The 123,883-nt window shown below is 36.0% G+C and overlaps 2 protein-coding genes and 1 long non-coding RNA gene across 4 annotated transcripts in view; 1 reads left to right on the top strand and 2 right to left on the bottom strand.

Annotated features, from left to right (window-relative positions):
- Positions 1–5,308: 5,308 nt before the first annotated feature.
- On the bottom strand, positions 5,309–9,335 carry LOC126823251 (uncharacterized). The gene is made up of 3 exons (XR_007681107.2): positions 9,286–9,335; positions 6,500–6,559; positions 5,309–6,196 (listed from the first exon to the last, which is right to left on the bottom strand). It is a non-coding gene; the product is annotated as an uncharacterized LOC126823251 (long non-coding RNA).
- A 13,997-nt stretch (positions 9,336–23,332) lies between these two features.
- Positions 23,333–83,020, top strand: LOC126823238 (serine/threonine-protein kinase NLK). Of its 2 annotated transcripts, none has more exons than XM_050551942.2 (10): positions 23,333–23,795; positions 46,616–46,745; positions 50,419–50,474; positions 61,602–61,708; positions 62,750–62,835; positions 67,448–67,657; positions 77,076–77,264; positions 79,929–80,127; positions 80,563–80,659; positions 81,306–83,020. In XM_050551942.2, exons 1-10 carry the CDS (start codon positions 23,617–23,619, stop codon positions 81,400–81,402), a joined length of 1,350 nt encoding a protein of 449 aa, XP_050407899.1. In that variant the 5' UTR covers positions 23,333–23,616; the 3' UTR covers positions 81,403–83,020. The 2 variants fall into 2 exon arrangements, with proteins under 2 accessions (XP_050407899.1, XP_050407900.1); XM_050551943.2 differs by having other exon boundaries at positions 23,334–23,795; positions 80,563–80,686.
- A 17,038-nt stretch (positions 83,021–100,058) lies between these two features.
- Positions 100,059–123,883, bottom strand: part of LOC126823234 (potassium voltage-gated channel protein Shaw) — a 55,418-nt gene continuing 31,593 nt past the window's right edge. Inside the window, exons 2-3 of the mRNA XM_050551936.2 lie at positions 102,314–104,659; positions 100,059–101,550 (exon numbers count right to left, since the gene is read on the bottom strand). Of these exons, the coding sequence (XP_050407893.1) occupies positions 100,282–101,550; positions 102,314–102,865 (1,821 nt within the window). The 5' untranslated portion in view covers positions 102,866–104,659 and the 3' untranslated portion in view covers positions 100,059–100,281. The remainder of the gene's footprint in view (positions 101,551–102,313; positions 104,660–123,883) is intronic.

The following is a 123,883-nucleotide window of genomic DNA, read 5'->3' as shown; positions in this document are numbered from 1 at the left end:
TTTAAAGAATGTTTGAGCCAGGTGCAACTCGTCACTGTTAAAAGCATAATGGCGTTAGTTGTAACATGTAGCAAAGGAAATGAAATGAAATGAAATGGGGTTTAACGTCCTAATGTTCTGGCAATTGAAAGGAAATGACATGAAATGAAGTGGGGTTTAACATCCTTCTGTTCTGCTCTGACTGGGCTAATGAAGACGGGCATACGCCTACGCCATACAGTGTGCTATGAGGGAAATTTTGCCCGGGCAGCGGAACGATGGCCTACTCTTACATGGAATTCCAGCTGCCAAGGGATCTTTTACGTGCACGCCAGTGTATACAGGGGACCTCGGTTTTTCGTCCCATCCGAACGACTAGACAACTGTCATTGTCAGGCCCTCCTTCCTGCACCGCTGACAAGGGGAAATCATAGAAGGAAATGAAATGAAATGGAGAATAACGTTCCATTTTTCTGCACCGACTCTAATATAGACTTGGCGGGTAGACTAACGTTCGCTTTAGATCTAATGGTCTGTCATTGAGTTAAGTGGTATCTATACCCCTTTCCCATCTTTTGCGCGGTGTGGGGGTCATGGGGGGGGGGGAGGGGGGCTAACGGTTAACGCGGCTTAATTTCGATTCTCCGCTTGTACGTGACATGTATTACGGTCGCCTGTCCAACCTCATGCGTTTCCTCCCACTGCTTAATATAAGTTACCATATGTTAGTCCCAAAATAACCTAGTTTGTGTCGACTGGACGAATAACCCAATTTATCTCCCATCTCTCAGCTTAAACGTGACAAGGAGTGGGGTCGACAGTCAAATCTCCTACTGCTAGAATATTGAAACAAAGTTGAATCGTATGTTAGTCCTGAAATACCCCCCCCCCCTCTCTCTCTGGTTTTATTACAAGACCAATCTTCTAGATAATGTTTGTCATAATAAAAGACATGCTGTTCTGTTAATGTTCAGCTTATTAAACTGTTTGATCACAAGAAATGAAATGCTGTTCATCTGTTAAAGTAAATATGTACGACTTAAAATAAATGATCTATAAAATGTATTGTACCGCACACGTTAGTCCCGATATAACCTAGCACAGCCGCAAGGGTTCGCGACATATACAAATGAAATGAAATGAAATGGTGTTTAACGTCCTACTGTTCTGCTCCTAAACTGGGCTAATGAAAACCGTCATACGCCATACAGTCACCTATGAGGGGAATTTTGCCCGGGCAGCGCCACTACGGCCTACTCTTATCTGGATGTACTTTCTTGGCCATTGCAGGGATCGAACACCCGGCCTCCAGGCTAGCGAGTCAGCGTCTTACCCACTTAGCCACGCGACATATACAGTTCATAAGGTTTCCCCCCATAATTCTAACTCCTAATCTAGTAATGCGTAAAGTAAGTCATATAAATTAGCATTTTTACATGTGTAAATCGCCAATTTAACATGTGTTAGTGACGTTACATGCATAGAAGTAAGCATATTAGCATACGCATTACTAGGTAATGCTCCATAGGCAAGCAGGGTCAGCGACAAGGCCCTCTGAGCCCTGGGACAAGCAACTTGCGACTTTTAGCTCGAAAATTTTTGAAACATATTCTCTCATAACTTCATTTTTGGCGTATATCTGGGGTAACTGAAGGTCACTTTGCTAAAACGCAGAAACATATGACACATACCAAATACATGTTCTACGTTTTAGTTTTACTGATGTAATAATAATCAGCTGTACAAGATTTTGCCACTAAAAAATATAGAAAAATTAAAACCACGCTGTCAATGGTCGGAAAAAGGTCCGCAATTGGAAAAAATATTGAAAAACATCGAGATTTTTAGCGCCTAACGAAACGGAGACGAAAGTAAAGGTTTCGGTTTCGTTTTTAATGATCGGATACCAGTCAGCCCACCTAGAGTTATCGACAACCGCGTGCGTGATCACTGGCGGCAAAGCGCTCTCACACTCATTGTAGCGTTCTATACAGGCCCCGACTAAGCCCCGATTACCTGTCAGGGCCCGGATACCCTAAAGATGACGAGAGTCTCAAACGGAACGAGGACGGACCGGGGACCCACGGCATATAGTTTTTAAATCACCAGTTTTTGCCAAAAAAGTGGACTGACATAATTCGATTCTAATTCTACCCACGCCACTGGGTAGGGTACCCACATTCAGAAAAGTCACCGATTTTCTTCTACTTTACGATCAAGTAACGGTTATTTTTTTTTATTAAATTTATACCAACAATTTTTTTTGTAAAACATTACTTGGCATACCTCCGAGCTCCCCCCCCTGGACAAGTTGTCCCAGCTGTCGTCCCCTTTCACGGGCCCTGTTGGCAGGCCTTTCCCGAATGAGTAATGGGTCCACGTTGTTACGAAATTTACATGTGGAAAAGCAATGAGTCTCTATTTCACTAGATTCATTTCATTATAAATGCGTTTCAATTGTTGGGGGGGGGGGGGGTGGCTGAATGGTTAGCGTGCGCGCGCTGTATCATAAAGTCTGTCATTGAGTCGACTGGCGTGGTTTCGAATCCCTATTTGTACGTGACAAGGAGAAGGGGCGCCTGTCCAACCTCGTGGGTTTTCTCCGGGTCCTCCGGTTTCCTCCCACTGCTAAAGACCCCTATGCGCATTAAACCATATGTTAGTCCCGAAATGACCTAGTTTGTGTCGAGTGGACGTTAAACCCCATTTCTCTCTCTTTCTCTCTCTCTCTCTCTCTCTCTCTCTCTCTCTCTCTCTCTCTCTATATATATATATATATATATATATTATTCATCCATAAAGAAGTTTAAAGTTTATGAATATTTTAGTTTTATGTATTTTTGGGGGTTTTTTGGGGTTTTTTTGTTTAAGGGGGTAGCCCTTATACCTCAAAGCCACAGAGTTCGAAATGGTAACCTATAAAAGTTAAATTCTACCCAGCTCGTGCACGATACAGTGCTTAGGGTTGTTTATTATAAAGACAACCTTTCATAATATGCATTCACATTGTTTGACAATATTTATTAAACATACATTATGCAAGAACTGAATAGAACAGGAGTCCAGGGGGTTAACCTAGCTGAAAAGTGTATCAATTTTCTCATACATGCCCATTGCAGGTCCTTCTTTAGGCCTGGAATGTTATCTAAATTATTAAATAGACATTAATTAACCCATCCAGACCATAATTAACTCTCGATGTCAACGCTAGCCTGCGATATTTACTGGATTACGATCAGATTTGCTGCTCAACTTTCATTCATGTTTTTTTTTTATCGTACCGACTTATGATGATGGAGGCCAGGCCCAAAATTCAATCGCTAAATTCTCGGTTCAGAGTAGATCAATCTGATTGAAATTTTCAGCAAATTCCATTACATTATCTAGTTGTTAGCTATTATATTGAGAACAACCAGCTCTTTATCTAATCTCCCATAATGTATCTTTAATTATAGTGGAACTTTCTATTGAATATACATGTAATACATGGAGACAACATAAATTCAGTATAGATCCAAGTTGTTTAACTTCCAGAAAGCGGAGGGACCACGGTGGCTAGTTGGTTAAGACGCTGGCTCGCTACCCTGGAGGTCGGGTGTTCGATCCCTGCATTGGCAGAGAAAGTTCATCCAGATTTTCCGGCGTGGTTCTCCCTTGTCAGTGATGCAGGACGGAGGGCCTGACAAGGACAGATGTCTAGTCGTTCGGATGGGACGAAAAACCGAGGTCCCGTGTACACATTGACGTACACGTAAAAGATCCCTTGACAGTTGGAGATCGATATAAGAGTAGGCCGTAGTGCAGGTGTCTGGGCAAAATTTCCCTCATAGCACACTGTATGCCCGTCTTCATTAGCCCAGTTCGGAGCAAATCAGTAGGGCGTTAAACCCATTTCATTTCATTTCATTTCCAGAAAGCGGTTAGAAGTTGTCCTCAATTGCCTTTCTTTCCGTGGTTATTATAGTCAGCCAGTCCACGCAAAGATTTGGATGCGTTCAAACAGGAGACAAAAACGAAAATGGAACATTTAAAAATAAGATTAGTGTTTTGTTTTTTTTGTATTATTATTTTCCATCAGTGTTAACTCTCAAATGGTAGTAAACTAGCGTAGACACTGCTGTAAACACTAGTGTTAAAGGAGCTAAATCGCTAACATTTGGGACCTAGAAATTGACTAAAGTGGGTCGCAACGCATATAATACTGTAATATGTATGTATATAAACTGATTTACATTCAATGGTTTCCGTTTTTACTCCAATTTCAAATCAGTTATGTTCGGCGAAATAAGCCAGCAGTCTCAAGCGAGTGCAAATTTCTAGCGTCTGGTTATTCCAGTCTACATACGCCGTTTGATATAGTGCAATGTGTCTAGCCTCGTCCTTCGAGTCTCTTGATACAACTGGGGCTGAAGCGCATTATGGTAGACGATTCGTGTACCAATGGTAAAATGTTTATTTTGTCTTAAATATTGGATATCAAAAGCCCATCTTTTTCCGGTAAGATCACAACATCAATGTTGATTTAAATTGACAAATTAATCGTGTTTTCAATGTTGAAGATTTTGGATGATATTGAGTTAGAGACTTAGCTACTTTAAATTAGAGTAAATTTCATATTTTCTAAGAAAGTCAAAACATAATTGGCTATGTCTTTTGCTCAATAAGTTGTCAACTCACTATTATACGATCATAGGTGTCATTCTCACACTTAAAACTTATTTACACCGGAAATAATAACAAAATTACCTCCCAATTACCTCCCTTGTTTTCTATTCTCCACCATGGAGTAGCTTTTTTCAAACGTTTGAATTTGAAGTTGAAAATTATATTTTTGCCAATTTCTCAACTGGCAATAGTGAATTATAGGATTAATCTATAACAAGGTAGGACTTTTTATAGATATCATCTTTTTTAGGGCTTTATTTTAATACATTTTAAAAATATAACTTAAAAATATGAAATTGTAACTTTAAGGCACTAAACATGAACAACATGTGCAGTTAGTTATACACCACTACAACACAACCTTAACACAACCTTAACCCGGGACTTGAATTAATCCAATGTTTATTATAAAGACCAATACACAAATACCACAACTTGCAATATACAATGTTTATTATAAAGCCGAATACACAAAAAACACTCCTTGCAGATACAGTGTTTATTATAGAGTGAAATACACATAAATCATTCGTTACAATATACATCTTTTATTAATGTTTACTGTAAATGACAATACACATAATCCACAACTTGCAATATACATAGTATAACAGTGATGAAAACTCGAGAGAAAAAAAAAATACTCTACGACGCATTGCACAATTAAATCAGCAATAGGATATATAGTTTATTGGTCTATTCCAGAAGCTAGAGATTGCCATTCGATTGAGACTTCTGGCGTATTTCGCCAAACATAACTGATTAGAAATTGCAGTAAAAACAGAAACGATTGAATGTAAATCAGTTTATATACATTCACATTACATTATTATATACGTTGCGACCCATTTGTGTCAATTTCTAGATCCAAAATATTAGCGATTTAGCTCCTTTAAATATGTGTTATAGTTTATTGGTCTATTCCATCATTGAATCGTCACTAATAGATCACTCTTCATTGAGTGGCATTTAGCAATTGACACATGTAATGAACAGAAAAACATAATATGGAACACAGTTACCATTTTAATTAAAGCGACGTTTCATTTCGTTTTCAAGCAAATGGAACACAATTCATAGCTTTTTCCCCATCAATTATTATTACGCTGTTTTTGCAGTGTTATTGTTAATCACTTGTTGATCAGTAGCATGAATTTTATATCGAAACGGCAAAGTTGGGATAGCAGATTTCTCTATTTCGTTAGACTTTATTCCAATAACTTTCGATAATCTATCAATGAGATAATGGCGGTGGCCTGTTTGATGATTCCGGTAGACAAATATCAGCACCATTACAAGAACTACACTTAATACAACCAGGAGAAAGCAACAAACACGTGGTCGGCAAAACATATTCTAGTAGACTATATTCAGTCGTGGGTATATTATACTTCGTTTCGCTGTAACTTCTTCCTTAATCTTTGTCACGCCAAGAAAGAAACCAACCTACCAAATAATGTCACCCATATAGACTGGAGACTGATCTGAATCGTTCTATTCCAGCAATTCAATGCTTTGATTCCAATAGGCTAGAACATTTCCAGGAATAGGCCTAGATGGAAGAATAATAGTCAGAATAATATATTTCCACAAATAATATATTGAATTGAAATAATTCCACGATTTACAAGTCTTCTTTGATTGGCATTTGGTAATTGAACATATTAACACAAGGTACAATTTTATAGATACACAATTACTGAGTTTAATACTAAGCAACGTTTCGACGAGGATTATAGTCTCGTCTTTATCAAGCAAATGGTACACATATGTGAATAGTCAGTAAATATATTTAGAAGTCGTGTAATAAAACACTGGTTGTTTGAAACAAAGATAAGATAATATATTAAGATACACGTGTAGACTTTATAAAATGTTCTCGGTACATCTGGATTTATTCTCATCGATCATTGCGCTGTTGGGAGGTCGAATGGTCGATGAAATGAAATGAAATGGGGTCTAACGTCCTACTGTTCTGCTCCGAACTAGGCTAATGAAGACGGGCATACACCATACATTGTGCTATGAGGGAAATTTTGCCCGGGCAGCGGCACTATCGCCTACTCTTATATCGAATTCCAACTGCCAAGGGATCTTTTACGTGCATTCCAATGTTTACACGGTACCTCCGTTTTTCGTCTCATCCGAAGGACTAGACAGCTGTCCTTGTCAGGCCCTCCGTTCTGCACCACTGACAAATTCTTGCGCTTTAGATCATAAGGTCTGTCATTTACTCGAGTGGTGTGATTTCCATTCTATGTGACCAGTAGTATATAGTCGCTTTTCTAACCTCGTGGGTTTTCTCCGGTACCCTCTTTGAACCCCACCCCCACCCTCAGTGCCGAAAACCTATATTTGCTAGCTATTTAGGCATGAAATTGTACCATATGTTAGCCCCGTAATGACATAGTTTGTGCCGCTTCCCGTCCAAAATTATTTTTCTATTCGAAGTAACATAAAGCAGCTTAAGATATAATAGCATGATTATTTACCACCTATATGGTATCAAAAACCTCTCATTTCCTTGAACAATATTTTGAAAAACTGATTTGTTAAATCAATCTCAAACTAATTAGCGACATTCCTAATTTACATACCGTATTATTTGATAGTATTTTATGTAACAGAGCTTGAACGGTTTCACAAAAACGAAATATGAACGACCCGGTCTGGATTAAATTGGATTTCAGGAGGGCATGCGAGCAACACTAAATGTAAGACTTTGGCTAAAGTGAAAAGGAGAGGAAGAGCGTGGCTTCACAAAAACAAAATATGAACGACCCGGTCTGGATTACATTGGATTTCAGGAGGGCATGCGAGCAACACTAAATGTAAAACTTTGGCTAAAGTGAAAAGGAGAGAAAGGGCGTGGCATCGATATCGGAGTTCGATCGGTAGTTCCACAAAGCGCAAGTCGCGAGAGTGACAATGATCTGTGCCGCGGTGACGCACTTTTAAATTTTGTTGTTTTTTGAACATTCTTTATGACAAGGATGCTTAAAATTGAATCCATTGAAAATTAGGCTATTTGGTGGGGCACGAGCAAATAGGCTGAAATTGTCCTGCTGTGAGGGGACGCGAAAAGTAAGCATATAGCCCTTATCTTTGCCCTCGGTCAGTGAGAATCCTTATATTAGAGAAGTTATAGTAACGTCACTGGAGCAAGAGAAAAGCATAGATCTTTGTGGTTTGTTTTTTTTTATTATTATTTAGTTTAAACAATATTTTATTCAATAAACTGAACTGGATTGAACAACAGACAAAGGCCTATATAAGTTCTCTCCAAACATATAAAACAGTTATATCTTATGTTTACAGTAAACAATGGTGGACATATATATAGGTAGTGAGTTACAAACATATATACATTTCTTGGAGTGTAATGTTTAGATATACATGTATATTATAATTACATTTAAGGTTATAAAAAATATAAAAAATATTACATAATGTAGACATAGATTTACTAATTAAAGCTTCAAAACCGCTTGCTATTTTTTATAAATTTTTGCACTATTACAAATATGTTATAATTGGTATCATCTGGAAGATCGGTGTTGCCATATAAAATTAGATCCATTGTAACATTTAGTTTAAGCTGGTGTATATTATTTCGGAGAAATGTTCTTGTGGCAGAGTAGGCTGGACATATGAAAAAGTAATGATAATTATCTTCGTCTGTAGAATTACAGTTTGGGCACGCTTTTGTTTCACTCAGAAAATGGTGGAATAAGTGATTATTTAAGTTACTAGCTTTATTTCTTAATTGACAATGAATAATATTCTCTTTCCTATTTCCAGTATTATAATATGAGGGTAGTCTAATTAAAGGATATACACGTGTAAGGCCTGATTTAAATGTACTTAACGTTTGTGAGTTTTTAATAAGTTCTGGTAGATTGTTCTAAAGTTTAATTGTACAGGGAAAGAAGCTATTAAAATACGAATTGGTTTTACAAAAAATGGTGGATTGAGGTTCTGATTTTCATTACGAAGGTTATAATTGGAAACTAATGGTTTAAATTTGTTAAAGACTTCAGACAGATAGCTGGGGCATAGATTATTTTATATTTTATATAGATATATTAATTTGTGTTTTGTTCTGCGATTGGATAGTGATTCCCATCCCAGTTCATTGTATAAATTGTTTTTAGATGAATTTCTTCTAAGGCCAGTTATTATTCTACCCGCTTCAGTTCGGACACTTTCTAGTAGGTCAGAATCTTTCATTGAGCAGTTATCCCATACAATATCAGCATATTCTAAAATAGGGCGAATAAAAGCAAGATATATTTTATTAAGTGAAATTCTATTAATTTTATATTTCAGTATACGCAAATTATTTGATTAGCCTTGGTAGTAATTCTAGGGCAAACTTTCGACACGGCAGTTTAATAAAAGATTACGAATTGTCTGGTTAAAGCGCTTTAATAATTTATCTAAACAATTATTTTTTAAGCTGATCCGGATGGGGGCCTGAAAAGGACAGATGTCTAGTCGTTTAGATTGGACCAAAAACCGAGGTCCTGTGAATACATTAGCGTGCACGTAAGAACCCTTGGCAGTTGGAATTCGATATAAATAAGAGTACATCGTAGCACCGCTGGCCGGGCAACCCCCACCCCCACCCATAACACGCACTACTTGGCGATGTCCGTCTTCAATAGCTCAGTCGGAGTAGGACGTTAACCATTTCATTTTCTTAACCAAAGGGAGATAATTCTCTTTAAAGATTATGGTCACGTGATGAAAACATCGCGAAGTCTGGCGAGTGTCCCTCTTCTGTTTCAATGATAGATTATGATTTTATTGGAGTTAAGTCATGAATTAAGCCAAGTATGAAAGTTGACAATCCAATTCAGTTGTATCGCTTTATTTTGCGCTCTATCAAAGTCTTGCCAAAAGAGGCTAGAATATATTATACACATCAAACCCGACAGGTAAATAAAATCTAGTTATCATACAGCAGTGAATAAAAAGATAGGTTGACAGGCAACGAAGTGTTGTGTTCGAGGGTATTTCTATTAGTACCAACTTGGTAACTCAACGAGTCTGTAAAAATAAACATGTCATTTGGAATTTGGTGATGAGTAGGCTAGGTTGAATTGCCGCTGTCTGGTCTGTTGGTGTTTAACGTCTGCTTCCACGGAAGGTGATATCGCAGACAAGTCATCTTTTTTTTTTTCATTTTCATTATCTTTTTTCCTGTGGGTGGAAACCAGAGTACCTGGAGTAAACCTACAAGGTTGAGAAGGCGCCCCTATCTCCAAGCCACGCATACTGACATAGGCTCAGACGAGGGATCGAAACCACAATCGCAATTAAGCGAGAGATGACCATCTAGCTAGAGGGCAAAATGTCCTTCATAGGCTATTTATAGTCTCACTGCATGATGTATGCCTGTCTTAATTAATAATAATAATAATGAGGTTTTATATAGCGTCTTCCATAATCTAGGACCAGCTGAACTGAAAGACGTATACCCATATGGCTTTAAGTTATATCTTTTAAAAACTAGTGACTGTTTATTTTGAGAGTGAAGTGATCTAATAGGGTTGTAGTCATATAAGAGTTCAGATAGGTACATTAGACCAGCACTCGGCAAACCTCAGCAGATTCCAGTACCCTACATCTAGCCTCGACTGTATGACGAAGTCCGCCATTGGAACTACTTTCAAGTTCCTGGATTACCAACGGCATTGCCCATGACGACGCCTTTGAAGAATGTTTTATCATACAAAGTGTGAAGCTGTTTTTCTTTCAAGTTTATCCGATTTTCTTCAAACAAGGACAACTTTGCACTGAAAATTTTACACACACATCGAGCAATGCAATTTGATAACTTCTTTTTAAATGTGGCAAGTTCTCCTAATAAGTAAACTGGTGCCGCATCGCAATGGTATAGGTGTAGGTACATATCACTTACCGTCATACAACCGAGGCTAGATATAGAGTAACGGAATCTGCCGAGGATTGCCGAGTGATTAGATCATTTGATGTATAAAAATAGGACATTAAGGCGTTAAACCCAATTTTATTTCAGTCGTATAAAAGTCATTGTGATGAAACGGATACAGAAAGAATAAAACAGATTATAGAAAGAGCTGTAGAAGATACAAAATGGGTGGTCAGAAAGGTAGAATGGACAGCAGTATTTTATTGCTTCGTTAGTGGGTGCTGCATGGGTGAAATGTAACACAATTAGGAGATAAACACCAGTTGGTCATTTAATACCCCATTAGAGGTCAAGATCCGGGGGTGGGGTGGGGGTGTTGGGAGAGAGATAGAGAGCAAAAGATATGCTGAAGTTATTTTCACATTGGATAAAATTAGTTACTGAGAAGCGAGGAATAAATATCTATATGAGAAAGTGTCTTTTTTTTGTTTCAAAAAGATTCGGGGGGTTGGATGGCCGAATGGTTAGCATGTGCGCGCGCTGTATCATAAGGCCTGTCATTGAGGCAACTGGCGAGGTTTTGAATCCCCGGTCGTACGTGACAAGGAGTAGGGTTGCCTGTCCAACCTCGTGGGTTTTCTCCGGGTCCTCAGGTTTCCTCCCACTGCTAAAGACCCCTACGCGCATGCGAATTATTGAAATAAAATTAAACCATATGTTAGTCCCGAAATGACCTAGTTTGTGTCGAGTGGACGTTAAGCCCCGTTTATCTCTCTCTCTGACTACCGGTACTTTACTGTGTATATATTTTAACAATCTGATTAAAGCGGAAATTGCAAATTTTCTAAGAAAGTCAAAACGTAATTATTTCTATGTCTTTTGCTCAATAGGTTGTCAACTCACAATTATACGATCATGGGTGTCATTCTCACACTTACAACTCATTTACACAGGAAATAATAACATAATTACCTCCCAATTACCTCCCTTGTTTTCTATTCTCCACCATGGAGTAGCTTTTTTTCAAACGTTTGAAAATGAAGAGGAAAATGATATTTTTGCCAATTTCTCAGCTGGCAATAGTGAATTATAGGATTAATAGGATTATTCTTTAACAACGTAGGACAGTTTATGGATACCATCTATTTTCAGGCTTTATTTTAATAAATTTTAAAAATATAACTTAAAAATTTGCAATTTCCACTTTAAAATACAGATCTATATTTCGTTTCGTTTTGTTATACTTTCAATGGCCTTCACTACATGAATATCTGACATCAGACATTTGATTAACCAGCCAGCGTTGATGTTTCAAGTGGGTATTTGGAAATAAAACTTTTTCTTTGTCTTTGCTGCGAATGTCTACCCACATTTCCTTGCACCGCAGGCCAAGATCTGGCCACAACAGACAGTTTCATTGGATAATCCCTCTCATCAACCAGAACACTGGTTATACAACAACTCTTCCAGACAAGTAAAACGAAATTTTAAACTATAATCAGATTGATATATTAAAGATACATTATGTAATATTTAGATAAAGAGCTAGCCATTCTTGCTATAATAGTTCGAAAATAGATAATGTAAAATGAATAATTTGAAAATTTCATTCAAATTACTCTATTGCGAGCGAAGATATTAGCCTTTGAATGTTTGATAAGACGTGCACTAATTTTAACCACCGTACAGGTTGTTCGAAGCTTAGTCTCGCACCTCCATTTTTACCTTAAATCAAAATATGGCTGAACTGTTCTAATCTGTTTAATATCGGAGAAATCCGATGCCATCGAGAGTTGATTATGGCCTGGATATGTTTATTAATGTCTAATTAATAATTTAGATAACATTTCAGGCCTAAAGAAAGACCTGTAATACGCAGATTTAGCTCTTGCATAATGTATGTTTAGGTGATCTATTTTATCTGTTTCAGTATACTAGTTGAAGAAGAAGAATTCAGATCAAGAACAATAACAAACCAACAAGTGTCCACATTTACTATTAACTTAGAATAGAACTACTGATTCCAGTGATCTAGTATATGTTATAGACATGATGGAATAAGTGGACAATTGCTATTTTTTTTAACCTTAAAATTGACCCCAAAAATGGCTCTAAAGCACATACAATCTGATTAAAACACAGATCCAATTTCGTTTCGTTTTTATAGTTCAAAATTTCGATTTTACTTGTCTTTACTACACTTGGATCTGGAAGCGTTGTTATTTAACTCGTGTTCTGCTTGAAATGAGGGGTCAGCCAATCAAATGGTCTGTCGAATCGAGTGTTTGACTTTTTGGCGTGGAACTGTGGGTAGACATTAGCGGCAATAGAAATCAAAACAAAGCAAAAGTAGATAAAAAAAACCCATGGCGGTCGCTAATTGGTTAATCGAATGACTGACGTAATCGGGTCAAATGTCGCTTGCTTGGTACCTGACGTCATAGAACGTGAACTCCCACTATAACTTGTTAGATCTACATGTAGTGTAGGCCATAGAAAGTATAAAAAACGAAACGAAATATAGATCTATATTTTAATTAGATTGAAGCACATATTAATGTAGATCTAATATGAATGTATGTAAAGTGTTTTATATTCAATTTTTGAATAGAAATATTGTAATTTTTAATCATTTATGTTTGGTGAAATACGTAACCAGTTCAAATTGAACGTTTATTATTTTGTCGTTTGTGAATCAGACTTTACTAATTACTTCCACATTGTGTTGTAGGATATGTTTTTATTTGTTCATTACAAAATGGCACCCGAAACCATAGGGCACATGTCTTGTGTAGTGTACTGATTATAAAATGTTAATTTTGTCTTAAATATTGGATATAAGGATGCTATAGTTTCAAGGCAAGATAAAGTCAATATTGATTGAAATTGATCAATATTGAGTTACTATAGTTAGTATATAAACTATGCGTAATATAGTTATGAAGTTTTGTGAAAAAAAATAATTTTCTAAAAAATAGAATTATTATATATATGGATATTGATTTTATACCAATGGAGTGACTATGGCTGCTTTTAATTTAAAAATAACTCCATTCAATTCATAGATATGTCTTTTCTTTATGTATCACTAAAATATTTCTAGATAAATAATGAATGGACTTCATGTTAGATATTAAAATATTTCTAGTTAAAGAACGAATGAATTTCGTGTTTGATATTAAAATTTATTATAATGCAATTTTCAGATTTTTTGTGTGTTTTTTGCTGAAGGTTGTGTATTCACCTGTCAGTAAACATTGTACAATGTCGAGTTGTCCAATTTATGGAGTTACACTTCCATGTCCAAATTTAGTATATGTACATTCAGTGTGGTTTAAGAGAGAGAGAGAGAGAGAAATGGGGTTTAACGTCCACTCGACACAAACTAGGTCATTTCGGGACTAACATATGGTTTAATTTTATTTCAATAATTCGCTTGCACGTAGGGGTCTTTAGCAGTGGGAGGAAACCGGAGGACCCAGAGAAAACCCACGAGGCTTGACAGGTGACCATACTCCTTGTCGCGTACAACTGGGGCAGTGTGGTTTAATGGTCGAGAGCGAGACATTTAGTAATATATTGTAACAACACGAGAGACATTAGTCCCAAGTTGTTGTTTTAATATATTACGCGATCCCTGCATTGGCCAAGAAAGTCAATCCAGATTTTCCAGCGTGGTTCTCCCTAGTCAGTGATGCAGGACGGAGGGCCTGACAAGGACAGATGTCTAGCCGTTCAGAGGTCCCGTGTACACATTGGCGTGCACGTAAAAGATCCCTTGACAGTTGGAATTCGATATAAAAGTAGGCTGTGGTGCCGCTGTCCGGGCAAAATTTCCCTCGTAGCACACTGTATGGCGTATGCCTGTCTTCATTAGCCCAGCATAGGAGCAGAACAGTAGGATGTTAAACCCCATTTCATTTCAATATATTACTACATGTCTTACGCTCGAGACCATTAAACAACTTATAATACAGATACTCGCACATGCTTTGCAATGAAATATGTCACATAGTTCCAATATTTCAATTAGTATAAATAATGTAAGCTTGGCACATTGTCCGTACCATTATGTGAATTAATCATACGCCAACATCAAAGGATGACGTCCCATCTGTATTTTAATCTGTTTAAAACACAGAACTTATTTCGTTTCATTTTTAATAGTTCTAATTTGTATATATTAGTCTTCACAAGAATCTGGAACAATTTTACAATAACTAAGAGATTAGCCAATGAAATTGTCTGTTTGTGAAGTTTTAGGTGAAGCATGCACTGAATTGTCAGAGACAACTACAGAGATCATGACGAAGTTAAAAATAAATAGTTTTAATATTATTCAGTCAAACTTTACCTGCATGACCCTGATACAACCTCTCTCTCACACTGGTCAGATGTATTCAAAGTGGAGGCCATCGAAGATAGAAAGACAAAATAAAATTTATATCGGAATTATTTTAATGGGATTGATGAACATTTTATATTTCAGTTAGATCTAAGAGGAATAACTCTGCTGCTCTTATTGTAGAATTAATTCCTTAATGGATTCAGACTAGCAATTATTTGCCCATTGACTACAATGTTAAATGGCTGTAACATCACAGGCTGTAGCTATTTGCTCAACATTCCGTTGGTTCCAATCTTTATAGGCACAATGGGGACCACATTTGGCAATCTCCTCATCATAAATTCGTAGGGGGTTGACCGTTTAGATTTTTTGCTTCAGGGATTTGAAGTTGACTGGGGTGAAAATCTAACTTCTGACACAATGATTGCTCTGCAGAAAGACACCTTACACCCACTATCTCTACGCTGTAAAATCATCTGTATTACCCAAAACAGCTATGAAATTGCAAATTTGGCCCCTTTTCTCCAATTCTAGACCAAAAGGTCAACCAAATAATGCAGGAAGAGAGAAGAAAAAAACTTAAGGGAAAAATTGTCTATTTATAACTCGCACTATATTCGTCCATCATGAAATAAGGGGAAATAATTACTAGTCAAAATCATTTCTAGAACATCAGATTGTTAAAGGACAATATTGGTGCCAGTCATTATCACATATGTGATAGAGCTGGTTAAACACATTCCAAATATAATTTTAACACAGAGATCATTGCTACGATAGCTGAGTAATACAGGTTTCCTGAATCGGAAGTGACGAACGCCAAAGGAAAACATGAATCATCCCTCTATATTACTGACTGATGTGACGAGTGATAACAGATACACGGCCGAATTTCTGCTCACTAATAATCCCTTTGATTTCCTGTCTTGTTGTGCCTTTAAAGCTGCCGATCTGTCTTGTTGTGCCTTTAAAGTTGCCGATCTAGCTTGTGTCTTTAAAGCTGACAATCTTTATTGTGTCTTTAAAGCTGCCGATCTTTCTTGTTGTGCCTTTAAAGTTGCTAATCTGTCTTGTTGTGTCTTTAAAGTTGCCGATCTGCCTTGTGTCTTTAGAGTTGCCAGTCTGTCTTGTGCCTTTCAAGATGTGTCTTGTGACTTTAAAGTTGCCGATCTGTCTTGTTGTGTCTGTAAAGTTACCGAACTATCTTGTTGTGCCTTTAAAGTTGCCGATCTGTCTTATTGTGCCTTAAAAGTTGCCGATCTGTCTTGTTGTGTCTTTAAAGTTGTCGATGTGTCTGGTTGTGTCTTTAAAGATGTGTCTTGTGTCTTTAAAGCTGCCGATCTGTCTTGTTGTGCCTTTAAAGCTGCTGATCTGTCTTGTTGTGCCTTTAAAGCTGCTGATCTGTCTTGTTGTGCCTTTAAAGTTGCCGATCTGTTTTGTTGTACCTTTAGAGTTGCCGATTTGTCTTGTTGTGTCTTTAAAGTGCCGATCTGTCTTGTTGTGCCTTTAAAGTTGCTGATCTGTTGTGCCTGTGGAAGAAAGGACTTTAAACTCCATTTTATATGTTGTGCCTATGAAGTCACCGAGGATTTCAATCTGTCAAGTTTTCATTTAATCCGATCTTTGTAAGTTTTAAACCGAATGGAACCAATATTTGGACAGATATTCGTTTACTTTGGTTTGTAAGGAATTATAAAATAATAATCAGAGAATTTAAAGAGTGTATGGCTTTATTCTTTAAAATCTTAAATTAGACGAAGAGAGAGAGAGAGAGAGAAATGGGGTTTAACGTCCACTCGACACAAACTAGGTCATTTCAGGACTAACATATAGTTTTATTTTATTTCAATAATTCGCTTGCGCGTAGGGGTCTTTAGCAGTGGGAGGAAACCGGAGGACCCGGAAAAACACCACGAGGTTGGACACGTACAACCGGTGATTCGAAACCACGCCAGTTGTCTCAATGACAGGCTTTATGATACAGCGCGCACGTGCTAACCATTCGGCCATCCAACCCCCAAGACGAAGATGGGTCTAAAGGCACATATTAAAGATAAATTATGGGAGATTAGATAAAGAGTTGACAGTTCTCGCTATAATAGTTAAAAAATAGATAACTTAAATAGAATTTGCTGAAAGTTTCAGTCATATTGCTGCTCTCTGAACCTAGATATTAAGTTTTGAATTTTAAGCTAGCCTTGATCATCATTACTAAAGTCAGTACGATAAAAAAAATCTTGATTATCCATTTTTACATATAATTATTTTTCAAAAAAATGTATTCCGCTAAATATCACAGGCTAGCAATGACATTTTAATTAATGTCTAATTAATAATTTAGATAACATTGAAGGCCTAATGGAAGACCTGCAATAGGCAGATTGATAACATTTCAGGCCTAAAGAAAGACCTACAATACGCAGATTTAGCTCTTGCATAATGCATGTTTAATGTAATTTGTATATTTATTACTGTTTTATATTCAATTTTAAAATCTCCATTGTAATTTCTGATCAATTATGTTCAGTGAAATACGTGAACGACTGTCATTTACGCCTGCTGTGTCCATTCTAAACATGTTTTTGTTATTAATTTGTCGTTTGTAAATCAGCCATTACTAATAACTCCTTCATTGTCATGATGAATATGATTTTCTTTATCCTTAACAAATGGCCCAGAAACCATAGAATACCAAACAGATAGAATATCAGCAGTAAATATTCCCTGAAAGGAATGACATCAGGGCGAGTTAATTAACTCTCAATAATAGATAATTAAATTCTGTTGAAAGTACATCTGGATCAAAAAAAAAAAAGTAAAGGCACCGATTCTGCCTGGATCAGTTTGTGTTACCACAACCTGATTAAAATACAGGGCCCTTATTCACGAAAACTCAAATTAAGATAAAATCGAAATTTTAAGAAATACTGCAATTCGATTGGCTGACCAGTAAAATCAATTTGCATATATCCAATGAAGTTGCAGTATTTCTTAAAATTTCGATTTTATCTTAGTTTAAGTTTTCGTGAATAAGGGCCATGATCTATATTTCGTTTCGTAACTTATACTTTCGATGGCCTCTGCTACATGAAGATCTGACAAGGTTGTAGTGGGAGGTTGCGTCAGAAATCAGCTTTTGACCCTATAACGTCAGATATTTGATTAACCAATCAGCGTTGATGTTTCTAGTGCGTTACCCACAGTTTCATGCACCTCACGCCAAAAGCTCGCCGTAACCGACCGTTTCATTGGTTAATCCCTCGCATCATCCAGAACGCAGGTTATATAACAACTTTTCCAGATACTAGTGTAGTAAAGACAAGTAAAACGAAATTTTGAACTATAAAAAATGAAACGAAATAGGATTTGTGTTTCAGATTGGTGTTACTAATTCGGACGTGAAAAACACATGTGCTATTGAGGTCATGTGATGTGATGTCACACGTAGAATTAAAATGCACGTGCACATAAAGGTCAGTTAAAAGAAGACTTTCGCATTACCGTCGTGAAACAGATTTCAAATTTTTTCTAATGGTTTGGATTGTTCGTACTTGGTTTTATTTTATTGATAGAATGCACTACTTTGTGCACTGATTTTAAAATGGTCATTGTGTCTTAAATATTGGGTACTAGGATCCTATATTTCCACAGCAAAATAACAACATCAATATTGATTGAAATGAACCAATACTGAATTTTGGTTCATGTTTTTTATTTCAATTATTATGGGAGATATTAAGTTAGAGAGGTTTAGCTCCTTTAAACATAGATTATGCAAAGGTAAATCTGCCTATTGCAGGTCTTTCTTTAGGCCTTAAATGTTATCTAAATTAGACATTAATTAACATGACAGGAATATTATGGGAGATATTGAGTGAGAGAGGTTTAGCTCCTTGAAGTAATATTTAGTGATGTTTGAATTTATTTGAAAGGGGGAAGGAAACTCAAATATTCTGTCACTTCCTCATTTGTCAGCAAAAATTTTAGGAATAAAGAAATCTAATCATCTTTCTAATTGTGTGATTTTCATTTTATAAAATTTGTTCATCTTTGTCTCCTAACCATTGTCCAAATATTACTCCTTGTTGGTCTCTGTTCCGTGTTGTTCTCAAATATTATTCCGTGTTGTTCTCAAATATTACTCCTTGTTGGTCTCTATTCCGTGTTGTTCTCAAATATCATTCCCTGTTGTTCTCAGAAATTATTCCTTGTTTTTCTCAAATATTATTCCTTGTTGTTCACAAATATTATTCCTTGTTGTTCTCAGAAATTACATTTTACATGCACACAAACGTTAACACAGGATTCAAGATCTTTATCCCATCTGAATGACTAGAGACTGTTTTATGCAAGGTCCTCCATTGTAAACAGGGAAACAGCACTGCGAAATCCAAGGATCTTTCTCGAATAACACCAGGATAGAGTTTGGGACCTCACGCTTAGTGAACCAGAACCTTAATCACTGAGCCAGCGCCTCACCAACTAAGCCAGCGCCTCGATCACTGAGCCAGATTACAATAAACATGCAAGAGCTAAATCTGTCTATTTCAGGTCTTTCTTTACGCCTTAAATTTTATCTAAATTATTAATTAGCCTGTGATATTTAGTGGATTTGAGAGGGAGAAATGGGGTTTAACGTCCACTCGACACAAACTAGATCACTTTGGGACTAACACATGGTTTAATTTTATTTCAATAATTTGCTTGCGCGTAGGGGTCTTTAGCAGTGGGAGGAAACCGGAGGACCCGGAGAAAACCCACATGGTTGGACAGGCGACCCTACTCCTTGCCACGTACAACCGGGGATTCGAAACCACGCCAGTTGACTCAATGACAGACTTTATGGTACAGCACACACATGCTGACCATTCAGTCACCCAACTCCTCTAGTGGATTTGATTACGGATGATTTAACGTAAAATCAAGACTTTATTTATTATCGTACCAACGTTAGTAATGACGATCGAGGCTAGCCTAAAATTGAATTGCTAATATCGCGGTTAAAACGGAAGCAATTTGACTGAAATTTTCAGAATATTGTTTTCATTATCTATTTTTAAATGTTATAGCGAGAACTGTCAGCTCTTTATCTAATCTTACCTCATGCCCCTTTAATTGACCACACAACAAAGAGCCAAGATCAAGCCAAATAAATAAAAAAACAAAATGGTGTCAAGTGTCAACGGATATATCTAATAATAGATCATGGAGAATAAAGCTGTTACCTACAGTACAAGGATTAGCTTGACTGAGTGTCAATTACCATTGTTCATTTAATATCATTTTAACCTCTTTGTCATAATCCAAACCTTTAGAAAAAAATTAACATGCTTCAAAAATGTCATCAATAAATAAATGAATAAACAAAAAAAAATGCTTTTTTTAATAAATTTTATTTTATTTTTTGGGTTCAATATAAAGAATAATTAAATAATTTAAGGAGATGAATTAATCTAAGTGTTTGGTTTGTTTTTAATTCTTACTTTTTGACAATGTATGTTTTTTATCGTCAGTCTTATTTGAATAAAGATTGTTTAAAAAATAAAATTTATTTTTTATTTAGAGATATTTGACTTTGATTCTTATTACTGTTATAATGTTCTATGTTCTAATGAAATGGGTGGGGGGGGGAATGAAATAAAATGGGGTTCAACGTCCTACTGTTCTGCTCCAACTGAGCTAATTTTGAGTTGGATGACCAAATGGTTAGCGTGTGTGCGTTGTATCATAAGGTCTGCATTGAATCAACTGGTGTGGTTTCGATTCTCCAGGCGTACCTGACAAGGAGTAGGGCTACCTATCCAACCTTGTGGGTTTTCTCCGGGTCCTCCGGTTTCCTCCCACTGCGAAAGATCCCTATGCGCAAGCGAATTATTGAAATAAAATTGAACCATATGTTAGTCCTCATTTGACTTAGTTTGTGTCGTGTGGACGTTATAGGTGCTAAACCTCTTACTCATTATTTTAAATAAAATTCCAAAATTAAAAACACAAATTAAAATTCAATATTTGGTCTTTTCAATCAATATACTGATGTTATATTGCCGTGAAAATATGGGATCCTAATATCCAATATTTAAGACATAATGAACATTTTAAAATCAGTACACGAGTTGTGTAAAGGAGCCACGGTGGCTAGGTGGTTAAGACGCTGGCTCGCTAGCCTGAAGGTCGGGTGTTCGATCCCTGCATTGGCCGAGAAAGTTCATCTGGATTTTCCGACATGGTTTCCCCTAGTCAGTGGTGCAGAACGGAGGGCCTGACAAGGACAGCTGTCTAGTCCTTCGGATGAAACGAAAAAAAGAGGTCCTGTGTATACATTGGAATGCATGTAAGAGATCCCTTAGCAGTTGGAATTCGATATAAGAGTAAGCCGTAGTGCTGCTGTCCCTCATAACACACTGTATGGCGTATGCCCGTCTTCATTAGCCCAGTATAGAAGAGTAGGCGATAGTGCCGCTGCCCGGGCAAAATTTCCCTCATAGCACACTGTATGGCGTATGCCCGTCTTCATTAGCCCAGTATAGGAGCAGAACAGTAGGACGTTAAACCCCATTTCATTTCATTTCATTTCGTGTATTTCTATGCCTTAGTTCTGGGTTCCATTTGTAATGAACAAAGAAGAACATACCCTACAAGACAAGGCAGAAATAATTTCATTTCATTTCGTGTATTTCTATGCCTTAGTTCTGGGTTCCATTTGTAATGAACAAAGAAGAACATACCCTACAAGACAAGGCAGAAATAATTAGTAACTTCTGATTCCCAAACAACAATAATAATATATAAAAACATGCAGAATGAACTAAGTAGGCGTAAACAATTGCTTTTTAAATTAGACTGCTCGTCTATTTCACCAAACATTATTGATTACAAATTATTTAAACATACATTATGCAAGAGCTAAATCTGCCGATTGCAGGTCTTTCTTTATGCCTTAAATGTTTTCTAAAGTATTAATTAGACATTAATTAACTGATCCAGGCCTTAATCAACTCTCGATGGCATCAGATTTCTCCGATATTAAATAGATTAGAATGGTTCAGCGATACTTTGATTTAATCAAATATGGAGGACCAAGTCTTAGCTTCGATCAACCAGTACGGTGGTTGAAATTATTGCACTGGTCTGTCAAACCTTCAAAGGCTAATATCTTCGCTTGCAATAGAGTAATTTGAATGAAATTTTCAAATTACTCATTTTACATCATCTACTTTCGAACTATCATAGCAAGAATGGCTAGTTCTTTATCTAAATCTTACATAATGTATCTTTAATTATTTTATATACCCTCATATCACATTAATATGACTGCTTTTAGACCCATTTTCTTCTATATTAAGGTTCCAAAAAATAGAGCCCCCCCCCCCTTTAATTCCAATCAATGTCTCTCTCTATAAAAAATTGTCATAATAAAAACAGTTTTATTAAGGTTAAAAAATATAGAGCCCCCCCCCCCCTTTAATTCCAATTACTCTCTCTATAAAAAATTGTCATAATAAAAACAGTTTTATTAAGGTTCCAAAAAATAGAGCCACGTACACCCCCTTTAATTCCAATTTCTCTCTCTATAAAAAATTGTCCTAATAAAAACAGTTTTATTAAATATTAATTGTTTGATTGGTCTTTAGACTATTTTATATTAAAAAAGAAAAATACATTCAGATAGCTAAACTGTGTTAATTGATTTCAATGAAGCTCTAGAAATAATTTCCTTCCGATGATATCATTGGGATATTTTGATGCCCTATAAACCCAGTTTTCGCTACCTGGATATAAAATAATTATATTCAACGTCCAAATTTTTCTCATGTAAATTTATCCAATGGAAAACTTATGAAAATTTTTTAATTTTTATATGTTTAGATTCTCCCCACATTAAAATCGTTTGATAGTTAAAAGTTGAGTAAATGATACTGATGATAGCCTAATTTAACTGGGTTTTTAGGTTATCAATTATTGACCCAGGAATAAATTAAATGAAGATTCAAAATAAACAAAAGGATATCAATTATCTATACACGCAGTGGCTTTTGTTATTTTGACAATAATCTAGGTAGCATATTTCCAAATGAAAATGACAAATCGATATCAGTATGTGCAAATTATTGTTAACCAGGCCTCTTCATCATCATTATTCTGACTGACTAAACATGCCTCATAGGCCACTCCTTATCATTTTGAACACGCCCCTTTCTACGACGTCACATAAAAAAACAGAGAACTTGGGCGTGGCTTGTTTCCTGAACACGTGGTTTCACAGATTGGTTATTTGAAGAAAATAAATCAACACGCTTCATTTTTGAATGGAAACTTGCGACAGATCCACGTAGGATCAAATTGTTGTGCATTTAAAAGTCAAAGACATCACAAAGTATATCTGTTCTAAAAAATCTGTGAATTTATTGGGATTTGACCGTTGGACCGAAAAGGAAACACCGATATAGAGCTTTGCATCTTGGGAGTATTTTAGGCGTTGTCACGTGATCTCTTTGTGTGCTGGTCTCGCCGCGTGTGAGTCAGTACTCCTTAATATCGTCAGCTCTCATTTGCTTCAGTTTCGTCAGTTTTCTTGAAATCAGTCATCAAAGGAAGTCATCCAGACCTTAAAGGATAATTTAGAAAAAAGGATATATCTTACTGGACATGGGCCTGCAGGATACGCAGTCTTGATATTGGATGTGTTTAGAAATTTACGTCAAGGGTAGAGTGGGATTCCGTAGTTGTAATGGCGGTGGTAGGGACTCGACACGCCCGTATTATGTCCTACCCTACCCCTCAGAATAGTGCTCCGAACCCACAAGCTATCCTTGCTGCTGCTGTGGCTGTCCCCTTTTATCAAGTTGTTCAACCACAGGACGCTCAACCGGACAGACCGATTGGATATGGAGCATTCGGTGTAGTGTGGTAAGTTACTTTCCCATGTTAACATTCCATTGTCGGTTTGTGTACGAACCGTCTCTTTGTGTATGCCGTACTTCCCAACGATCATCTGACTGGCCCACAGTATACAAGCCTGTCTGTCAGAATTCTCACGTTTCACTTATCCAATATTCCTTATTTATCTGTTCAAATAATCAGTCCAAATAATATCTTGGTACAAGACAATTTTATTTTCTGATTCCAAACCAAATCGGCGTTGCCTAGCTGTAGACCTTAGACACACACGCAGAGATAGGCCTATCTATAAATAATATTTTGGGTTAAATCTGTAGTCTGTGATCATATGGGTCTGCCTGTATAAGTAACAATTTTCATCCCTATACTGGAATCATTGAATTATAATTTGATTAATTCAGAACGCTGATGATTCATGATACATCATATCATAGAAGTTATTGAGTGTAGAAAAATTAAAAACATAATTATATATGATATGTCAGGCCTTTGAAATTAATTTTCATGCACCTGTCCTATCCTGGGTGTGAATGAATGGAGTTGTACCAAGCCAGCTGATTTAACTAAACATTATATTTTTTTCATTTTAAATTAATTATGAATTTGGAATATCAATCAACGCATTCATATATGATATGGAGATCATCTGATTTCAATTCTTTAATTCTTATATTTTTTTTTCCTGGTCTACATTATATTCATTAGTTTGTTTCCATGTCAATGAAATTTTGAAATAGCCATTTAGGGTTTTCACGAAAAGAAAATCAATTAAAAAACTTTACTGATTGGCATCTGTAAAATGTGATAAAAAATGTTATAAACAAAAACTCATGAAGCCTTTGATCCCTATAAACACACCTTTATGATCTTAACATATGGCTCCCATTGTTTAGGTATCCATTGTACTTGATTGAAAAGATAACAATGGTTTTATTTATCTCGGCTTGGACTTTGGGACTGAAGGGGCACTTTATGGGTCCCACATTCAGCATATGGCAGGATAGGTTTCTTTGTTTGTATGACACTCTACCCCCCTCCAGACATTGGCCTAAATTAAAGTTCAATAGTCCTCACTACAGAGAGATTTTAACAGTTTGTTCAAGTGGTTAAATTTTGATTAAGTTACCTGTACCTGACTGATAGCCGAGTTTCACCTTTAATTACTGTACCTTCACACAAAATGTCAACTTTTTATCACCATTTGAAAACAAACAAACCTTGATTCATCTTCCAATCCCAGATGTGAGATATTTAATAATTAGTCAACATTGTCTGTTGAAATATTTAGTCATTTCGTCGTTGGCTTGAATTCAAATTTATTTCAAAGTTAAAATCAAAGATATGAAATATTATTAATATTGAAATGAAAGTTTGAAATAATTAGTCATCACAGATTCATAGTTGATTGAGAAATCTGACACATCAATATTGAAGCCATTTTGTTTTTAGCTTGTAGGATTTTGTCTTTAATTTGACATTTATTTTTTAAATTAGACATATTTATAGTTTGAAATTGAAAGATGTATATTTTGCAAAGAGAAAATAAAAATGTGAAATTATAATAAATATTTAAAATAATTTTAGCTTGATTAATACATAAGGTTATGTATGACAAAGGGTAATAATACATGTGGGCCTCCATGTAAAGTGAAAAGAAAATTTCCTAAAATGATAAAAGTTGTTGGTTGGTGTTTTCATCTTTCAGACAATAATGAATTTTCACCCCTTAATCCACGCTAAAATGAACTCAAATGACCTAGCTTGATCAAATTATTTTACTGAACACTTAGGATGCACTAGTTTATTTATTTGTCTGCTAAGGATGCTGACTAAAGCAAAATTTTGAATTCCTCCCATATGTGCATGTATCTCTGTGAATTAATTAATGCACAGAAATAAACCGTATTTGGACCGATATTAATTCAACTGTCATAATTATACTGTAGTTTGAAAGGGATTTGTATTTTACTAAATCATTTTTTTTTTAATAAAATTGGAATTTGAAAGTAATTATGTATGATATTTTGGATCTGTGAGAATCTAAATTCATTTTATTTTAGAAGTTGTTTAAACTGTAAATGTGATAATGTTTGTTAAATGGAGGGAAATGTTTTAAATAGAGATAATGGCTGTTGGTATAAAAGACAATTAGGTTGACTAATTATAATGATGTTCATAATAGAGGATGTTATTGAGTCAATTGACTGACATACTGTATGTTTAATAACTGGATGTTCAAGTTACAATATACACAAACCTTTGTGATATGTTTATAGACTTGATCTATTGGTTTAAACAATATTTATTCATAAAATATCAAATATAACATGACAATTTAACATGACAATATAAACATGACAATATAATATGACAATATAATATGACAATATAACATGACAATGTAACATGACAATATAACATGACAATATAGCATGACAATATAACATGACAATATAGCATGACAATGTAACATGACAATTTAACACGACAATACAACATGACAATTTTAAACATATGAATGATACAAAAACAAAGACAAAAACTTATGTAAATTTGTTACATATATGGCTATATTTAATATTTACTTATGATATTTCAAGAATATAATAAACTACGTGTATGATGTAAATAAATAAATATAAAGATAAATAAATGAGTAACCACCACATCAACCCCCTAAATTACATTTTAAAATGACTTGATGATCAAGGTACAAATACAAACTTTGTAAGATATTTAAAGACTGGATGTTCAAATTACAATATAAATGTAGCCTTTGTTTGTGAGACGTTGCGTAACTTGTGATAACTGTATTATGCCATTTTGTCTAACATCTCTCCCCTGTCTGCCCACAGATCATGTAATATGTAAACGTGAACGTCGTGTTAAAGCCGAGTTTATGTAAAATTATCGATAGCCAATTATCCAGACACAAATAGAATTTAGATAAAACTTTGTGTTCACACTGTGTTATAATTTATGTAATGAATGAAATCTGCATTAGTCTGTTCATACATGGTACATGTTAGACGAAATAGAAGGATATACGTTAACGTTAATGTGAATTCCAATGTTTCTTGATCAAGTGGCTTAAAAGACAATGACAGTAGACTGGTAGCAGGTAGGGGGGAGTTGGATGGCCGAATGGTTAGTGCGTTTGCGTTGCATCATAAAGTCTGTCATTGAGTCAACTGGCGTGGTTTAGATTCCCCGGTTGTACATGACAAGGAGTAGGGTCGTCTGTCCAACCTTGTGGGTTTTCTCCGGGTCCTCCGGTTTCCTCACACTACTAAAGACCCCTACGCACAAGTGAATTATTGAAATAAAATTGAACCATGTGTTAGTCCCTAAATATCTAGTTTGTGTGGACGTTAAACCTCATTTATCTCACACTCTTTGGTAGCGGGTAGCCAATGGAAACCATCTCTAACTGAACGCTACATAATATAGCATCCTTTAGTCTCATGGAAAAAAGAAAATAACCGAAAAAAATGAGAAATTTGCTTTCTGTAGAGATTATAATTGATTGATTGGTGAGAAATTGAAAGTATTGACCTTTGAACTGTGACAAATTGAAACGTGAAAGATTGCAGAGTGTGGGGTGATCAGGTCATCTGTCAGGTAAATAACTGTTATTATAAACATCAAAATAAACTGTAATATTAAACTGTCAGGAGTGTCAGTATAGGATCGTATAGATCTATTATATCCAGTTATTGTTTTATATTTGGTTGTTGAGCTGAACCAGGCATTATGGGAGATTAGATAAAGAGCTGGCAGTTCTCGCTTTAATCGTTTAAAACTAGATAATGTAATGGGAATATGCTGAAAATTTCTGTCAAATTAATCCACTCTGAACTTAGATATTAGCTTTTGAATTTTAGACCTAGCCTCGATCATCATTTCTAAAGTCGGTAAGATAAAAGACATAGTCTTGATTATCCATTTTTGGATGAAATCATCAATGAGCGTTGAGCAGCAAATCGAATTCAAATCCAGTAAATATTGCAGGCTCGCGATGACCATGAGAGTAGATTATGGTGTGAATAAGTTAATTAATGTCTAATTAATAATTTAAATAACATTTCAGGTCTAAAGCAAGACCTGCAATAGGCAGATTTAGCTCATTGGATAATGTATGTTGAAAAAAAATGACTTTGAACCATTTGTCAAAACATTTTATAAACGTATAAATTGAAATGTGAGATGAAATTGAAAATTACGAAAAACAATATTATTAACAATTTGTAGGGGATAATTGACATAATCTTTTGATGGGCATCTTTTTAATGTAGTCTGTCATTGAGTCAACTGGCGTGGTTTCAAATCCCTGGTCGTACGTGACAAGGAGTAGGATCGCATGTCCAACTTCGTGGGTTTTCTCCGGGTCCTCCGGTTTCCTCCCACTGCTAAAGACCCCTACATGCAAGCGAATTATTGAAATAAAATTCAACCATATGTTAGTCCCGAAATGACCTAGTTTGTGTCGAGTGGATGTTAAACCCAATTTCTCACTCTCTCTTTTTAATGTAGTTGAAATCCAGTCTGGAGATTATCATGTTTTCTAAATTTAATCTTACAATTTCAGTATATTTAACTGCCGATTTTGATTAACAAGTCGAGAAATTAGATAAATATATTCAATGTATTGTCTTAAAAACAATTTCAGATAAATATATAAATTATAAAGTTGAGTCCCTGGTTGAAATGTCACTCGATAATAAACAACAACAAATATATTCCGTAGAATTGTGTGATGTGTTTTTTCCAGTTCAGTTTACTAAATGTCATTGAAACTGTTGAATATTATCTAAATATTTTGAATCAAGTCACAAACTTATAGAATTGGGTCAATATGTTCTTTTGTAGGTTTTCTGTTAAACAAACTACAGAGACAGAAAACCTGGAAAATAGAAATTAAGTTAACATTTGAAATAATCATTGACAACCATATTAATGTAAGGAGTATTAGAGATTGTGAAGTCCTATTCAAAGGAAAGATATTTTTGTTAATGTCATTATTGAATGTTTTGATTGTTATAAATTGGTTTACTCATGGTATCAATAAATGTGTGGTTGAATTCATGATTGATCATTGGTTGATAAAGATACCTGTAAGTGTACTGAAACGTTGTATGTAATAAACCAGTAGTAAATCCATTAAGGGCGATGCTCATCATTGGAATTTTCGGAAGATATCAAATTTTCAAGGTCTTAATCCATGCCAAAATTTAATTAATAAATCAAAATCTACTGTCTTGGATTCAGTCAGATTAAAAAGAGACTCATTAAAATATTTCAGTGAAAATTTGAGCAGTGGATGCAGAAAGTTGACCAATTTTGTAATTCTTATTTAGAATATTGTAATTTGAAAAGCAAAGGGGAAAATAAATGTTCTTCACTGCTATATGCCATTTTGAAATATTGTTTTCTTATGAAAGGTTATTTTGAATGTTACGAAGACAAAAGAAACAACGCTGGAATTAATATAATAATATAAGTTGTCGTGGCTTGTTTTTGTATTCTATTTTTTATGTAGTTAAATTGTACATTATTAAGAAATTAATACTGTTTAAAGATTGAATATTATATATTTATAGACACATTATTTAATATTTATGACGAATTTATATTTTCACATAATAGAGAATTATAATTTTACGAAATAAAGGATTGTATTGTTGGGGTAAATACACGTAGAAACGTCTTTCTTCTTCTAATTTCCATATGTTATATAAATCATTTATAATAATAACAAACACAATGAGTTTAAACTAGAAATAAAATATAAAGACAAGTTTCATCCTGTTCAAGAATTTTATGGGAAAGTGTCAAAGAACAAAATCATGCTATTCAAGAATTTTATGTGATGGTTTTATTTTATAATTTTTTTTCTCAGAAAATGATAAATTTAACCTGTCATTAAAAATGTCAACAATGGATGATTTGTATTCCAAACAAACTTGTATTTTTTACAAAGTTCATCTACAATGTACACAAGTTTGATATAAAATGTTTTTGTTTTACAATGCAATATACAACAGTTGATAAAGAGGATACCAAACTGTTAAACCATGCAATATACAAAATAACTGACAGTCCTAATCATAAATACCAAATTGTTCAACCATGCAATATACAAAATAACTAACCAGCTGATATACCATATACCACAATGTTAAATCATGCAATATACAAAATAACTAGCCAGCTGATAAATCATATACCAAACTGTTAAACAATGCAATATACAAAATAACTAACCAGCTGATATACCATATACCACACTGTTAAACAATGCAATATACAAAATAACTGTTCAATACACAATAACTGCACTGCCCAGCTTTTAAAATATTATATTTTATATGCAGTGTTTAAATATCCCCCCATGATTTCATTATGTATTCATTCAATGATAGAAATATTTAGAATATGCCATAGTTATTTCTAAACAGATGTTATCAATACATATCTTCTCACTATTTCTTTTAGTGTATAAATGTATTAATAGTGCATCAGTAATTACGATATTAAATAGGGTTTCTATTCCCACATTTATAGCAACTGCGCATTCATCATGCCAGATTTCAAGCTCAAACTTATCCATTCTCGATTGTATATTGTACCGTGACATAATTTTTAGAAAATGTTGAATCCATCAAATGCCTTTTCAGGTCATGTTTTGTTAAAATGAAATCACACTTTTCATACAGTCTCCAAATCGAAATGTTTGAATACTTTATAATCACGATCAAAATGTTTGAATACTTTATAATCGGGATCAAAATGTTGATTGGAGTTGTAAAATTATCGCAATATTTTATCTGTGGAAAATAATTAAAGTGGATGATGGTCGATAGATGTTTGTGTTATTTTATAAGTTGAAATAGTGTAATATGAATGTGTAAGTATGTTTAGTACTGTCTGAGTTATTTGATCGTAGACGATGACTCATGTGAAATACATGTAATATAAATATCTACTCGTATAGTAAACCCTTTTCACACAATGATGTAGAACAAATTTGATGTAATTTATTAGGTTTTGTTATTTACATGGAAAATTTATATTTTAATTTGTTCATAAATACACACATCATTAATGATACGCATAATTAATTACATGCATAATTAAATACATGCATAATTAATTATCTACTCATGTAGCCAGCTTTATCCTTTACTTTATCATCACAGATTGATGTCTCACTACACTAGACGGACTTTCACCCTCTCATACTCTTGAACATTTATGAACTGTAAATAATACTTCCTTGGCTAAAACCCCCCTCTATATTTCATCCGTAACTGTGTTATAAATTAGCCTGGTATTTTTAGACATTGATGACCTGCAAATATAAATAATGCTGCCTGGGCTAAAATCACCTTCTATTGTTTAACTGTGTTAGTCTCAAAATGACCAAAGTATTATGATCAAACTTTGTTAAATACAAATTCTGGTCTTTTAGAATTCAGTTTCTACATTTTTTAATAAAAACATATAATAAGAAATATTCAATCAAGTGAATTGGATTAAAAAGGCTTGCAACACCCTCTCCCCCCACCCACCCACCCACCCAAAAAAACAATGTTCACAGTTTACACATTACGATTTTAAGTAAAAATACATTTTTTTGTCTTGTTTTTTCACAACATGCAATCATTTACCAGTTGCAACTTATTATTCGAGACTGACATTTCATTCTAAGTATAAATTTGTCCGGAAATATGAGACGTTTTGTTTCCATTACGACGTTAAGATTCATGTACGCAACATGATCAGATTTGTAATCGAAGACATATTTTTTCTTCTTATTTACATGTCTTAAATCATTGTTAAAATGTGGCACGTTTTCAATGATTCACAATGTAACATCTCTGTCCCTATTTTTAAAACGCCATGGAACCTGGATGAAGAATAAAATTTGATATCTATTGATGCAGGAGTGGATACATGTATTTTAAAAGTGGATCCAAGATGGCAGTTAAAAGAAACATTATAAATTTTAATCTTACTTTGAGATATCCTTTTATCAAATTTTATGAACCAGCCGCCTAATTCACGACAACTTAAATTAAAATAATACATGTACAGACATTTGATTGGTTGAGAAGGGTAAAATCCCACCCACAAAATCTGGCCCTTGACCAATGAAATGAATAAGTAGGAAACCATGCCAGAGAATCATGAGTTACTTTAACGGTCAATGCTGCGATTATGCCCTGTACCATCAGGTTCGCAAGCCAAAGTTTTACTGGTCCCAACATTTTCAGTAATTGTATATCCATAATATTAATTGTACCATGCATTTTCAACAATATCAATTTAACCACTCTTGCACCCCTTTGGGAAGATGCAACACTGATTGTGAAGGTGGAAGATCATTAGGGAAGATACCACACACCTTTAGGAAAGTACCACACCGTTTGGGAAGGTTAAACACACCGTTTGGGAAGGTACAACACACCATTTTGTACAACACACCTTTTGGGAAGGTACAACACCCTGTTTGGGAAGGTACAACACCCTGTTTGGGAAGGTACAACGCCGTTTGGGAAGGTACAACACCGTTTGGAAAGATACAACACATCATTTGGGAAGGTACAACACCGTTTGTACAACACTGTTTGGGAAGGTACAACACACACTGTTTGGGAAGGTGTAACACACACCATTTGGGACGGTACAACACTATTTGGGGAAGTACAACACAATTTGGGAAGGTATAACTCAGTTTGGTTTCATGAAGCACTTTAGAATGTATAAATCCTGTGAGTGAGTGAGTGAGTCAGTAAGATGGTACCAGTGTGTTGAAGTTTAGTTGATATACACCGATACTGTAGCTACTGTTAGATATATCATACCCAATGATTAGAGTACATAGGATCTAGTTTACATACCGGTGACTACAGTCTGGTTCAGTTCATATAACACACCACAACCTTCCTGGCACACTCATAAATAACTAAACATCTTACAACTTCTACCCTAAAACTTAATATACAACACACAGCTAATTATTATTAAAGGGGCATGCTCCACATATTTCTATATTCTACTGTACGCTGTAGTAGTAGTCCTTTAATGGGGATGTTTAATTTGGAAAAATCTCACAGCTTGAGTTATATTTCCCTTTAAAAGAAAACCTCATCACTTTACCAAGTGATAGATAGAATGCGTTAAATTAATTGAATCTTGTTACACTCAAATCTCTTAAATTAAAAAAAAAAAAATTATTACGTATACCTGCGGCCGGAACACATCTCTAATGCAATGTGCTAATATCACTTTAAGCAGTTTCCACCTCTATGATGTAAAAGTACCCTTTAATTAAGTCACTAGCCAATCGTTGGCATTCACCTTTCTGACATCATAAATCATTAAATCATATCGTCTGCTTTCGCTAAGTTCTAGACATGTACATTATTATATAGAATATTATATTTTACCGATGGCCTTGAGTTGCTCCAGACAAATTTAGTTTTAATACCATACCGCGTACAAGGTCAGTGTGAAGAATGAATCTTACAGACACCAATAACAGATTTAACTGTTCATTCAAGTATTGTATTGTCTCGTTATATGTTCGTCCGTTATTAGACGTCAACATCCTTTGTTGATCGAGTTTTATCTTTTGTTACGAGAATTTCAGCAATCAGATGTCTAAAGGTCTACATATTTTTTTTTAGTAAATTGTTTTCTGGCATAATCTGTGCCATTTTGGACAGGTTTCTTCGAAAAAAAAGCAAACAAGAATTACTGAAATGTCAATTTAAAATGAATGTTTATTTCACACTTTTACAAATATTACTAAGTAAATATTTAAAATATGTAAGAAAATTTTTTAAAAATTTCTAATTCACCTTGAATACGTGATTTTCATGGATATCATACATGTAGCAGACGGTTAAATCTTTTTCATAACGCCAACTTCAAGTTTGGTCTAAGGTGACGAGATTTAACAGGGATAGTGCTAATCCCAACCCTATCTCTATCCCTGGACCTAGCCCTAACACTTACCCTAACCCTAACCCTAACCTACAATCTCACTGACAATCACATGCCCTACATCTCAGCGACCTTGACGAAATCTTGAGTTGGCCTTAACAAAAAGATCTAGCCATTATCAGACACTAATTAATACATTATCAGGCGACGTCTCACTGTTGTTTGTCATAGTTTCATGCTCGGATATTTATAATACCTGTCTGGTGAAAAGTTAAAAATATCAGTTTCATGAACTAGTTCTATAAAAATCCCAATTACCAGATGGATCTACATGTACAGTAGAGCAGAAACAAGCAGTGAGGATGGATATTTGAGGGTTAGATATGTGTGCTTCAGATCTCTTCTAAAGATTCTTGATGTGTGTTAGTCCCAAAATGACATACATATTTGTTGAGCCTATAGTGAATCCTCTTAAATTTACAATACATGTACACTCAGTATATTTGTTGAGTCTATATTGAATCCTCTAAAATCCAATCCTCTTAAATACAATACATGTACACTCAGTACATGTATATTTGTTGAGTCTATATTAAATCCTCTAAAATCCAATCCTAATAGAATCTCCTGTCTCTTTCCTCTGTGATAGACTCTAGAAATAAGAGAAAGAAATGGGGTTTAACGTCCACTCGACACAAAATAGGTCATATTGAGACTAATGGTTCAATTTTATTTCAATAATTTGCTTGTGCGTAGGGGTCTTTAGCTGTTGGAGGACCTGGAGAAAACCCACGAGGTTGGACAAGCTACCCTACTCCTTGTCACGTACAAGCGGGGAATAAAAACCATGCCAGTTGACTCAATGACAGGCTTTATGATACAGCACGCACGTGCTAACCATTCGGCCATCCAACCCCCCAGCTCAAAAAGGATTTCATCCATCATTATAAGTTAAATATAACATCTGTACAGGCTTTATCTATGTTAAACCAGCCAACTATTCTTACAACATTACCTAGACTTTGGTCTATTTATATAAATAGGTCACACCCAGATCTAGGTCATGCTATGTAAAGAGGTCATAGAGTGATGTATTTTTAGTTATCAGCGGTGTTCAGTAGATTTAAATAAAAGCTGTTAATCCATACTGAATATATTTTCTGGTCGTTTATTCTGATTAATATCCTGACGATTGTTGTTAGCTTATTGAACCATGTATAAAGATAAATCGTTATATTTACCACGAAGTTGAATAGCCATATATTTCACAGACAGGCTACTGAGTTTGTTGTATGGCCATTTATGACGGAGACAGACCACTGTGTTGTTGTTTAATATAAATTTCACATCCAATATATTACACATAATATTATGGACAGAACCACTGAGTTGTTGTATGAGACAGACCATCCAATTTTCTTTGGGAAATTCAATATGAAAGTAGCTATTAACATGATGTTATGATATATTGGATGTTGTATGTACATGTATACAACTAGCAATAGATCTATTTTACCAGTCTTTTATCAAAGTAACTGTAACAGTATAATCTCAGAGAGCGAGAGAGAGAGATGGGGTTTAACATCCGCTCGACACAAACGAGGTCATTTCGGGACTAACATATGGTTTACTTTTATTTCAATAATTCGCTTGTGTGTAGGGGTCTTTAGCAGTGGGAGGAAACCAGAGAACCTGGAGATAACTCACGAGATTGGACATGTGATCCTACCCCTTGTCACGAACAATCGGGGAATCAAAACCAGGCCAGTTGACTCAATGATGTGTTAACCATTCTGCCATCCCTCCCCCCCCACCCAAAATCAATATTAAGATAAGGCCCCAAGTTCACAAAACATTACCAGACTTAGGAGAGAGAGAGAGAAATGGGGTTTAACATCCACTCGACACAAACTAGGTCACTTCGGGACTAACATATGGTTTAATTTTATTTCAATAATTCGCTTGCTCGTAGGGGTCTTTAGCAGTGGGAGGAAACCGGAGGACCCGGAGAAAACCAGACTTAGGAATTCACTCATAAACATTCACCTTATTGTAATTAAAATATAGCCCTTTATAAAACTATTGTTACTATATGCAAGGTTTTGTGTTTCTCGATCAAAGAGATTGAAAGTTGAGTAAATTCTTAACTTAAGCCTGAGAATGTGAAATCTGAGCCAGACATTATAAGTAACCAAGATATTTTCTATAATAATATTATCATGTTGTTATATTATTATCAATCACGTCAGTCGTTCACCTCTGTTATCAGGTGAAATATATTATTGAACCTAGATAAGTTCACTATAATCATTGTATAAAAAATTATACTTATTCTCATGTGACCTATCTGTTTTTTTGAGTAGATTTTAAACTCTATTTCCTTTGTTACCATGGAAACTATGTGTAGTAGTTCAGATGAGACAAAAAAAGATTAGCTTGCACATGACAGAACCTATGACATTTAAAAATCTTAGAGTAGGCAGAACCCTTTGCATTACCCAGAAATTGAATTGACCCTGTGTTCGAGAAACTGTCATTTCGGGACTAACATGTTTCAATTTTATGTCAACAATTCGCTGGCCAGTAGGGATCTTTAGCAGTGGGACCCAAAGGAAACCCACGAGGTTGGACAGGCAACACTACTCTTAGTCACGTGTGTATAAGAGGGGAATTGAAACTATGCCACTTAACTGAATGCCAGACCTTATGATTTCATGCGCACCCATTAAACCACAAGCCCCACCTGCCCCACAAGACCTCTTCTCACACAACTAACAGTTTATCCCATATCCATGTAATAGAATTCTGTATCATATTTATTTTTACTTGACAGAATTTAACTCGTGAACTTTTCTTTCCATATAATTTCATTGGTTATTAATTCAAATGTCAGTCGGTTACAAATTTTTTTTCTTTTCAGCAGCAACATCTTTTCATGAATCAATTTTTCAACCACAATAAAAAAAAAAGCTCAAACAGCTGCTCTAGATTTTGTGTAGTTTAAAGAAGCCATTGTCCTTACACTGAATATAAATTTAAACTAGATTATGAGAGAGAGAAAAATGGAGTTTAACGTCCACTCGACACAAACTAGGTCATTTCGGGACTAACAAATGATTCAATTTTATTTCAATAATTTGCTTGCGTGTAGAAGTGGGATGAAACCGGAGGACCCGGAGAAAACCCACGAGGTTGGACAGGAACCCTATTTCTTGTCACGTACATGTACAACCGGGGATTCGAAACCACGCAACTAGATTATCATCATCAAGTCTTGTATCTTTTTAGTTTTTTCATGATATGTGTTTTTGAGTAGCATCACTTAATGGCCTCTAGTTTCTTGATCTGAATTTCTTTTCAGTTTTTCCTGAAACGATTTTTAATGTGATATTCATCATTTGTGTTTAATATCCATACCAGATTATGCGAACTTGCGACAGTACTTTTTTTTAAAAAAAAGATCAAGCGTCGAACGATTATCACAATTTTTTTCTATTTCCGAGCCAGACGACTAGTAATTAAATCTAGATACTGATTTCCTTCCCATGTTGATTTTGTCGTCGTGACAATATCTGGATTTTATAAGAACCTTGATTCATTCATTACTTGAATACTCAGTGATCATTTATAGAGCTGACCACACTACCAAATATTTCAAAACAAAAACCGAGGACCCGTGTATATATTGGAATGCACGTAAAAGATCCCCTGGCAGTTGGAATTCGATATAAGAGTAGGCGATAGTGCCGCTGCCCGGGCAAAATTTCCCTCATAGCACACTGTATGGTGTATGCCCGTCTTCATTAGCCCAGTATAGGAGCAGAACAGTAGGACGTTAAACCCCATTTCATTTCATTTTCATTTTGAGAGAACTTATAGCTCTATACATAGTATCATATGTTGGTTAGACAGACCTGCTGTACTCCTGATAAAATATACTTGATAATTTAAGAAGTTCTAGGAACATATGTACATGTAGATATACAGTTTTTTTCAAGTAAGTACTTAAACCTGGTAGATTTCATCAGATTATAAGTTGACTGTAGTATGTAACGAGTTCATGAACGTCACTGAAGATATTTTTCTAGGGTTGTGGTTTTAAGTGGATTATTGAAATGTACCGGGAAGAGACGTAAAACTTACTGAAGATTGTTTTTTTTTTTTTATGAAGGAACGTTGATAGGAAATAGTTTGAATTTCTTTCTGAATCTTGAGTGTATTGGGTACAATTTGTTTATAGATGTTTTACTTACGGGATATATTGGTGTAAATAAGAAGGATTAATTAAGTACGTTACGAGTTACGATCCCTGTGTAGTTTGGTCAGAGAGGTTAGATAACTGGTGTTAGTAGGAACTTTACAGGTTGGGATTAAAAACCAAAATGTTGTACATGTTTATTCACATGTAAAAGCTGCAATAGTCTAAAAATAGGTTTTATATCTTTTATGATTTTCTGTTTATTGAATTAATATATTTATTCTTTCCCTTGAATCTGTGATCACTCTTGTTCACTCATATATCCCATACATACACACCTGTCTTTAAATTATTGTTTATCTATGCACAGGTGTGTGTGAAATAGCTTTATTTATCGTCTGCTTCCACCGAGCCTGTAAGAGTTCCATTGTGCAGGTTTAGTTGAAAATGTCCCCCTAATCAAGTGTGTTAAGTTTTAATTGTGTATATGATTCTTATCTTTGTTGCATATTGTGTATATATTTGCCTACGGTTCACATACCTGTATCATTTACTTGATAAAGACGAGAGTATAATCCTCCTTGAGACGTCGCCTAGTATTTAACTCAATAATTGTGTATCCGTAAAATTGTATCTTGTATTAGAAAAATGATTCTTAAATAAAATGAATTGGTAATCTATGTGAACTCCTGACTTCTAAAGCTAGAATTGATTCGTAATATAAAACTGCACAAATATTTATGAAGCTAGATTGTTGCCATATTAAGGTTTTTTTGGAACATCAATAAAGTTACAGAAACATATTCCGTTCTTATGAACCATTCCGTTCTGCCACGCTGGCGTCAAACTTAAAACTATGTTTTTGTCTCCGTGGAAACAACTTTGCAATGTAAATGGTATGATTGTAGTTTTGTATTACAAGGAAGTCGAACAGACCTGTAGTTCCCCAGCTGTTACAAGTCATAAAGCTGGTCTTCTCATTAATATTCATAAACATGATCTTACTACAGTAAGCAGGAGCATTGGAGAGACCCAAAGGTATTCTCTTTAACCTCTCAGCTCTCTGTTTCTCATTCAAACACTGCAGTTAAATATAGATATAGCCCTGACAACTTATTGGGCCAGTGTAAACAATGGAGACATGAAGATTGACAGGGATGTTGACAATAACCTGCTTTCTTTTATTTTGTATACATGCTGCATGTTCAATCGATAGACTTGACATGAGTTCACTTGTTTTTAAAGAGGGACTCCACAATCGATGGGTTTGTCATAGGTTTACCTCATCAAACCTGGAGCGTCCTGGTTAGTTAGCCAGCACCCAATTCACTCAGCCACTGTGACACCACAATAAACAGTACTTCTACTGTGCATTTTCTAAAAACTAAAATAAAGAGATTAACTGCTTTACTTGTTTCTAGGCACACTGCAAGAATAATATAAAAATACATAGTGATGTCGGTGTGATCTTTTCAAAATGATAACGAAGTGGCATCTGCCTTGAACATGACATCTCTACTTGAATGTTTGAAGTTTATCCTCTTCAAACTTTCAGCGATAGTCGCTAAAAACTTCCAATAACCATTTGACCGAGCAGTCATAATTTTCAAATGTTAGAAGATAATATTTCTGGTGTATTAGTGCATGTTATTTTTAGGCAATTTGAAACACATCAAGCAATTTGTAGAGAATCTCATCAATGATAAACAGTCATTGCTACGATTTCCCATTATCTGATAATAACAACAATGACGGTTATGGTCAGTCAATTGAAATGCCAAGATTTAAATCATTTATTTTGATGAGGGAAATGATGAATGAATACATTCTCCACATCCTGTAGTACTTAGATGGATGACTTACATGTCGAGTTATTGGTCTATAATTTAAATCACTGACTGACTGACTGACCAGTACTATAAGTTCACAGTGTGGTCAGTCAGTATTGATAAATATGGATTGTGTGTGTGTGTGTGTTTGAATGATTGCCCCTTCTATGACCCCTGGCCTCAACCTGCTACTAGATCAGAAGGTGAATCTCTAACTATAGTACCTCATTTATTTCCTCTTTATAATCATGGCAGTATTTGACCATGGGACTCTTGTGTACCATCTTGTTTGTAAAACATGTACAAGTTGATCTCATAACATGTGTAGCATAGATGACCAAATTGAAAATCTAAACACAGCATTTGCATTTTTCTCACAATATCTATTGACTATTTATAAACTATTGTAGGGTAAATCACAGTTATGAATTTTTGTCATATTTTTATGTTATAACTAAACGATCATTAGGTAACATTAGATAAAGAGCTGACAGTTCTTGCTATAATAGTTAAAATAAAGATAACAGAAAGAGAATATGCTGAAAATTTCAGTCAAATTGCTCCACTCTGAACCGAGATATTAGCTTTTTAATTTTAGGCCTTGATTATCATTACTAAAGTCAGTACGATTATCCATTCTGACGTTAAATCATCCATCACAAAATGTATTCAAATCCAGTATATATCACGGGCTAGTGATGGCAATGAGAGTTGATTAACGTCTAATTAATAATTTAGATAACATTTCAGGCCTAAAGAAAGACCTGCAATAGGCAGATTTATCAATTGCATAATGTATGTTTAAAGAAATGCATAACTATAACCATGGCAATAAAAAACCCGTAAATTTGTGTTTTAATTGTGATTTATAGTTAATTTATTGACAGATGACTCATTAATTTATATGGTAGAATGGAAGTAATTCGGTTTTTATATGATTGATTGATCAGGCATTAATTTCAAGATTTAATCTGACCAATGAGAATAGAGATAAAAGTAATAAAGACAGGTGTTAATTGATGATTGATTTTGACTGATGGACAATGACAATATGACAGGTGTTGTATGAGACTAACGACAGGTGTGTTGTAGACTGACCATTGTTACCTGGCTGTAATCTTGTGTTGACCTATATATAAACCCTGGAACAACAACACTATTTATAAATGTGATGTAATGGCAATGACTTTATCACCTACCTGTATAACACTCACCTGTATTAACAGGTAAATTGTATACAGGTAGTATATAAATGGATATATATTGTGAGCATATGTGGCTTGGAGATAGGGGCGCCTTCTCAACTTAGGGAGTTTACTCTGGGTCCGGGTACTCCGGCTTCCTCCCACAGGAAAGTCCCATGCGCATGCACTAAAATAATTAAAATGAAAAAAAAAGACAACTTGTCTTTCGGTGGATGCAGATGTTAAACACTAAGAACAACAACGACACCAGGAATTCTCATTTGAGTTCCCCGCTGCCCATTAACTGGGATGGGACAAAAAAAAAAGGGACATCGGTGTGCATACTGAAGTACACCGAAAAGAAACCCGAGTTGCCGTCCAGTCACCAATGAAATGAATAACTGTGTTAAGTCTCAGAATAGTATTTATTTACGACTCCTGGGAGGTTCACATGACAGGAAATAATCTGTTTGTACCATTCAATAGAACACTTACTAGATCATGGCCGTTATAATTCAATTACACAGAGAAAGAAAATGCATTGCCCACGAAGAATTTATAGAATTATGGTGAGAAGAATTTCACCCAGGTTAAAAATCAGAGTTACACGAATCATGAAAACGGGTCTACAAAATTTCCCTCGTAGCACTCTGTATTAAATTACCCGTACACACGATACGTACACACGATAAACTGAGTACATACACAACGTATTATAAGTTTTCTAATGCCCTTAGGATTGAAAACTTTCCATTCGTTTCCCCCTTGTCAGTTGTGCAGGATGAGAGAAAAAATGAGGTCCCGTGTACATATTGGCATGCATGTAAAAGATCCTGTGACAATTGAAATTTGATATAGGGCTATTGTCCGGGCTAAATTTCCCTCATAGCACACTGTATGGTGTATGCCCGTCTTCATTAGCCCAGTTGGAGCAAAACACTAGGATATTAAACCCTAGTTCATTTCATTTTTCCCTGATTGAAAACCACGCAGTTACCAGAAAATGGATTAACACAATTATAAAATGAAAGTGGTACAAATCACACCTTAATTTAAATACATGATTTGATGTGTCGACAGGTATAAGGTGATATATAATGGTAGTACCTGATGAATAGACTCAATCCTATATAAAGGTGGGACGTTTACCTATAGTACACCTGAATTAAATAAACCATGACTATTATAATACAGGTAGCCATGCAGAAAAATTATCAGTACTGTATGAATCTCATTTCACCTGTTGACCTCAACTCGATGGGTTCAAATTCAAACCTAATTTCACCTGTTGATTGTTGTTATTGACTTTATAGGCGGACCAAATATATGAACTTTATTAACAGTCATAAACTTAATAAATCCTCATTAATTCCCTTATCAAAAATACATGTTTATCAACAGTCATAAACTTATATGTAATACATTATCATATTAATACCCATCAAAAATGGGAGGTTGGATGGCCGAATGGTTAGCGCGTGCTCGCTGTATCAGAAGGTCTGTCATTATAACGTAAAACTTTACACAAAATGAAATGAGGTTTAATGTCCTACTGTTTTGCTCTGACTGGGTTAATGAAGACGGACATGCATGTACCCCGTATAGTGTGGTATGAAGGAATTTTTGCCCAAACTGAGATCCAACGTCTTACCCACCGAGAAGCTGTGACTCCAATAGAAGATTTATATTATGTAAATGATCTATAGTTTATCAGGACATTAAGCATGATGGTATATTAACCGAGTATTACGTTATCAATGCCATCTTGGAATTGTGACGACATGTCAAAAACTTAAGACTGTCAGTCCAAGGAACAAACTTGTCAATTATTTTTTGCGTAAGAACGTCGACCCTCAAGAAGAACAGCAAGATGATTGGCGCTTCTTTAGGATCAGTTTCTCGTACATACATGTAAATATAGAAATATATTGTGTTGTATATAATAATATACAAAGATTGTACTAGCTGATGTAATAAATATTATACAGCTGAGTGTTGTATATGTCTAGCTGATGTAATAAATATTATACAGTCGTTAAACTGTTCATTCATCATGTTCAAAGTACATAATGTACATTATCCATTAGAACACCCAGTATAGAATTTCAAACAGACAACACCATAGAGAACCATATTGATTTCTGTGAGTTGGAATTTGTTTTGAAACAAATTACAATCTAATGTGTTCCAGTTGATAAATGTATATAGTAGAAGACCAGTAGTCAAACATTTTGTTTTTTTTATTTCATCTTTTTTATTTTAATTAGTGTGTTACTGTATGTCTGCATGTTGAATTCAAAAGGTACGTTGTGGTCAAGGAGCCAATTTATCTCGACCAGATTTTCAACCGTGACTATTCTCTCAACACCAGTGTACTCCGTCTTCACCATGTGACAATGTCGGTAGAATCTTTAGGGAGTAGCTATTTAAAGCAAGAAGCACTATCAAACCATTAAGTGTTGGACATTGACATCAGTATTGGTTTTTAATCTGTCAATAATTTCTCCCTGAAGGCTAATCGCCTTAATGTGCGTGTCTGTCATAAGTGGAGTACGCTTTCCCCTCCCGTAGTCGTAAAATGTTTGATTCAAATTAACATATATGACTGTAATTGATTGCATTTACATGTAACTATGTGAAACAGACAGTGTTTAGTCATCCATTAAGAATAGTCGCCAATTTGAGAGAATATCCATACAACATAAAGTTGGTCATTTCGGGACTAACATATGTTACAGTTTTATTTGGATAATGAAATGATGGAGTTTAACGTCCTACTGTTCTGCTCCAACTGCGCTAATGAAGACTGACAGGCCATACAGTGAGCTATGAAATGAAATGGGGTTTAACGTCCTACTATTCTGTTCCAATTGGGCTAATGAAGACTGGCATACAGCTTGTAGTGTGCTATGAAGAAACTTTTACGGTACGCCAATATGTACACAGGACCTCGTTTTTCGTTCCATCTGAACGACTACATGTATGCGTTGTCCCTTGCCAGGCCCTCATCAATTAGAGCTAAATACATGTCAACGATCTGATGGGTTTGACCTGACCGTATAAACAAACTATTCCATTCCATGCTATATGCAGAAAAATAGGACATTAAACCAGATTTCATTTTATTTTCATAAAACCTTTTAATTCATTCCGTTAAAAATTAAAAAGAAACTGTCCTCAAAACACTTTTCAAACTTTACAAAAAAAAACCCTCGTTAATTACATACGAGTATATATTTTTATAGCTGGTGCACCTAGTGTCAACTGTTATTGTTAAAAAGTTAGTTTTGACATGGCTTCCGCAATCAATATTACGCCAAGCTTTCATTTAATCTCTGGCTGCGTTAAACAGTTAAAACTACAGTTAAAGAGATTAAATTGAAGACAATATGGACCCAATGTGTGACAAACGTGACCTGAAGTCAGTGACAAGGTCCTCAACCTGGGTTGAAATGGGTCACCTGCAGCTGAAATTATTTTCTGGCAGTAGTGAAAATGTCATTGAGTCAATATTGTGTTAGTTAAACGTAAAGGTTAATTATATGAGTAATGGTTTTAATTAACTCCGCTCTGTGTTTATATGTCTACATGTACAAGCAGACCTTAAATAAAGCTCTCCCCCCCCCCACACACACACAGAGGCAAATCACATGCAGTGTGCTATGAGGGAAATTTCAAATAAAGCTTCCCCTCCCCCCCCCTACTCACACACACACACACAGGCAAATGACATGAGGATCTCTGTTTGTCCATACTAAGATCAAACCTTGTGGGTTTTCTCCCGGTTCTCCGCTTTTCTCCCACTGTTAAAGACCCCTACGCAAACGAATTATTGAAATAAAATTGAACCATGTGTTAGTCCCGAAATGACCTAGTTTGTGTCGAGTGGAGGTTAAACCCCATTTCTCTCTCTCTCTCTCTCTCTCTCAATACCAAGATCGAACACAGGTCCCCTTGGTTAGTAAACCAGTGTCTTACTCACTGAACCACTGTGGCCCCCATACATCTATATATACATGTAGGTATACAATATGTCAATCATATATCTTTGTCCAATTAATTTATTTATTTACAAAATTCAATGATAAATATTTGTTATAATTTGAGGAAACAAAGGAAGATAATCTGAACCCTAAATAACTACATGTACTGTACATGTATACAGTGAACTGTGTTAGTATTGTAACCTTAATAACCCTAGTTTTGTTTTTAACCTTTTGCCAGTAGTTAACTAATAAACATTATTTACCATAAGTTATGATGTATTGTATTATATTGTAAATTGTCATGTTGTTATTAACCTTCTCTACTTTAGATTGTATCCTACCGGAACATTTTTGTTATATGATGGAAACATCCTGGTTTTGCCTGGTTCCTAGAGCCATGGTGGCTCCGATTGACCCGGTTCCTAGAGCCACCATGGCTCAGTTTGACCTGGTTCCTAGAGCCATGTTGGCTCAGTTTGACCCGGTTGCTAAAGCCACCGTGGCTCAGTTTGACCCAGTTCCTAGAGCCGCTGTGACTCAGTGCATAAAGTGCTGGTTCACTAACCAGGGATCCAGGGTTCGATTCCCGCGTTGGTCGAGAAAACGCCCTGTGATTTTCCCTCGTGGTATCCCCTTATTGGTGCAGGATGAGAAGCCTGACAGGGAATAGTGTGGATGGGACCAAAAACTGAGGTCACCTATAGACATAGCAGTGCACGTAAAAGAACCCATGACAATTTGGATTTGATATAAGTGTGGGCTGTAGGTCTGCTGTCTTGTATGTCCACCTTCATTAATCCAGTTGGTACGTTTGTACAGAGAAGTAGGACGTCAACCCCCCAACCCCCCACCCCCTGCCCCTCCCTTCATTCTGCTCTGTCTCATACAGCAGGTGTCGGCCTTAAAGAGGTGTGGCCAGTCTCTTTGAGAAGCTAAAGATAGTTATATGGTGACCTGTACATGTATTTTGTATGCTATTACAATGTTTGTCTAGAAACGTTATCTAATATTGTACAACATGTGTACAAACTTCAACATTAATATCATAAAATATTATGAGATAAATAAAATATCAATTTTACCAGCAACTGATGTCTGTCTGGTCTGGTCAGTTGTCATCAGTCGACAAAATTCAACCTTAATGTCTTCACACCATTCTTTTAGCTTGGGAGATAAGATAAAGAGGTGGCAGTTCTCGTTATAATAGTTAAAAACTAGATAGTGTATAGGTAATTTGCTGAAAATTTCAGTCAAATTGATCCACTATGAGCCGAGAACGAAGCGGGTGAAATTTTCGCATAGTCTCGGTCATCATTACTAAAATCATTAATATAAACAGCACAATCTCGATTATCCACTTTTTTGATTTAATTATCAATGGCCGTTAAGTGGCATATAGGAATCTAATCCAGCCAACATCGAAGGCTAGCCTTGACATCGAGAGTTTATTATGGTCTAGATAAGTTAATTAATGTCTAATTGATAATTTAGATAACATTTCAGGCCTAAAGAAAGACTTGTAATATGCAGATTTTGCTCTTGCATCATGGATGTTTAAACCTTGAGTAGCATTATACAATTGAGCATATGTATATAAATCAGTGATTGTTTTCCATATAAAGTGTGTTTTATTTTTAAGATTTTATTATTGAAGTTCATGTGATTTTGTTGTATTTTTCAGGGCAGTAACGGATCCTCGAGATGGGAAAAGGGTTGCACTCAAGAAGATGCCAAACGTCTTCCAAAATTTAATATCGTGTAAACGTGTTTATAGAGAGTTACGTATGCTGTGTCATTTTAAACATGACAATGTAAGTACATCTATGTATAAACTTAATTTAAAATAGGGGCCATGGCAATGGACAACGTATAGTCGTTCGAATGTGCACGTAAAAGATCTCTTTGCAGTTTGAATTTGAAACAAGAGTAAGTTGTAGCACCGCTGTCTGACCAAAATTTCCCTCATAGGAAACTGTATGGTGTATACCCGTTTTCATTAGCCCAGTCGGAGCAGTAAAGTAGAACGTTATTCCCCATTTCCTTTCCAATTCATCATTCGTTGGACATTAATTGACCTTGTTTTTTGTGCTTGAGCATTTCATATTTTTTTTTAGCTCATAATTCAGTATATTTCACCTGCCTAATTATGGCCAATCAAATTTTTTATGCTGGACAAGTACCCTTTAAAACCTAATGCAGCCATTGTTTTTTTTTACATCATTTAATACATACGTGTACTGTGATGTACTTTCGTCCCTGTATGAATCAACTTGTATCAATAATAGAACTGTAATTGATTTTATGTCAGATATTGATTTGAACACTCTTAATGTACTGTAGTTATTAGCTATATAATTTGTCTGTTACTAATTGACCTGTGTAAAAGTACTCAGTCGTGTATCGAACATTTCTGAAAGGGTGTGGTAGTCAGACATGAAATTAACAGGTTTCTGTATACATAGTACTGAGGACTAGCCACTGTTAACTAGAGAAATACTGAGGACCAGCCCCTGTTAACTAGAGAAATACTGAGGACCAGCCCCTGTTAACTAGAGAAATACTGAGGACTAGCCCCTGTTAACTAGAGAAATACTGAGGACTAGCCCCTGTTAACTAGAGAAATACTGAGGACTAGCCCCTGTTAACTAGAGAAATACTGAGGGCTAGCCCCTGTTAACTAGAGAAATACTGAGGACCAGCCCCTGTTAACTAGAGAAATACTTAGGGCTAGCCCCTGTTATTATAGAGAAATGTTCAATATTACAAATAAAATACTATGCTAATATAGATTAATTATGTCATAAAATGTCAGAAGAGAGGCACAAAATACTATGCTAATGTAGATTAATTATGTCATAAAATGTCAGAAGAGAGGCACAAAATTCCCCAGAGATGATATTTTCACACAAGTTAGATATTGAAAAAATCCTTTAATGCCATCCTCCATTATTAACTGTACTGAAGTTAAAGGAGCTAAATGGCTAATATTTGGGACCTAGAAATTGACACAAATGGGTCGCAGCACATATAATGTAATATGAATGTATATAAACTGATTTACATTCATGGGTTTCCATTTTTAATCTCATTTCAAATCAGTTATCTTCGGCGAAATATGCCAGAAGTTTCAATCGAATGGCAATCTCTAGCGTCCGGTTATTCCGGTCTACACCGATAGTATCTATTGCGCATGCTCTCCAGATAAGAATATGGCATCACAATTTGACATGACTTGTGGAATATGTGAAGATTTGTTCTTCGAGTCCCTTGTTACAAATGGCGCTGAAACGCATGCATGGTACACGATTCGTGTACCAATGGTAAAATGCTTATTTTGTCTTAAATATTGGATATCAGAAGCCCATCGTTTCCCGATAAGATCACAACATCAATGTTGATTTAAATTGACAAATAATTTGTGTTGTCAATGTCAAAGACTTTGGATGATATTGACTTAGAGACTTAGCTACTTTAATAAATTACGATTATGAAAGGAGTAGAAATGATATTTTTACGAAAGTTAGATATTGAGAAAAAATAAATATTCTTTAAAATGTCATCCTGCATTATTTACTGTAAGTTAATAAATAACGATTACGAAAGGAGTGAAAAGGGGGTCACGGATCAATGGTCTCAATAAATACTCTATTCATGTTACGACAAATATCAAGGCAAGATATATTCTTTGTTGACCTTGCTTGGTTTATATCAAAAGTATGCTACATGTTTGAATTGAGAACTATTATACATCGATGGTATTTATTCAGTTTATTTGAACTATTTATAGCCTGTCAATGTTTTTTAAAGACATAACAAACGATCTATAAAAGTGTCAGATGGAGGTGGCGTATACTTGACTGAAAAACTTCTGACATGTTTGTATTCAGGAGTACTATAACCTTAGGATCTTTTCTACAGGGGCCGGGGAGGGGGATAGTACACCACCCGTTAACATAGTGCCAAAGGAACTGCTCTAGGTTGACCGGGGTGGGGGGGTGTACACTTCCCTTTGTATTCTAGAGGGGGGGGGGGTGTACACCTCCCGTTAACAACAGAAGTATAGCCATGGCATGTTTTCTAGCGGAACCCGGGGAGGGGGCAGTGTACACATTCCGTTGACATCAGGAATATAGCCATGTGATGTATTCAAGGGGAACCTGGAAAGCGGAGTGTTGTACATCGCCCGTTAACAACAGAATAATCGTACATCTATGTGAGATTTTGTTTCTAGATTAGGAATTAACAGTCTCCAGATTGTACATCCTCATGAATTGATTGTATTTGTAATAATAACTCGCTTAATATTCAACATTTCTGCATAGCCGGCTCATAAAGGCAGACACACTCCATGCCATACGTGAGGGGTTGGCTGGCCGAATGGTTAGCTCGATGCGCTTTGTGTCATAAGGTCTGTAATTGAATCAGCTGGCTTGGTATCGAATCCCTGGTTATACGTGACAAGGAGTATAACATTGTGTTTTTTTTCTGGGTACTCTGGTTTCCCCCCACTGCTAAAGACCCCTGCGCGCAAGCGAATTGTTGACATAAAATCGAACCTAGATGTCGAGTCCACGTTAAACCCCATCTCTCTCTCTCTCTCTCTCTCTCTCTCTCTCTCCATGCCATATGTTATGAGGTATTATGGTTGCCAAAGTCTGAATGAAGTCTTGATATTGAACGCACACTCCTTAACACTTACATGTAACATGTATTACTATTTTCACTAGTGATAATTAGATGTGATGTCATTTTAAATAATAGACAGGATAAAGCTGTGCTGTAATTTTAAATCTTTAATTACTATAATGTAAATAGAGCATGTCTGATTGTCCTGTTAGTCCTTTTATCAGTTTCATTTATATTGATAAACAATCAAGCAAACAAGAGATATACTTTCTACGCTGTGTTCTTTATCTCGAAAACTTATCTCTTTAGTTTCATGAGAATGTCTGGAATTAAAATTTATTACGAGAAAATCCTGATAATATTATAGGATATAGTAGAGTATAATGTTTCGTTTATTAATAATCTACTCTTTGTGTTCTGTCGGTTGTTGATTTGGAATCTTAATTAAAAATTTGTTTATCTAAATTAAAATTGTGATGTTTTTTGTTTAAAACTTGTAATTATCTAAATTAATTACAAAAAACGGGTTTGGATTTGTAATTTTAATTGTTAAAAATATTTGTGAAAGATAGAATGATAAAAGACTTTGATACCCTTTATGCAAGATCTAAACGTGACTCTGTTTCCACGATAGTTTCAGAATTCAGATGTTATATATATTATTATTTAGACATTTTTAAAGTCATTAATACCCTTTATGCAAGAACTACACGTGACTCTGTTGCCACAATTAAGACGTTTAGAGACTATTTGATGGCTTACATATTAAATGGATTATGTAATGCCCGCCATATTTGTGTAGCAAATTATTATTACCACCATAATGATTTTATTATATTATATTTTATTTTATTTCAGGTGTTATCATCTGTAGATATTTTACAACCACCACATATAGACTTCTTCACAGAGATGTATCCTTTATAAACTTAAAATATACAAATTCACCTTTATAAACTTATCATATACAAATTCACCTTTATGAACTTATACAAATTCACCTTTATAAACTTATTGTTTACAAATTCACCTTTACATTTATAATGTAAAAATTCACCTTTACATTTATAATGTACAAATTCAGCCTTTATAAACTTATAATGTACAAATTCAGCCTTTAAAAACTTATGCAAATTCAACATATATAAACTTATAATATATAAATAAATTACCTTTATAAACTAAGCATGCTCAAAGAACAGTCACAACAATACATATTGAATTAAAAACGGCTGACAATGATAATAACATCTATTTACGATGAGCTGTTTCCATGACAAAGCATGCTCAAAGAGCAGTTACAATACTTATTGAATGAAAAAAAATTACAATGTATATTGAATTATCATAATATATTTTAGACTGAAAATTATCACAATATATATATTAAATTAAACATACATTATGCAAGAGCTAAATCTGCCTATCGCAGATCTTTCTTTAGACCTGAAATGTTATATAAATTATTAATTAGACATTAATTAACTTATCCAGACCATAATCAACTCTCGATGCCATTGCTAGCCTGTGGTATTAAGCAGATTGAAATCCATTTTTTGAAAGATAATTAAACGTAAAAATGGATAATCGTGACTTTGTTTTTTGTCGTACCGATTTTACTAATGATGATCGAGGCTAGGCCTAAAATTACAAAGCTAATATCTCGGTTCAGAGTGGAGCAATTTGACTGAAATTTTCAGCATATTCTATTTACATTATCTATTTTTTTTTTTTTTAATTATTATAGCGAGAATTGTCAACTCTTTATCTAATCTCCCAAAATGCCCCTTTAAAGATAATAACATATTGAAGAGAATAACATATTAAATTTGTTATTATAAATAAATGATAATGGTGACCTAATAAAATTAAATTAAGTTTAATTGTATGATGTCCTGTGATGTATACCGCTTAGCAGTCGAAATTGGAAGTACTATACACCAGGGCCCCGTTTCTCGAAATCTTAGCTAAAGATAAAATCCAAATTTTGTTTGGCTTAGCACTAAAATCAATCTAATATTATCCAATCAAATTACTAAAATTTGGATTTTATCTTAGTTAAAATTTTGTGAAACAGGCCCCAGGGCAAAATGACGTTCATAGCACACAGTTTGGCATTCATATGCCATGCTCCATCAGCCGAGTCTCTGCATAAAACTAATACATTCATTTTATTTACATGTATGGTTTAACACATGTTTTCTTTAGTGTTAGTGGCAAGGAGTAGGGTTGCCTGTCAAACCTTGTGGGTTTTCATCAGGTTCTCCATTTTCCTCCCACTCCTAAAGACTCCCACACGCAAGCGAATTATTGACATCTAGTGGACATTAAACCCCATTTCTCCCTCTCTCTCCTGTCTGTTAGATAATAAGGTCTGTCATTGAGTCAACTGGTGTGGTTTCGTCTTCAGCTTGTACGTGACAAGGAGTAGGATCCCCTGTTCAACCTCGTGGGTTATTTCTGGATCCTACAGGTTTTTCCCCACTGCCAAAGATGTAGAAATACGGATGAATTAATGAAATAAAATTGTACTATATGTTAGTAACAAAATGACCTAGTTTATGTCGGTTTCCTCCCGCCGCTAAAGACCCCTACGCACATGCGAGTTATTGAAATAAAATTGAACCGTATGTTAGTCCCGAAATGACCAAGTTTGTGTGGAGTGGACGTTAAACCCTCTCTCTCTCTCTCTCTCTCTCTCTCTTTCTCTCTCTCTCTCTCTCTCTCTATCTCTCTCTCTCATTTCATTTGTTTAAAACATAATTTTTTTTATAGCATCACTTCCTTTTTAATACTAACCTGTTATAATTTCTTCATATACATGAATTTGTTTTAATTTTATCTTGCGCACTCATTGGCTTCATTCTTGTTTTTAAGCTCTCGGTGATACCATATTAGGACAATTACACACACGACATGTTGCCTTTGCTAATAGGTCAATAAAAACCTACAGGACAGAAAACAGATTTAATTTTTTTAAAATATAGATTTCTCTGAATCACGGAAAAGATCATTGACATTTTATTCAGATAAAACTGTGCTCGTGATAGAATTGTCATTCAGTTTCTTTAAACTAGTTCTAGACGAGGTTATGTGAGTCATTGACCACCGCATTTCAACAATATATTGATTCGTACCAATATTGAGGTCGCCTAATGGAGGAACTGGGTCAAATGTCCGAAGGGGTTATGAATTAAAACGATTGATCTAATTTATCATCTTGGCTGTCTTAAATTCTGCGATTGAGTTTTGTCTGGCAGACGCAGGGTTCACTGGGAATGAGATAATACTAGTTGATATGTTATCTATTGAAGTCGTGGCGACTGACTCTTAGTAACTATCTAGTACATACCAACTAATAGCAGACGTATTGATTTCTCTGATTGTATGTGACAATGAGTACAGTCGTCTGTCTTACCCCTTGGGTTTTCCCCAGGTCCCCCGGTTTACTCCCACTGCTATAGAACCCTACAGCACAAATGAATTATTGAAATAAAATTGAACCATATTATTGAAATAAAATATGGGAGAGAGAGAAGGGAGAGAGAGAGAGAGAGAGATGGTTTAACGTCCACTCGACACAAACTAGGTCATTTCGGGACTAACATATGGTTTAATTTTATTTAAATAATTCGCTTGCGCATAGGGGTCTTTAGCAGTGGGAGGAAACCAGAGGCCCCGGAGAAAACCTGCGAGGTTGGACAGGCGACCCTACTCCTTGCCATGTACATGTACAACCGGGGATTCGAAACCACGCCAGTCGACTCAATGACAGACTTTATGATACAGCGGTCCTGTCGTTCGGATGGTACGGCAAACCAAGGTCCCGTGTACACATTGGCGTGCACGTAAAAGATCCCTTGACAGTTGGAATTCTATATAAAAGTAGGCCATAATGCCGCTGTCCCTGCAAAATTTCCCCTATAGCACACTGTATGGCGTATGCCCATCTTGATTAGCCCAATTCGGAGCAGAACAGTAGGACGTTAAACCCCATTTCATTTCATTTCCAACTACTCTCATGAATTATTCAGATCTTTGTGCTGTCAAACCTGAATTAAATTTTCAGACTTTATTGAATTTTGCGACAATTCATTTACATTAAAAATGGATAATTTAATTCGATAAAGTTACGAATAAATGGCTTATTATTTGAGTTGTTTTATGTCTTCCTTGTGTATTAGAATATCGCGACAATTTAACGTTAATATCCCTAGTTTACGTCTGCCAATTAAAAGAATTGACTCCATATAAAACTGTATTAGATTCTTGTCTCATATTGATTCTATTTTCCACGACAAATGACTTGAGTTGGGTTGACTGTCCTTTATTGTTAATATCGTACAGGCTAACGTCCCCTGTTAGTGTTGTACGAGATAACTTCCTCTTTTATCCTCTGGCTTGATTATACCGACTGTTTCAAAACAAAGACAACACGAATTCATAAATGTTGTGAATGTCTCACGAGCTAATTACTTCCTCTTATCTGCTGGCATAATTAAAACATTTCAAAACAAAGGGACAGTATTCATAAATTAACTTACATTTGTCTATCATTTTCGCAAACAAAACAATGAAATGTAATCAAACAAAAGCCGTAAACAAATTTGAGATTAGTTGTGTAATTAGTTATGGTGTCTTGTTTGAGTATAAAAATCAATATTAATTCTGCTTTGTTCACGTTCTACGACTTCACATGTATTATTACACCGGAGGCACAGACGAGTCACACGTTTTTAGTAAATCCGTATTTTTATAAAGTAACATTAATTAGTCTTGGTTAATTTGTTATATAACATGACATGGGAGGTTGAATGGCCGAATGGTTAGTGCATGCGCTTTGTATCATAAGGTCTGTCATTGAGACAACTGCCGTGGTTTCGATTCCTAGTAAAAACTAGTAGGGTCGCCTGTCCAACCTCCATATGTTAGTCCCGAAATGACCTTGTTTTTGGTGAGTGGATGTTAAACCCAATTTCTAAAAATTTGAAATTCTATATTTTTATGATGTCTGCTTGTGAACCCATGTTCTGACTTTGATTAATAAGTGCTCAAGAATTATTCTTTTATTTAAAATAGAAAAAAAAAATTCCTAGTAAAAACTAAAAAGTAGCTTTCTTAGTTGATCAGTTGGACTAGATCCGGTGACATAGGTTATTAAGTTCTGACGTAATAACAACTTGAGAATTATTTCGTACATTAAAAAAAAAAAAAGAAGAAAAAATTCCGCACAAAAGGTGAAAAAGTAGTCATAGTTCATCGATAGGGAATATTTTTTCGTGCATATAACCAAAAAGATGAAATTTCCTCGTAAAAGCTAAAAAAGTAAACTTCTTAGATCCTTGGTTCAACTATCTGGGGACATAGTTTATTAAGTTCAATAAAAACAAAAAGATGAAAATTTCCTCATAAAAGCTAAAAAAGTAAACTTCTTAGATCCATGGTTGAACTATCCGGAGTTTATTAAGTTCAAACTTTAATTAATAACTTCACATAAATTATTCGTCCATTAAGATAAAAAGATTTTTTTTTTTCGCAAAAATTAAAAAAGTAATCTTAGTTCCTGGGTTTGGACTAAACTTTAATTGAGATAGTTTGTTACGTAGGTAGGTGCGTAAGTTGATCCGCCTTTATGGAGGATACATGTAGTTTGTGACCTACGTTTATAAGTTTATCCGCCTGTATGAGAAGACGGACAATAGTTTGTTAAGTACGTACCGTATATAAGGTAAATAAGTTTATCCGTTTTTATAAAAAGATGTAGGAGTGTTAATATTCACAGCGTTTATTTTTTAATAATGATAATAAAACCGGTGTATACATGTATTATAACCTAATTATTGTCAGTACAGTAGGAGATATACACCGGTAACAAGATAAAACACATCCAGGATAAAAATACTCTATTATTTGGACATAGAGTACTTCAAATTTTACCTACAGAAGAACATGAATTACAAAGTAGTTTATAGTTTTATCCCCAGATATAAATAATATATATACAAAGTAGTTTTATCTGTCAAACGACATATTCCCAGATAAAAAAATGTATGTCTGATAAAAATACTTGAAAAGGGTTTCTAAAGGTACATGTAATAACATTTGAAAAATAATTTACATACAAAGTAGTTTAGAGTTCCCAGATAAAAAGAATGTATATGTCCATGATAAAAAAAGACTTGAAACGGGTTTCTATAGGTAATGATGATATATCTAAAAAAGAATATATATACAAAGTAGTTTTATCTGTGACACGACATGTTCCCAGATATAAAGAATGTATACATAGTGTTCTATCTATGAACTAACTTGTCCCTAGTATCTAGATAAAGGGAGTTTGAACCCATTCAGGTGTTTTATTCAAACTAGAACAGTTCAAAGGTCGTTGTTGGCTTTGGTTTGATTGATAAGTTACAATATTGACACAACCAGTGTGGTCAACTGAACAGGTGATCGGGTTGGATTGGTCAATTATACTCCATGTCTATTGTCAAGCACCTGTCTGCCTGTATATTGACCGGTCAACTCAAGTGACTATAACACATGTTTGATACAATAGATCAACTAGTAGTTAATGTAGATTTTATTAGATTTATACATTTTATTTTATATTTTTATAGATATTTGCTGTTCTTATTGAATATAAAAATCTGAGAACAGAAATTAAATTATAAAAGATAAATAAACTGCCGTGGTTTCGATTCCCCAGTTGTACATGACAAGGAGTAGGGTCGCCTGTTCAACCTTGTGGGTTTTCTCTGGGTCCTCCAGTTTCCTCCCACTGCTAAAGACCCCTTATTATTAAAATGAAATTGAACCAAATGTTAGTCCCGAAATGACCTAGTTTGTGTTGAGTGGATGTTAAACCCCATTTCTCCCTCTCTCTCTGTTCCTCCATTAACAGTGAGATTGTAGGGAAAAACCCTACACCCCCCGCTGACTCCCCCCCCCCCCCCCAAATTATATGGGCAACAGGCCTGTTTGTACAAGATTTTTTGATTTAATAAACAAGAAAATGAGAGAATATTCTTTTATAATATGTGGTAATAGTCAATATCTAAATTGTTTTTAACGTTCGCGATAATTCTGATATTTTGATAGACCAAGTAAAACATAATTAAATTAGATTAAATTATCATATAAATCTAATCTTTCATCTACAATCTTTATTTATAACGGGGAATAAGTTTTACATGTCATTATTTACAATCATCTTTTTCGTCTACTTGAAACTAGGATATAATTTAAAAAAAACCCCAAGTTTTGAGAAAACGTGTTGAGTATTCACAATTCATAGGATGTCATGTACATTAAGAAATAAATTGTTTATAATCGAACAAAAGACTCTGAGAAGATTAAATTTGTTTTGTATGATATTAAAGTGGTGTTTGCTTTTAGCAGGAAAATAAATCTAATTGATTAAATGTACATAATGTCTTCCAACCTTGTGGGTTTTCTTCGGGTCCTCCAATTTCCTCCCACTGCCAAAGACATTGACATGTAATTGAATTAATGAAATAAAATTGAACCATATGTTTTTCCTACAATGACCCAATTTGTTTTGAGTGGACTTTAAACCCCATTTCTGTCTCTCTCACATAGAGTATTTTATTCAAATTATATAAGGCCATGTTGCCATCTGCCAATTTTCTTAAAAATTTCTAAATGTGCCCCGACGACTAAATTGAATAGACCCAAGTCAGATCTAAAAACTATTTTAAACGGAGAAGTGTGAAAATCACATGGTTGTTATGTAAACTCGTACAAATCATTTCAAGACTGGATAATCTATTCACAAACTTTTGAAATTTCGCACTGGAGAAGAGGAAGGCTTTTTACACCACTGGCCGTGTGTGTTGGGCCTCTTTAAGAGAAACTATAGTTGGAACATGTGGTTCTTTAAAAAGCAATTTGTTTACTACCAATAAATTGTATATCAAATGACAGGGTTAATTTATGGAAACTATTACAACTATATAATATTTTTATTATGAGAGTAGTCATGTTATATCATGAACTGTTTACAAGTAGGCCAGCATGCTTGGACTAGTTTATCGTAGAGTTAGATAGGGGAGGTCGAGGGGTCTAATACATGCACTTTAGATCTGCATGTGCACGTAAAAGATCCCTTGACAGTTTAAAATTGATATACATATATTAGTGTTAAGTGTTCAATCTCCCCTATCATGGTATTTTTCTTTTTCTCACCCTGAATATTCCCTATTAAATTACAGCCCAGCCTCTGTTTATAACTAGAGGGTTTTCTATGTAAATGAATTAAAGGATATAGTTTAAACAAAACAATTTGAGACAAGTTTTGAGACAAGCTTTGTACCATGTTGAAGTCAAACAGAGTAAAATCTAGACACCATGACACTTGTAGTATTCAGGTTGTTTCTAGTGTCTGATTTATATAGAAATTAAACCACAGTGACCTAGATCTCTCTCTCCCTCTCTCTCTCTCTCTCTCTCTCTCTCTCTTTCTCTCTCTATTTTAACCTACATTGTACAGTCAGGCATTTTAAGTATCTTCTACTTTTTGTAACGTAGTTTACATTTAAAAAATTCAAACAAGAAAAACACAACAACGTTAATGATCGTTTTACAGGTTTTGTATCTCTCAGGACCATTATATAAAACTGACATTAAGCTGTCGAGAGTTTTTCAGGTGAAATAACTTCTTGAAAACAACACAGAAAACAACACAGAAAAAATTGAATGTCTTTTGATTCAAAATTATTTAAAAAAAGAATGACTTTAAAAACAACTCCGGTTTAGTCTTCATCTTTGGATTGCAGTTACATGTATTTCTATTCTAAGTAAAGTAAAAACATTTAACAAAAACATTTGACAAAAGCCCACAAAAAATCAGCAGATAAAGTTACCAGTATTAAACATACATTATGCAAGAGATAAATCTGCCTATCGCAGGTCTTTCGTTTGGCTTCAAATGTTATACATGTATAAATTATTATTTAGATATTTATTCAGATGACAAGCCCATAATCAACTCTCTAGAGCATCGGATGGCAGAGATTTAAATGGATTAGAATGCCTGCTAGATTTAAAATTTTAACAATAAAATGGATAATCGAGACTAAGTCTTTATTTCTCCAGTACTGTTGCGATGATAATAAACAATCTACGCTACATCTACCAACACTCATAACATCGCTCAGAATAAGGGGGGTTGGATGGCCGAATGGTTAGCGTGCGCGCGCTTTATCATAAAGTCTGTCATTGAGTCGACTGGCGTGTGGTTTCAAATAACCGGTTGTATGTAACAAGGAGTAGGATCGCCTGTCTAACCTTGTGGGTTTTCTCCGGGTCCTCCGGTTTCCTCCCACTGCTAAAGACCCCTATGCGCAAGCGAATTATTGAAATAAAATAAAACCATATGTTAGTCCGGAAATGACCTAGTTTGTGTCGAGTGGACGTTAAACCCCATTTCTCTCTCTTATCTTAATCTTACATAATGCATCTGTAAGAATAACATTATTTTGGTTTTCTAGACATTTTAATTGATGAGTAGATAAACTTATTTACTGTATGAAATTTTCACCCAGACAAAAATATAATTAAACATATTGTATATGTAAAAATAATTGATAAAATTAAAAACGTGGAATATTTAGATAGAAACTGTCAACAATAACTTTGTACTGGGTTACGAGAAAAAACAACAGAAGTCATCAATAGTTCGTTTAGTTTTCATAAATATTCTTCAATTTATTCGTCTGGGTAGATTGTTATTCTATCCGCTGTATATTTTTGTGAAGCCAATAATTATTGTGTTTAGGCTACGTGAATATTGATTGATGTTGATAACAATGCCAGGTTTATATAGCTCACAATATTTGATAATACCTGAGATAGAATTTAATATAGCAGGGGGTCACAGTGGATAAGTGGGTAAGATACTGGCTGGCTGGCTAGCTAGCTTGGAGGTCATGTGTTTGATCCCAGCATTGGCCGAGAAAGTTCTTCGAGATTTTCTGGTGTGGTTTCTCTTTGTCATTGGTGCTGTCTAGTTGTTCGGATGGGACGTAAAAAAACGAGAACCTGTGTATACATTGGTGTGCACATAAAAGATCCCATGGCAGTTGAAATTCGATATAAGAGTAGGGCGTAGCGCCACTGCCCGGTCAAAATTTCCCTCATATAGCACACTGTATGGCGTATGCCTGTCTTCATTAGCCCAGTAGGAGCAGAATAGTAGGACGTTAAACCCCATTTCATTTCATATCTTGTTTCCAGATTGTACTTTCACAAAGAACTTTTAAACAAATTGTTTTATTTAATGTGAACGTTTTGTGATTTGTAAAATCTATAGGTCTAAGATATCTTCCTGTAATTCGAAAGGTGAGAAAATAGATTATTGTATTAGTAGACACCAGATACTTTCGCTTTATTGACTCTTGAACAAGTAAATTTAATTTTTTTGTTTAAATAAATGGTTAAATAATGATTTCACTTCTCTTGTCTTCTCCAGTCAATTTACAAATTGCCAATAGAACAATCAGGAAGAACAATGTTTATTCGCTGTCGTTTCTTCGTCTAATTTGTGCTTGGAAAATTCCACCTTTTTATCGTCCCTGTTTCAAGTACAAGGAAAATAGGTTTTATCCGTAGAAAAATTGTGGGTTTTTTCGTTTTATTCAGCATTAAGGAAAAGATTTAATTGTGTTTGTACTGGGAGAGGGGAAACAGGGTTTATTTCCCGAAGTATTCTGTATTAAGCAAATAATGGGTTTTGAGGAAAAGGTTTCTCCCTAAATACTCTATATTAAGGAAACTCTGTTGATTTTGTGTAACAAAGAGTTTTCCTGTTGAGATAATAGGGTTTCATAAGAAGGGTCCGATTAAAATATTATTTTTTGACAAAGCATAGCCATAAATATTTAAAGATACATTATGGGAGATTAGATAAAGAGCTGGCATTTCTCATAATAGTTAAAAAATAGATAATGTAAAGGGAATTTGCTGAAACTTTCAGTCAAATTGATCCACTCTGAACCGAAAATGTAGAGCTATTAAATTTTCAGCCTAGCCTCGATCATCATTACTAAAGTCAGTACGATAAAAAACATAGTAGTCTCGATTATCCATTTTTAAATTTAATCATCAAGGAGCGTTGAGCAGCAGATCGAATTCAAATCCAGTGAAAATCTGACACATAAGATGACGTCGAGAGTTGAATATGGTCTTGTCATGTTAATAAATGTCTAATTAACAGATTATAGAACATTTCAGGCCTAAAGAAAGACCTTCAATAGGCAGATTTACCTCTTGAATAATGTATGTTTAACACTTAAATCAACTTAAAAAATCTTATAAATTTTATTAGTGCATAAACTACGAAAACTAATTTGAAAATTCACTTTTATGCATATCACCGACCTCTCCGCATTCACAATGGTAACTTTATAATAGAGTATTACCACAAGCCCCCTATTCACAAATTATCTCCATAACGATACATATTTTAGTCAATAAAGAAATTATCGATATCCTGAGAGGGAACAAAAAAAAATCAAATGACACAGGAAAAATTATATTCATGGTTTAAATTTATTTCCTCAGGAACTGTATTTGTTTCAAATTACAATTAAATACTGAATACTGATCGTAAATAAAAAAAAAGAAAAGATCTTGGGTTTTTTTTTGGTAATTATATTTAAGCTTTACATTCTATGAATAAAACCCTGGATGGAAAAAGTGTCAAAAATCTAAATACAGTCCCGCCATCGCCATCTACCACCACCGACATCCATATCATTTAAATAACAATTCAATAAGCGAAATGTGTAATGTATTCCAACAACTCATTTCAGATGTGTCGAGGGAATTTCTGGCCATAAATGTACATATTATAAAGCTTATGGGTCGTTAATGGAAAGTTGTTTAGTGGAAGTTAAAAAAAACCTATCCATTAATTTGTTAATTACTTCGAAAAATGGTTCCACTTGATCTCGCTAAACGTTTGTATGCAAATGAATTGGGTTTTTTTTTATCTTTATTAATCTTTAATTGTGCATTAGCTATGTTGTGACGGAATTACTACAAAGTGATCTTCATAAAATAATCGTATCACCGCAGCCACTTACATCCGACCATGTCAAAGTCTTTCTCTACCAAATACTCAGGGGTAAGTAACTCTTTCTTACATAGCAGGCGGGGGTGGGTGGGTGGGCGAGTGATTTAACGCATGCACTTTGGATCACAAGGTCAGCGGGAGGGGGGGTGTTTGGATGGTCAAATGGTTAGCACGTGCGTGCTGTATCATAAGGCCTCTCATTGAGTCAATTGGCGTGGTCTCAAATCCCTGCTTGTTACTTAACAAGGAGGAAGAAGGGTCGCCTGTCCAACCTCATAGGTATTCTCTGTGTCCTCTTAGTTTCCTTCCACTGCTAAAGACCCCCACGCGCAAGCCAATTATTAAAATGAAGATTAATCATGTGTTAGTCCCAAAATGACCTAGTTTGTGTCAAGTGGACCTTTAACCCCATCTCTCTCTTTCTTACATATTTTTTTGCTTGAGTGCTTATGAAACATACGCGAGTCTGTCTACAATTGGGGGTCACGGTGACTAAGTGGGTAAGATGCTGGCTCGCTAGCCTGGAGGTCGGGTGTTTGATCCCTGCATTGGCCATGAATGTTCATCCAAATTTTCCGGCGTGATTCTCCCTTGTCAGTGATGCAGGATGGGGGGGCCTGACAAGGACAGCTGTCTAGTCGTTCGGGTGGGATGACAAACCGAGGTCTCGTGTACACATTGGCGTGCATGTTAAAGATCCCTTGATAGTTGGAATATGATATAAGAGTAGGCCTTAGTGCCGCTGTCTGGGCAAAATTTCCCTCATAGCACACTGTATGGCATATGCCCGTCTTCATTAATCCAGTTTGGAGCAGAACAGTAGGACGTTAAACCCCATTTCATTTCATTAGTCTGGATAATCAAGACAAAACACATTGAATTGAATAGGCATGGATGTTCAGTAAATTATAAGTCTGGATAATGAAGACGAACCCCGGCCAATTGAAAATATTTCTAACTGGGATCTGGTTTCATTCGTATATACGGTTAATAACAGTCAACAACCTAGTGAGTGGAACCTACCAATGTTATTTTATTTATTTATGTAGTTGATATTCGATTGTTTTACAATTGTTTTTTTTTTTATTTTAGGTTTAAAGTACCTCCACTCTGCGAGAGTTTTACATCGAGATATTAAGCCAGGCAATTTATTAGTCAACAGTAATTGCTGCTTAAAGGTAAATAGCATTTCATTGTGAAGAAAATCATCGTTGCCTAGTGGTTAGGATGAGACAAAAATCTGAAGTCCGCCCATATAAGCTTCAGCATGCAAGAAGGGTTGGGTGGTCTAGTGGGTTAACATGGGCATTTAAAATCATAAGGTCTGTTATTGAGTCAAGTGGCATGGTTTCGATTCCCCACTTAAATGTAACAAGGAGTATGGTTGCCTGTCCAACCACATCTTTTCCTCCGGTTTCCTCTTCCTCCCACTGCTAAAGATCCCTAAGCGCAAGCGACCTATTGGAATAAAATTTAACTATATGTTAGTCCCAAAATGACCTAGTTTGTGTTGAGTGAATGTTAAACCCCATTTCTCTCTCTCTCTAACCAATGAGAGGGAATACCGCGAACTCCCCGTCTGTCAGCCGAGCTAATGTCTACTGTATAGACAAACAGATCACTACTAATCCTCAAAATGTTACGAACCGTAGGACGTTAAACCCCATTTCTTTTTAAAATATTACATGATCTAATATCACAATAACTGCACATTACATAACAAGATGATGATGATGATGGTACATGTATATATCACAATAACTACACATTACATATTATAACATGATGATATATGACAATAATTACACATTACATATTATAACATGATGGTATATGACAATAACTACACATTACATATTACAACATGATGGTATATATCACAATAACTACACATTACATATTACAACATGATGGTATATATCACAATAACTACACATTACATAACAAGATGAAGGTATATTGCACAATAACTGCACATTACATATTATAACATGATGGTATATGACAATAAGTACAAATTACATATTACAACATGATTGTGACTATATCTACAATACTGGTCATATTACTTGGTTAGATTAATCTGAAAGTTTGACAGACCTATCTGTTGGCTTATGTCACATGATCTGTCATCTCCTATATTCATTAGTCCTGCTAGTACAGAAAACTAGGACATTAAACTCTTTCATTTCATTCATTCATCCGTCATCTCCCCTGGTCTATGACATAAAATCCCGGACTGTACAATTATTTAACACCATGTAGGGCAAGCTCGGGTATTGTTGGGGATGAAATATAAAGATTTCTAAAAACAGTAATCGATAGTAATTTGTTTTTTATTTAAAAATCAACAAAAACGATATTTCATTTCATTCATTCATCCGTCATCTCCCCTGGTCTATGACATAAAATCCCAGACTGTACAATTATTTAACACCATGTAGGGCAAGCTCGGGTATTGTTGGGGATGAAATATAAAGATTTCCAAAAACAGAAATTGATAGTAATTTGTTTTTTATTTAAAAATCAACAAGAACGACGTAGTACATAGTTCACATTATATTAGCAGTGTGGGGGGTTGGATGACTGAATGGTTAGCATGCGTGCGCTGTATCATAAAGTCTGTCATTGAGTCGACTGGCGTGGTTTCGAATCCCCGGTTGTACGTGACAAGGAGTAGGGTCGCCTGTCCAACCTCGTGGGTTTTCTCCGGGTCCTCCGGTTTCCTCCCACTGCTAAAGACCCCTATGCGCAAGCGAATTATTGAAATAAAATTAAACCATATGTTAGTCCCGAAATGACCTAGTTGTGTCGAGTGGACGTTAAAACCCCAATTCTCTCTGTCTCTAATTACAGTGTGTAACATCATATCTTAGAATCACATTAAAACTTCAAAACAATAATCATAGAAAACATTGATTTATATTGAAAGTTGTTCTATATTTTTATAATTTATTTAGTAGAACAAAAACCAACACAAAGAAACTAAAATCATAAAAATACAAAGCACAACGATAGCTAGCTTGATGTATGAATCAACAAACTTTCATTGTCTTAAACAGTATTGTTTGAGATAAAAGAAAAGAAATGTCGAAAAAGAATAATGCATAGATAAATACTAATCCACAATCAACGAACTTTTATTGTCTTAAACAGACTAAGTGATACACCATATTATATAGGCTACACTACGCTCCACACCGTCCTGAGTTTATGAATAGATTTTATTTGAACTTTGTTAATTTTACCATATTATATAGAAATATCGGCCTAAAGGCATGAAGATAAAATTGGTGATTATATTAAATTATACTAAAGATTGTACTAGGCTGACTAGAAACATTGTTAGTAGGCCACCCACAATAACACCTTGAGGCTCGATCAATTTAATTTGTTACACTGACATTTTTTCTATCGATTACAAACTTATAGGTCTGTTTTCCAGGTATGCATTTTTGCGGCTTTTCCACACACGTTTTTGCCAGCGAAAAAAGTCAGTCTAATGCAAACGTAATGAGACCGTTTCCATGTAACTTGCGTAAACGTGTACATGGAAATCGGGCTTAATTCTTGATGCAATGATACCCTTTTCAGAATCTTTAATTATTAGTGACTGACAAATAGAAAAAGTAAAAATTATATTCTGCGAAGCAGAGTTGAGAACCCCACTTGAAGGATCTATGATTTCAGTCATATGTGGTTGTATATTGTCATCGCTTCTGTCCGTGGACGCTCTAGAGGCTAAAGTCAATATCCGATTGACTTTAAATTTATACACAGTGTTTAAGGTCATGAGACAAAGAAGTCTATTCATTTTCAGTGATTTTCGATAATTACTGCCAGAGTTATAGCCCTTGATCACTTCAAAAAATCTTGTGGACACTCTAGAGGCTAAAGTTAATATCTGATTGACTTTAAATTGATACACAGTGTTTAAACATACATTATTCAAGAGCAAAATCTGCCTATTGCAGGTCTTTCTTTAGGCCTGAAATGTTTTCTAAAGTATTAATTAGACATTAATTAACTGATCCAGGCCTTAATCAACTCTCGATGGCATCAGATTTCTCCGATATTAAAAAGATTAGCATGGTTCAGCGATACTTTGATTTAATCAAATATGGAGGACCGAGACTTAGCTTCGATCAACCAGTACGGTGGTTGAAATTATTGCACACGTCTGTCAAACCTTCAAAGGCTAATATCTTCGCTTGCAATAGAGTAATTTGAATGAAATTTTCAAATTATTCATTTTACATCATCTACTTTCGAACTATTATAGAAAGAATGGGTAGTTCTTTATCTAAATCTTACATAATGTATCTTTACGGTCCTGAGACAAACAATCGAAACAAATTCTAATGATTTCTGACAATTATTTAAGGGGTTGTTACTCGTGTTGTAAATGTTTTCATTACTGACAAAAGAAAAATATGCGACAGCCCTTGTTGACTGCTGCTGCTGTGGGCGTATGTTTCGTTGCCTGGCAACCTATCTTCTATAGTGCAGAAAGTTCTGTCAGATTGACGATGACAATAATGGATTTTTAAGTTTCTATCATGCAGCCTGACATGAATATGAGACTTGTTAAATTATATAATATTGCCGGGAGATATTGTATTAAAATACTGTCTCATATTATCCATCACACCATTCATCACAATACACCAACCAGACAAATCAAAAAATAATTAGCCTACAATTTGTGATTAAAAAAAAAAACATTTTTGTTATGCCATGGTCACAAATGTCTTCCGGTACACGTGTACAACAGATGGGTTTTTATCAATTTAGAAATAAATTTAAAATTTCTCGTAAAATGACAGCCCTTTTATTTGTTAATTATTAAAATGTTTTTTAAGTTCGAGAATACGTTGTTCTAGTTTGAGATGTGACACGTGATTATGAAATGGGGTTTAGTTTAATGTCTTACTGTTCTGATTCAACGAAGACGGGCATACGGCATACGTGTGCTGCTATGAGGGAAATTTTGCCCGGACAGCGGCTCTATGGCCTACTTTTATTTTGAGTTCCAAATGTCAATGCTTCTTTTACGTGCATGCCACAACCCCAGTTTTTCCTCCAATCAGAACGACTATATGCTGTCCCTTCCCATGCCCTCGTTTTTTCCTCCCATCTGAACGACTATGCTGTCCCTTCCCATGCCCTCCGTCTTACTCAACTGATAACGGAGAACCATGCTGGAAAATCCTGATGAACTTTGTCGGACAATGCAGGGATCCAACACAGGACCTCAAGGTTAGCGAGTCAACGTCCTACTCACTGAGCCCCTATTTATGACTCCCGAGATATGACACAGGAAAGGTGTGAACCCGAAAAGGAAAAGTGTCATGTAGGAACTTAACTTTCTGGCATTTTATATTTTTTAATTACATTATTTATTATCTCATGGGGGTTGGATGGTCGAACGGTTAGCACGTGCGCTGTATCATAAGGCCTGTTATTGAGTCAACTGGTGTGGTTTCGAATCCCCGGTTGTACGTGACAAGGAGTAGGGTAGCCTGTCTAACCTGGTGGGTTTTCTCTGGGTCCTCCTGTTTCCTAACACTGCTAAAGACCCCTACGCGCAAGTGAATTATTGAAATGAAATTAAACCATATGTTAGTCCCGAAATGACCTAGTCTGTGTCGAGTGTAGGTTGAACCCCATTTCTCTCTCTCTCTCTCTATTAAACCACAGTGACCTCTCTCTCTCTCTCTCTCTCTCTCTCTCTCTCTCTTTTTTTTAATTACATTATTTCTTATCTCATAATTTGCGTTATTATTTCAGATCTGCGATTTTGGTTTAGCTCGAATTGAAGAACCTGATGAATCAGTTCATATGACCCAGGAGGTTGTCACGCAATATTATCGAGCACCAGAGATATTAATGGGTGCCAAACATTACAGTTCCGGTGTAGATATATGGTCCGTGGGTTGTATATTCGCAGAGTTACTTAGTCGAAGAATATTATTCCAGGCTCAAAGTCCCATTCAACAGGTAAGACGAGATCTTTAAATATCTTGTTATTAAATTATAAAACTATTTGTACTTTTACCAATTATTCCCCGGTTGTACGTGACAAGGAGTAGGGTCGCCTGTCCAACCTCGTGGGTTTTTACCGGGTCCTCTGGTTTCCATCCTGGGCTAAAGACCCCTACACGGAAGCGAATCGTTGAAATAAAATTGAACCATATGTTAGTCCCGAAATGACCTAGTTTGTGTCTTGTAGACGTTAATAACTAGAGGGTTTTATACCCTATTAAATACAGCCTAGCCCCTGTTTAAAACTAGAGGGTTTTATACCCTATTAAATACAGCCTAGCCCCTGTTTATAAATATAGCCCAGCCCCTGTTTACATAGAGGGTTTTCTATGTAAATGAATTAAAGGATATAGTTTAAATAAAACAATTTGAGACAAGTTTTGAGACAAGCTTTGTACCATGTCGAAGTCAAACAGAGTAAAATCTAGACACCATGACACTGGTAGATGAAAACTGTATTCACTTGTTTCTAGTGTCTGATTTATATAGAAATTAGACCACAGTGACCTAGATCTCTCTCTCTCTCTCTCTCTCTCTCTCTCTCTCTCTCTTTCTCTCCTATCTTAATTGAATCTGTAGTGAAGTTTTAATAGAATTGTGAAGATTTTTTCTACGTTACCCCTACCTTTACCTGTTGTATTAAAGTAACAAGATCCAAGCCAGAATAATTTGTCGTCATTCATCAGATTTTAATCATACGAAATATTGAAAATGCGTATTGAATAAGAAATTCCACAGAGTGTGATACGTATCACAGACAGAGGTATTCGACTGTGACCTTGACCTATTTATACTTGACAATACGTAATAGTCTATGATCTACAGTATATAGTGGTTAGTAGGGGAGTAGTCCTTACTAATCTTACACATTAGGACAAGGTACGAAAACAATCTTAAACATGCATTATGCAAGAGCAAAATCTGCTTATTACAAGTCTTTCTTTAGGCCTGAAATGTTATCTAAATTATCAATTAGAAATTAATTAACTTATCCAGACCATAATCAACTCTCGATGTCAAGGCTAGCCTTGGATGTTGGCTGGATTAGATTCCTATATGCCGCTAACGGCCATTGATAATTAAATAAAAAAAGTGGATAATCGAGACTATGCTGTTTATATTAATGATTTTAGTAATGATGACCGAGACTATGCGAAAAAATTTCACCCGCTTCTTTCTCGGCTCATTGTGGATCAATTTGACTGAAATTTTCAGCAAATTACCTTTACACTATCTAGTTTTTAACTATTATAGCGAAAACTGCCATCTCTTTATTTTATCTCCCATAATGTATCTTTAAAGGGTCATTATGGGAGATAAGATAAAGAGATGGCAGTTCTCGCTATAATACCCGGTAGTTAAAAAATAGATAATGGAAACATATGCTGTAAATTTCAGTCAAATTGCTTCACTCTGAACTGAGATATTAGTGATTTAATTTTAGGCTAGCCTCGGTCGTCATTACTAAAGTCAGTACGATAAAAAATATAGTCTTGTTTATCCATTTTTACGTTTAATTATCCGTCATAAAATGTATTCTAATCCAGGAAATATCGCAGGCTAATACATGTAATGGTATTGAGAGATGATTATGGTCTGGATAAGTTAATTAATGTCTAATTAAAAATTTAGATAACATTTCAGGCCTAAATAAAGACCTGCAATAGGCAGATTTAGCTCTTACATAATGTATGTTTAATAATGTTATATTTTTTATATTTAAATTCATAATATAAAACTCTTGATAGATATTGAAAATTAAACTATAAACGTTTGAGTAGAGTTTTTTTTATAAATACAATTTTTTTGTTCTCACATGATTTGAAAGTTAAAATCCATGATAGGAAAGTTTTTTATTATTCTATTTATCTAAATCATGAAGTAATTTTGGGTTTTATTTAAATCATGAAGTAAGTTTGGGTTTTATTTAAATCATGAAGTAAGTTTGGGTTTTATGTAAATCATGAAGTAAGTTTGGGTTTTATTTAAATCATGAAGTAAGTTTGAGTTTTATTTAAATCATGAAGTAAGTTTGGGTTTTATTTAAATCATGAAGTAAGTTTGGGTTTTATTTAAATCATGAAATAAGTTTGAGTTTATATTTTAATTGATAAAAATTTCAATCAATAGAAGAGGTTTTACACCAGGTGACAAACTGGGTGTGGTTAAAACATTCACCTGGGTTCGACTCAATAGATCTAGTTATCAAGTCATAATATCAATTCAAATAATGTGAAAAAACTAAATTTTATACGTGTACACAATTAAATTAAAGGCATTGATATCATTGAAGTTAAAACCTTAAAAATTATGCTGAAAGATTATCAGTTAAAATTAGTAACGTGCAAAACTTTCTGTCAGACTTGTTAGAAAAAGAACTTTAATCAAAAAAAGGTCTGTCATTAAGTCAACTGGCGTGGTTTCGATTCCCCAGTTGTACGTGACAAGGAGTAGGGTCGCCTGTTCAACCTTGTGGGTTTTCTCCGGGTCCTCGGGTTTCCTTCTACTGCTAAAGACCCCTACGCGCAAGCAAATTATTGAAATAAAAAACTAGACCCATGTGTTAGTCCCGAAATGACCTGGTTTGAGTCGAGTGGATGTTAAACCTCTCTCTCTCTCTCTCTCTCTCTCTTTCTCTCTCTCTCTCTCTCTCTCATCACATCTTAAGCCGAAAGAAAGACCGGACGCAGATTTAGCTCTTACATAATGCATCTTTAAAGAGAAGAAATATGATCCATTCCCGTTATTTTATTTATAGACGTATCGCATGGCCATCTCGTCCAGTAGAATCGTACACTTGTAGATTTAGAAGAGGATACATTAATAATAAATAAACTACAGTTACTCGTTTTCCGTACGTACATATAAACCATCATGCAATAACGGAATATGATTACAGCCAATCTACGTTCAGCTCATTTCTATCCCAGATAACAAGTTTTTTTTTTATTATTAGTTTTTAGTAGGCTGCAATCTGATCGGCAAAGGTTATGTAAAAAAAATTTTTTTAAAATTGTAAAAGTTGTTGAGTGCATCGTGCTGCTGAACATCTCTGGAAAGGTCTCCGAATAAAAGACAAATATTGATTTTTGGATCAAATGATAAAAACTAGACTTGCTGAAAACAAAATAATTTATTTATTCAAAATTTACGGCTACTCTGCTTTGATTTTCCAGAAGTAGAGTTGCTAAAAACAAAAAACTTATTTATCCAAAAGTTAACATTACTATCTTTCGATATATCCAGGCCACCATCTTTATATCTATCCAGAGAGCGGTTGGATGGTCGAATAGTTAGCATGTGCGAATTGTATCATAAGGTCAGTCATTGAGTCAGCTGGTGTGGTTTCTAAACACTGGTTGTACGTGACAAGGAGTAGGGTCGCCTGTCCAACCTCGTGGGTTTTCTCCAGGTCCTCCGGTAAAAACCCTACACGCAAGCAAATTATTGAAATAAAATTGATCCATCTGTTAGTCCTCAAATGACCTAGTTTGTGTTGAGTGGACGTTAAACCCCATTTTTCTCTCTCTTATTTATATCCAGGAACATCAATCTCAAGACTGTATCGAGCCAAGATTTTCTATATTGATAATCTAGATTACTTCTAAACTTTTTTCAACCCTCTATTTTTTGTCAATTTTATCTAAGATAAATAATTATTTTTGCAATAAATTTGATGCATAAAACTATCCATTTAAAAATAAAATAAAGTTACAATCAAATAGAATTTGAAAAAATCCAAATTTCAGATTATCTATTTAAGAATAGATAATATGAACTTTTTACTTATTTTCAACTCAATAAAACTATCCATTCTTTAAAATAAGATTACAATAAAATGAAATTTGAAATAATTAAAATATTTTACAAAATTTAAAATGTCAGACCAGTGATCTATTGGAATCTTCATTCTAAAAGCACAGTTTTGACCCCTGTACAAATATTAAACATTATACATCAATAATCAATTATGAATAATTGGACACAGAGTAGAAATTAACGCTATTAACGCAAGATTAAATGGTACCAATGTTACAGTGTAATGTTATAGAAAGATATGGACCGGTGCTTGACAATATTCAATGGGGTTGAATGACCGAATGGTTAGCATGCACCTGTTGTATCATAAGCTCTGTGTTTGAGTCAACTGGCATGGTTTTGATTCCCTGGTTGTACGTGACAAGGAGTAGAGTCGCCTGTTAACCTCGTGCATATTCTCCAGGTCCTTCTACTGCTAAAGACCCCTACGCACAAGTGAATTATTGAAATAAAATTGAACCATATGTTAGTCCCAAAATGACCTAGTTTGTGTCAGTGGAAGTTACTCTCTCTCTCTCTCTCTCTCTCTCTCTCTCTCTCTCCAGAGTTTAAACTGTTATAATATCTTAATTATTTATATTCTATTTTGTGTTTGTAAATATAAAGTTATTTATAGATTTAATAAGATATAAAAAAAAAAAAGAACCAATATTTAATTTGAAGTCTGACGATTGTTTATTTATGGAACAATAGTTGTGAAGAATACATTTAGACGGGAGTTTTGACAGATTCGTGTTCCGTACATTCATACGATGTCATTGTCTTGTTATTAGTGTTTACTCATCTGCATTATCAGACGTGGCATTCATACCGTCGCAAAAAATCAATCTGTCAGTTTATTTGTTCAAAAAAAAAAAAATATCGTAGAAAAAAAGAGGGGGGCTTTAGTTATTAGCTTTATCAGAGATTTGCAGTCGTCTCTGTTGTCGAATGATGTGGGTGAATTGTATGACATGTTTTCCCCCGGAACAATGAGTCAACTCGGACCAGAAACAAAGACTCCCTCCTCTTCTCTTTACTATCAATCAATTATGTTAATAGTTCCCATGGTAACATGTCCTCCAGGTCAAAGGTCGACCAGGAGTTAAGAAGAGTCAAAATGACAGGGATTTTCCCCCCATCTTTGTTTTATTGTCCCGGGGGTATGAAGGGTTATTATTAACGGATGTGTTGTCTTAATATGCTGTGCCGTTGGTTGGGTTCGATCTCCTCAATAAGACTACTGCCCTGGACGTTAATAAGCTTATTGTCTGATAGACCATATAAATCGAGCTCTATAGACCTTTTATATCCCTCCGCAACTAATAAAACAAAATATTTCTTAATATAATCTCCATCTTTTATTGTCATTCACCAAAATCTCGACACCGTCATACAAAAATATTCCCTGATTAATGAGAAAAAAGGACTTGATTTATTATTTTATTGTGTGAATTATGAAAGGCTGAAAGTACTTTAATTCAAGTCTGTTGTAGACGCATTGAATTAAAAATCCGCTAGAGAATGAATTGAATTAAATTCAAATTTTTTTTTTTTTTTTGAATAGGAATGAAAAATAATTTGAATTATTATTTGTGTAATTTATATTTCATAGTTTTAAGTTTTTATAGTGTCTTTTGTCTTCTATAGACAATACATGAACGTTATTCTATAGGTTCACTGCCGACACAAATAACAAACTTCTACACACAAAAATCTCCATTTATATCTTGAGGCTAAAAGACAAAGAATGTTCGAACGAGAAATAATTAATAAGTAGGCTTCAGACACATTCTATACAGCATGTATTTTCAGCAAACCTCCAGCATATTTTTTTTTCTCTCTCTCACTCTCTTCTGGTACTCTTGTTCTGTTCTGTGAGTCGTTGAGCTTTGTCGGAAATTTGAGAAAAATGGCTGCAGGGCTCCGATTGATTCCATTAACGTGAGATAGTAGGATTAGTAATTTCCTTAATGGCTAGTGCAAGAGTCTTGTGATTTCGCATAATTAGTTCTGGCTAAGCTGGCGTGTATAATATGGCCTCCCAACGAACAGCTGATAACTGATAATAATGGGTGAATGCGAATCTTTTGTTGATGATATCGAAGGAATATATAAAAACATCTGTCCATATCTCAAATATTACCCTAACCCCAAGATAATTAATTCTCTTCTGCCTTCTCCTCGCAATAATAATTAATCTTTTCTACTGTTTTAATATATATTTCTTACAAAACTATCAACATTTAATAATAGGCCTTCCTTGCAACATGGAATAATAGGCCTTCCTTGCAACATGGAATAATAGACCTTCCTTGCAACATGGAATAATAGGCCTTCCTTGCAACATGTAATAATAGACCTTCCTTGCAACATGGAATAATAGGCCTGACTCAAAAGGTATTAATTGGTGTATGTCTAATGGAGTACTGCCACAGGCCAAACTCAAAATCTATTGATAGGTTCAGAATAAAATAATGGAGAGAAGTAATTAAATCATTGATGTAGGTCAAAATGAAAGTTTGAATTGTTTTAATTTAATCTGATGTGACAAGTTAAATTCTTGTAATTCTTCATTAGCCCAGTCGATGCAGACAAGTAGGACTTTATCATTTACACACGGTCATAGCACACTGTTTACTGTATACCAGTCTTCATTAGCCCACTCGGGGGGTTGGATGGCCGAATGGTTAGCAAGCGCGTGCTGTATCATACGGTCTGTCATTGAGTCAACTGGCGGGGTTTCGATTCCCCGGTTGTACGTGTCAAGGAGTAGGGTTGCCTGTCTAACCTCGTGGGTTTTCTCCGGGTCCTCCAGTTTCCCCCCACTGCTAAAGATCCCTACGCGCGAGCGAATTATTGAAATAAAAAAATTAAACCATATGTTGGTCCCAAAATGGCCTAGTTTGTGTCGAGTGGACGTTAAACCCCATTTCTCTCTCTCATTAGCCCAGTCAGTGCAGAAAAGTAGGACGTTGAACCCCCATTTCTATTATAAGGTTGGTTGGTGTTAGAAACATTTTTCTCAACAAAACTGTTAAACATACATTATACAAGAGCTAAATCTGCCTATTGCGGGTCTTTCTTTAGACCTGAAATGTTATCTGAATTATTAATTAGACATTAATTAACTTATCCAAACCATAATCAACTCTAGATGGCATCGCTTGGATTAGGATCTGATTTGCTGCTCAACTTTCATTCATGATTTAATCATGAAATGGTTTTTATCGTATCGACTTTAGTAATGATGATCGAGGCTAGGCTGAAATTTCAATCGCTTTATTTCTCGGTTCAGAGTAGATCAATTTGACTGAAATTTTCATCAAATTCCCTTTACACTATCTAGTTTTTAACTATTATAGTGAGAACTGCCAGCTCTTTATCTAATCTCCCATAAGGTATCTTTAACATAAAATTTATTACTGTATATTTTTTTTCTTTCAACAAAATAAATTTTATAATAAATCTTTTGTACTTATACTTAATAACAATTAATTTAATGTTTTTAATTATTGATAAAAAGATTTATTTATTTTTTATGTCAGAAGAATCGAAAAAAATGAATACACAGCCGAGGATTAAAATTTGTGTGAATACATTTGCATTTTATCAGATATTTTGAGATTGTATCATAATATACACAAAAAATTGGAGATGTTGTTGTTTTTTTTAATTTTCTTGATTTATAATTATTCTTGATAAATTAATTCTGAAATAATTTAAGATTTAAATCATGACTAACACTGTAATTTAAATAAAATAGTTAATGACTAATTTTAAAAAGGAAATTTATCTTTTATTAAACATGCATTATGCAAGAGCTAAATCTGCCTATTGCATGTCTTTCTTTAGGCCTGAAATGTTTTCTAAAGTATTAATTAGACATTAATCGACTTATCCAGACCATAATCAACTCTCGATGGCATCAGATTTCTCGATATTAAATAGATTAGAATGGTTCAGCGATATTTTGATTTAATCAAATATGGAGGACCGAGACTTAGCTTCGATCAACCAGTACGGTGGTTGAAATTATTGCACACGTCTGTCAAACCTTCAAAGGCTAATATCTTCGCTTGCAATAGAGTAATTTGAATGAAATTTTCAAATTATTCATTTTACATTATCTGTTTTCGAACTATCATAGCAAGAATGATCAGTTCTTTATCTAAATCTTACATAATGTATCTTTAGATATTATGTTTTTATGAAAAGCCCCCCCAACAAATTATTATATTGTACGTATTTGTGGGGGTGGGGAAGAATGCGTGATCTAGCGGTTTAACGTGTGCATCATTGAGTCAAGTGGCATGGAGTTGATTCCCCACTTGAACGTGACAAGGAGTAGGGTCGTCTGTCCAACCTCGTGGGTCCTCCGGTTTCCTCCCACTGCTAAAGACCCCTATGCGTAAGCGAATTATTGAGTCGATTGGATGTTAAACCTTGTTTCTCGATGGGGTGTGGAGGTTGTTTATGTGGATAATATAAGAGGAGTAACAGTTAAAAATAGAATTAAATCAAAATATTATGTTTTGATAAAAAAAAACCCAACAGATTATTAAGTTGTTGGTATGCGTGGTGGGTGTATACTGTTTATAGGGATAAATAAAGAAGTAAGAATTAAAAATAGAACTAAATAACCATCACGACATATAAATAATTCTATATGTGATTTTACTACCTGCGTTCAAAAAACATAAATACAAATAACCATGACAACATATTATAAATATTTCTACATGTGACTCGACTACCTGTGTTCAAAAAAACATAAATAAAAGAAAATACAACCTTTATTTACAATGATTTCAATATTTTTACTAGGCTTTGTTTGTATTTTATGGCCATCCTTGATAAAAGTTAATCTTGCTTCACTTAATGATTCTAATCACCAAATATCATGACACAGGGATTATATAGCACTCATTTGATTATATTTATAAGTTGATCGTAAACCCATCCAGATGTCTTCATCATAGTCACACATCAGATAATTCTGTATGTAATGTCATTTAGGTTAGATTATTTTTTTAAAGATGATTCCTTGCTTGTACATGACAAGGAGTTGGGTTGCCTGTCCAACCTCGTGGGTTTTCTCTGGGTTTCTGGTTTCCTCCCACTACTAAAGACACATACGCGCAAGTGAATTATTGAAATCAAATTGAACCATGTGTTAGTCCCGAAATGACCTAGTTTCTCTCGTGCTCTCTCATTTTAGTTGGGTTTAATGGAGGCAAGAATTAGGTCATCAGAAGTCTTGTATTAGCTTAAGGAAATAGCGTCAAAAAGCTTCCATTCCCTTTATTTTTGAATAGACTTTAAACTACATGTATTTTGTATGTCATGAAGCATATGCTCTAAATATAGAATAATAGGTGCACCTCGCTATTTTTCATATTTAACTGTCAACATGTCCATAATCTTGTTGTTTATTTATGATTAAATTGTCACTTTGTAAAGTGCCCTTGAACATATTATATGAAAGGGCGCACTATAAATATATACTATAATAATAATAACAATTTAATTCCCGCATGTCATTTATAATTTTTTATTTTTTGTTTATTTTTAGCTTGATCTCATTACGGATTTACTCGGAACTCCTGCTCTACATGATATGAAAACAGCATGTGAGGGTGCTAAGGCTCATATTCTTCGACAAGCTCATAAACATCCTTCATTAGCTGCTTTATATACACTATCCAATCAGGCCACGCACGAAGCTGTTCATTTATTATGTAGAATGCTGGTTTTCGATCCCGTAAGTACTTAATTTAAAATTTCCTGAAATAAATTTCGATCGGTTATCTCAGGGCTGGAAATAGTGATTTTAATGCTACCTGACAAAATGTCCGACACAACTGAACTAGTACCTGTCGTTAAATTTGTGCATATTTAAAATTTTTTGAAATAAATTTTGATTGGTTCCCTCAGGGCTGGAAATAGGGATTTTAATGCTATCTGATAAAATGTCCGACACAACTGAACTAGTACCTGTCGTTAAATTTGTGCATATTTAAAATTTCTTGAAATAAATTTCGATTGGTTCCCTCAGGGCTGGAAATAGGGATTTTAATGCTATCTGATAAAATGTCTGACACTACAATATGACAGACACGAGAGAGATTATATCTGACAAAGTGTGAATTCAAGGCTTGGGATCACTGAGTTTGCCAGACTATGTTCCAGGAAAACTGGGGGAGTTGGGTGGGCGAATGGTCTATCGTAGACACTTGAGATCATAAGTCAAGTGGCGTGGTTTCGATTCCCAGATTGAATGTGACAAGAAGTAGGGTGGACTGCCTAACCTCGTGGTTTTTCTCTGAGTCCTCTGGTTTCCTCCCACTGCTAAAGACCACTACGAGCAAGCAAATGTAATCAAAGTGTACCATATGTTAGTCGTGAAATGACCGAGGTTGTGTCAAGTTGATATTAAACCCATTTCACAAATTGTAGCATATGTTAGTCGTGAAATGACCTAGTTTGTGTGGAATTGATATTAAAGCTATTTCACAAATTGTAGCATATGTTAGTCGTAAAATGACCTAGGTTGTGTCGAGAGAATATTAAACTCTATTTTTTTCTTCCTGTCTACTGTCTACAATGATTTATAAATGTTTTAATAAATCTGATGTAATCAGGTAAAAATACCTGGGCCCTTATTCACGAAAACTTAAACTAAGTTACAACCGGAATTTTAAGAAATACTGCAACTACATTAAATATATATACAAATTGATTTTACTGGTCAGCCAATCGAATTGCAGTATTTCTTAAAATTTTGATTGTATCTTAGTTTAAGTTTTCGTGAATAAGGGCCCTGGTGTTTGAAGATCTGAGGAACTTTAACTAAGATTTGAAACTAAGATTTAACAATAGAACTAATGCAGGGGGGTTGGATGTTCGAATTGTTAGTGTGTGTGCACTGTATCATAAGGTCTGTCATTGAGTCAACTGGTGTGGTTTTGATTCCCAGGTTGTACGTGACAACTACTGCTAAAAAGACCCCTACGCGCAAGAGAATTATTGAAATAAAATTGAACCATATGTTAGTCCCGAAATGACCTAGTATGTGTCATGTTTACGTTAAACCCCATTTCTTTCTCTCTCTCCCTCTAATTAAATCAGATTTAACAAATAGAACTGGTTTCGTGCATAAAAACAAATAGAGCGAAGAGATACAAGTAGATTTTGATATTCTTTCATGTCAGGAACTAATTTAACTTCATTAACTCACGTCTGCTGCATAATCAGCATTCGTAAAACAATTGCAACAACACAAAACTACTCAGATTGCAAATCGTACACCGCACATTGATGATAGCAAAACAATTGATTTTTATTTTGTCTGGGTCAGGATTTTGAACGATAGAATTAAAAGCATACAACATTAACGCGCTTCAGTGATCAAATAATTTGAATCTTGTGCTATTATGAAATCGATGTCGACAGACAACCAATGGAAATTTAGAAACATTTATTTGTGAATTATTGACAGAGTTTTTTTTTGTTTTATAAAGAGAACTTAACAAGATGGAATTTGATTGAATTTCTTTGATAAACATCTGATGTGTCTGCTTGAGACACAGAGAATATTTTATTAAAGGAACAATATGGCAGAATAAAAGTTGACTCTCTTGTCACACATAAATATGGACTGGCCTCATTTCACCCCTAATAAAAATAGAGAGAAATGGGGTTTAATATCCACTGACACAAACTAGGTCATTTCAGAACTAACATATGGTTAAATTTTATTTCTATAATTCGCTTCCACCTACGGGTCTTTAGCAGTGGGAGGAAACAAAATTTTGTATGGATGGACAGGACCATACTCCTTGTCACATGTCACATACAAGAGGTGTTTGTGTCCAGTGGACCTTAAACCCCACCCTCTCCCTTTCTCTCTCTCTCTTGGCTCCGGGTCCTCCGGTTTCCTCCCACTGCTAAAGACCCCTACGCGCAAGCGAATTATGTAAATAAAATTAAACCATGTGTTAGTCCCGAAATGACCTAGTTTGTGTCGAGTGGACGTTAAACCCCATTTCTCTCTCTCTCTCTCTCTCTCTCTCTCTCTCTTGGGTTAGGGGGATGGCTGAATGGTTCGCTTGTGCGTGTTGTATCATTAGGTCTGTCATTGAGTCACCTGGCGTGGTTTCAATTCCCCGGTTGTACATGACAAGGAATAGGGTTGCCTGTACAACCTCGTGAGTTTTCTCCGGTTTCCTTCTACTGCTAAAAAAAAAACCTATGCGCAAGCGAATTATTGAAATAAAATTGATCCATGTGTTAGTCCGAAATGCCCTAGTTTGTGTGGAGTTAAACTCTCTCTCTCTCTCTCTCTCTCTCTCTCTCTCTCGTTGCAGAACAGTAGGATGTTAAAAACCCAGTTTCATTTCAATATGTTTTGTTTTTTTATTTTCAGGATAAAAGGATAAGTGCAAGTGATGCATTAGCTCATCCCTTCTTAGATGAAGGTCGATTAAGGTATCATTCTTGTATGTGTAAATGTTGTACAAACTCTGCCAATGGCCGACATTATACCACTGAGTTTGATCCAGTGTGCTCCTCGCCTTTTAGCTATACATTTGAAGATGAATTAACGTCTGTTTCAAAGGTCAAAGGTGAGCGAATAATTATTTATTTATTATATGGGATGATAATAGTTCTACCTTGCCGTGAAAAGGAGAGAGTTGCAGTGGCTCAATGAGTAAGATGTTGGCTCGCTAACCTGGTGGTCCCGTGTTAGATTCAAGTATTGAGCGAAAAAGTGTGTCAGAATTTTCTGGCATTGTTCCATGTTGTCAATGGAGAAAGTCTTTCGGATGTGACGAAATACTGAGGTCTTGTGTACACATTGGCGCACGTAAAAGAGCCCTTGTCAGTTGGAATTCGATATCAGATCAGGCAATAGTGGCGCTATCCGGGTAAAATTTCTGTAATAGCACACTGCATGTCGTACGCCCATCTAAATTTGCCCAGTCAGAGCAGAACAGTAGGACATAAAACCCCATTTATTTTCATTTCATTTCTGTTGAAACTTGTATTTTTCTTTTCAGAAAAACTCCACAAATTTATATCCGAGCAACAACAGAAAAACAAACGAGTGCCTCTGTGTTTAAATCCTAATTCCCTCTCCTTTAAAACGTTCCAGAAGTAAGTTAGGCAGTCATACTTGATCAGGTCTTGTATCTTTTCTCTGACTTATTTTTATTATTAAACATACATTATGCAAGAGCTAAATCTGCCTATTGCAGGTCCTTCTTTAGGCCTGAAATGTTATCTAAATTATTAATGAGACATTTATTAACAAAACAAGACCATAATCAACTCTCGATGGCATCGGATACTCAAGATTTTAACTAGATTAGAACAGTTCGCCATTTAAAAATTTAATTTAAAAATGGGAAAGGGAGACTAAGTCGCAAATATACCAGTGCCCTGGTTACCACTATGCACACATCTTGTTAAAAGTACAGTGATAATTTGGTTCAGAGTGAAGTAATTTGAATGAAATTTCCTTTTTTTATCATCTATTTTTGAATTATTATAGCAAGAATGACCAAATCTTTATTAAACTCTTAACTAATGTATCTTTAAATTACAATTTTTTTTTTTTTTAAACTTATTGTAATTTTTGATAAATAGTGTAAATTCAAAATCCCAATTGTCTTGGTCTTAAGTTGAAAAACTGTGGAAACATGTTGTGGGGTTCGTTAAAAAGATCGTTAGCATTTGGGTTTTCACGAATTATGTTCATGACTATCTTGAATTTAACCTGATATTTGTTTCATAATTTCAGTGTGAAAGGTCGAAAAACGGCCAGAAGTCATTCTCAACAAGGTTCCAGTACTTCGAATAAATCAGCAAGAGGATCAAATTTAGCGTATGGTTGTTAAATCACTGCTGATTGGCTCGTTAAACAAATGTAGATCGTGGTTGATAACGGACTGAAAACTGAATTGTGTCGTGTCTTTTAATCCAAATCTTCAACCACAGTGAAAAATGAAAGACGGTGAATGAAACCAAAAATAGTTCAAAAATGGATATCACGCCAGTATAGACTTGGCACATCAGCCATGTAATGAACCGTTGCTACGCAAAGCCATAGACATTTATAATGAATGTTTTGATTGGTTATTTTGACTATTATGTCATAAGGACAGATTCAATTGGTGGATATTTAAAATAGAGAGCAAGTGAAGGTGCTGTTTTTTTTTTGTTTATTCATATTGCTCAGATTATTAATGTCATCTGGTTTTGCGTGTGTGAATATTTCGCGAGAGTTCTTAATATCCGCAAGACTTGTTGTAGGCCTACCGGTATCCATGGTGATGATGGATTAAATATGGCAAAGGAAGACCGAGAAGAAAAGGCATCTTTCCCACGTTACTAGGATCACTCCAGACAAGATTTTTAATTTTAGGATTGTTTATTTGAATTTTATGTAGTAACTTAGAAGAGGCTGTTATTAATATTTTACGTTACGAACTCTGACTCCTTGAATTGGAGGCCTTAGTAATACACAATTCACGAGACGCACTAATGATATTTCTTAACGGAACAGCGAAATAGTAACCCACTCATTTCCTACCCTGAAATGTGAGAAAACAGAAAGAAAGCGAAGAAGATGTACTTTGTCTGTGAAATGATAGTGTCATGTTATAAGGTAATTCAAGCAAGGAGTTGTCAGTGTAACGTGAAATGTTAAAATTGGAAATAATACGAGGCCCGAAGTTAGTAGGTTGAATGTTGTGATATATGAAATATTAATCCTGTGTACAGATTTACGGAGAATTTTGTCTGTAGGTGTGTCTTACTATAACATGGTGAAGGATTTTTTCTTTTTCTTTTTTTTTTTGGGTGAAAATATTTGGACTGTTTATGGTTAGCCTGTTTGTAGGAAATGTAAATATATATATATATTTTGTGACTGACGAGGGTCAAGGGATTGGTTGTGTTTTTATTGGGTTCCGAGTTCATCACTGTGTGTTGACATATATATATTTGTATGTAGTCTACACCAACCAGACGCTTGAAAAAATATGTAGTCTACAACAACCAGGCATGTTATTCTCGTAAACTGAAGCTAAATTATTTTTAGAATTTGTATCAAAATTGTAACTTTTGGCCATTGGAAAGGCTAGATTAATATTTTAGAAAGCAGGCATTTCATTGGTCAAAATTAAAATTTGTATCAAATGGTTAACTTCTGGCCAATGCAATTACTTAATTAATTTTAGTTTTCGTGAATAAGCCAGTTGTTATTAACGTAAATTCCAATAAATGATACTATGTATCTAATGAATTAAAAGGTCATGACCTCATTGGTGCGCAGGGGTACAAATAAGGGTTAATTTTGATAAATCTAAACTCTAAATTTAAATCCCAAATTAAAGAAGTTGAAACCATTACAGATTGAATGTTCACGAGTACAATATTTATTTGACTTTTGCCACGATTTTACTGGCATCGGGTATCAGACAAGATATGAAATAAAAATATATTAGAACTTTTTGTGATGGCATGTTTGTTTGCATTGATCTCTACAGTATTCTTGGTGAAAGGAGTCTTGTCGCAAAGCTTAAAATAAACACGCCTTCAAACAATTTATTTAAAACACAGATCTTATTTCGTGTCGTTAATTTATAGTTCAAAATTTCGTTTTTACTTGTCTTTACTACACTAGGATCTGGAAGAGTTGTTATCATTGATGTGTACTGGATGATGTGAGGGATTAGTCAATGAAAAGATCTGTTACGGCAAGCTTTTGGCTTGTGGTGCACGGAAGTGTGGGTAATCCACTAGAAACATCAGTGCTGATTGGTTAATCAAATGTCTGACATCATAGGGTCAAAAGCTGCTTGTACGACATCTGACGCGACCTTCCACTACAACTGGTCAGATCTTCATGTAGTAGAAGCCATGAAAATTATAAAAAACGAAACGAAATATAGATCTGTATTGTAATCAGATTGGCCTTCAATGTACACAAATGAAATGTACAGATTGGTTCATTTGTCATCTGAAGGGGTGGAAATCTCTGTGATGGTCTCTTAGATTTTTCTTCTGGAATATGTATTAAATTATTAAAACCTTCCAATGGTTGTCAAGGATACGGACCAGTAATTAAAACAACAAGCAAATTGATCTACTTTCACTTTCAGGGGTAATAATTATTATTATTATTATAGTGTGTAGTATATTCTATATATGGTATGAATGGGTTGTTTATAAAATAAAAGAATGTATTTATAGTAGTAGTGACTGATAAAAACCATACCAAAACAAATATTCTGATTCCGCAGATGGGTGTCACGGTATCGCTATTGGTCTAAATGACATCTCATAAACATCACGTCATTTCACCTCATCACGTTAAGTGATTGTATGATTATCCAGTATCTTTTATGACTGTCATTTACCATTATCAGGTTTCATATTTGATAATTGAGCCTACGGTACATTTCTACCTTTGTTACCGTGTGTAACTCAGAGAAAACATTTCCGTGCGGTAATTCGTGAGGCTGTCTTTAGTTTGTGAAATATAAACAGGTCAAGCATCTTTTTATTAAAGCGACGCAGAATTATCCGTGAATCAGAATATTTTGTTTTTCTATGGCCTTATATTGGTATTTTGTATGTGTTTTATGTATTATTGAGGCCCATGGCTTCACGTGAAAATGAACTTTAGTTTAAATGTATATGTTTAAAACTCACTGACAATGCAAAGTACTAAGGACTATGTGAAACGTTCTTTCATTAGCTAATGTTGATTTTCTCAGGGTATTTACTGTAGCTCCCAGCCCGTGAAAGCTTGCATCGTAAAAACCTTTTAATACTAGATATAGACCCACGATACCTCAAGCTCTCCGTTTTGCAGAATTCATCCTTTGAACTGCATATTTTTAGATCTTGGTACAGTCGACCCGTGCCTCATGATTTATTTGTGATTAATAATTTTTTTGGTCATCGTTAAGTCGACTGTGCTGGACTTCTATTTAACATGGTATACGATTTGTATATGAATAATAATAATTTGCTGGACTATTAAGCGCATCACGATTTATTTGTTAATAATAATAATTTAGAATGATGAAATTGAGTGATAATCTATATGAAATGAAACTTTAGCTAATGTAAGACCGGTGACTATTGGCCCGATTATTGCACCTATGCAGTGTGCATCGTGTTTATTGTATATATATAAATTACCTACGATGGGAACAAAAGAGGTCATTCAGAATTCAATGATATAATTACCATATCATTCTAGCCAATCAGTCAATAAGTAATTAATGAATTAAACTAAATTGATTAAATCAAAGTTTTTGGTGCATATGTAACGATTTAGTTGGTTTAAGGTCTTCAATAAAGACTTTCATTTTAAAATACCTAAAGGGGTGGATCGAATATAACACGTCAAATTACCTATTAGTAGTGTGGGATACTGTCAATTGGACGTTTATTTGGTTGAGGGGGATTTACGAGAGTCCCCCCACCCGCCGTTCCATTCCCCTTTAAATGTCCTAACTTGATTAGTTTTAAGGAAAATGGACGTTTATTTGGTTGAGTTGCATTTACGAGAGTTCCCCCCCCCACTCCCGTTCCATTCCCTTTTAAATGTCCTAACTTGATTAGTTGTAAGGTTAATGTAGTATAAGAGTCATTGTCTTAAACTAGTCAAATATTTTTGTGAGAAGAGATTAAGAACGAACGCTAATTATTTTAATGGTCAGTTTTCTATACAGATCAGGAATTATATATGATAGCGACCCCACCCCTCCCACCTGATTTTTTCTGCCATTTGTCTTGTAAATATATTTTCTATTAATGTGTATGTATAATTGATAGTACTTCTTGTGTGTGAATGATATAATAAAACTGACCAGTTGGCAGGAAGGGGCGATAATCTGGGTCTCGATTCAAAAAATAGATAAAATCAATTGTAACATTGGTCTCCATTGGCTACCATTGGTCTCCATTGGCTACCATTGGTCTCCATTGGTTACCATTGATCTCCATTGGCTACCATTGATCTCCATTGGTTACCATAGTCCGTCTCAATTGATTAACACAGATTGTCAAGCTTAAATTTGTGATTTTAAGAATTTTATGAAATAAGACCCAAGATCTTTGGTTATTATTAGAAAAAGTTACAGGAATAAGCTGTTGAAAGAATTATGTTTGTTTAAAAATTTTATGCATTTCATAATGATTCAAGTAGAAATATCATGGGAGTATATAGACCAAGAGATATATATTATTTATATATAGAAAGCCTTAAACTTGTAAATTGTCAAATTAAATATCTTGTAAACAAGAAATCGAGGAGATTTATTCTTTTTTTTTTATATTTTTTAACCAAGGACCACGCTTGCCAATATTATCATTATCCACATCGTAGATTTTTTCGTGTCTTTCTTTGTATAGTTTATAGATTTAGTATTTTTTTCTCTCAAGAAGTACGACCATAAAACTCGTTTCTTATATTTTATAAAATAAAGATATATATGTATAGTCCGTTTCTTTTCAATATTTTCAAAAATATTGTATACATGTACTTTTTAAATATTTCCAAAAATCTTGTATTTTCAATATCGATGTGTTGGCAACTTGTAACATTGTGAGGAGATTTAAATTGTAGGCATAATACATATTGTGTATGTGACCGTGGAGGAACCAACTATAAACATTCTTTAGTTTGTTTTGTAGCTTAATTAATTTAAAAAGCATAACAATATTGTAGTCACAAGACGAATTATAAAAGCACCTTACTTAAGGGGAGATAACTCCTGTTTTGTTTTGGTCGGGAGTTACTCATCTCTTCTGCTGTAAAGTCTGTTGTCCATGTACGCATTTTCGAGGGTTATAAAGGAAACGGTCCTAATACATCGGCATTAGACCGACTTTGTCGCTGTCGAAAATGCGCACGGAAACATCGTAAAAACGTGTACATGGAAGACAGACGTAAAACTGTATATATATGTCAGCCATTCCAATGGGAAGTATTAACATGTGTACATAGAGTGGGTGTGAAGTTTTGTATAGCGTTTAATTAAATGTCAGTCTTGTGGTTGTCCGTTAGGCAAGACTCAATTTTTTTTTTCTAACAAGCACCTAGTCTTTTTACCTTACCATATATGGATGGTTAAGAAATTAAAATGTAATTTTACTTTTTAAAAACATGAATCTTATGGCCGTTTGAAATGGAACATCGGCCTGTAGTTTCACGTACGGACGGTATTTAACTGGTGTATAGCATACAATATCAATCGACCCAAATAAAATTTTTGTATAATTTTGATGAGGTGTGAATGAATTCTCGAATGTAAATTTTCAAACTGACAAATTACCGGGCCTAAGAAATTTATCGATTTTCTCAGGTATTCAGTAAGATTCTCCCCAAGATGCAATTTATGAGGCCTCGAAATGTTATTGTTGAAGGAACTGCACTTTTTTTACACTTTGAGAGCTGCAGTGGCCGAGGTCGTAAGACACTCTAATTAACGTGAATGGGCAAACACGCTGAAATGCCACAGTGCCTGCAAAATGTCACTCATAGCCCACTGTATGGCGTAAACCCGTCTTCATTAGCCCAGTCGGTGCAGAACAGTGGGATGTTAAACCCCATTTCATTCCGTCACATATACTTTGACAGAAGTTCATAAAAATGGACATTTTGGCAAATATTTACAGATGGACGAAAGCCTCAGCAACGAATCATATTTTGAGATTCTTGAAAATATTTTAGGCCTGGTTAGTTCTAATAAAATGGTGCTTGGAGATTGGTGTAATATGGTTATATTTGTAATATTACGTCGCATCTCGTCACGTCACGTCTGTACACCAGGACGATACCAGATCTAGACAGTACGACATCTATCTACCTCTGCTTCTAACTGTGTATTTATATAAATGTATTTTATTAAAATAGTCGGGGGATGACGATACATGGTAGATAATTAGTCAATGTTTATAAATATAATAATAAAATACAAAAATACTAACATTCAGTGTATGCTCAACTTATTTTATTATGAAAAAAAAAAAATAAATTTCTAGTTTCTTTTGTTATAGTTGCAGTTTATAGTTAATAAGAGGAGCTCTTTTTCAACTGTTAGAAGACTCCCCCCTCCCCTTCTTCAAAGGGGGGTGGGTGGCCGAATGGTTAGTGCTTGTGCATTGTATCATAAGGTCTGTCATTGAGTCAGCTGTCATGGTTGTACGTGACAAGGAGTAGGGTCGCTTTTCCAACCTTGTGGGTTTTCTCCGGGTCCTCACCCTGCTAAGGCCCCCTACGCGCAAGCGAATTATTGAAATAATATTGAACCATATGTTAGTCCTGAAATGACCTAGTTTGTGTCAAGTATATTTTAAACTTTTTTTTACAATTAATTTAAAATACGAAACGACAATTAACGTTTTTAATACAAAACGACAATTAACGTTTTTAATACAAAACGACAATTAAAGTTTTTACTACACCTATTTTTTTGTGTGCAACACACAAAATACACAAATGTTAATTACATGTAGGTTTAAACTGCAGCTATAATAACTGGGACAGATTATTAAAAATGAAAAGTTTTCTACAAATATTTTTCGGTGTTGTCAATATTATATTTGTTTTATCTCTCAGTAAACTGCAAAGGCTTCCTTTTTTTTGTCAAATTTAGCTTTTTGTGTTTACGTATACAAATATATATCCTTTCGGGACCGTTGCAAAATGGCAATACTTGCGTCCATCTCGGTGATAGGGTTAAACTCGCCATCTGTGTTGGTTAACTGGACTCGACAAACTTTGATCTCGTGTCTCAACATTATTTTTACTCCGTCAGTGTGGACGGTTGAGATCTATCAACGAGTTATTTCTTTGGACGTCAGTATCGAAATTTTACGACTGTTTCATACATTTATTTATCGTTTCTTTAATTAATTAATGTAAAAAAACATTTTCCAAGAAATTCATGAACCTAAAGAAATTATAAATATATATATAAACCATGACTCTGGTCCTGAATTTACATCAAATTAGCTAATTACAATGTGTGAATGATGTCGAAACATGCAACATCCAACTTTCAATATGATTATTTGTATATGTCAAATAATGAACAAGTGTTTTTGTTATATCTTAGAATATGTGTAGTCATGGTAATATCTTATGACATCATCATTATATGTGTATATTGTCATCAATTCATGCTCAACAATTCAGTAATGGGTGAGATCCAAAACACAGTAGAAATCATTAATATGTACACTTTGCAATAAAATAATAAAAAACAAAACAAAATTGAATACAAATCTTCTTTGTTGTTTTTTTTTTCTTTCATATTGGGAGAGTGGCACTGTGGCTCAGTGAGTAAGACACTGGTTAATTAATCAGGAGGTCCCCGGTTCGCCCTCGGATTTTCCAGCGCTGTTTCCCGTTGTCAATGGTGCAGGACGGACTGCCTGACAAGTTTTGCTCATAGCACACTGCTTGGTGTATGCCCATCCCCAGTCAGTGCAGAAAAAAACTAATATCATCTCACTTTGGTGTTGGGGGAGGGGGGTGGGGTTGGATGGCCGAATGGTTAGCACGTGCGCACTGTATCATAAGGCCTGTCATTGAGTCAACTGGCGTGGTTTCGAATCCCCGGATGTATGTGACAAGGTGTAGGGTCGCCTGTCCAGCCTCATGGATTTTCTCCGGGTCCTCCGGTTTCCTCCCACTGCTCAAGACCCCTACGCACAAGCAAATTATTGAAATAAAATAACAATAATTTAAAAAAACATGTTAGTCCCGAAATGACCTAGTTTGTGTTGAGTGGACGTTAAACCCCATTTCTCTCTCTCTCTTTGGTTTTGGTTTGAACATCTCATTGGTAGGAGGGGGCGGGTCTAGTGGTTTAAAGCCTGCACATGTGAAATCACAAAGTCAGTCATTGAGTCGAGTGGCGTGGTTTCGATTCCCCGCTTGAACGTGACAAGTAGGGTCACCTGTCCAACCTCGTGGGTTTTCTCCGGGTCCTCTGCTGTCCTCCCACTGCTAAAGACCCATAAGTGCTAGCTAATTATTGAAATAAAATTCAACCACATGTTAGTACCAAAATGACCTAGTTTGCATTGAGTGAACGTTAAACATCATTTTTCTCTTTCTGTGAATATCTCATCAGCTGATATACATCGGTCATTTTGAGAGACTAACATGCTATTTTTTGTTATAATGGTACGCGTGCAATGCAAGGGGAGACAACTTTACCTGAACAGCAGCCTTTCCACCTACCCTTATTACCCAGATGGGGGGTTGGATGGTCGAATGAATAGCACGTTCTCACTGTATCATAAGGTCTGTCATTGAGTCAACTGGCATGGTTTCGATTCCCCGGTTGTACGTGACAAGGGGTAGGGTCGCCTGTCCAACCTCGAGGATTTTCTCCGGGTCCTGCGGTTTCCTCCCTAAAGACCCCTACATGCAAGCAAATTATTGAAACAAAATTGAACCATGTGTTAGTCCCGAAATGACCTAGTTGTGTCGAGTGGACATTAAACCCCATCTCTCACAAAATAATCAACTCAAGTTGATAAATGTTTAGAAAAAAAAATAGATCTTAATCCACCACCCACCCAATAAAATCCGCCCCCCCCCCAAAAAAAAAAAAACCCCAACAAAAAAAACAAACCGACAGTACTATTTGGTCAAGACTTCTTGTATCTCTGTATTAGATGACTGACCATTATAAGTTCAAGTATGCCTTCTTCAAAACAAACAATTTGGTACGTAGCAGGTTACACAGGCTTCAGCTTAAGCCATGGGGACCAAAAAAATTCACAAAATTACCATTGACATCCTCACAATTTTGTTCAATTTTCGGTTGGCCAATTCTCTTGTTTGGATTCACGGTTGATGCGACTTCCATTGAAAGATGCTACCCACTAATGTAAGGGAGGCAACTCCAGTTTAACTTGAAATAAATCTGATTGTTATATTTTGTTTTAGTAATATTTGCGTCGTCAGTAGCCGCCTAATAATGGGGCAACCATGTGACTACTAGGAGAAACCCAACGAGGTTAGACAAACTACCCATACAGACTTGGAATATGAAAATTAGTTATCCAGATAGTAACGGATAGAGAGCAATAAACCCTCTATACTAATATTTGTGACTGTCGTTTGTCTGTCTGTTCGGGGTTGGCGGCTACACTAGGTCTGAAACTTGGGGTATAGGGGTAGCTTGGACCGGGGAGTAACATACTATAGGCCAGGTGACGTTAGTCTACCACTTCCGGTTTCGGAGTTACGACCCCCGAGCGAAGCCGGGTATCCTGCTAGTCGTACAATAAATAAAACTAATATAGGCAACCCAATTCTTTTAGTTTATTTGTTACTTTCTACGCTCGTATTGAGTCATATATCTGGGTTGTTGCGTGGTCAAGAGATCTAACCCTGCAATTTATCACAAGATCTGGCGTAGTTTCGAATTGTTATCCATAGAACTGTTGTGCTTTATATAAATCTTACGTAATGTATCTTTATTTATTAATATTTGTTTTGAACGATAAAGCGGAAGTTGGTTTGTTTACTAATTCTACTCTCATTTTTGTTTTACTGAATTGACATCTGAACAAAAAATTTGGATTTATCACAAAATTGACTTTATCTATTGGCGTAAAGTTTTGAACAATCAAAGAATTCCGGCGCGGATCTAGGGGAAGTTTCGGTTGGGTACGGCTCCCTCCTGGGCAGACTCGATCTGGTGGGTCTGGGGTCCTAAATGGTCGGAAATGGCATCTACATGGTTCGATTTATACATATTTGTAGTGTCGCTCTTTAAGACTGGAAACACGGACCTATTAAACTCTAGTGGTCTGATGCCAATCTGTTTCACAGAGGATTACGAAAGTCTTCTAATATCTCTGTAAAAGATGACCACCTTTAACACGTGACGTCCCATCACGCGGCGTCAATCATTGGCTCAATGGCGCGTGCATTGTTTACATAAGACGTTCTAGTTCGGGCAGAATGGAGACGTTTTACTCATTTTAATACCCATTTGCACTAAATAGGAAATAATTTTGACCTACAAATACTTCAAACGTCTTTATTTATTTTTCTAATACATCAAAAAAAAATGTTTTAGAATTTAATTTGTCGGAGGAAATAAGTTAATATTTGTGGCTCATTAAGTCGCATCGATGTCATCCTTATCAGTGATTGTCGAGGCCTAGAGAATATTCACTGCTGATCAGTGTGGTCTCTGCAGGTTAAAAATAAAAACTTTAAATCCGCCTTTTCATCGCTTCGACTCAGCTCACACAAACTGGAAATAGAGAGAGGGCGATATAAGAATATTCCACCTGACCAAAGGTTATGCACCCAATGTTCTCTTTCTACCGTAGAAGATGAATTCCATTTTCTGTTCCGTGTCCCAGATACGAAAACTTGCGCTTAACATATATCTACATTACTTTAATACAATCTTGTCAATTAACTTTTGAGTTTCTTTTTAATCCGCCAGATGTTCTTGCTAAAGCAGTAGCAATGTATACATATCATGCTTTTAAGGAAAAGGGGGGGGGGGGGGCACCTTCATATTTTCATTTCATTGTTATACTTTCATTGCTATATTTTCATTGTATCATCCCAATGGTACATGTATATATCTCATTATATTTTCATTTCATTATATCATGTTATTCCAATATATTATTCCATGTCAAATATATTTTTGTATACATGTACATGTATATTTATGTATGCGTATGTTTTGTATAATGTTCTTAATGGACGTAATATGCAAATAAAAAAGTTGAAAGTTGATGCGACAAAGGCCTATGTGTATGGATGGTGTCCCTTGAGAAAGTTCTTATGGGTTCAGCCATTCAGGTGAGCATATGGACACTGGCCTTATTAGCACCGGCCACGTTATTAGCAGAAAAATAGCAGAATGTTGAAATCTTTCAACACTATTTATAACGTGAGTGTGTAGGCTAAAGCTGTAGGTATTTCAGATACATGTACATGCTGTAATACGATGGCAACAACAGTTCATTGGTTGAGATGAGCAAATGGCGGGTGGTCATATTATCACTTTATATATTATTGTATATATATATAGGTGCTAATTAGTTGGGTAATTAACACTAATGGATTTCAATATAGAACGTGATAATACTACACAGTTTAGACTAGGCTTCTCTAATCATTATTACTCATTATCAAACAATGATAAAATTCATGACCAAATTCCTTGGTGAATGAACAAGCGCCGTTTTAATTACTGGGCCACCGTGTCGCCATTGACGCAAAATTAAATTACATCTGGCCCCTATTCTGATGTATTGGGTCCGATGCCCCCCCCCCCCTGTAGTGCAGTACGGGGGGTCTGGCAAGGGACAGAAAACTTAGGTCCAGTACGTAAAAGATCCCTTAGCGGTTAGTCCGGCCACAATTTCCCCTACATCACACTGTATGGCGTATGCCCATCTTCATTAGCCTAGATGGAAAAGAACAGTAGGAAGTTAAACTCCATTTCATTTCCTTTCCCCCCCCCCCCCCGTCCCTAGCAACATCTTTCTAAATATCAAACAGGTTGTTATATGCCTCCCAAATCAAGATAAAAAAACGTTTGTCGTTAGCCTACTGCACTAATTAGAAAAAAAAACCCCAACCCAATGCTGATAACGATGAACATGGGACGAATCGATCGTATCAAATAGAACCTATAAAAACACTTTAAAAAACTTGTAAAATATATAACATTTTCGTAGAGAATATCCATTAGACAGTGCTTGTACATAGCGACCTAGCGAACATTAAACATACATTACGCAAGAGCTAAATCTGCCTATTTCAGGTCTTTCTTTAGGCCTGAAATGTTATCTAAATTATTAATTAGACATTAATTAAGTTATCCAGACCATAATCAACTCTCGTGGTCATCGCTAGCCTGTGATATTTACTGGAGTAAGGTCCGATTTGCTGCTCTACGCTCATGCATGATTAAATCAAGAAATGGATAATCGAGACTATGTATTTTATCGTACCGACTTTTAGTAGGCCCAAAATTCAATCGCTAAATTCTCGGTTCAGAGTGGATTAATTTGACTGAAATTTTCAGCATATTCCCTTTACATTATCTAGATTTTAACTATTAAAGTGAGAACTGACAGCTCTTTAGCTAATCTAACATAAATTCCTTATACGGCATTTAGTAACTGATCCGTAATATTTATAGTAGTTAATCTTTTAAATATCATCTCAAAAATCAAAATCTCTAAAGACTGTTGTTTTAATTAAGAAAACAATTGCACGATTATTATTACTTAATTTGTCTGAGAGGGATAAAGATATCGATGAAAGTTTAAAAGAAACCAATGTAATTTTAAAATGGGCATATTTTTTTGGTATGTCACCAGGCCTGTTATTTCAACCCAGTGATTGTTTTCCATATAAATTTGTGTTTTATATAATCTAACATAATGTATCTTTTTAACTGTTGATCAGTTTGTTCATCTAAATTAGGCACTGCTAATCGTACCGTGCTAATTGCCGATAATAAGGCGGTGATTAATTGATGTACCGTATTGTGCTGAAAATAGTGAAATAATCAAAATTGACCGTCAATTCTTTGTTTTTAAAAAAAGAGAATTAAATATCTTGATTGTTTGATTTCGTTTACCGTGGATTCACACGTCGATATATATATAAAAACTATTAATTATAGATCCTGTCCTGGGTAACATGTTAAATATATTGGATATTAAAAATATCACAATGCCTAAAAATGTCTTTTTTATCGACATTGAAGGCTTTGCTAAAAATCAGAAATCTGCGTTTGATGTGCTGTAACGAAATTAAAATAAAAGCTTTCAATCTCGTTCAGTGATTCCAATTCTGATCCCCTCTAACCCTAAACCTTTTTAAAAGACCGAACTTGGTTCCAATTTACCTTTTATGCCCCTTAAAACGGTTAGGGTTAGGGTTAGTATTCCCCAAAATACTCATTTATATAAAGTGGTCATTGTGGATTCCGAGGGTGGGGGGGGGCGAATGGTTGGTATGGCACGTGCGCGCTGTATCATACGGTCTGTCATTGAGTCCACTGACGTGGTTTCGATTCCTCGGCTATCCGTGACAAGGAGTGGGGTCGCCTGTCCAACCTCGTGGATTTTCTCCGGGTCCTCCGGTTTCCTCCCACTGCTAAAGACACCTAAGCGCAAGGGAATTGTTGAAATAAAATTGAACCATGTGTTAGTCCCGAAATGACCTAGTTTGTGTCGATTGGGCGTTAAACCCATCTCTCTCTCTCTCTCTCTCTCTCTCTCTCTCCCTCTCCCTACAATTAGAACCTCCCAATGCTGTTAAACATGCCTGGGCAACGTTTCTATTTAACATTTTTCCATACGACAATACTCGACTTGCTCCGGGTGCTGGCGACACAAACGCTACGTTAGTGCTGTTCAAACAATCGAGACTATTTCATCAATGGTTTTTGAAGAAATTCACTACACATTTCAGTGATTAATCCTCTGTAGCTACAGGATATATATATTATTAACCCCTTGTACTTACAGGATAATATATCTATTATTCAGTATCAATACATTATATACAATCAGATATACAAAGAATTCAGTAACGAAAGATCCATATCAATATCTGTATAATCTTCATTTTCTAAAAATAAAAATTCAATGTTTTTGCCACGGTGGAATATATTCAAAGGAAATGTCAACAATACAAAGCCCAGGTAAAACATTGCTTGTCAATAGTAAAATGAATAACAGGAACGCCCTTAGCTAAGCTCCTAGCGGAAGTCAATAAATATATATACATTAATTAAAATGCTATTCAGTCAACGCTCCATAATTTATATACAACTCCCGCCAGTTATGTCTGTATGAACGACACCGAAGACTTAACGTCGCCGTTTTTTGCCGAAGGTGGGGTAAGGGAGTGTTTTACTATAGGCGAGCCATGGGCAGACTCGATCTGGCGGGTCTGGGGTCCTAAATGGTCGGAAATGGCATCTACATGGATCGATTTATACACATTTGTAGTGTCGCTCTTTAAGACTGGAAACACGGACCTATTAGACCTATTGGTCTGATGCCAATCTGTTTCACAGAGGATTACGAAAGTCTTCTAATATCTCTGTAAAAGATGACTACCTTTAACACGTGACGTCCCATCACGCGGCGTCAATCATTGGCTCAATGGCGCGTGCATTGTTTACATAAGACGTTCTAGTTCGGGCAGAATGGAGACTTTTTACTCATTTTAATACCCATTTGCACTAAATAGGAAATAATTTTGACTTACAAATACTTCAAACGTCTTTATTTATTTTTCTAATACATCAAAAAAAATGTTTTAGAATTTAATTTGTCGGAGGAAATAAGTTAATATTTGTGGCTCATTAAGTCGCATCGATGTCATCCTTATCAGTGATTGTCGAGGCCTAGGGAATATTCACTGCTGATCAGTGCAGTGGTCTCTGCAGGTTAAAAATAAAAACTTTAAATCCGCCTTTTCATCGCTTCGACTCCGCTCACACAAACTCGAAATAGAGAGAGGGCAATGCAAGAATATTCCACCTGACCAAAGGTTATGCACCCAATGTTCTCTTTCTACCGTAAAAGATGAATTCCATTTTCTGTTCCAGTGTCCCAGATACGAAAACTTGCGCTTAAAATATATCTACATTACTTTAATACAATCTTGTCAATTAACTTTTGAGCTTCTTTTTAATCCGCCAGATGTTCTTGCTAAAGCAGTAGCAATGTATACATATCATGCTTTTAAGGAAAAGGGGGGGGGGGGGGCACCTTCATATTTTCATTTCATTGTTATACTTTCATTGCTATATTTTCATTGTATCATCCCAATGGTACATGTATATATCTCATTATATTTTCATTTCATTATATCATGTTATTCCAATATATTATTCCATGTCAAATATATTTTTGTATACATGTACATGTATATTGATGTATGCGTATGTTTTGTATAATGTTCTTAATGGACGTAATATGCAAATAAAAAAGTTGAAAGTTGATGCGACAAAGGCCTATGTGTATGGATGGTGTCCCTTGAGAAAGTTGTTATGGGTTGACGTTATGAGTGTGTCCCACAAGGTATTGTGCTTCAGATCGGGACGATCCAGTATCGTGCGGTAAAACAATATCTTTGTCGTAGTTTCTGTTTATTTCAATGTCTATCAGCATCATATTTTCTACGGGAGGTCACCCACACGGTTAGATATATTTCTTAAGGCCACTCCAATCCTGGACCTTGCCCTTAACCGAAACCCTAACCCCCAGTCTCGTCAACAGTTACGGGCCCTAACCTTATTTAAATTTCAGCGACCTTGACGAAATCTCGAGGTAGCCTTCAGATCTAGCCCACCTAGCTGCAAGACGGAAGACATCAGTAGTGGAACCATTTCTATAGCCCACCCAGATCCCTCGGTCGTGGGCTGCAGGACGGAGGGCCTGACAAGGACAGCTGTCTAGTCCTTCGGATGAAACAAAAAACCGAGGTCCCGTGTATACATTGGAATGCACGTAAAAGATCCCTTGGCAGTTGGAATTCGATATAAGAGTAGGCGATAGTGCCGCTAATGAAGACGGGCGCACGCCATACAGTGTGCTATGAGGGAAATTTTGCCCGGACAGCGGCACTATGGGCTACTCTTATAATTATATCGAATTCCAACTGCCAAGGAATCTTTTACGTGTACGCTTATGTGTACACGGGACCTCGGTTTTTCGTTTCATCCGAACGACTAGACAGCTGTGCTTGTCAGGCCCTCCGTCCTGCACCACTGACAAAGGGGAAACCACGCCGGAAAATCCCGATGAGCTTTCTCGGGCCTAATTGATTGGACATGTTGAGAGGAGAGACGGTTCAGCCATTCAGGTGAGCATATGGACACTGGCCTTATTAGCACCGACCACGTTATTAGCAGAAAAATAGCAGAATGTTGAAATCTTTCAACACTATTTATAACGTGAGTGTGTAGGCTAAAGCTGTAGGTATTTCAGATACATGTACATGCTGTAATACGATGGCAACAACAGTTCATTGGTTGAGATGAGGAAATGGCGGGTGGTCATATTATCACTTTATATATTATTGTATATATATAGGTGCTAATTAGTTGGGTAATTAAAACTAATGAATTTCAATATAGAACGTGATAATACTACACAGTTTAGACTAGGCTTCTCTAATCATTATTACTCATTATCAAACAATGATAAAATTCATGACCAAATTCCTTGGTGAATGAACAAGCGCCGTTTTAATTACTGGGCCACCGTGTCGCCATTGACGCAAAATTAAATTACATCTGGCCCCTATTCTGATGTATTGGGTCCGATGCCCCCCCCCCCCGTAGTGCAGTAGGGGGGGTCTGGCAAGGGACAGAAAACTTAGGTCCAGTACGTAAAAGATCCCTTAGCAGTTAGTCCGGCGCTGCTGTCCGGCCACAATTTCCCCTACATCACACTGTATGGCGTATGCCCGTCTTCATTAGCCTAGATGGAGCAGAACAGTAGCACGTTAAACTCCATTTCATTCCCCCCCCCCCCGTCCCTAGCGACATCTTTCTAAATATCAAACAGGTTGTTATATTCCTCCCAAATCAAGATAAAAAAAAACGTTTGTCGTTAACCTACTGCACTAATTAGAAAAAAAACCCCAACCCAATGCTGATAACGATGAACATGGGACGAATCGATCGTATCAAATAGAACCTATAAAAACACTTTAAAAAACGTGTAAAATATATAACAATTTCGTAGAGAATATCCATTAGACAGTGCTTGTACATAGCGAACATTAAACATACATTACGCAAGAGCTAAATCTGCCTATTCCAGGTCTTTCTTTAGGCCCGAAATGTTATCTAAATTATTAATTAGACATTAATTAACTTATCCAGACCATAATCAACTCTCGTGGTCATCGCTAGCCTGTGATATTTACTGGATTAAGGTCCGATTTGCTGCTCTACGTTCATGCATGATTAAATCAAGAAATGGATAATCGAGACTATGTATTTTATCGTACCGACTTTTAGTAGGCCCAAAATTCAATCGCTAAATTCTCGGTTCAGAGTGGATTAATTTGACTGAAATTTTCAGCATATTCCCTTTACATTATCTAGATTTTAACTATTAAAGTGAGAACTGACAGCTCTTTAGCTAATCTAACATAAAATCCTTATACGGCATTTAGTAACTGAACATATGATATAAAACACAAATTTATATGGAAAACAATCACTGGGTTTATTTCAACTCAGTGATTGTTTTCCATATAAATTTGTGTTTTATATAATCTAACATAATGTATCTTTTTAACTGTTGATCAGTTTGTTCGTCTAAATTAGGCACTGCTAATCGTACCGTGCTAATTGCCGATAATAAGGCGGTGATTAATTGATGTACCGTATTGTGCTGCAAATAGTGAAATAATCAAAATTGACCGTCAATTCTTTGTTTTTAAAAAAAGAGAATTAAATATCTTGATTGTTTGATTTCGTTTACCGTGGATTCACACCTCGATATATATATATAAAAACTATTAATTATAGATCCTGTCCTGGGTAACATGTTAAATATATTGGATATTAAAAATATCACAATGCCTAAAAATGTCTTTCTTATCGACATTGAAGGCTTTGTTAAAAATCAGAAATCTGCGTTTGATGTACTGTAACGAAATTAAAATAAAAGCTTTCAATCTCGTTCAGTGATTCCAATTCTGATCCCCTCTAACCCTAAACCTTTTTAAAAGACCGAACTTGGTTCCAATTTACCTTTTATGCCCCTTAAAACGGTTAGGGTTAGGGTTCCCCAAAATACTCATTTATATAAAGTGGTCATTGTGGATTCCGAGGGTGGGGGGGGGGGCGAATGGTTGGCATGGCACGTGCGCGCTGTATCATACGGTCTGTCATTGAGTCCACTGACGTGGTTTCGATTCCTCGGCTATCCGTGACAAGGAGTGGGGTCGCCTGTCCAACCTCGTGGATTTTCTCCGGGTCCTCCGGTTTCCTCCCACTGCTAAAGACACCTAAGCGCAGGGGAATTGTTGAAATAAAATTGAACCATGTGTTAGTCCCGAAATGACCTAGTTTGTGTCGATTGGGCGTTAAACCCCATCTCTCTCTCCCTCTCCCTCTTCTTTGTGCACTCCGGGGACCCCCCTCCCCAAACGGCCTACAACTAGAACCCCCCAATGCTGTTAAACATGCCTGGGCAACGTTTCTATTTAACCTTTTTCCATACGACAATACTCGACTTGCTCCGGGTGCTGGCGACACAAACGCTACGTTAGTGCTGTTCAAACAATCGAGACTATTTCATTAATGGTTTTTGAAGAAATTCACTACACATTTCAGTGATTAATCCTCTGTACCTACAGGATATATATATTATTAACCCCTTGGACTTACAGGATAATATATCTATTATTCAGTATCAATACATTATATACAATCAGATATACAAAGAATTCAGTAACGAAAGATCCATATCAATATCTGTATAATCTTCATTTTTTAAAAATAAAAATTCAATGTTTTTGCCACGGTGGAATATATTCAAAGGAAATGTCAACAATACAAAGCCCAGGTAAAACATTGCTTGTCAATAATAAAATGAATAACAGGAACGCCCTTAGCTAAGCTCCTAGCGGAAGTCAATAAATATATATACATTAATTAAAATTCTATTCAGTCAACGCTCCATAATTTATATACAACACCCGCCAGTTATGTCTGTATGAACGACACCGAAGACTTAACGTCGCCGTTTTTTGCCGAAGGTGGGGTAAGGGAGTGTTTTACTATAGGCGAGCCATTAGAAACAGGAGTTCCCGGCAACGTGAGTTCATCAGGTTGATTGTTGACTTCTAGATTGTCTAAAAGCGGCACGTTAATGTTACTCATAGTCCGAGTGGGTATTCGACCCGTGACGTCACTTCCCGTGACCTCAGGGATCACCGAAGGGTTAATTTTACTGATAGTCCGTGTGGAAGTTTGACCCGTTGCGTCACTCCCCCCGGGTGTAATACTGCCTGAGACCACCGAGTTGTCGTCTTTGGTAATGTGACCGTTTGAGGTTTCCCCCTCGTCTGTAATTACACCAACTTTCGCTCCTCTCCCATTGGCTATTACTCTTTGGATTGTGTTACGTCTGATCATGGACATCCCTTTCCTCCAATGGTTGGCTACTTCTTGTCGTCGGCGCCTTTCTTTCAATTTGGCGCGTGATTGGGCATGCGTGTAGTACACGGTAAAGTTATTGACGATTACGGGAACGGACAAAGCGATAACCAGAACCCCACTGATGGCACACAAACCTCCAACCACATATCCTAATCCAGATTTGGGATGTAAATCACCGTATCCGACTGTTGTCATGGTGATCAAGGCCCACCAGAAAGCCAGAGGAATGTGTTCGAAGTCACTGTCTATATCAGTAAATATTTCCATGTAATATTCCAAACAGGCGAATATTATTATCCCAATAAGAACGATAAATACAAGCAGAAGTAACTCTTTGGCACTCGCGCGCATCGTGTATACAAGTATCTTCAGCGCCAAGAAATGTTTCATCAATACAAAAATCCTGAAAATTCGCAGAACCCTGGATGCTAATAGGATTCTGATTATTTCGAACACGGTGATGGGATCGCTATGTACGAATACCACTGTAATGGCGATATAGTAGGGAATAAGACATAGCAATTCTATCACGGACAACGGTTGTCCTAGGAACCGAAGTTTATCGGGAGTCGTGGCAAACTTCACCAGGAATTCCAGAAAAAAGAAAAAGTTACACGTGTTGTCGATGATGATTAATACGTCATTTGGACTGATGTCGTGAAATATATCCAAGTCTTTCCGCAGGTCGCTTGACGTTAAGGTAATGTTTTTACGTTTGGCGTGGATGGTGAGTGAACCGAAGTAAGGTAATGTCTCCAGAATAAACACCGTGATCGAACAGGTAACCACACACAGCGATAATACAGCATACGTCTACAAATAAATAAAACATGAATTAATTAGTCAATAAACCCTTTGCTAAGGAGAGAGAGCGAGAGAGAGAGAGAGAGAGAGAGAGAAAGAGAGAGAGAGAGTACATAATGTATTGATACTCAATAATACTAATAGGTATATCTTGTAAGTACAAGGGGTTAATAATATATATATATATATATGCTGTAGCTACAGAGGGTTAATCACTGAAATTTGTAGTGAATTTTTCCAAAAAGCCTTGATGAAATAGACTCGATTGTGACGTCATATCAAAAATCTATGCCGCAATTGTCAAAGGAACAAGCATCCCCAGTGCCATGGCGATCGTATATGAATTGGCAAAGCCTACCATTTTCTTTCGAAGAGAGGGGTTGGGTGGCCGAATGGTTATTGTAAGGTCTGTCACTGAGTCAAGTGGCATGGTTTCGATTCCCCGGTTGTACGTGACAAAAAGTAGGATCGCCGTCCAAACTCGTGGATTTTCTCCGGGTCCTCTGGTTTCCTCCCCACTGCCAAAGACCCCTGCGCACAAGCAAATTATTGAAATAGGCCCGAAATGACCTAGTTTGTGTCGAGTGGACGTTAAACCTCATCTCTCTCTCTCTCTCGTAATTGGACGAAGCAGTCTATTTTATTAGTATGTATATTATATGAACTCGCGTGACGGGTCTGTCATGGGAAGGATAGAACTGCCGAGAAGGGCCTGTCATAGGAAGGACATAACTGGATCTGCCAAGTTGAGAAACAAAAGTCTTGTACTTACCAAGGCACCCTTTGAGGAATATGGATCCTGTAACCACTTCCAGACTTTAGGTTTCGTCTTCTGCCACAAGTTCTCGTCCTCCCGGTATTTATCCTCAAATCTCAAACTATGATCGGCTTCAAACTTCCTCAGCATCTCTAACGTATCTTCATAATGACAATAAGTCACCCAACAACACTGTTCTATCTGATTCTCATCGATTTCCCAATATTTCAGTTCGTCCTTTAACATCGGCCCACAGACATCAGTCGGAACATGCAGCGAGTCCGTACGATAATAGTTCAAAATATGACCGAAGAGGGCCGGATGCCGATCAAAATAAATCTCCTTTAATCCCTTCCGTTTCGCAACAAGCGCGACATTATGTAATCGCGTCCCGGGTTTTTTCAGCAACGTTTCAAACGTTGTTTCATGTTTTACGCCTCCAACATTTAACGTGACCCTCTCATCCTCCGGGATATTCGGGATCGACTTCTCTCGCGCTTTTTCAGCCAATAAGCCCATAACAGTTCCCCCCAAACTCTTCTTCTGCTTTAACAATTTATCAGCCATGGCTTAGTTTATACATATAATATAATCCAACGGGTTTGAACGCATATCGACCAAACGAGATAACTAAACTAATATTTCAGACACATAATATGTGATTAATACTGTTTTAGTGGCAGACTCATTAATAATGTTTATGAAACATGGCGGTGATATTTGGACTAAAGAAACTCGAATAGAAATCAATCATTTATCCATGTCTTTTGTCGATAGATCACTTTTTGTCATCTGAATTCTGAACGGGATTTATGTCACGGACGAAACATGATCGTGCATTATATCAATATCAGTTACGTATTTTTACGCCGATTTGAAGACTTTACACAATTCTTAAAAAAGGGTTCATCCAAACATTGTCCCTTAATCAATTTTTTTATTTGTATCACATCGGCTTAATGTCCTGTGTCAGGAGTTCTAAATTAAGGGTTTCTCAAAATACTATTTCTTAATCACATCAATTCTACAGCGGCTTAATGTTCCCTGTGATGGATACTTGAGTTATGTATGTTCTTTAAATGGCATTTAGTAACTGGATAGAGTAACAACAAAACACATACTTATGGAAAACAGCTACTAGTGTATTTAAGGCGACGTTTCGTAGAGTATTCTCTCAACGTTATCAAGCTAAGTAGTTATGTAGTTCTGAATTAATGGTTTCTCAAAATATCGTCTCGGAATCTTTGTCTTAATATTTGTGTTGTATTGTCCAGGATGAGCGATATAAAGGACGTGTTCTGTTTCCCATCATATTAATATACCCAGCTATCCATACACGTTACACTCAATGGAAGACTTGAATCCATGCACACACCGGACCCTCAAAATTCCCTGCCTTCAATCGTTGAATATTTTAACACATGGAATGGTTGATTTGACATTTCGATAAAATGTCTCTAAAGCATTATTTTTCATCACATTATTGTTCACCACATTATAATCTTCAAATGTGACTTTAACAATAAGCTATGGCTTCTGAATTCCAAGTTATATTTTTCTTGTTGAACGACTTTCTTATTTCATCTTATTTTAACTTTTTTTATGCACTCTATAGTGAACACCATAAAGTTAAACAAGATTGTTCATATATCAACGTAAGTTACACCGGATGTTTCATATATTACACTAGATTGTTCATATATCAACATAAGTTACACCGGATTTTTCATATATTAACTTAAGTCACACTAAATTGTTCATATATCAACGTAAGTTACACCGGATTGTTCATATATTTACTTGAGTCACACACGATTGTTCATATATTAACTTAAGTTATACAAGATTGTTCATTACTTAAGTTTTACCAGATTGTTCACATATTTACTTAAGTTACACAAGGTTGTTCACATATTTACTTAAGTTACACAAGATTGTTCTTTTACTTAAGTTACGCCAGATTGTTTTTTTACTTAAGTTACGCCAGATTGTTCTTTTACTTAAGTCACGCAAGAATGTTCTTTTACTTAAGTTACGCTAGATTGTTCTTAACTTAAGTCACACAAGATTGTTCTTAACTTAAGTTAAACTAAAAGCTACATATAGCTAACAGTTTAAATCTTTACAAAGTTATCCATTAGTTGAAAGTGCTGCCACAGTATTCTAGTTGAATCACGACTGAAGAGTTCGTCGTGCTATGTTTCAATAATTACCGTCGTTGTGCCTTCAACTCAGGTAGATCAGGCGGCTACTAGCCGACACCAGATCAATATACCTGGTTTCACGTCTTGTTATGTAATTACCTATAAACAACACACACCTTTAATCAGAGAATTCTAACAACACACACCTGTCTTTCACCTGAAAATATACAAATCACTTTATAACAAAAAATAATAAACACACTTAAATTATTTGCTTGATAACGATACCTGTATGTGGATTGAAACGTAGCATGTTAATAAAATTCAGAAGTTTATTTTTAGTAAAATCTATTTCTATGTCTTATAAGGATCACTTTATGACATCTTTTCCTGGAATATTTACCGCAGTAAATTTTAAAGAATAAAATGGGGTTTAACGTCCTACTTTGCTGCTCAAATGGGGCTCATGAATACTGAACTCGTTAATTTGAAACGACATCAGCAAGACACCGACTAAATATGCTTAAAAGCTTTCTTTTAAATTATACAAAGTACCAACATCGGAAACATACAGCGTCTAGTCGTTCGGATGGGACAAAAAAAGGGACTCCCCCCCCCCCCGTATACACGTTAATGTGGGCTCAAAAACACACACAAAAATCACTTGACAGTTGAAACTCGAAGACAAAGTAAGCCCTATGTTTTCACGAATATCTGGACATAATTTCCCTCAGCAAACTGTACGAGGTATGCCCGTTTTCGTTATTCCGGACGTTAAACCCCATTTCATTTCAATTCATGTCCGGACTTGGCTTAAATCAATTAGAGGTTCATGAAAGATATGGAGTCCACGATGGCCCAGTGAATGAGGTGCCTGCATACTAACTAGGAATAATTGTATATGAAGAGTCCAGGGGAAGAACGATCTATGTCACATTTTTGTCTTTTCGCATAAAAGGCAAAACAGACTTTTGAACGACGTGAACAGAACAACGAGTGAGTTTAATTAAAATTTCAAAATGATGTTTAATACGAATCATAATTACCAGTACAACAACTGACTTCCACTTTCCAGCCAAATTAAGGTGAAATAAAGGGTACGATGGACTAGTATTTGTCCGGGAGGCCATTTTTCAGAAGGTTCTTGGTTCGATGTGACTCGTTTTTACCTGAAATTGATTGTTCCACAGAAAGCTTATACAATTTGCTACCAGATGGCGCCATTAACTGAGGTTCGTTGAAAAAGTGACTTAGATCGTTCTTCCCGGGACTCTTCATGACCTCACAATTCCAAGACAGTAACGATGACGACCTCTTTTAATACGACCGTACTTAGTTTTCTTTTCCAATTCACATAATGGACGGACGTCAAAGAAATGGATGCAAAGACATAAAAAAAAATCTCTAAAAGGTACATTCTCCGGATATGATATTCGACCGATACTGGTGGAAACCGATATATAACAAATAGACCCACTGTCTGATAGCTTAATGCTTTATGGATAGAATTCTCCGAGAACACATCAGGTCCGTTAAAGATGATTTATGTAAGATTTAGTTATATCAATTCTACAACGGCTTAAAGGTACAATTTCATATTTTTAAGTTATATTCATACACGTTATACTCAATGGAAGAGGGGGGTTGGATGGCTGAATGGTTAGCGTGCGCGCGCTGTATCATAAAGTCTGTCATTGAGTCGACTGGCGTGGTTTCGAATCCCCGGTTGTACGTGGCAAGGAGTAGGGTCGCCTGTCCAACCTCGTGGGTTTTCTCCGGGTTCTCCGGTTTCCTCCCACTGCTAAAGACCCCTACGCGCAAGCGAATTATGTAAATAAAATTAAACCATATGTTAGTCCCGAAATGACCTAGTTTGTGTCGAGTGGACATCAAACCCCATTTCTCTCTCTCTCTCAATGGAAGACTTGAATCCATGCACTCACCGAACCCATATAATCCCCTGGAATGGTTGATTTGGCATTTCGTTAAAATTTCTCTAAATCATTTCTCTAAATAGATTCGCTGTTTGATAGCTTAATGCTTTATGGATAGAGGTCTCCAAGAACACACCTGGTCGGTTAAAGATGATTTATGTAAGATTTAGTTAAAGAGCTGTCAGATATTGCCATAAAATAGATAATGCAAAATTAAAGATACATTATGAGAGATTTGATGATGAGCTGACAGTTCTCACTATAATAGTTTAAAACTAGATAATGTAAAGGGAATTTGCTGAAAATTTCACTCAAATTGATCCACTCTCAACCGAGAATTTAGCGATTGAATTTTCGGCCTAGCCCCGATCATCATTACTTAAGTCTCGATTATCCACTTCATGGTTGAATCATGAATGAAAGTTTAGCAGCAAATATGAGAATTTAGCGATTGAATTTTCGGCCTAGCCCCGATCATCATTACTTAAGTCTCGATTATCCACTTCATGGTTGAATCATGAATGAAAGTTTAGCAGCAAATATGATCTTATCCAGTAAATATCGCAGTCTAGCGATGACATCGAGAGTTGATTATGGTCTGGATAAGATAATAAACGTCTAATTAATAACTTAGATAAAATTTCAGACCTAAAGAAAGACCTGCAATAGACAGATTTAGCTATTGTATAATGTATGTTTAATATATTGAAAATACCATTCAAAGTACTTTTTTCTAAGCGAAATTATGAGTTTTGGAGATATAGTGTTTACATTGTTTATTATCGTAGCCCCTGTACTGTCCATTTTATTGTTATATCTAGCGGGTGTTCTAATCCATTTAAATCTCTGCCATCCGATGGTCTAGAGAGTTGATTATAGGCTTGTCATGTTAATAAATGTCTAAATAATAATAGTTTATATAACATTTAAAGACGCGCATTAAGCAGAATCTAAAATCTCCAGCTATTAACCTGTCTTTTCCTAAACATTTTACCATTGGTACACGAATCGTGTACCATGCATGCGTTTCGGCGCCATTTGTAACAAGGGACTCGAAGAACAAATCTTTACTCATCTGTACTATAATGCGTTTCAGCGCCATTTGTAACAAGGGAGTCGAAGAACGAGGCTAGACATATTCCACAAGTCATGTCAAACGGTGACCTCATATTCTTATCTGGAGAGCATGCGCAATAAATATTATCGGTGTAGACTTCAATAACCAGACGCTAGAGATTGCCATTCGATTGAGACTTCTGGCGTATTTCGCCGAACATAACTGATTAGAAATTATATAAAAACGGAAATGATTGATTGTAAATCAGGGGCCTGTTTCAAGAAATCCAAATTTTAGTAATTTGATTGGATAATATTAGATTGATTTTAGTGCTTAGCCAATCAAAATTGAAGTATCTACTAGAATTGGGAATTTATCTTTAGTTAAGATTTCGAGAAACAGGGCCCTGTTTATATAAATTCATATTACATTATTATACGCGTTGCGACCCATTTGTGTCAATTTCTAGATCTCAAATACCTGTAAATAATCTGTGAATATAACAACCAACAGCGGCTTAGAAACTGTTCTAAGGGTGGGTAAGAGGGGTTGGGTGGCTGAATGGTTAGCGTGCGCGCGCTGTATCATAAAGTCTTTCATTGAGTCGACTGGCGTGGTTTCCAATCCCCGGTTGTACGTGACAAGGAGTAGGGTCGCCTGTCCAACCTCGTGGGTTTTCTCCGGGTCTTCCGTTTTCCTCCCACAGCTAAAGACCCCTACGCGCAAGCGAATTATGTAAATAAAATTAAACCATATGTTAGTCCCGAAATGACCTAGTTTGTGTCGAGTGGACGTTAAACCCCATTTCTCTCTCTCTCTCTCTCTCTCTCTCTCTCTCTCTAAGGGTGAGTAAGGCGCTGGCTCGCTAGCCTGGAGGTAAGGTGTTCGATCCCTGCTTTGGCCGAGAAAGTTCATCCAGATTTTCCGGCGTGGTTCCCCCTTGTCAGTGATGCAGGACCGAGGGCCTGACAAGGACAGCTGTCTAGTCCTTCAGATGAGACGAAAACCCGAGGTCCCGTGTATATATTGGAATGCACGTAAAAGATCCCCTGACAGTTGGAATTCGATATAAGAGTAGGCGATAGTGACGCTGCCCGGGCAAAATTTCCCTCATAGCACACTGTATGGCGTATGCCTGTCTTCATTAGCCCAGGTTAGGTGCAGAAGAGTAGGACGTTAAACCCCATTTCATTTCATTTCATTTCTTAATAAATGACGATATTATTTATTTAGTTTTTATATCTTTCAAGTCCTATCACGATATTACATCAAAGGGTGGGTTATTCGTTATTCGTTATATATAACTCTCTCTATATTTCAATTAATTACAAAACTTCTTAAAAAGCAGGTTCTCATCAAATGTTTATTTTAAGATTGGTGTAAAAAAACAAACGTGAGTATCTGATTAATTACAACGTTTGTTCGCTTTATATGGCTATTTTAAGATAAGAGTAAAAATTAAAACATGGGATGGGATCTAAACAGCAAGTGACCCACAATAAGTTGATTCTACAGACAAAGCAACTCAAACTTTAATCATAGATATATAATTTTAATTCTTTGATCTCTGATGTTCCTAACGCAGTTTGGTTAAGAGAGAGAGAGAGAGGGGGTAACGTCTACTCGACACAAACTAGGTTATTTCGGGACTAACATAAGATTCAATTTTATTTCAATAATTCGCTTGTGCGAAGGGGTCTTTAGCAGTGGGAGGAAACCGGAGGACCCTGAGAAAAAACCCACGAGGTTGGACATGCGACCCTGCTCCTTATCACAACGCACACGCCCCCCCCACACATTTAGGTTAATAACTCCAGCCAAATTTTCATTACATATTACTCCCATATTGTATAATCTACATAGGTTACCTATTTTCTTTAAAGTTAAACATACATTATGCAAGAGCTAAATCTGCCCATTGCTGATCTTTTAAGTGCACACTGGACCTTGATTTGTCGTCCCATCCGAACGACTATACGTTGTCCCTGACATGTGGGAACCACGCCAGAATATCCCGATGAACTTTCTCGGTGAACGCAGGGATCGAAACGGGACCTCCAGGTTAGCAAGCCAACGTCCTACTCACTGAGCCCCCGTGTAAATCAGCTGTTGACAGATGGTTATGTGAATATGATAGTTATGGTTCTAATTATCAATTGACAATACAACACATGATTACATTGTACTAGAGTTCATTATCGATAAACAGGTCGCCGTGGTCCAGGTATACATGGTATAATGGTCGACAGCGAGACATTAAGTAATATATAACGCCTCGTGTTGTTTCAATATATTACACAATGTCTTTAGCTCGAGACAATTAATCAACTTAAAATACAGACACTATCCTACACGTGCTTTTCAATAAAATACGTCAGGCGAGTCCAATATGTCATCTAGTATAGATAATGTACGATTGGCAAGTTGCCCGTACGTTATTGGAAATAATGGTACGCCAACATCAAAGGATGACGTCACATCTGTATTTTAAATACATCTATTATACGAAGGTAGGTTAATCAACTCTGCTCTGTAGACAGTTGACATTCGTAGAATAGTAGGCGAAACATCTGATCAAAATAGTTTACATTAAGGCAGTTCATTTCTCTTAGAAAATTCGAAGGTCATTTTGTTGTTGTAGATAATATTATGGACGTTATAAAATCGGATTAGGGAAAAGGCAGAAGTTTATAGCACAGTAGAACGTTAAACACCATTTCATTTCATTTCATCTCCAAAGCTTATAGACCTTGATATAAATAAATATAAATACATTAAACAAATATTAGAAATATATGGTAAATGAAATGAAATGAAATGGGGTTTAACGTCCTACTGTTCTGCTCCTATACTGGGCTAAATGAAGACGGGCATACGCCATACAGTGTGCTATGAGGGAAATTTTGCCCGGGAAGCGGCACTATCGCCTACTCTTATATCGAATTCCAACTGCCAAGGGATCTTTTACGTGCATTCCAATGTATACACGGGACCTCGGTTTTTCGTCTTATCCGAAGGACTAGGCAGCTGTCCTTGTCAGGCCCTCCGTCCTGCATCAGTGACAAGGGGGAACCACGAGACATATATTGTATTTATATTATAGATAATATATAGTAGCATCATACAGCAATATACACTATACATTCTCGTATTAATTAGTCTAGGGCGAATTCGGTGGTCTAGTGGTTTAACGCGTGTGCGTGAAATCATGAGGTCTGTCATGGGGTCATTTGGCGTGGTTTCGATTGCCCGCTAGTACGTGACAGGGAGTAGGGAAGCCTGTCCAACCTCGTGGGTTTTCTCCAGGTCCTCCGGTTTGCTCCCGTTGCTAAAGACCCCTACGGGCATGCGAATTATTGAAATTAAATTGAACTATATAGCAGTCCCAAAATGACCTAGTTTGTGTCGAATGGACGTTAAACTCTCTCTCTCTCTCTCTCTCTCTCTCTCTCTCTCTCTCTCTCCCTCTCTCTCTTTTATTTTGTTAGGTCGGTTTTTTTGCTGAATTCGGCAGAAAGACGAGGTGCTGCTTAAAGGAGCTAAGTCTCTAACTCAATATTTTCCATAATATTCGAAATTAAAAACACGAATTAGAATTCAATACTGATCAATTTCAATCAATATTTATGTTATTATCTTGCTGTGAAACTATAGCATCCTAATATACAATATTTAACACACCTCGAACATTTTATAATCAGTACACGAGTCGTGTATTCTATGGTTTCGGATGCCATTTTGTAATGAACACATATAAACATATCCTACAACACATGGTGAAAGTAATTAGTAAAGGCTGATTCACAAACGAAAAAATAATACTTTAAAATACATGTAGAATGGACCAAGCAGGCGTAAATGACTGCCATTCAATTTGACCTGCTCACGTATTTCACCGAACCCAATTGATAAGAAATTACAATATTTTTTTTTCAAAAAGTAAATATAAATCAGTTTACATACTTTAATATGTGCTTTTAGAACCAATTTTATCTATTTTAAGGTTCCAAAAATAGGAGTGGACCTTTAAGGAGTTATACACCGTACATAAATCGTACATGTGTTTGAGAGAGAGAAATGGGGTTTAACGTCCACTCGACACAAACTAGGTCATTTCGGGACTAACATATGGTTCAATTTTATTTCCATAATTCGCTTGCGCGTAGGGGTCTTTAGCAGTGGGAGGAAACCGGAGGACCCGGAGAAAACCCACGAGGTTGGACAGGCGACCCTACTCCTTGCCACGTATAACCGGGGATTCGAAACCACGCCAGTTGACTCAATGACAGGCTTTATGATACAGCGCGCGCACGCTAACCATTCAGCCATCCAACTCCCCCCTATTTTGCCTCTAAAACAAGGTCGCGAAAGACATAAATTGATATTTTTATATAAAATAATAAACCACCTAACCCCTGATTACATGTATGATAATCTAAACAAAAACAAAGTAACTACTTATTAAGAAATGACAAAAACCTTCCATACTATTTCATAATTCTTTCTTTCCTTCAACTAACTACACGACTTTAGAACAATCTAAATCTTTCTTTACGTAATTCACATACGTTATTCATTTTTAAACAAAAACTCTCAAAACATGATCACTTGGTACCTTCTTATTACAATATTGGAAAAAGAAAAGTTCAAATCATCCATTCAAGACTTCGTTTATCAAACAGTGATCTAAATGGACATGCATTTTCAAGACACATAACCGACTTTCCAACCTTGTAGCACTATCGTAGTTGCGACATTGTTTTTAAATTTATAGACAAGGAATAGAGAAATAAGATGCCTTTATATTTCATTAATTAATATCTTTGGCAAGTTAGTAATTTCAAACATATTCACATATATATTATATATAGTGTGTACTAAATCAACTTAGTCTGTAATTGACAGTTGACATATAAAAAAGAGCTCTTTATCGAAAACATATGTCAATTATTTACCACCAGAATTACACGTGAGTGGAATTATTCGTATTGCATCATTTGATTTAAAGTAACCAATCATTTTGTTAATTACACAAGTTCAGGGCCATGATCACGCTTTATTGTGCATGATATTCATTTACCTTTAAAAGAAACCGGGGAACCCTGTAAGTCAGACTTGCATTAGATTCCAGCGATCGAGGGTACATCTGAGTTCCTAGACAGCCGAGCGGCTGGATAGGGTGGAGAAGTGGTTTTAGCTATATAGTATTGTAATTTGTGCTATGCTTGTGTACCTGTATTCAGCTTTATATATATAAAATGTAGAAACAAACTGTTGCATTGTTATTCCTGGTAAGACAAACGTCTTAAGAAACTGTAAGAAGTAAATACACAACGTGAAGCAGAAGTAAAGACAGCTAGAGACAAATTCTAGACGTTCACAAGGCTACAGAAATATGTAGTAAGAAAAGATGCATGGGTCGTATGTAGGATGTGGCGACCGGTTTTCTCGCCCGCTCTCCACGTCAGACAGAAAGACCCATGGTGCTACAATCTGCCGATGTGGACACAATTTTGAAGATCCTTATCACTTTCTGCTGATATGTCCCTTATATTCAGATGCACGTAATACAACCATAAAAAAACATTACCAACAGAATACACCAACACAAAATTTCTATTGTATGGCTCTACGGATATATCACTTGAACAAAATAAATTAATATTTACTGAGGTGCTAAACTTTTTAGAATTAAGTAATAGATTTTAAATACTGTAATCGTCATTTATCATTACCATCTCTAGATTCTGTTTACATATTTGTACACTTTCAGGCCTTAAACCAAAATAGTCATTATGTATATCAATTGACCTTTTATTTGTAAAATATTATTGTATACTTGCACAATTGTATTAATTAATAAGACAATATGAATAGTTTGGACTATATACATGTATATAAGTAAACTAATTGTAATTATATTGTTTTGTTGAAAGGAGAGGGGTGATAATAGGCCTAGCCTGTTCCCCAATCCTTTTCTTATTGAATAAAATATAGTTTAAAAAAAAGCGAAGTTGCGTATAATTCATTTATTTTCATCGGACAATAACCCTTGATGAAACGAAGTTAATTAGTACTATCACAAGATAATAATGAGCAAGTGACGTCATCTAATGAATGAGTATGAATACTATACTTACATCGTACTAATTTTGATGTCACCAAAAAACAACCACGCTAATAATTTAGCGTCGAATTCCCCAATAATAATAATAGATTTGTACTCGTGTTTATTATTATACAATTTGCGGATATTGCTTCACCTAAGATACAAATTCTCATGTTTATTATTATACAATTTGTGGATATTGCTTCATTCAAGATACATATTCTCATGCCAAGAAAACCCGAGGTCCCGTATACACATTGGCGAGTGCGTAAAAGAACCCTTGACAGTTGGAATTCGATATAAGAGTAGGTCGTAGTGCCGATATCCGGGCAAAATTTCTCTCATAGCACACTGTATGGCGTATGCCCGTCTTCATTAGCCCAGTTTAGGAGCAGAACAGTAGGACGTTAAACCCCATTCCATTCCATTTCCAACCCAAAGATGAGATATCACACGACATGGTGTATGTTCGTCTTCATTAGCCTAATCGATACCGAAAAACAGGACGAAAAAATCCATTTCGTTTCATATTATATCCTACAGGTATATATTAATATTATAAACATCTATTTTTAATACTGTTTAATGTCCATTACACACTAAAATATCATTACCTGTTATCTTGCCATTAATCTAGACATCCCATTGGGACTTACACGTGGTACAAATTACTTTCAATATTATTACTACTCTTATCCTAATGACATTTTAATACCACCGTTAAATGTATCGCAATCTTTTGTTTTGTCTCCATTTAGACTACTACGTTTCAAAACACGTACAAATATTGGGTTTCAGTTATTACGTTTCAAAACATAATTAGGTTTATTAGGTTTCCATAACGTTTCAAAACACGCACAAGCTTAGGTTTCAATAACGTCTCTAAACACCAACAAGCTTAGGTTTCCATTTAGGCAGTGGCTATTGTTACGACGAGTCGTAAAAATAGTCCTCAGGCTATTGTTACGACGATGCTTTTACAGCCCTCCATCGGCGAAGTTAAAAAACTGAATAGTCGTAAAAAATAGTCCTAACCCTAACCTTAACCCTTCCCATCTCTTAATTGCTGCCTTCAGTTCTGAAAACGTTGAAAATACAACTCCTTTTTCAAAGCTGGTGTTGGGGGATTGGCAGCCATTTTGGAATTCGTTCTAAACTTGGCACAGACTCGTCGTAACAATAGCCACTTTGTTCGATCCATTTATTACGTTCAGAACACCTACAAGCTTAGGTTTCCATAACGTTTCTAAACACCTACAATCTTAGGTTTCCATAACGTTTCTAAACACCTACAAGCTTAGGTTTCCATAACGTTTCTAAACACCTACAAGCTTAGGTTTCCGTAACGTTTCAAAACACCTACAAATTTAGGTTTCCATATATTACGATTCAAAAACACTTGGAAGTTATGTCTACGAACGATCGAACGAATAATTTGACACAATACAGACGCACCAAATATTACCAAAACGTTGATTATGATGCGTTCGGGCGCTGGTTATATGATTGTATATTGTAGCACTATTTTGCCTCTAAAACAAGGTCGCGAAAGACATAAATTGATATTTTTATATAAAATAATAAACCACCTAACCCCTGATTACATGTATGATAATCTAAACAAAAACAAAGTAACTACTTATCAAGAAATGACAAAAACCTTCCATACTATTGCATAATTCTTTCTTTCCTTCAACTAACTACACGACTTTAGAAAAATCTAAATCTTTCTTTACGTAATTCACATACGTTATTCATTTTTAAACAAAAACTCTCAAAACATGATCACTTGGTACCTTCTTATTACAATATTGGAAAAAGAAAAGTTCAAATCATCCATTCAAGACTTCGTTTATCAAACAGTGATCTAAATGGACATGCATTTTCAAGACACATAACCGACTTTCCAACCTTGTAGCACTATCGTAGTTGCGACATTGTTTTTAAATTTATAGACAAGGAATAGAGAAATAAGATGACTTTATATTTCATTAATTAATATCTTTGGCAAATTAATAGTTTCACACATATTCACATATATATTATATGTAGTGTGTACTAAATCAACTTATGGTATAAATGACATATTGTTATATAAAAAAGAGTTATTTAACCATAAATACGTAGGATGGGTCGTACGTAGGATGTGGCGACCGGAATCAATGGCTCGCTCTCCACGTGCTACAATATTCCTAGCAATCAGCAAAATTATAAAAACAGCCACGTGTTGTTCTAACGCCAATTCAAATTCGTAATAACCGTAAATACGATTTAAAAAAAATAGCAGTAAATGTTATATAAATTATTCTTTATCAGGGCGTGGTTCCCTTACATCACCCATGAGAGAGAGAGAGAGAGAGAGAGAGAGAGAGAGATGGGGTTTAACGTCCACTCGACACAAACTAGGTCATTTCGGGACTAACACATGGTTCCATTTAATTTCAATAATTCGCTTGCGCGTAGGGATCTTTAGCAGTGGGAGAAAACCGGAGGACCCGGGGAAAACCCACGAGGTTGGACAGGCAACCCTACTCCTTGTCACGTACAACGGACACCCATGACAAGATGCCGTATTCTGATCATTGGCCGTCATCCTGTAATTTGTATGTCACTATGGTATATTGATAGATTAATTTAGCACAAACATACACACCATTTAATAAATGATATAATCATTTAAAGTACCATATTTGTAGGACTAATTAGCCCCCAGCCCACACACACACCTACACCTTAGAATCCTATCCGGAACACTATAAAAACTTTGACGACTTTGAAATCCCCCCACCCCCACACCACCTTAGAATCCTGTCCGGAACACTATAAAAACTGTGACGACTTCGAAATGTTATATAAATTATTCTTCCTATACGAATATTAACCAACTATTAGATATATAAATACTTACCATCAAATACTGTTCAGTTTCAACCAAATTTTATGGTTAATTATAACCCCACATATACCCAAATAACCACATATACATGGTTATACCACCTCACAGATAACTTCCACAGTAAACTACCACGTGTATTCCATAGCTACTTTCCACATGCGTCATTTACAAGCAGAGATTCCTCCTTACACAACATATATATCACCGTTACATGTCTAACGGTCGTACTGTAATTCACTTTAACAAATAATATTCATGTTTTAAATTAATGAATTGATGATGACAACAGCAAGCGGTTTGTTCTGAACCCAGTGTTTATCTTGATGCCAAGCGTTCCAATCGCACAACATGCATAACCAATCTCATACTACGATCGAAAAACCATTAATCGAACTTCGATGTCGCTGATTGGGGCCAATCTGATTGAACAATCACAATGGTCGAGGACACACAATAGCCCGTAATTGAACACCATTTGACACGCGTCATTAAATCTGGTATCATTAGATGACTTTGTAATTGATCACGTGATAGGTTAATGGCGGAAGATAAAGAAACGAACTTGGTGATTGGATGGTTTAATCATGTGTCAAGGTATTCCTGAAATCAAGGAATTAATCTGGGTTGACATTTTTTCCCGTTTGTTTAAGTATTGCCGTCACCAACCCGACGATTAACCGGTTAATTTACATGACACATGCCACGTATAATGATTATAATGTCATTCATTTTGAAAAAATAATCACTATTATTACATTCCAGAAGGATCACCCACATTATTACAGGGTTTAAAGGGACTAGATTCAATTGTTCAGATTGTCACAAGATTCCACCGTTCATGACTACAACCTGACTTGTCAAAAGAATCAACCGTTTATGATCGTAACTTGACTTGTCACTAGCATCAACCGTTCATGACCACGACTTGACTTGTCACAAGAATCAACCGTTCATGACATCAATTTGATTTGTCACCGGAATAAACCGTTCATGACCGTAACTTGACTTGTCACCGGAATAAACCGTTCATGACCACGACTTGTCACCAGAATCATCCGTCCATGACAGCAATTTGATTTGCCACCGGAATCAACCGTTCATGACCGTAACTTAACTTGTCACCGGAATAAACCGTTCATGACCGTAACTTGGCTTGTCACCGGAATAAACCGTTCATGACAGCAACCTGAACCTTCTTGTTGTTCTAGATCTATTGGGTGTATCTAAATAACACCTTCTTAACAAATGATTAATTTAAAATTGACGTAAAAAAACAAACGTAACGTTTTGTTTAATTATTAATTTTTTTCTTGACAAAGGGCTATTTCATAATTAGCGTAAAAAAACCCAAACCTGTGATTTCTATAATATATGCATCCACCCACTTGATACTGTTTTCATGAATAAGAAGGTGAAGTTGGGTTTTAAAGTTGGTCGTTAACCAACCCGACCTCCCCAACCGACCTCCACTGGTCGTCAACCGACCTGGCCTCTTCAACCGACTTCCACTGGTCGCCCACCAACCCGACCTCCCCAACCGACCTCCACTGGTCGTTAACCAAAGTGACCTCCTCAACCGACTTCCACTGATCGTGAACCAAACTGACCTCACCAACCGCCCTCCACTGGTCGTTAACCAACCCGACCTCCCGAACCGACCTCCACTGGTCGTCAACCAACCTGACCTCTCCAACCGACCTCCACTGGTCGTTAACCAACCTGACCTCTCCAACCGCCCTCCACTGGTCGTTAACCAACCCGACCTCCCCAACCGACCTCCACTGGTCGTTAACCAACCTGACCTCTCCAACCGACCTCCACTTGGTAATCATATTGTTCTTCGTCTTTTTGATAGGGGGTGGGGGGCCAATATGCTTTAAATGAAATGAAATGGGGTTTAACGTCCTACTGTTCTGCTCCTATACTGGGCTAATGAAGACGGGCATACGCCATACAGTGTGCTATGAGGGAAATTTTGCCCGGGCAGCGACACTATCGAATTCCAACTGCCAGGGGACCTTTTACGTGCATTCCAATATATTCACGGGACCTCGGTTTTCGTCTCACCAGAAGGACTAGACAGCTGCCTTTGTCAGGCTCTCCGCACTGCATCACCGGACCCAATGATTTAACGTTTGCGCGTTAGATCATAAGGTCTGTCATTTGAATACCTTTGGGAAATAGGGAGCTGGGTGACCGAATGGTATAATGCATGCGCTTTAGGTCCTAAGGTCTATCAGTGAGTCAAATGGCGTGGTTTCGATTCTCCGCTTGCGCTTAATAAGGAGTAAAGCCACCTGTTCAACTTTGTGGGGTTTCTCCGACTCGTACACGACACCCACTACTATGACAGTATGTGTACTCTATCAATAAGCATAACGAGTCGAGCACGAGACCTACTACTATGACAGTATGTGCGCTCTATCAACAAGCATACCGAGTAGTACACGACACCTGCTACTATGACAGTATGTGCGCTCTATCAATAAGCATACCGACTAGTACACTACTATGGCAGTATGGTTAACCTAAGAATAAGAAACAAATACAGTTTGATGTTATATCACAGACACCAACCCGGTCAGCGCCATAAAACCCGGGGGGGGGGGGGGCTAAATGGTTAGCGTGTGCGTGCTGTATCATAAAGTCTGTCATTGAGTCAACTGGCGTGGTTTCGATTCCCAGGTTGTACGTGACAAGGAGTAGGGTCTCCTGTCCAACCTCGTGGGTTTTCTCCTGCCACGGCTAAAGACCCCTACGCGGAAGCGAATTATTGAAATAAAATTAAACCATATGTTAGCCCCAAAATGACCTAGTTTGTGTCGAGTGGACGTTAAACCCCATCTCTCTCTCTCTCTCTCTCTCTCTCTCTCTCTCCATCAAACCCAACAGTAAACACAAGAACAAATAAATAAGAAGAGAGAATTAACAATCGTTTGTCAAGATAAGAATAGACGAAATCTTTGTGTGTTTACTTATTGCCATGGGGACATTTTGTATATTACAAAGGTAAAAGGTAATGTGATTAGCCACAGGTAACCATCTAACAGCTTTCATCTTATAATCACTTTGTCTTTCATTCCAATAATATTGATAATATTGAAATACCATGGTGTAAAGGATCCCGGAGCTAAATGTCCAGATAGACATAAGTCGCAGTACGTAATGCCCAAGAGCAAAATTACACAGTACACAATGGCCACAAAATGTCACATTACATTATCGCCGAGAACACAGTACATTTTGTCTACGGGACAAAATGGCACAGTACTTAAAGCCCACGAGACGAAATGGAACAGTACTTAGTGCCCACAAGACGAAATGGTACAAAATGTCCGCGGACAAAATGTCAGAGCATATCATGTCATAGCACATGGTGAAATGGCACTGTACATTATGCCTACAAATATAATGATGGAATATTACATAATGCCCATGAATAGATAAAATGGCACAGTATGTTATACTTACATGACGAAATGGCACATTACACGATGGCCATGGAACAAAATGGCACAGTACACAATGCTTACATGACGAAATGGGACAGTACATTATGGCAGGGAACACAGTATATTATGTGCACTCGACGAAATGGAACAGTAGATAATGCCAATATGACTACATGACGAAATGGAACAGAACATAATATTCATGCGACGAAATGGCACAGTACATAATGCCCACGAACATGGTACATTAACAGGCCAAGGAACAAAATATCATATACACAATACCCAACGAACAAAATATCATAGATACAATACCCACGGAACAAAATATCAAATACACAATACCCAAGGAACAAAATGACACAGCACACAATACCCACGGGACAGAATATCATATATACAATACCCAAGGGACAGAATATCATATATACAATATACCCAAAGGACAAAATATCATACAATACTCACGGGACAAAATGCGCATACCCAATTCTCACGGACAAAATGACACAGGGAAATTATTCTTTCGCAAACCCTAACCCTAACCCTAACCTAACAATTAATCTGCTATAATTTTGTTGAACATTCCGTTATTTATTCAATAAAAGTTAGTTATTTTGTAAAATTAGTTAAAGCATCCAAAATCTTCGACATTGAAAACACGAATTATTTGTGAGTTCAAATCAACATTGGTCTTGTGATCTTACCGGGAAAAGATGGGCTTCTGATATCCAATATTCAAGACAAAATGAACATTTTACCATTGTTACATGAATCGTGTACCATAATGCGTTTCAGCTCAATTTGTAACAAAGGACTCAAAGAACGCGGCTAGACATATTCCACAAGTCATGCCAAATGGTGCTATATTCTTATCTGGAGAGCATGCGTAATAAATATCATCGGTGTAGACTGTAATAACCAGACGCTAAAGACTGCCATTCAATTGAGACTTCTGGCGTATTTCGCCGAACATAACTGATTAGAAATTGCAGTAAAAACAGAAACGATTGAATGTAAATCAGTTTATATACATTCACATTACATTATTATATACGTTGCGACCCATTTGTGTCAATTTCTAGGTCCCAAATATTAGCGATTTAGATCCTTTAATTGATTTGGCGATCAAGAACTGGACATTATTTTTACAGGTGAATGAAACTAATATATTAGTAATAGATTTACTTACATATCTTGTACAGAATGGCTATGTTGTAGGCTAAACTCGTTCTCTTCCTTAAACACTGCCATTTTGTTCGAGTAGTGTATATACTTTATCCATAATCAACTTTACAGACTAATTATTGACCGTTATTAATGTTAATTTCTATAGGTAGTCGATAAGAAGGGATTTATTGTCAACCAATACTTGTTCTACTTAAAGATACGTTCTCACGAAAGTTCGTTTCGGGTAGTTATTTCCAATGAACATATGGCAAATTGAGTACATATGAACAGTCTTACATACTGGATTCCCTTTAAAACACTCACGGGGAAGGAGCAGGACCTGGATTCCCTGAAAAACACCCACGGGGAACAAGCAGGACAAAAATGTGATTTGTTGTTGTTGTTCTTAGTGTTTAACGTCCGCTTCCACCGATAGTGATATCGCAGACAAGTTGTCTTATTTTCACTGTATTATCTTAGCGCACACGCACAGGGGTCTTTCCTGTGGGATGAAACCGGAGTACCCGGAGTAAACCCACGAGGTTGAGAAGGCACCCCAATCATCAAGTCACATAAGCTCACAGCAGGGATCGAAACCACAACCGCAAGCCAGGGTTGGCCGGCCAGCTAGCGACCGAAGTGCGACACTCTAGACGACTAGGCCATCCTAACCCGCTCTCCTCGAGTGACGTAACAAACGTTTCTTATATATAGATTTTATGGCACGTAGACTCTACAATTAAACGGCGGAAAAAGAAGTCGACAGATGATAATCCAAGAATCCACTTGGGCCTCGATATTCATGGTAAATAAACTGCTACTAACCACAAATACAAGCTGATCCACCTACCCCAATCAAGTCAGGTTGATAAAGCCAATTCTCGCGGCATGGACTAGTTTTCTTCCGATTAAAATGGTTTTTTTATTAGGATTTGATGCAAATTTATGATATATTAATTAGTTTGAATAGGGTTTTAGTCCAAATTTATGATCAAATCATACAGCATGTACGTGGAAAGGTATCTTTAATAATACCATACCGTCAATACAGATTGTACGTGGGAAGGCACCTTTAATAACAGCATACCGTTAATACACTGTGTACTTGGGAAGGCACCTTTAATAACATCATACCGTCAATACACTGTGTACGTGGGAAGGCACCTTTAATAACAGCATACCGCCAATACAGTGTGTACGTGGGAAGGTATCTTTAATAATACCATACCGCCAATACAGTGTGTACGTGGGAAGGCACCTTTAATAACAATATACCGCAAATACAGTGTGTACGTGGGAAGGTATCTTTAATAATACCATACCGTCAATACAGTGTGTACGTGGGAAGGTATCTTTAATAATACCATACCGTCAATACAGTGTGAACATGGGAAGGTATCTTTAATAACAATATACCACCAATACACTGTGTACGTGGGAAGGCGCCTTTAATAATACCATAAGGTCAATACAGTGTGTACGTGGGAAGGTATCTTTAATAACAGCATATCGTCAATACAGTTTGTACGTGGGAAGGCACCTTTAATAATACCATACCGTCAATACAGTGTGTACGTGGGAAGGTACCTTTAATAATACCATACCGTCAATACTACAATAACTTCTACATCGATTTGTGTTTATAAATCTTCATTGTACTTGAATATTGTGCGATAAACATCCAACATGATCTCCTCAATATTAAAACCAGCAACTGGTGCTTTGCACTTGGTAATCATATTGTTCTTCGTCTTTTTGATAGGGAGTGGGGGGCCAATATGCTTTAAATGAAATGAAATGGGGTTTAACGTCCTACTGTTCTGCTCCTATACTGGGCTAATGAAGACGGGCATACGCCATACAGTGTGCTATGAGGGAAATTTTGCCCGGGCAGCGACACTATCGAATTCCAACTGCCAGGGGACCTTTTACGTGCATTCCAATATATTCACGGGACCTCGGTTTTCGTCTCACCAGAAGGACTAGACAGCTGCCTTTGTCAGGCCCTCCGCACTGCATCACCGGACCCAATGACTTAACGTTTGCGCGTTAGATCATAAGGTCTGTCATTTGAATACCTTTGGCAAATAGGGAGCTGGGTGACCGAATGGTATAATGCATGCGCTTTAGGTCCTAAGGTCTATCAGTGAGTCAAATGGCGTGGTTTCGATTCTCCGCTTGCGCTTAATAAGGAGTAAAGCCACCTGTTCAACTTTGTGGGGTTTCTCCGACCCGTACACGACACCCACTACTATGACAGTATGTGTACTCTATCAATAAGCATACCGACTAGTACACGACACCCACTACTATGACAGTATGTGTACTCTATCAATAAGCATACCGAGTCGAGCACGACACCTACTACTATGACAGTATGTGCGCTCTATCAATAAGCATACCGAGTAGAACACGACACCTGCTACTATGACAGTATGTGCGCCCTATCAATAAGCATACCGACCAGTACACGACACCCACTACTATGGCAGTATGTTTAACCTAAGAATAAGAAACAAATACAGTTTGATGTTATATCACAGACACCAACCCGGTCAGCGCCATAAAACCCAGAGGGGGGGGGGGGGAATGGCTAAATGGTTAGCGTGTACGTGCTGTATCATAAAGTCCGTCATTGAGTCAATTGGCGTGGTTTCGATTCCTAGGTTGTACGTGACAAGGAGTAGGGTCGCCTGTCCAACCTCGTGGGTTTTCTCCTGCCACGGCTAAAGACCCCTACGCGCAAGCGAATTATTGAAATAAAATTAAACCATATGTTAGTCCCGAAATGACCTCTCTCTCTCTCTCTCTCTCTCTCTCGCT

The sequence above is a fragment of the Patella vulgata genome, chromosome 6 (assembly GCF_932274485.2).
Source record: "Patella vulgata chromosome 6, xgPatVulg1.2, whole genome shotgun sequence".
Classification (NCBI taxonomy): domain Eukaryota; kingdom Metazoa; phylum Mollusca; class Gastropoda; family Patellidae; genus Patella; species Patella vulgata.
The sequence above is the reverse complement of the archived record's forward strand: the minus strand, read 5'-3'. Positions and strand labels throughout refer to the sequence as shown.

What these genes read in the sequence shown, in the direction of transcription:
- LOC126823238 (XM_050551942.2), top strand. Translation starts at nt 23,617, where the DNA reads ATGGCGGTGGTAGGGACTCGACACGCCCGTATTATGTCCTACCCTACC. An exon ending in ATAGACTTCTTCACAGAGAT is followed by an intron (nt 50,475 to 61,601) that starts GTATCCTTTATA and finishes ATTGTGCATTAG; the next exon opens with CTATGTTGTGACGGAATTAC. An exon ending in TCTCTACCAAATACTCAGGG is followed by an intron (nt 61,709 to 62,749) that starts GTAAGTAACTCT and finishes TTTTTATTTTAG; the next exon opens with GTTTAAAGTACCTCCACTCT.